The sequence below is a fragment of the Neovison vison genome, chromosome 5 (genome assembly GCF_020171115.1).
Source record: "Neovison vison isolate M4711 chromosome 5, ASM_NN_V1, whole genome shotgun sequence".
Classification (NCBI taxonomy): domain Eukaryota; kingdom Metazoa; phylum Chordata; class Mammalia; order Carnivora; family Mustelidae; genus Neogale; species Neogale vison.
The window spans coordinates 11,725,309-11,868,165 of NC_058095.1; the positions used below are offsets into that span (position 1 = coordinate 11,725,309).

Genomic DNA, 142,857 nt, shown 5'->3' on the forward strand with positions numbered 1-142,857 from the left:
GTCTCATTTTCTCATTTGTTGAATGGGATATGAAGGCTAGAGGTCTGCTTCATAGGGTTGTGGTGGGGACTGATGAATGAAGCAGGTGTAGTGATGCTTGTTAGGTACCTCTGTTACCACTGTCTACCCTCAAGCACGCTCTTACCACCCTTCCTTTTTTTCACTTTTCCTTCTGCCTCCCGTATATTGCAATATCATACTGCATGGTGCCAGAATTATATTTTATACCTTTCTTTCCCACTGGAAATCTCCTGAAGGCAGGACTGTGTCTTACTCAGTGCTTAAGGAGTACGCAACCCAGAAACGGTGCTCAATAAAGGCTTAGTTGGACAAAACTGAGTCGGGCACCTGGGTGGCTCAGTGGGTTAAGCTGCTGCCTTCGGCTCGGGTCATGATCCCAGGGTCCTGGGATCGAGCCCCGCATCGGGCTCTCTGCTCAGCCGGGAGCCTGCTTCCTTCTCTCTCTCTGCCTGCCTCTCTGCCTGCTTGTGATCTCTCTCTACCGAATAAATAAATAAAATCTTTAAAAAAAAAACAAACAAAAAAAAACTGAGTGTTCTCCAACACAGAGCAGAGAAAGGAGGAACAGCTAATGAAAATGTAATAAATGCTAGATGATAAAAAGGAAGTAGAGAAAAATCACATGATGTCACAAAAATTTTCTTACAAAATATGGTCTGATTCCTGGGGCTTATAGATTCCATTTTCTCTTGGTCACGGACTTGTTCTCATAGAATGGACAGTTGAGTTTCAGCAACAGAGTGGTACCTAAGGCGGACTTGGTGAATTATTGCTTCCTTTCCCTAATTTAGAACGTGTCTCTTCCCTTGGAGATTGTTGGGAGAAATGGCTGTTGCCTTTGGAGGGATCAAATCTGCCCTCAGGATATCAGATACCGCCCGGCAAACCCAATGCTCATAGGCAAAATTCACACAGATAATGCAAAGTGGACAAGGAGCCTAAGGGAGGAAGGCTTCATTAGGGGGACAGAGGGGGTAGATCAGGTCAGCCAGGAAACCTTTCTCACAGGTGATTCCCTAAATCTCTGACTGTGACACTGAGTGAGTCATAACAACATCCATTTCTCTGCCATATGGCCTTGGAGTCATGCCCATCTGAGACTCAAAAATTCTTAGAGGTGGAAGAGATGGACCGGGTTATATAGTTTACCACTGAGTGTGGTGTAGATCTCATCTTCAGCATCTTAGACCATGGCACTCCAATGACACCCAGTTTGCTGGGCCAAGAGATAACCTATTTAGTTTATAGGACGGTTCTAGTTGCTAGGGAGTTTTCCCACTGAGTCTTAATGTTGTCGAAAACTGACCTCTGTATTCTGGAGCTGAAGTATAACACGAAGACAGAGTTTTGGAGTAAAGGGGAACGACAGTTTTATTGCTTTGCCAGGCAAAAGAGAATGCAACAGGCTAATGCCTTCCAAACTGCAGACCCAGCAGGGTTAAAAGACCGAGCGGGGTATTATTGGAATATACAGGATCTGGGCAGTTTGGATTGGAATCTGGTCCATGCTGCCAGCCGGGTTGGTCACATCTTCAAGGTGGTCTCATCATCAGCAGGGGCACTGGTCATGGAAGTCTCATTACTAAGTATACATTGAGGACAGTGGGATGTCAATATCGACACTGATTTCGGAATAAAGGATTCTACCAAAAAAACAAGTGAAGGGGAGCAGGAGGCTTTAAGAATGAGGAAGAGAAAACATTGTTCAGTTTAAAGTCAAGCCTTACTGAAACATCACTGGGCCCATCTTAACTTCCATCCATCTCTATGTTCCTATAGTGGCTGCACTAATTGCTTTTCATGTAACCATGTCCCAATTCAGGTTTTGCTAATCCTTTGCAATCCTTTGGTGCTGCACCATGAACTAACAGAGAAATCCCCTCCAGTATCTCAGTGGTCACCGATGTCACATTAGTAGGAGTATTTATTCCACAGCAATGGGCAATGCCGCAAATCAGATGGGCCTGCCAAAAAACCAAACCCAAACCCAAACCCAAACCCAGAAACCGCTACTTTCAAGCCACCGGCTGCCCTTATCCCTGGTGAAACTCACTGATGCGGAGGGGATGTAAGATATGCAGCAAGTAGCTGCAAACCCAAAGTTGTGAGTGGAAAACGCGAGGCACAGACTCCATGTGGAAGGAGCAGGGTGGGGTGGGGGGGGAAGTATTCCCTTGGGCGGTGGGGGGACGACTTGATCTGGATTCTGACGGAGGGCAGCAGAGAGCATCTCATTTGTCAAATATAGGCAGCAGGGGATTATCAGCAGAACACCCGGCAAGAGAAAAGGCATAATGGTGAAAATACATAATGGCGGAAAAAAAAAATTCCTCCGCGGGCTGGAGAAAAAGAACGTTTCAGGTCTGGTTAGAAAAGGCCGCTTGTGTTGATGAGCAGGGAAACTGTGCCCGAAAAATCACTGATTTTTGAATGAATGAATGAATGAACTTTATTAGGGGGGAGAATGGGAGGTACTACCTCTTTTGGAAAGGGAAGGACAGCCTAATAATAGCAATAGCTGGGGAAAATTAATTCTCTGGGTTTTGCACTTTTAAGAATTGAGGTGTAATTCACAGACCATAAGTGTGCCCCTTCTAGAGTGTATAGGTCAACCTGTTTAGTATATTCACGAGGTCATTCCAGCATTACCCACTGTTTCATTTCAGATCATTTTCATCACCCAAGAAGAAGCCCCATACTCACTAGAAGCCAGTCTCTGGGATTCCTTCTTGTCCTAAGGGTTTGTACTCTTTAATTTTTTATAAAGATTTTATTTATTCATTTGAGACACAGAGAGAGAGAGAACATGAGCAGAGGGAGAGGGAGAAGCAGGCTCCCCATTGAGCCAGGAGCTGATGTAGGATTCCATCCCAGGACCCTGGGATCATGACCTGAGCTGAAGGCAGATGCTTAACCATCTGAGCCACCCAGGCGCTCCAGGATAGTTTGCACTTTTTACAAAACACCAAATCTGGTGTCTGTAAGGTGGCCTCAGGTTTGAACCCAGAGGGACTGACTACCAAAGATAAACAGAGAAAGGAAAAGCAAAACTGGATTTTCCAAGGTTCAGGTGATGTATCTGAACATCCCTCTTTCTCCAACGAGCGAAAAGGAGGAAAAAGAAAGAAGAGAGAGAAAGCATTATTAGATCCGGACATGGGAGCAAAGAGGGAGGAGCAGGGGTGAAGTAGGTCTTCAAATGCAACCTCTGAAGAAAATGACTTATAGGAGTGCCTGGGTGGCTCAGTGGGTTAAGCCTCTGCCTTCAGCGTGGGTCATGCTCTCTGGGTCCTGGGATCGAGCCCCACGTTGGGCTCTTTGCTCAGTGGGGAGCCTGCTTCCCTCTCTCTGCCTACTTGCGATCTCTGTCTGTCAAATAAAATAAAACAAAATCCTTTATAAAAAGGACTTACAGATGTTAGAAGATAGTCTAGCAGGGGCTAATGCTTTTATTTTATTTGCATTTCCTTTATGGGCTGTCTTGCTATAGCCCTTCAGACATTGCCTTTCCTGGGAAACCAAGAGAAAAGCAGAAGGTGCAGAGATTTTGAAAAATCCCCTGTTTTGGAAAGCCTTAAGAAAGACATTTGCTCTCTGCTGCCCTCTGGTCTCTTCACGAAAGGCAGTGATGGCTGCTGGCAGCAGGGAGAGGGGCTGGGGACCCGGGCAGTGGTGCCTGAGCCACCCACACAGGCAGGGGGAGAGTCCGAGGGTCAGCAGAGGACCCCAGGCTGCGTGCACTTGGTTTCAGCATCCTCGAAGGATGGGCACGGCAGGTCTGACATCAGAAGGGGACTTCAGTGAGACTCAGACTCTGGGGGTGAACCGAGTGATACATTTTCCTGGGGTCTCTTCTCCTAAAGTGGGTCTTTCTCACCTCCCAACCCCCACTCCTCTTGCTCACTTGTGGCAGGAATGGTTGGGATATGTAGATGGTAGCACTTAGCCCTTTTAAAAATTTATTATTTTTTAATTTAAGTTCAATTCTGTGAACATCTAGTGTATTATTCATTTCAGGGGTAGAATTTAGTGATTCATCAGTGGCATAGAACACTCCGTGCTCATTCTATCACATGCGCTCCTTAATGTCCATCACCCGGTTACCCCCTCCCCCCTCCCCCCTCCCCTCCAGCAACCCTCAGTTTATTTGCTAGAGTTAAAAATCTCTTAGGGAGACGCCTGGGTGGCTCAGTGGGTTAAGCCTCTGCCTTCAGCTCAGGTCATGATCTCAGTGTCCTGGGATCGAGCCCCACATCTTTCGGGCTTTCTGCTCATCAGGGAGCCTGCTTCCCCACCTCTGCCTCCGCCTGCCTCTCTGCCTACTTGTGATCTCTCTCTCTGTGTCAAATAAATAAAATCTTTACAAAAAAAAAAGTCTCTTATGGTGTACCTCCCTCTCTGTTTTTATCTTATTTTATTTTTCTTTTCCTTCCCCTAAGGTCATCTATTTTGTTTCTTAAATTCCACATATGAGTGAAATCATTTGGGGACTCAACACTTTGGAATGTCTGTTCCACGGAATCCCATTTTTTGGGGTGTCTGGTTGAAGTTCAGAGGGGGCGTCGCAGGGAGCACTAGTTCCCCTTCTGCCAGCCTTGGGGCCGATGGAGTTTTTCATTCTACTTTGAATACTAAAATCATATGATTTTAAAATAGGAGATTCATCAAATTTGATATTTCCTTATTACTAATAAGAAACTAGTGAATTGGAGTGATTAGTGAACTAGAGACTTGATTAGAGATTAGGCGGCTTGATCCAACGAATTCATAGTGACAGAAAAAGGACGGTGGTTGCCTAGGGACAGGAGGGGGAGGGATCACAAAGGACACTTCTGGGGGTTATGAACATGTTCCTTCCCTTGATCACGGATGTGGTATATCAAAACTTATAAAATTGTACACTTCAAATATGGTGCTTTTTGGTGTATGTCAATTACACTTCAATAAAGCGATCTAAAAAAAGTCACACATCCTGTGAGAAATAGAGCAGGGCCCAGAACACACATCTTGTGCCTTGAGGCCTTCATCCCTCCCCTCAGCCCCAACGCTATCTTGAAAAACCAAAGCCCACGTCAAGTTGTGAAAAATGCCTTTTCTCTTAATGTCATTTAAAAAACCCCCACAGTTCCAAATTTTCTATAGATATAAATATGAAATAATAACACCCTTCACCAGAAGGGAGCAGACGTCATTCATTAGAGAAAATTCCAGTGGGAGCAGCTGGTCCATAGATAGACAGCAGGGAACCCCACAGAGTGGGGAGGAGAGCGGGGACAGAGCAAGGCATGGTTTTGTTCCATTTACCTGTTCATGTCTGGTGCTTCCTTGTGAAAGGTATGCTCTCTGAATACAGCCCGACAACGCAATTCAGGATTTAAAAAAAAGATAGAGGAGAGAGTTTTCATAAGACTGTGCTGTGTGGGGCGCCTGGGTGGCTCAGTGGGTTAAAGCCTCTACCTTCAGCTCAGGTCATGATCCCAGGGTCCTGGGATTGAGCCCTGAATCGGGCTCTTTGCTTGGCAGTGAGCCTGCTTCCCTCCCTCTCTCTCTGCCTGCCTTTCTGCCTACTTGTGATCTCTGTCAAAAAAACAAAAAAATAAAAAAGACAACCCTCCCTCAAACCCTGTGCTTTGTGATGTACGTTACTTTTGATGACCCCCTAATGGGCCAAGATAATTTCTGAGCAATCTTTGCATGAGGAGGAGGCAGGGAACCTTCCAGAAAGGTTCTAAGTCTTCTTTTTCTTTCATACCCCCAGATCGAACACCTTCCCGAGGTCTAAAATAGCTTCTTCGTAGAGAGGGTGAAAATTCGGAGAAAAAGGGAGTGTGGGTCTCACCCACACGTCACTTTATTACTCAACCAGAGCTGACCCGTGGGCGCACAGAGAGGTTCTGTCCGGCCGGCCTGGTATGCTCACTATTGGGAGAAGGAGACCCTCCTCTGGTTTCCCTCCAAAATAGGTTTTCATGAGCTATTGCCTCTCTAGCAGGTGCTAGGAAGAAACATTCATGCATGGAAGGCGCGTGTTTTGTTTTTTTCCCTCTAAATGATTCGGTAGGATCGCATATGTAATATACACTTGTAACAAATTCAAACAAGACAAAATTATATGAAATGCAAATAAGGGGCAGAAAAGGGCAGTGGCCCGGGAAGTCAAATGAGTTTGACGTGATTTCTGTCTGAGTCAGGGAGACATCTGTGCAGGTAGGGGAGGTGCTGTTACTGTTCAAAGTGCTTGGGGACACAAGATAAACTCTGAGAACGATCCTCTGAGCTTCTGAGTTATCAAAGACATTTAACACATCACGTTGCTTCTTCGTGGTGTACCTACCCTGTGTCCCTCCTACCTCTTGAATCCTTTGCCCTCCCCTGTGTGCTCCAGGAGCCTGACCCTAACAGGTGCCTCACCCAGATTCCAGTGCCCCCTGGCTCCTGGTCACAACTAAGCAATGGGAGGCCCCAGGGGGAGAGCAGGTCAGCGTGTTTATTCCCCTGGCATCCTATCTAGCCATGGCTGTGTCCCTCCAACATGACAGCCCTGCAAGGCAGCCCCTCCACCCAGGCTCTGCCCACCCCCCCCCCCAAGCCCTTTATATGTGGATAATAGCAGTGGCTTCCATTATTAGTTGATCTCTGGGTACCTTGACCTCTTTTAGGGTTTCCCTTAACTCTGTGTTCCCTCAAAGGAGACCCTTCGTGAAGTCTCTGCCTGGAAGTGGTCATCCATCATGCAGGAATAAGCTGTTGAAGATTCTGTCTCCCTTCCCAGTCTGGGACCTGCGAGCGTGGCTTTCTAAAGCCTGACTTCCTCAGCACTGAGCGAGGTGAGCTGAACTGAACTGTTGAGCTGGTCAGGGACATTTTACTGGGAGGTGACCTTAGACCTGGGTTTTAAAGGACACTGCCATATGGTTGACCACGTCATTGTGCCTGGATGAAGTTTATCCTACAGGGGACAAGGTTCAGGCCCATGTCAATGACATTGAATTCTAGCCAGGGCAACATGACCCATTTAGGGTCTGAATGACACCAAGAAGGAAGTCTTTGATGACAATAGAGATGATGATGATGGAATGCTCACCCACCTGAGTCATGGGAGGATTTCAGCTTTGTACCATGTCCCTCTATCATGTTGGAAGATAATCCTTGCTTTTGGGAGTCAATCCTTTTCTGAAGGTATGGTTTATAGACTGTGTCATGCTCCAATTCTAAGAGTACAGTAGGATGAGTTTCGACAAACTTACTGTGTTACCACCATACTTATTAAGATATAGAACATTTCTGTCACTTCAGAAAGTTCCTTTACACCCCTCTCCATTTAATCCTTGACCCAAAGTCAACCATTGTCTGGTTCCTGCCCATGTCCCTCTAATCAATCTCCCAAGACCTTGTGTGCAAAGCATTCCTTGCCACCCCCCTCAAACAATGCTAATCCTTGCCCTCTGTGCCTTTCTTTTGCTGTTGTCTGATGGACCTGTGGTGATCCCTTTTTCCTTTAGGACTCCTCTTCCAGGACGTCTCCCTGATTTTCTCTTCCACTCATGGATAAGGTACTCTTCTACAAAGTTCTGTGTTCTATTGATGTGATCTCGATGGTATATACATTCAGTTTATAACATAATTTTGTTCAAGTATTCTTCTCCCGCATGAAGCTGTGAGCTCCTCAAGACAGGGACTGGGTCATATTCTGCCCTAGCACAATGCGTGGCATGCAATAGTCTGTTGTTTAAATAAGTAGGAGAATTAAATCAGTTCTATTTTTCAGGACGCTGTCACTAAAGTCTTGACACTACATTATGCGTTAAGCCCCTTCGGTCGCAAGAAACAAAGACTCAAGATCCTTGGGAGGATTTGTTGAAATGGCACGTGCCCTTGGAAAGGCAGGGAACCAGGTGAGCTCTGGGGACTTCTTGGTAGGCCTCACAGCCCCTCCTCTGCATTCAGCCTATTTAGTTTCTTTGCTTCTTTTTCCAATGGGCTTCTTCGGCTCAACTTTCATTTCTGTTTTCCTTGTAACGTCACCTTGCACTTGGCCTTAACTTCCTCTGGTTGTGTCTTTACCTCTGTCTGGCTCAAGCTGACATTTATGAAGGTAATAATCTAGCAATCTCCTTTAAGATTTTCAGATCCATATCATGGTCACAGCCGGAACAGGGAGTGGCTGGAGGTTCTCATCCTCAGCATCCCTGGTCCAGTGAGCTAAGGGAGAGTGAGTCCCACCAAAGTAAGGTTGCTTGGTGAGCAGGGTCTGATAGAAGTGAAGGAGGAGACACCGGCACACATTATGGGGTTTCGGCTATCTGATTACTGAGCAAGAGCTCATGTGTTTTTCCCGTTTTTGTTCCTGAAAAATTTAAGTTTTCTCCTCCTTGATTGTGGGAAAGCCACTTTTCTCCTTTCCGTTTTGGGTTTATAGAATCAAGGAACATTGAAGGTGGAAGGAAACTCATAGTTCATCTGATCCAGCATATCCCAGTGTGTGTTCTGTGTAAGTCCAAGCCCCAAAGACACTCCATTAAAAAAAAGTCATATTTGGATACGGGTATTGGTTTGTAGTTCACACTAGGAACATAGTTCCCAGTGGCTTGGTTTGCTTAGTAAGATCTCTAGTCTTCTGCATGAATGGACACCTGTTGGGTCCTGGATTTTCTAAAGCAAAAGGGAGCTGTGGACCCCTCTCAGAGGGGACCAGCCATGAAGCCCTTGAAATTGTTTGCAACCTTGAGTCAGTGTTGTGTTCCTTCCTTTCCTTCCCCCCTTCCCCTCTTTCTTTAACCAACACCTTACCAAGCCACTTACAATTTGCTTCCGTAAACACTGCTAAACATTTGTTGAGGACCAAGCATTGTGTTACACATTTCCCCATTACATGATATAGTCGCCCGTCCGTTGGATAGGACCATCCCATGTTTCATTTTTACCTTTGAGGTAAGGAAACTGAGGCTTAGAATTTAAGAAACTTGCCCAAGGTTGTCCAGCTAGCTAGTGGCAGAGCTGGGATGGGAAAGACCATTTTTCCCACCACGCTCATTAGTGAGGCCTCTTTGTCTCATTTCTGATATAACTCACTTCTGGCCCAGGTGAAAAGGCTGCTCTTTGCGACAGATCCTCCCACTCTCCGGGCCAAACCCACGCGGATCTCACCTGAGGCTCTGCGGGGTCCCGCTGGGACCAGACACCGCCCCCTGGCGGCAGGTGGGCGCCAGCGCAGGGCATGCTAATGAGCCCGGGGCGCGGCGCGCTGATTGGCTGGCGCGGATTCCAGCGGCTTTCCCGGGGCGGGGGCCAAGGCAGAGTAAAGGGGCGCCGCCGGCAGCAGCCGCCCCCGCCCCGCGCTCCCGGCCGCCCTCCTCCCCCGGGACGCCAGGGCGTGTGCGGGGCACGCGGGCGCCTTGGTCGGGGGCTTCCTCTCCTGCGCTCCGCTCGGCTTCTGGTGGTGCCTTCATCCAGGGTCCAGGATGACGATCCGACACCAAGGCCAACAGTACAGGCCGAGGATGGCATTTCTGCAGAAGGTGAGCGCGGTCCGGTGCCCTGGGCCCTGGGAGGTGCGCGGAGTCCCAACTCTGGGAAGTGTCCGCGGAGATGCTGGCGAGGCGCGGGGCTTGTGGCCGGAGTGGAGGGCATCCCTGTGGTCCGTCGGTGCTGCTTGGTGTTATTAAATGACTTAGTTGCCATGTGTGTGTGTGTGTGTGTGTGTGTGTGTGTGTGTGTGTGTTAAAGACTGTAATGATTAGGTTTCCACGTAACCTGTTTGTAGCGGGGAATCTGAAGCCAGGGGCGATGGTCCACTGGAAGCTGGAAAACAACCTGTTACTCTAGAGAGGAAGGTGCCACAAGGCAGTTCAGCCAAGGCTGTGTCAGATTACAGACAGAATCCTGATATTATCATAAGGATCCCAGATGTTGCATTGACATTTTTGCTATTTTTCTAATCCCCAGTTGCAGTATTTTTAAGTCGGAGTGTGTGTGGTGTGTACACATGGACCACAAAAATGGTGCGATTTGTAGGATAAAGGGACACCCCGCTCCCAGAGCCCCTAGATTCCTCATTCAAGTGTGTGTATTTGTGTATCTCGGGTCTGTCTGTGTTGGCAGCAGAAGTCAGAACCTTTCCCTTCCATTGCAAAGGTTTTCTTAGACCAAGTGGCCAGGCACAGGGTATCTAGCCCGTGGACACTTGGGATGTGGCATGTACCTTGTGGGGTGATGTGTTGGGTTCCAACTGGCTCATTTTTTTTGTTCTGGGCTTTTGAGGTAACCAGCGTCAGAGGAGATGGACAAAGGATTAGGCCCCAGGTCATTTGCCCAGCCTTCACCCCATCTGCAGCCATTTCTTACAGTGCGGTGCCCCCCTTTCCGGCTTATCTTGTTGAGTAGAATTAGCTGAATGCTTTGTGACAATTAAGAGCCCTGCCTTGAGCTCTTGGAGCTCAGCAGACTGGGGTAGTTGGGGACCAAGTGTCCTGATTTGACCAGGACTTTCAGTGCTAACACCTGGACAGCCCCAGGCACGATGGAGATAGTTGGTCCCATGTGGACCACCTACTTTTAGAAGCTCGTGAACATTCCAGGTGGCTGAGGTGTGAGGGTCATTCAGGAAAAGAATCCTTAAAGCCTGTATTGCAAACTTCTTCCTAAAAGCAGAAGAAACCCCTTAAGGCCGATACCCGAAAGCCATAAATCATCTTCTAGGATCCCCCGGGACTGCCTTTGTCTCCCAGGCAGGGCAGCTCTGGCTTGGAGGCTCAGAGAGCAACGGTCTGGAGACATTCTGTTTTCTGAACCTTGACACTCTTTTCCATCATGACTGTTATCTGGTAGATTTTCCTCTCTTTGCTGGATTTTCTGGCTGGTGTCTTGGTTTCCAGCCTCCCTCCGTACCGCCCAGCCTGCCTATCTCCACAGCATGCCTCATAAACACATTGGTTTTTCTTTCTTAAGCTAACGCTGATCTCCTCAGCCTAAAACCCTCTGCTGGCTTCCCATGTTCCCAGGATCAAGTACAACCCGCTCAGCCCAGGCATTCGGGATCCTGCTTGGACCTGTCTCTCTTTCCCTCCCACCGACCTGCCCTGCCCTCCAGGGAAACAAAATCTAGCAGCCCCAGTCCTCAAGGTCCTCCCTACCTTTCTAGGAACTCTGCGCCCTTTCCTACCTCAGGCTCCTCTCCTGGGAAAGCTCATTCTCTCCTTCTCACCTGCCAACTTCCCCCTCTTCCGCTGTGAAGGCTGGTTCTCCCCAGCCCCTGGAGCCCAGCCGCTTCCTTCGCTTCCTTCGCTGCCCACAGACTCTGCCCACACCCCCAGGACTGCTCTTTCCCTCTGCCTTGTGGGGAGGGAACCTGCCTGTCTGTGCACTGTCAGGTCCCCAGTCAGGTCCAGAGCTCCCCAGAGCCAGTCTCAAGAGCCCTGCCAGGGGGGTCCTGCACGCAGAGCCCGCTGACCTAGATGCCTGGGCTTCTGGAGAAGGATCCAGACCAAAGGAATGTGAACATGGGTGCCGTGTCATTCGCCACTCACTCAAGGAATATTCGACGAAATATTCAGTGAATGTTTATAAAGTGGGGGCGGGCACGCATTACTGTCCCAGTCGGTCCACAAAGACGGACATGATCATCACCATTGACAGAGAAGGAAACTGAAGGTCCGAACGAGGACTTGCCCCAATCATATAGGGGTGGAACCAGGAAAAACAGGACTGACTGTCATCTGTCGCCAAAGGCAATGCTATGCTATGAGCTTGGGTGGAGAGGAGGCTGTGGGAAGGCCTGACTTGGATGCTTGGGGGCCGTGCAGCTGAGAGCGAAAGATAAGTGGGTGTTATCGGCAGAGAGAAAGAAGGATGTTCCAGGCAGAGGGAATGGCATGTGCTCAGTGTGTGTGTGACATGCGGTGGGCCGCTCCCTGTGGCTGCTGTACGTGTGGCCTCCTGTTCCAGGGCTGGCCTGTCCCCTATGTGATGACCAGATCACCATCCCCGCCAGTACCAGTCACTGCTGTCCTTGAGAAGCACCGCGGCATTGACTCTCATGGTGCCGCGTGGAGAAGCCTTCTGTTGGATGCTGTGCTTTCTGGTGTGGCTTCTGGCATCTGCTTTGGCTTGGAAAGGGAGTGCAGAAACAGAACTATTAGGAGGTGTGGGCAGAACAGTGTATCTTTTGCTTGTGTGGTTCTTTCATTCACCATGATACATAACCGTGCCCTTATCTGCCTGGGGTGAGGGAATCAGGACGGGTGTCACAAGGGGGGCTTGCAACTGAGTTGAGGTACAGGAAATTTGTTTTCTTTGCCAGGAGGATGGGAAGGTGAGCGGCTGTTGGGGCAGATACACAACAGACATGTCGAACCCCACGCTGGTGTGGGAGAGCTTTCCGGGGCTGAGAGAGTGGGTGATTGTTGGGTGCAAAGCCTTCTAGTTCAGAAGGGCCCAGACCTGGGGGCTTTGGATCTCGTGCTGAGGAGTTGGAGCCCTTTTGCGTTCCGTGAGAAGCCTTTGGATGTTTTAAAATGAGTCGGTTTCTGTGCTAGAGGGATGATTCTGGTTCGAGGCTCCGAGTGCTTCTCTGCACTGGCTGCCCTTACAACAGATTGACACCGAGTCCCCATCCTTTGAGTTTCTGATTTACTTACGAGGTAATTAACTTATTAAGTGCTGTAGAGTCCAAGCATTGGTGATTTAAAAAAAAAAAAAAAGCTTCTAGGGGATTTGACTGTACAGCCGAGCTGAAGGATCCTGGGGACGTTTGCCAACACCTGGAGACATTTGGGGTTGTCATACCTGGAGACGAGGGTGCAGCTGGTATCCAGTGGGGGAAGGCAGGGGTCCTGCTAGCTGTCCCTCAATGCACAGGGCAGCTGGTCCCCCAATGAAGAATGGCGTGGACCCAGATGTCAGTAGTGCTGCCGTGGGGGACCCTGGGCTGGAGGATGGTACATGGGGGCTGGCGTCACACCAGTAGAAAGGCACATGGCAGGAAGGCAGAGCCTGATGGTCCAGAGGGGAGGGAGGAAGGTCCCATGAGGCAGGATTTAGTGGGCAGGTAAGACACACCTCAGAAGCAAAAGCAGAGCCAGCGGAAGTTGGCTGCTGTTGTCGGGGGCCATCTAGAATGCTTCCTGGGCCTCTGACCAAGTGGGAAGGGCAGGCTTTGGGGAAAGAGCCCTGAGTACCAGTGAGGGTATGCAGCTCACCAGGGTGTGTGAGATGGCGGGGTGAGGTGGCGGGGGCGTCACCTGGCCTCTGTGTGGCCGGGGGGGTGGTTAGCGGGGACACCTTCCTGTCTGTTAGCAAAACAGCCTGGTGGTTCTGGGCCACTCTGCCCCTCTTTGTACAGAGAAGGCCTGATTAGTTTCATCCCCCTGGGAACCTTCTCCGGCTTGAAGGAAAATTCCAGCCCCAGAGATCTTGCACGGTGACTGACAGCTCCTTAATGTGAGGAGCGGCGTGGGCGTGGACGGTGGGATGTTGGGGCGTCAAAGCCATCGTGTCTGCTCCTCTGGGATGTCGGGGTTCCCTGGCATGCCCCGCAGTCACACTGCAGCACGTTGGCTTCTGAGAGCAGAAATGTGGGGCCCGCACCCCCCATCCTCGCCACTGTCCCCCAACACGGGGTCCCAGGCGGCCCGGCGCGGCCTGGCTGTGCGGCGTGTGTTTGTGCCTGGAACGAGATTTGGCTGAATCTGGTCGGGAGTGGGCCTTGACATTTGATGGTGGGGAAGGCCGGCCTCGGCCTCAGCTCCCGGGGACGCCCACGGGACACCAGGGGGAGGTGTGAGAGTTGGCAGCCTTTTGGAGTGGAAAGGCCAGGGCTTCTCGCTGGCTCTCTGGAGAACTTGGAAATGGTTGGGATTCTCTCCTCTCTGCGATGGGTGAGGGGTTTTTCTCTTGGGGTGGATGATAGGACTCGGTCTACTCTTTTTTTTGTGGGGGGGAGGCCCGCAATGACAAAGTACCCTGGGCTCTGTGGCTTAAACAACAGAAAGTGATTTCCTCACAGCTCTGGAGCCTAGAAATCCGAGACCAGGGGTCGGTAGGGCTGGTTTCCTCCGAGGCCTCTCTCCTTGGCTCCCGACGGCTGCCTTCTCCTTGTGTCCTCACATGGCCTTGCCTGTGTCCTAATCTCCCCTTCTCATGAGGACACAGTCATATTGGATCGGGGCCCACCTCATGACCTCATTTTCCTTAAATGGCCACTTTGAGACCCTCTCCCCAAATACACTCACACTCTGAGGTACTGGGGGTTAAGTCTTCAGCATATAAATTTGGGGGTGGGGGACACAGTTCAGCCCATAACAGAGTCTCTCAGTATCTCCTGGTGTGACCGGGGAGGCCCCTCAGAGGAATTTATGTGAGGAAAGTTCTAAGGAAAATTGATCGGAACCGCACCAGGCTGAACGCCCTCGAAATGTTCCCGAGGTTCATGTGATGCTCTCTCCTCCCACCGGCCCTTCTTTTCTGTGAACGGTGACACACCTGCTGGAGAGAAATGTGACTCCCCTCATTGTGTTTTTAAAATAACTCTCATTATTCCTCCTCTGAAGATTATTTTCAAGCTCTTTATAACTAGATTTTTCCCCCCTTAACATGAAGAGAAGGGATCCAATCCGCTGACTTTCTCTTGAAGGAACTCCGATTTCTCACTCTTAAGGCAATTTCTTTTTCTTCTCCAATATCGGGGCCCCCTGTTTCTAGGAAACATGGCTGTTTCATCCAAAAAGTTCTTGAACAAATAGGGAATTTCATCTAGCAGCAAAGGAGGGGAAAGGAGAGACCTAAGCCCGCACCTTAGAAAATCAGGCACTTCTTGGAGTAGCCTGTACATCTGCAGAAGGAGTGACGCTCATCACCTGTGGCCCCTCGGTCCTCCGTGTCCAGGAGAAGTGCTGGGCTTGCCCCTTTGCTCCCTCCCTCACTGCTGCAGGCTCTAGGCTGACGCAGTGGCCAAGATGCTGCCAGGCCCTGACCTTGCAGAAGGCCAAGAAGGGCAGCTCTGAATGGAGCTGAAAGGGATAGTTTCTGTTCCGGAACAATCTGTGAGCCAAGAATGCGTCTGGGCAGGTGCAACAGGCCCTCAGCCTTGCTCCCCTGTGTGACCCCTTTCCTCCAGTGCAGCTGGGTCAGTCTTTGTCTATCATTCTTTTTAAAATTATATTTTATTGAGTTAAGAACACTTACCGTGAGTACCTACCCTCTTAAATTTTGGAGTGCACAAACCATACGGCAGAGCTGGTCTCTCCAGCGGCTTTACCTCGCTTAGCTGAAACCTGACGCTTGTTGGTTGGCCACGCCCCATTTCCCTTCCCCCAGCCCCTGGCACCACCTTCCCACTCTTGGATTCTGTGAATTTAGAGACCCCACATAAGTGGAATCCTGCAGTCCGTGACTGTCTTGTCACACTTGGCAAAATGTTCTCTGTAGCAGAATGTTCTCCGGGTTCATCCTTATTGTTGCAACCCTAGTGTTGCAGAGTTTCCTTCTTTTTAAAGACGGACCAATGTTCCATTGTCTGTCTCTGCGCCATTTTCCTTCCTCATTTGTTGACGGACATTTCGGCTCTTCGCCTGTCTTGGCTGCCGTGAACGTGGCGGAGCTAATATCTCTTCGAGATCCCAATTTCAAGTCTTTTCAATACACACCCAGGAGTGGGATTGCTGGTCATTCTGTTTTTAATTTTTGGAGGAACCTTCGTACCATTTTCCATAGCAGCTGCACCGTCGGGCTTTCCCACCAACAATGCACAAGGGTTCCAAGTTCAATCTCTTCACTTTTCTGCATAGAGAAGCCCGGGCCGTCTCAGACCATCGCTCCCTTGGAATACAACTCCATCCTCACCATGTGGGAAGATCCCATCCACCCTCTAGACACAGTTTTTGGAGCTCTTCTCAGCCATTCTTGTCGTCTCTTGAGTCATTTGGGGTTAGCACTTTCCCCTTTATTTGGTGCCTAATTCAGCCCACCCTCGAGGTCTACTGAGTAGTCTGTGCGTAGCACTGTACTAAGTGCTCTCCACGCTTAATCTCGGATAATCTCCGTGACATCCCTCTGATGATAGAGGTACTATTGTCATCTCTGTTGTACAGAGAAATGAGTCTTAGTGGCATTTAGGAATTTACCTAGCTTCTACATTGAGCAGGGATTTGAACTGGGCTTTATCTGCACCCAGGTCTCTAGCATTTATCTTAGCTAACTTTTTATTTTCGTACAAACATCTTCCCAGTCCTCTGTGGACTTGGAGTATGTCTTCTGCCTTGTTGTACCACACCCCCCCCTCTACAAAATGCAATGCACTTAAGGATGCTCAGTAAGTACGTGTTTAATATTTGAACAGTGAGGAGAGCAGATTTTTATTCACACAGGCCTCTAAACACAGCCCCGCATGCAAAGTTCCAAAGATGCATTAATTATATACAAAAGCTACTAATATGAATGATTCTAACCATAACCACTAACGCGAATCTCTCCTGATAAAGTATGTATTTTTTTTATTATAAAAGATTTTATTGAAGAGAGAGGGTAGGGTGGGGGGAGAAAGGCAGATGGAGAGGGAGAAGCAGACTCCCTGCGGAGCGGGGACCCCCCCCTGACAACTGGGCTCGATTCCTGGACCCCAGGAGCATGACCCGAGCTGAAGGCAGATGCTTAACCGACTGAGCCATCCAGGTGCCCTGATGAAGTCTGTATCTTTATGAGTCTATAACACATCTGTCCCTCTAAAGCATTTTTATACAAATGCTTAATGAGAGTCTAAGAAATTACAAAAGTATGTCAATTACCTGGGCACAGACTATCACCGTCCCCATTTTACAGTAGAGAAAGGACGTTCGGAGAGGTTCAGTGAAATCCCACCGTGGGCAAAGAAAGGAAGCCCCATGGAGCTGTGAGATTTCTTTTCTCTGTGTGTTTCTTTTCTTTGTACCACAGCCACGGAGCAACGTCCAAAAGGACTGGTAATTGTAAAGTGTTGCATAGAGCAAGGGGGTGTTATTTTATTTAAAAGCCAGAGAATAATGGTGAGATAACCAAGTTAGTAAATTGAGGGGAGGTGGGTGAATCACTGACCTGTTTTAGTTTGGGTAGCAGCTGGAACATGGACGGGTTCGGTTGGAGGTGCAGCCCTCCACTGGATTTGGCCAGCTGTAGGCAGGAGAGGGTTTCTGGACAGAGAAGGACGAGAAAGGTTTTCCTCCTATTTGGCCATTCGTGTTCTGTTTCTGCTCCTGCTGTCCCCGGAGCCTGGAATGCTCTGGCCCACCATTTCCCCCCCTTTCTGGTGCCCGATTCCTATTCTTTTTTTTTTTTTAAGATTTTTACATTTATTTATGTGACAGACAGAGACCACAAGTAGGCAGAGCAGTAGGCAGAGAGAGGGAAGCAGGCTCCCCGCTGAGCAGAGAGCCCGATGCGGGGCTCAATCCCAGGACCCTGGGATCATGACCTGAGCCAAAGGCAGAGGCTTAACCCACTGAAGCACCCAGGTGCACCCCACCCCCCATTCATTTTTTTAAGATTCATTCCAGGAGTTACCACTCCTGACCCTCTCCTGGCGCTGTTGTGTTCTCATGATACCCTGAACTCCTCTTCGTCACTGGACCTCCCATGTTGTCCCATAATATCCTGGCACCAGTGAGCTCCTTGGGCTCGGGGACCACATCACCTTATCTTTGGTTTTCCAGGGTAACTGCCTGGTTGTTGAATGACTGACTAACCACGGCAAGCGCACGGCAGGCAGGGAGATGCGTGGTTTCTTCAGGAGTGAGGGGTCTCCTGGGGGAACCGGAAGTTGGAAACCTCGGATATGTGAGGCTTTGTCAGTGCCCATGATACACGTTGACAAGAGACACACCTGGGTTGTCTTTTTTTTTAACTGTGCCACCCATCCACCTTGTTTGAAAATACCCTTCAGTTGATTTTACTTCCCTTTGATTTTTTTTCAAGCGGAAAACTATTTTTTATTAATAAAATTCAAAAAAATAAAGAGCATGAGGGCCATCCTTGTGGCTGTCATCCCGCAGTCTCTCTCCCTTGAGAGAGACTCTTCTGGCTCTCTTTGCTTCTACTCTCTCTCCGAGGCTCATGACTAAGTCGTATCTCTGACCCTTATCTCTTTCGCACTTGGGATGTTCATTTCCCGTCGCCTGCCAGACGCCGTGGCGAGCTCGGCCGGCATTCCAAAGCAGAATCCTTTGCTTTCAGAAGGTGTTTCTTCTTTGGCACATCTGCCTTTTCTATTCTGGGAACCGGCAGCTCTGATCATGGGAGTTAGAAACTTTGCCACCCTCACTGAACAAGTCAATCATTTACAAGTACAGTTCACTCGAGTTAACTGGGGCTCTAAAGCGGCGCCTTCCTCTCACCCCTGCCATTGCCTTCATTGCATATTAACTCACACGCCAGCTGCTTGTGAAGTACCAGCTCTGTGGCCCTGGCAGTGTCCAGCACCGTGCCAGTGCATGGGATAATGGCATCGGACCGTGATAGTCGACTTGCCCTTGAAGAGCTTACTGTCTAGGAAAAAGGAGACACATAATGTAATGTAAGCACTACATATAAAGACACATAAGACACATAAAGCAATGTAATCCAGAGGCAGATAATTTCCTATGTTAGAGGGTGAGTACTCTTGAAAAAGCAGATCGGGGATCAGGAATGCCAAGAGTGGAGTTCAAGGTTGTTAAGTAGATGGTCAGGGCTGGCCTCCTGAGCATGTTAGCAGAAGAAGGTGGTGAGCGAGTTAGTTACATAGGGAAGGGCAGTCCAGGCCCAGGGAATTGTCAGAGTAAAGGCCCTGGAGCAGGAGGCTGGGCATGGTCAGGAAGCAGCAAGGTGGCCAGGGTGGCCGGATCGGAGGGAGCCAGGTGGGTGGTGGTAGGAAGAGAGTCAGGGAGGAAGGGGTCCCAACCATGTAGACCAACTTTGCCATTGCCTCTGAGTGGAATGGCCGCTGCAGGGTTTTGAGCAGAGGAATGACATCTTCTAAAATAATTGAAAGAGTCTTTCTGGCTGCTCTCCCGAGAAGGGGGAGAAGTGGCAAGGGGGGAGGCAGGCCCACCATTGCTTGCTGGGACCGTTGCAGTATCTTCAAATAGACCTCCCCTCTTTTATTCTTCTTGGCAAATTTCCTCATACCTCAGCATCTTTTCTGTCATGGGCCACTTTTCCCAAGCCTGGGCTGAATCACGCCACTGCCCAGCGGTCACTGTGGGAGCCAGATGCACACTCTGGGAATGGCATCCGAGGCCCGTTGTGATCTGGCCCCCAGCTGCTTTTCTTGCTTCGTTGTCCGTCCCTCTCTCACCCTGGGCACTTGCTCCTGTGTCTTCTCATTTTCTGTCCAGCAAAATCCTCGCTTCCCGTGTCTCCCCTTTTCCTCTGAGCTTGTGCAGAATCTCCAAATTGGAGCACACTTCTCCAAGCTCCCGCACCCAGTTGGGGAGTTTGTGTTTGTGAGCCCCATGCCGAACCTGGTTGTGTTGCGATCTCTCAGGGTCCACCCGGGTCACAAGCTCCTGATGGTAAGCTCCCTGCATTCCTTTCCGCATCTCTTGCTCCCTCCGCAGTGCAGAGAGGGGCCTTGCCTGGCTTTTGGAACAGCTCGGATGAGCTAATGTTTTCGGTTCCGTTTTGCAGATCGAAGCCCTGGTGAAGGACATGCAGAACCCGGAGACAGGGGTCAGGATGCAGAACCAGAAGGTTCTGGTCACCAGTGTCCCTCACGCCATGACAGGTAATGTATCTGTCCACATGCAGGAGCTGACGATCTATATAGCCCAAGGTCCAAGTGTGGCCCACGGCCAGTGCTTGCGCATAAAGCTTTATTGGAGCACATTCACATCCCTAAATTTTCTAAAAAATATTTTATTTATTTATTTTTGAGAGAGAGAGCATGAAAGTGAGCATAAGCAGGGGAGAGAGGCAGAGCGGAGGGGGAAGCAGGCTCCCTGTTGAGCAGGGAGCCCAATGCGGGGCTCGAGCCCAGGACCCTGGGGGTCATGACCTGAGCTGAAGACAGATGCTTAACTGACTGAGTGACCCAGGTGCCCCATGTCCCTCTTTACATATTGACTTTGGCTATTTTTATGCTACAATGACAGAGTTAAGTACTTGTACAGAGACTGAACTATGGCCCACAAAACTGAGAATATTTACAGCCTTTTACAGAGGAAATTTGCTGATTCCTGGACCACAGGTTCCTTTTGAGGAAGGGTTCAGAAAGGGAAGGAGAAAAGGAATCCATAGATCACTTTGTGACACCATCCCTCCCAGGAGGTCATTTAAAAAGCTTTTGCTGTCACTTTCTGTTTGCCCTGTTTTCATGAAATCAGGTAATATTAAAAAAAAAAAACAACACTCTTTGGCAGAAAAAAATGTGGTCTTTGCTCTACCCTTTCCTGATTCTTTTTGACACCTGTCTTAACCACGCCACGGGGACGGCGCCAGTGTCTCTTTCCTCTGGAGGTGGGATAAAGGAGCGTCATTTGAGGCTATCGGCAGAAGGGACTGAACCGCAGAATAAGAATGACTTTGGATAAATGTGTTGCATGTGTTTGATGACTTTGGTTTTTCAGTAGATAGTATGTTTCCTACTGAGACCTATTGTCTGCAGAAACAGCTTCTCAAAGCACGAGCTGGGGACTTGCCACCTTGCCCCACTCTTTGTGAACCCTCTCTCTCCCCCTCACCATAGCCTGACTGCCTTTCACTCAAGGTGCTCTGGTCTTGGCAGAGGCAAGCTGGCCAACAGCGTCCCCCTGTTTCCCTTTCTGTCAGCTTGGAAGAAGGCATGTCCCCACCTATTTTCCCTTGGGTGTAAGCAACAGAAAACCAGCCTAGCTGTTGGGAGCAAAACAGCGGTTGATCGGAACGGGACAGAATAGCTCAGAGAAGGAAAGGAAACTCTGACCAGCTACCCTGGGGAAAGGCTAGGAACCTGAGTCGCACAGGTGCCCAAAGAGTGGGGATTGACGGGCAGACTTCTCAGGGCGGCTCTGCGTTCCCCCGACATTTAAGATGTACCTGAGGCGTCCCTGTCCCCGCCCCTCTCCACTTCTGGTTGTCATTACTTCCAGCCTGAATTCTCCATGGGATTGGAAAGCCCTCAAGGGAAGATATGCTGTCCTGCTCACCTGGGTGACTCCCTTGCTCAGCCTAGCTGTTAGGGTGGCGGTTTAATAGAAGGTTCTTGAATGCGTGAGTGTGTGCTGGTCTAGCACCGCACAAGGAGTACTGGCCTTCGAGTCAGTTACCCTGGGGTTGACTCCTTCGGGCGCCTCTTTCAAGCTGTGTAGCCCTTGTCTTAATCATCTCATTTTAAAAGCAGGAATAGCAATCCCTGGGGAAGAGAATGATTGTGGGAATTCTGTGGGAAGCCTGACCTGTGGTGAGAGCTGGTGACTTCCTACACTGTGTCACTTAACGCTCACGATCAAGTTCAGGGTTGATGGGACCATCTGCTTTTTGCAGGCAGAGTTTCAGCCACTGGTATTCCTCTCACTAAACTAACACATGGCTGAGCTTGGATGTGACCCCAGCAATGTGACCCCAGTGTCCATCCCTGACCCACTGTCTGTGTGCATAAGCTACTTTTTCTCCTTGCACATGGGGAGCGTTTGGCTCCTGGGTTTGGGCGAGGCTGCCCACCCGCCATGTTTTCTCTTGTTCCTCCTATGGGTGAATTTCAGGTGCCTTCGCAACAGGGCTCAGGTTGAAGGCTTGGGTCCTGCGTCAGCACTGGTACAAGCAAACTGGGTAATCAGCTCCCAGCTCCTCGGATGGCAGGTGACCCAGGACTTCTGGGGAGGAAGGTGGCTGACGTGGGAGCCTGCCGCACCGTTACACAGAAGACCACGTGATAAGAAGCCGGTGGCCCTGTAATCTTATTTGCTCTATTTTAGGAAGCAGTCAAGTGGATGAGAAAACCCTCAGCTCCTTGGTGGAGAGTACAGATCCATCTGCTGCCTGCCTGGGTCTCTCTGTCTCTCGGTCTGCGTACCTCTGAGCAGCATTCAAAAAGACCCCGGGGAGAAAGTCTAAGACCCCCAGTCCTAGCTAGGAGTTGATATAGGATTTTAGATGAAGAATTTTGCTTTAGAACAGCCAACCAGGGTTAAATAAAACTAAGAGTGACAGATGAGTAGTAATGGTGGGCATGTGGGCATAGACAGAGGTCATGTTTGGACACTTGTGCCCCAGGACATGGGGGGGAAGGTAAGAATTGTGGGTTGTCCATCTTTAGCCATGCCCTGGTAATTAAGCCCAGAGGGTGTATGAGTGGGTTATAAGGGCTTTCCCTGGAGGGGCCTGGAAGAAATGCCTCTTTACTACCACTGAGGAAGGAAGTATTTGAAACAGTCGAGCCACAAGGACACAGGCAGTGGCATGTCAGACCCAGATCCTTCTTCTCTGTATGTTCAGTGGGCCAGTTCCCATGCAATCAGGGCCAAGCTTGGCCTTTGTAAAGCAGGCTGAAATTGCTGGAAAATGTGGTCATTGGTGTTTGCAAGATGGCGTCTGAATTGGGGTGCATTGTTCCGAGGGCATCTTGTCTTTCCTTGGAGTTGCTGTTGTCCTCTTCCTCCAAGGAACCTGTTCTGCTTACGGGGCTGCAGGGCCCAGGGTGAGACAGAAGCATACAGTTTCCTTGGGGTCCAGCGACAGTTCTGGATAGTTGGTGGAACTTGGCTTGCTTGGGTCCTTAGATAAACCTGAATCCTTGATGGACATTGGGAAAGGTATGTGCTGTGCTGAGTGCTGTGAAGTGTGTAAACCTGGCGATTCACAGACCTGTACCCCTGGGGCTAATAATACATTATATGTTAATAAAAAAATAAAAAATTAAAAACAAAAAAATCTGAATCCTTGGGGGACGGGGTGGGGGAGAGCTCGTTCTCTCCTGACCTCTCCTGGTCTTATCCCTGTCTGCCCCTTCTCCTTCTTCTCCCACACCAGTCTTCACTCTGCATTGTCCCCAGGCCAGCCCGTAAGACTTGTAGAACCCAAGACTACAAGTGGAGTCCACATCCCCTTGTCTGAAGTTATAAATCAGCCCACAGAGTGTTACCAAATACGTCCCATTCTCCTGCTTTGATCAGAGTACCTTTACAATGATCTGAGAGACCAGGTCTAAATTTAGAATTTTTGGACTCTTTGGGGGTCTGCCTGAGAATTGGGGAGCCTGGGCAAACCATCCCCTCACCCTTAGCCCATTCCCACTTTCCCTCCCATCTCTTGCTCTGATTTACCTTCACGTGGCCAGGTTCCACCTGGGTCCCCACAGACAGCATGCCTTGGGTCCGGTTTTTTCCCAGTGTTAAGACGTGGGCTGTTTGCTTCCTATCTGATGACTGTTAGTCCATGCACAAATTGCTGTAAAGTAAGAAAATAAGTACTACCAGAGAGGTAAATGTTGTAGGTATATGGGAGACGTTCAACAGGAAATCTGGCTGGAGTCAGATCCTGGATGACCCTGAATCATGGGCTGCGGGATTTGGAGTCAACGTCGTGGGAGGGGTCGGGGAGGGGAGCCCCTGAAAGTTTGGAGCAGAAGAAGGACGGGATCCCAGCTGAGCCCAGTGGAGACCAGTCAGGCAACAGCATGGAGGAGGGAGTGGAGGTCAACGATTTGCTTGGAAGCTCTGACAGTGGCCAAATACTTCTGGCTTGCAGGAAGTGACGTTCTACAATGGATAGCCCAGCGGCTTTGGATCTCCAATCTGGGTGAGTGCTTGTCCAGCACCCCGGCAAACAAGGACGGCTATGTGTGCCTGAAGAATCCCTGGAGGGTGGAGACTAAAGGGAGGCTTAACCTTTGTCTCTGAGAAATTGACATCAGAAGACAAGGCATTTACATGCAAAACAGCCCAAATCAAAAGTGAAGGCGCGATTAATAGGGGGAAAATAATTGTTTCGTACAAAATATTGAGAGCACATGAATAATGGATAATTGGGGAAGCATCAGCCAAGACAGAATTCTTGGAGGGGGTGATGCCCACAGAGAGCTGGTTTTGAAAGAAGGGGTGCTCGTGAATTGTGGAGGGGAGCCCTGAGCAGTGGTGTAGAAATGGAATAAATGAGACAGGGAGTGGAAATGAGAACTTGGGAGAAATGGCTTCAGCTAGGTGTGGAGAGCCGTGGAGGGATAGGGATCTAGTAGGCATGTCTACAGATGCCAGGCTTTTTAAAAAAGGATTTATTTATTTGAGAGAGAGAGAGAGAGAGAAAGAGAGAAAGAAAGAGCATGTGCAGGGAGAGGCCAGATGGAGAGGGAGAATCCCAAGCAGTTTCAGTGCTGAGCCTGACTCAGGCTCGATCCCAGGACCCCAAGATCACAACCTGAGCCAAAAGAAAGATTCAGATGCTTAGCCAACTGAGCCATCCAGGCACCCCTGAAAATTCCAAGTTTTATCTGGGAGACAAGTAATAGGAAGCCATGGGGGATTTTTGAGCATGGCAGTATGCATTATAACCCTGATGCAAATCCAGAAGCAAAACTTTTCCAAGCATAGTAGAGGTTGTTGGGAATTAAAGTAAGGTGTGGAAGAGTGGGATCTGGACCCGGGATGCAAGCAGGATTGAGCTTGGGGTAGAAGTTGACAATAAACATGGCCTTCTTTTTCCTTTCCTCTTTGAGTGAGGAACTTTCGGTTGGTCAGAGACATTCTCTGCTCCTGGGGACTTCTCCAGACCCAGAGGCCCAAGCAAGCTTCTCTAACATCTGCAGGGAACCACCTGTGGTACCCATTAACATTTGGGTTCATTGGCTCTCCCTGGATCTGGGAGTTGTCACCCCCTCAGGCATCAGGTTGGGGAATATTACTATTACCATGCTCCCCAGCTTGGCCATAGCCAAGTTCAGGAACCACTGCCCTTACTTCTTGGACAAAGTGCTGTTAGCATGGGGGCACCTCTCCTGGAGTGTGGGGTGCTTTGTGGGAGTCGGGAAATGAGCTGCTTCTGCCTTCGGTGTCTGCTCTTGACTTCCATGTCTTACTATTTCTTCTCAGAGGCACAGAACTTGGGCAACTTTATTGTCAAGTATGGCTACATTTACCCCCTGCAAGATCCCAGGAATCTCGTTCTCAAGCCTGACAACAGCCTCTACCGATTTCAGGTAGGTCTTGGCCTTGACCTCGGTGTTCATATGGGATTAATCTTATCTGAGAAGGTAATTATGTGGCTTCATATCCTCCCCAGATCAGAACTTTCAGTACTTTAGAAATGGTGGGAGGAGGTCTAAGGTCGTTACCTCTTGAGCCACAGGTCTGGGGGCCCAGGAGGACAGTCACAGCCCAGTGTTTAAGCATGATTTCCTGGTTTCTTTTGTAGACGCCGTATTTCTGGCCCACCCAGCAGTGGCCGGCTGAAGATACAGACTATGGTAATTACCCCCACCTTGCTTTTGGTAGTGCTTAACACGCTGCTTATTTGCTTGCCACATTTTGGTGACATTTGTCTTGCTGTCGTCACGAACTTTATGGCAGTTCACATCTGTTTTGGGAGTGTTCCCAGAGAAGGGAGCAGGGGTCTGCTGAGACCTCCTCCCACCAAGCCAAACACAGCAGGCTCACGCATGGAAAGGCTGCAGAGGCAGTTTTAAAATATGATGATGATGGAAAATATCTTTGCTTTTTTTCCCCAGCCATCTATCTAGCCAAGCGAAATATAAAGAAGAAAGGGATTTTAGAAGAATATGAAAAGGTACAGAGACGCTTTCAAGTACAAGTTATTATAATTGGAATAAAGTCTTGAGCTCTTTTATTTCTGCTTCTCCCTTTGCTACATCATATGTACCTCATCATCCATCCCTCCATCCATTATCTAGCCATCTGTCCATCCATCCACCATCCATCCTTTATCCATCATCCGTCCATCCATCCATCCATCCATCCATGCATCCACAATCTACCCAACCATCCATCCACCACCCATCTACCCTTCATCCATCATCTGTCCATCCATCCACTATCTGTCTATCCACCATCCATCCATCCACTTTTTACCCAACCATCATCCACCATCCATCCATCCACCCAATCCACTCTTCATCCATCATCCACCCATCTATCCACTATCTATCCAACTGTCCATCTACCGTGCTCGCTTCGGCAGCACATATACAACTGTCCATCTACCACCCATCCATCCACCCTTCATCCATCATCCATCCATCCCCCACTGTCTATCCATCCATCCATCCATCTACCATCCTTCCACCTACCCACCATCTATCCACCCATGCACCATTCATCCATCCAGCCTCATCCGTCTCCATCCATCCATCCACCAACCATCCTTCCATCCATCATCCATCCACCATCCATCCATCCATCATCCATCCACCATTCATCCATCCATCTGTTTAGAAGTAAATTCCTCCCCCTGTCAAACTTCAGTTTCTCCTGCTGGGATTTAAACTCTTGCCTCAGTGGCTACTGGACACACAATAGCTATTATCTTCCTTTTGCTGTTCTAAAACAATGAGACAATTAATATGCCCGATAATGGATATTATGTGATGAACAGATTTGAACTAGAGTTTGTGATGGGAAAACAATACTGTAATTTTGTATGAGGCCAGATGAGTCAGATTTCTCAAAGAACACACCCTCACCCTCAAAAGGCTAGACTTCCAGGCAGACAGCAATAATCTTGCTGTGTTTTTATTCTTTACAAACATATTTTTGGAAAAGCCAGCATCAAGCCAATGTTAGGACTTGTCTTTGTGCATCTTTGTGATGCTCTGTCATTGAATATGGAGTTTCTGCATTTTCTCCCACTCTCTCCTCCTCTTCCTAATCATATTTGGGATATAGTTATTTAAAAAAAAATCAAAGTCAGGTTGTGGCTTTTGTTGTAAAGGTTTTGAGAAATTGGTGCTACCCTTTGAATGAATGTCTTTACAAAGCTGGGATGGGAGATCATTTGGTTGAGGCTAGGTAGCTACAGGGCCAGAGGCATGCCCTCATTGACTTAGAGCTTTCTGCCTTCTGCACACCAGTATGTCACGGGGCTTAGTGTTCTTTTTGTTTTCCATTTCTAGGAAAATTACAATTTCTTGAACAAAAAAATTAACTACAAATGGGACTTTGTCATTATGCAGGCCAAAGAGCAGTACAGGTAAGTGGAAGAAAATGTTTGTCCACTGGCTGTCCTTCCTTCCTCCCTTCTTTCTTTGTTTCTTTTTATTAAAACAAACCTTTCTTGGGCACTTATGTGTCCAACAGTGGGCTGGGCCTGGGGAATAGAAAGGCACAGTCTGGGGTCAGGTGGATGGGCAAACAGGCTGTGATGCTACACGGAGGTGAGGGCCTCGCACAGAAGTTTCTAGAAGGAGCTGGAGGAACAGCATTGGACCTGGAAGCTGCGTAGACGTTTTCCAGGTGGTGGATGGTGTGGTGGATGGAGAGGAAGGGCGAGGTGTGAGGAGGATCTTCTAAGCAGACAGAACCAGAGTCTGGAGTCAGAAGATCACCTGCTTGATGCAGTTGAACAGTGTAGCTGAAGCAGAGAGCAGGGAGCCTGGGACTGAAGGAGTGAGACCCGAGATGTCAAGCGGAGCAGGTTGTTAGCAGGTTGTTAGCAGGTTGTTAGCTTAAGTGGGTTCGTGTGGTAGAACCACCCACTGCTGCTCTTGTTTGCCTGCAGTCCACTTCAGAACTAGAGCCGGAAGTCCCTGGAAGGCCCTGCCTTGTCTCTGAGAGCCACGTGTACATGTTGGAGAGAATGAATCAGTCAGAACGAGGTCAGGCTGTTGTAACAAACAGCCCCGAGGTCCCGAGAGCATGAAACCACGGGTTCATTTCTTGCTTGCGTTACGGTTAGCGGGGGTCCCGACGTGCCTTGTGCCCACTCCAGAAGCCATGCTGAAGGAACAGCACCATCCAGGCTTTGCCTGTTGCTGGAGCAGAGGGAGACAAAGCCTGTGTGGGTCACAAGTGATGCATGTCTCTTCTCTTCATAATTCATTAGCCAGAGCAGCTCCTCATACGGTTGTGCCCAACTTCAAAGGTATTTGGGTAGGGATGTACGATCCTACTGTGTGCCTGTGACATAGGGGAGTCAGAATACCTGGAGACCGATACCGGAAAGTACCCAAATGGGTAAGTCTGGAGGGCCCAGCCACTCACTCTGGCAGGTCCAGTTTCTGGAGGGTCTGCCTTTGCTGGTGCATAGTTGGGCTGGACAGCAGGCTCTCAACAAGTGGCCTTAGGATTGGAGTATTAGGGATTGTGAGGGCTCTCTAGAGAATAGGATATATATGTATGTATGTATATCGAGAGATTTATGATAAGGCATTGGCTCACACAATTTCAGAGGCTGAGAAGTCACAGGACTGCATTTGGCAGGCTGGGGACCCAGGAGTCAATGTTTTAGTTGAGTCCGAAGGCAGGAAGACTGATGTCCCAGCTCAAGGCCATCAGGCAGGAGGAGTTCCTTGTCATTTAGGGAAGCATCATCCCTTTTGTTCCACTCAGGCCTTCAACTTAAAATACTTTTGTCTGAAAACACCCGCAGGGATACACCCAGAATAATATTTGGCCAAATATCTAGGCGTCCCATGATGCAATTAAGTTGACCAATAAAATTAGCCATCACAAGAGGTGAGCACTGTTATGCAGGAGAGCCAGTTTGGGAAACACAAAATTTCTAATTGCAGATGGTTTTGTTGCCTCCAAGGGGAAACATCTGCTCTGAGGCTTGAGATTCAGGTAGAGGAGCATTACTCAGAGATCTGGCATGGGCCTTTCACCATTGACATGTTTCTGCCGGGCTATGTCAGAGAAAGAGCAGCTGCGGGGAATGCTCTAACTTCCCATCACTTGTATTTGTTCATAAGGCTTCAATTGGTGAGCTCTGCTTATGGTCTCCAGTTTTGAGTTTCTATTGCATTCCACACTGAAATGGAACCCCCTCCTCTCCTTCAGCTCTCTGCTCTTAGCAGGAAGGATAACCCAGTGATCCCCAGGACCGCAGTTCCTGACCTAGACTTTTCAGGACACGCTAACTACCTGTGCAATTCAGGGCTATTTTCAGTGGCTTTCACATGCCCCACCACTTGGGCCTTGGCCTTAGCCTAGATAAAGCTCCATGCTGCCCATGTATTAGGACATCCTCCCCTCCATCCCTTCCAGATACCTTGGGATGAGAAATTTATAAAAGGTTCTCACCTTCTGAGATACTGGCTTTTCCCCACTGATTCCATTGCTTGACTCAAAGGCTGCCTCTGATTTCAGATTTTGTGTCTGCAGTGGTTAATTTTGTGTGTCAACTTGTCTAGGCCACAGTGCCTAGATAAGTGGCCCACTACCAGTCCAAGATGACATTGTAAAGTTATTTTTTTTTTAATTTTTGATTTTTAAGGAATCTCTATGCCCAATGTGGGGCTCAAACTCACAACCCCGAGATCAAGTCTCATGCCCCACAGACTGATCTAGCCAGGTGCCCTGGAAAGGTATTTTTTAGATGAGATTAACATTTAAGTCAGTAGTCTTTGAGTAAAGTAGATTACTTCCATTGTGTGGGTGGGCCTTATCTAATCAGTTGAAGGCCTTAAGGATAAAGACAAGGTTTTTTGAGGCAGGAATTCTGCTTCTAGGTTGCCTTTGGACTCAGATTGCAACATCAGCCCTTCCCTGGGTCTCCCTGGCATCTCCTGAAGAATTTGGACTTGCCAGCCACCTCAATTGTGTGTTATTCCTTAAAATAAATAAATTGTGTCTCTGTCTATCTATCTAATCTCCTACTGTTTCTGTTTCTCTGCAGAGCCCTGATTAATACAAACAGAGGGTCTTAGCACAAAACTGGGTTGGCTCATGAGGCAGCCGTTTTGTCATTCTAAGCCTCTCCACACACACCTCTTTTCTGAACCCTAGACTCCATATCTAGCTACTTAACAATGCATGTTGATGTCACATCTCCAACTCACTTGTTCGTATTTGAATGTTTCTCTCCCCCATACCCCAAACCTCTACCTCTAGTGTTACCCACACCCGTGCAAGGGACCCCATTTTCCTCCCACCCCCAAACCCCCATGCCCAGTATCTAGTCATCCAGTTCTGTGGTCCACCCCTGGCAAAACTCCTTCCACCCTACCTGTCCTCTTCCATCAGCCCCCACCTCCCTGCCCCGGGACACCACACACCGAGTGCCGTAAACAACAGACATTTATTTTCTCATGGTTTGGGAGGTTGCGAAGTCCCAGCTCAAGGTTATGGCAGGGCTTAGTTTCTGGTGAGGACTCTTTCTGGCTTTCAGATGGCCGCCTTCTTGTGTCCTCACAGCAGGACAGGGAGAGAGAGGGAGTGTCTCCTGTTATACCCATCACAGAAACAATGCCAGGAGGGACCATTGTTGTCAGTTAGTCACTTGCTCTATGTACAAGTCCCTCTGCCATGGTAGAGACTGCACGGTGCCTCAGGCCATCTGTGTCCCACCCTCCTGAGGCTGCAGGGTCATTAACCTGGTGGAAAATGCAGTTAGGCTGGCAAAGAGAAGGGGAAATGACAGTGTTCATATTTAATTTCCAGAGGAGGTTGGCACAACAGCCCGCCCGAATGGCACTCTCCTTCCATCTGGCTCTCTAGATACGATGATGTCATTCACCGTCCGTGAGCGGGCACATAAATCTGCCGTCCCTGTCTCGGGGAGGGCACATGCGTCATCCCACGTTCCCCGGGCAAACAAGCATCCGCGTGTGAGTGCAGGTCGCCGTGGAAATGGTGCTGAATGAGACCCACGGCGTGATTGTTCATGTGGCCTGGCTTCCGTGGGAGGGAAGCGCGGCATTGTTTCCTCTCCCTCGTGGGGAAAGGGGGAGACAGAGATAAGCGGAAAAATAAATAGCCTTTTATGATCAGTGAGGTCTGGAAAAACCCTGAGACGGAGCGGAAGGGACAGGCAGGGAGGCACACGGACCCCTCCGCCCTCCTCCCCCAGGCCCAGAATTTTCCCTGGCACGGAGCGCAGGCATGGCCAGATGTTGATGATGCTGTTTATCACCACAGGGAAACGTGAAGCCAGGGGCGTCAGATGTCAGCCCAGAATGTCACCCACACCCGCGGTAGGGGTGCAGGTGGTGGCGGTCCGACGCTGGGGCCAGTCACGCTGGGGTGGCCACACGGCGGAGGCTGCAGGCGGGTTCGAGTCCCACTCTGCTCCTTGCTGACAGTGTCACCCTCCGCGGGGTACATTCAGGCTGTCTCTGCTTCCGGCCTTGGGGTCTCTAAGTCTGGGGGACGAGGTCCCAGGGGGGATTAAGTGAGTTAGTGCCCGTGTGACACTTGCATGTGCCGTGGTTATGATTCTGGCAAACACAGATTACTTGGACAGGCGGGGAGAGTGGTCTGGGGCATCAGGAATGGGGTACATCACTGAGCAAAAACACAAAGTCTGACTGGCCTTTACATGGCTTTTGGCTTTTCAGGACCGGGAAGGAAAGGACTAAGGCAGACAGGTATGCGTTGGATTGCCAGGAGAAGGCGTATTGGCTGGTCCACCGATGCCCCGTGAGTATCGGCCTTCCTGGCTCAGCGGCCTCCCCCAGCTCACGCCTCCCCCACCCCCACCCTGTACTCATCACCCCTTTGGCCGGTCCATTTCCCGCTGGGGCTGTAACGGAATCAGCACAAGTGCGCCTCTTGGTGTTGGGTCAGCATCCGAGCACCCCTTGGTGGAAGAGGACAGAGACTGCCTGCGTGGAGTGAACTCATGGTTCCTCGGGTGGTGTTGGGTCTAAGCAAAGTGACCTCTGGGAGGAAGCCAAATGAGCTTGTCCTTTAGGAGGGCTAGATTTTTTTTTTTTTTTTTTGGCCGTGACACCTTGGAAAAAGAATACAAGAAGAAAAAACTAGAACCCAGGCTCCCCTTAAAATGTGGTAGAGAACTGGAAGTCTGCACAGCCCAAGCCAGGCCTTGTGTCTCTTGCTTCCTCTCCTTTTCCTTTTCCAGCTCGGTCCCCAGCAGCTGCGGTGGGAGGAGGCGAGAAGGAGCGAGTGTGTGCAGAGCCTCATGCCTTAGAGCACATTGCGTGTCTGGCTCAGGGACTTTAGGGGCCCAGAGACACAGGCTGGGCATAAGTAATGTGGCTCATTATGGCTCCTTACTGGGAATGGTCACCCACTGGGGTTAACCCTGCTGCCTCAGTTTCCACCTGGGGCAGACCTGGGTACTGCCGATGGGTCACTAGAGGTGGGAGATGTCAGAGGAATTCTGGAACATGGAGAGGTCAAAGCGAATGTTCTTCCTCTTCGTCCTTTAGTTTCCCTGCTTCTCAGCTGACCACATTCTCAGGACCAGAAAGTGACCTGGGCTGGTCACTGTGCCAAAGCTTTTGGATCTTGGACCTTAGAACTCATCAGATTTTGGCCATTTTGCTTCTTTTCTTTCTAAACTTAAAGCAGATAACATGTACGGTGTTCCATCTGTGGGGGTGTTGGTTTCCATGCCTCACTGCTGAGATGAAGGTCCTGGGGTTGATCCCCAAGAAGCTCGTTTGGTTTTGCTTTGTTACAGGATTCCTCCTCTAGACAAATCAGTTAGCTGATGCCTGACATGGGTCCCTGGAGCTGGGTGAAGGAGTACACAGCTAGAATGAGAGGTTTCTAGAGAAACAGCCAAGCACACGTTCCCCTGCTCTCCCCACCGCCTCATTGTAGCTCAGGAGTGAGATCTTTGTAGGACAAGGACACTGGCATTGTTCAGCCTGCCTTCTGTCATCTGTTTCTGAAGGGGGAGCCTGGGCGGGGATAAGGGCACAATGAGTGGGGAAGCCACTCATTGGGCAAGACACCCTGGTGCCGTGGCACTCATGATGGGGAGGGGACCCTGCTCCTTGCAGGGTGGAGAATAGCTTCACGTTACTTGCAGAGACCTCATGGTGGGGAAATGCCGATGTGACTGCGTCCCTGGCAAAGTGGCATAGACTGGTGGTGCCCAGACCTGCCCTGGGGTCTCTCTCCTCCCCTCTGTCCCTGAAACCAGGAGACCCATAGGGGACGAAGTGCAAAACAGATGATCTGAGTTTCCCCCACTTCTCCGGGGACAAGCTCTCGGTCTCTGTACCAGGCAGATGGCTGAGAGGTTCTTCACAGTACGATGCTGAACTCCCTAAAATTTGACCATGTGACTCTCTGATTACTGCTTCCGCCATCACCTGCCCCGCCTCCACTCCCCACTCTCCCCCACTGCTGCCGCTTCCTCTGCCTCCATCATCATCATCACCACCATCACGGCAGACCTGAACTGCACACATCACTGTGTGCTGGGCACTGTGCTGGGCTTCACTCCGCGTCTGTTCTCTCATTTCATCTTCACAGCCCCGGGTAGAAGGTGCTTCTATTCATCCCATTCTGCAGATGGGAAAGCTGAGGCTCAGGGATGTTGCTATAGCTGCACAGCTAGCAAGGGCCAGACTGCAGAGCACTCTCTCCTGGCCCCTGTGCTCTTCTGCCTTCCCCAACAATGACATGGGATGTCTTAGGGCATCAAAGTCCTTTCTGTCACCTCCTTGGTCTTTAGACCATCGCATGAGTCCCTGCTGCCTTAACAAGACACCGGGGTTCAAAGGTAGCCAGTTCCTCTTTGAGAGCGCCAGGGAGCCGAGTTCTCAATGAGGTTCTGATGTCCCTGGAACCGTCGTAAAACCCCACGGACACAAAACTGTTTTTCACGTCCCGTCTCTGGAAGTGCTGTTTCCTGGGTCCAGACTGCATGGACGGTCCAAGATGGGGCTGGGCTGCCTGTGGGTCCTGCTCTCTCCGACTTCCCTCAATCACCGGCAGCCTCTGGGCGGGGTGCTCTGTTTGAAGGGCATCCTGCTGGAAGTCTGTCTCAGCCTAAAAACTGAGCAGTCTTCCTGACAAACCTGCAAAGCCCGGGAGCTTAGGGGCTGTCAGACCGTCTCCAGGAGACCCAAACAGACTGTCAGTTTGGTGGGAAGAGAGCCAGCCAGGCAGACTAACTTTTGGCTCCATGAAGCGTGCAGCAGCCGGTCTGTGGACCGTCTGTAACCGACTGTCGTAGCGCAGGACGCGGCTTGCCATCCCGCAGCGGTTCCCCCGTTCCCTTGTCTGTTCCTTGATCTGTGAAACCTTCATGGGCTCTGACTCTATGCCGGCCGAGTTTGGTGCTGAGCATAAAATAACCCCTAAAAATCATCGAGCCCCGCTGTGTGCCCATGGTAAGCTCTCGTTGTGGACAATCCTGTTCACCTGATGGTGATGCTGGTGAGTCGGAAGTCTCGCCACCCCCAGGATTCAGATGGGGCGACCAAGGCTCAGAGAAGGCCAGGAGGTTGCACAGCCCTGGGGTGTGAATCTACTTCTGTCTGATGGGCTGCTGCTCTAGGAGGGGACGCCCACGTGAGTGTGGTGTCAGATGCTGTATCAGGACATGATCGTGGGCAGAGGCCAGGCCCAGATGTGGGTAGTGGTGGCTGAGGGATGTGACCCAACCCCCATTCTGAGCCCAGATGCTGCCTGGGACTCAGCATCCGGGCACTGAGGACAGGGTCTAGAAAGGGAGAATAGCGAAGGAAAACGATGTTCCTCTCTCGTTTTTTACCCAAGTGAAACAGAGTGCAGATCTGGACGGGAGGCAGACAGTTAATTGTGTAAATCAACAGAGAGAGAAGGGTTCCCTTAGAGAAGTCATCTAGGGGCCTTTGGTGCATCTTTGCGGCACTGTTGGTGACTTCTGAGTCTCAGAAGTGAAGTGGACCCGAAGTCACAGAAGTCACAGTGGACCCGAGGATACAGTCTACTGACACAGGGACTGTGGATATATGGAGACCGTGGTCCAGGGACAGTGGCGCTGTGTGCTCTAAACCACAGGGTCTCTTGTCTGAATATCATCTAAGTGGCCTTCCTGTCCACCACCAACACCGACACTCACCAGAGAAGGTTCTGCCTTCTGTTTCTGGTTGAGGTCGGGCTAAATGTCCAACAACAGAGAAACAGCAAAAGAGATTTAAATAAATAAATAGATACATTTAAATCTTTAAACATGAGATGATATCCATATGAGGGAGCATTAGGAAGCTATTAAAAATTTGTATTTTCCAAGGCCATTCATTGACCTAGAAAAATGGTCCGACCTATAACGTGATGTCATACAAACAGGTGGAAAACCCACATATTCTGTCTGGTTCAAAGGAAGAAAGAAGTCGACGTCTAGTTTGTGGGTGTCCACCCTGTACCAGGTGGGGGTATTTGAAGGATGAGCCTGGACAGACGGCGGCCTGCACCCTCGAGGAGCTGACAGCCTGGTGGAGAGACAGAGACAGACGCGAGTGCGCAGGCAAATCGTGTATGGAAAGACAGGACAGCTGGAAAGAGGCAGGGGTCCTGCATCAACTCAGGGTCTGGGCACAGCTCCCCAGGGAAGGGCTGTTCCAGCCAAAACCCATCTCCCCACCGCTGCCCCAGCTCTGCCTCTTTCCCCTGCTTTGTTTTGTTGATACAGCTATTTGGTCTTTTATTTTTTGTGTTCTGTCCCATGCACCAGAATCGTCTGAGCTGATACCTTAGGGAGAAGAGTGATGATGAAGGAGAACAGAGCAGGAGAAGGGGCAGGAGGGATAGGGAGGAGTTTCACCAACAGTGTCCTTCAGCTCCCGGCGGGTGCTGCTCTGGAATGCTGATTCTGGGGATGTCGCCTCCTCAGGGAGCAGTCGTGGGGGCGGTACAGAGGTTCTTTCCTAACCTAAATTATGGTGCATTTAGCAAATTGCCTCTTCGGCTTATGCCCGGGGGTGTTCCCGGGGCGTTCCACCCTGGCACTCACTGAGGGAGGGTTGGCTGTCTGTGGGCTGTCTGCCTGTGGCACAGGGGCTGGATGGGTCTGTGTGTCTCCTTATCCGCCAGCAGCCCACCGCAGGGATTGCCCTGGTTTCCTGTGCACTGGCAGGCAGCTCTGGGTCACCTGAGTGTCGATCACCCTCACCAGGCAGAAACTACATCAGCAGTGGTCGTGGGGAGCAAAGACTTGATGCTACCTCATGAATGGATGGATGGATGGAGGGGCGGGGGGGAGGGAGGGAGGTAGCCAGCCTGGGAGTCTTCCAAACCAGGGAGGTACAAAGGCAGCTGCCTGGGCAGTTCTGAAGTCAGGGCACTGGGAGGGGTCCATGGCTCTGGGGAGCGACTGACACCTCGGAGATGCACAAGGGCGGGGGCGGATGCAGGAGACAGGGCAGTGGGTGCACCTGTGAGTGCGGGGGTAGCCAGAGTGATAGCAGAACGTGGGTCAAGTTCAAAGGAAAGATCTGGAGAATTAACTCAAGACTTGGGCAGACAACTGCTCTGAAGCTGCTGAGGTTGTGAGGGCCAGGAGTGCGGGCTCTGTGAGTGTGTGTGTGTGTGTGTGTGTGTGTGTGTCTTCAGTTATCCCAGGGGGATTTCTTTGTACCAGATGGAAAGGACAGTTCCTAGAACTCACTTTAGGGAAAGGCACAGATTCGGATGACCATCCTCCCATCCCGTCCCCCAACCCCCGCCCCCTTTGCTAGGTTCCATCTGTGGAAGACTGGCTTGGACTACGGTATTGTCCCTTGTAGCACTTGCCACAACTGTGATTTATCATTTGTGTGATGAATTGCCAAGTGCAATTGCCCACGAGACAAGAAGTGCCTTGAGATGCCAGCTGGAAATGTCGGGAAGTGTCCCATTCCCCACAGGCTCCCAGGCTGAGCACCATGTCAGCTACGGGAAGTGCCCGATAACTATTTGTTGATGGAGGTCCACCTCTGGGACAGCGGGAGTGGTGAGGACAGCCACTCCCTTAACCCTGTCTTTCTCCCCACCGATTTTCCACTCCGTTCTTTCTTCTCTTCCTTGCCTCTGCTCTGTGCCCAATATGTGCCCCCCATGGTAGCCTGCTGAGCTGAGTTGGCCAATTTAGCAAGTAAAAGAGAGGACGCCCAGCTAAGTTTGAATTTCGGATAAACGGCAAATGATTCATGTCACGTTATTTTGATGGTTATGGTTTGTTTATATCAAAAGCATATGGAATATATTTTTATGTAAATCATGTATCAAAATTATCTGTCATTTGTCTGAACATCCAGCCTAACTGGGCATCCTGTAGTTCCCTCGGCAACCATCCCTCTGGACCGAACATGTGGGTGAGCTTGAATCTGATGGGGGGAAAGCTCAGCGGCCTTCTGCCTCAGTATAGTGGGCCTGGTTGGTCTCATGTGCTGGGAACTTGATGGTGGCCTGCAAAAAAACTAACAGAAAGTCACATAGAAGACCCAACTTTCTGGCCAAGGAATTGGGAGAAGCCAAGCAAGACTGGCTGCAGATTTGGTTTCCTGATGGAGGAGGGGACAGGTAATGACCGAGGGCCCCCCTCTGTGGGCCAGGCCTTTACAAACACCACCTTAAAATGAATACAAGCCCTTGCTCAGTAATTGCTACCCTCTGCTGAGAGCTTTGCACATCATCTTGTTAAATCCTAGGCAAGAACTTGACGGGTAGGAGGGATCATCCCCATTTCTCAGGAGAGGTAGTAAGTGTAGAGAGAAGTAGTTTCCAAAGTCTTCCTCACCGCTAGGAAGTGGCAGATTGAGGGCTGAAACCCAAAGGTGCTGACTGAAGCCCAGATTCTCCAAAGCACTGCCTTCTAAGTTGGGGGGTGGGGAAGGAGCACTGCTAGAGGAGTCACAGTCCCATGTACTAAATTTCAGTGAACTTTTGAGTTTAAGATTTATGCATTCTTCTTTCCTTCCTTCCTTCTATTCATCCATCCATCTACCCATCCACCCACTCATCCATTTCATTCATCCATCCTTCTATCCTTCCTTCTAACCACCAGTCTGTCCATCCTTTCCTTCCATTCAGCCATCCATCCATCCATCCATCCATCCATCCATCCATCTATCCATCCATCTATCCATCCGTTCTCCCAGCACCCTACACACTTACCCACCCACACATTCATCCTCCTGTGTTGGGTTCTGGGGATGCCGTGGTGGTGGACCAGCCCCATGAAGCTTCCCAGCTCACCCAGAGGGTCTTACAACAGCTGTGGTTCCCCATGGGCTAAGCCACAAGCCCTTCTCATCTCAGTCTTGTTATTGGCAGTTTGACCAAGACCCAAAGTTAATCAAAAACTGGAGATTCCATAGTCTCTCATGGTGGGTATTATAGAGGGTACGGCTTGCATGGAGCACTGGGTGTGGTGAAAAAATAATGAATACTGCTTTTCTGAAAATAAATAAATTGGAAAACAAAAACAAAAACAAAAAAACCCTGGAGATTCCTCCAGTGGTGGTTCTTACACTCTTTTTATTCCATTCAGCCGGGAATGAACAACGTGCTGGACTATGGCCTGGACCGAGTGACCAATCCGAATGAGGTTCAGGTAAACCAGGTAGGTCTCGGCTGCATACTTTGGGTAGGGCCTGGGTCAAGTTCTTAGGCTGGGAAGGTGTCCGCACGACTATTGTCTATTTGTCTCTGTTGGGGCAATGATGTAGCCCTTTTGGGACTGCCAGAAAGATATCTTGTGGTGCCCGTGCCAGGGAGGGGGCAGGCTGTGACCAGGGTCTTGTGTGATGAGAGACGAGAGAATGTGGAGTACAGGTCAGAGCAAATGGGATGTAGGTGGTTGGGTTTCAGATTTCTTCTGAGGCAGATCTCCCTTAGAAAACTTGATGAAAATTATGTACCCATTTCCTCCAAAGATGCCCAGACAGATGTTTTGCCCACAATTTCAGCCAGTTTCCCTGACCTCCTAGAGACTGTAGGTCCCAGGCTCAAAACCCTTGAATCAACTTTGGGTTTAAACTTTAATCCACATGACCCAGAATGTCACACTTTTCTTTTGCATCTCAGTAGGGCAAGACCTTTGCAAAGATTCTCTTATGCTTTTAGTTTTAGAGGGACCCTTTTCCCAAATGGGCCACCACTTATGATGGGTGGCCATATTCCCCAAGACAGTGTTTTATTTAAAGAAATGCAGTGCATGAGCTATGGAAACGGGGGGCATTGAGGGTAAAGCTTCTCAACCATGGCACTGTTATTTGGGGCCAGATAATTCCTCGGGGGGATTTCCTGCATGTCCTACAGGATGTTTGGCAGCACCTCTGGACTCTGCCCACTGGACACCAGTAACTCCATGCCTTTCCCTGCCAGTCTCCCAGTCCTGACAATCACAGATGTCCCAGACGTGGTCCAGTGTGCCTGGGGAATACGAGGGCCCCGAATGAGAACCGTGGAGCCTAAAACCCACTTGAACTAGTCTTACATGGTTCTATGGCTTTCTGTCTAATGTTGTCCAGGGGCAGCAAGAGGTCAGGGACATTTCAGCCTCGTGTGTCACCTCTAAGCCTTGGCAGTGCCTAACAGCTTGAGTGGAATACGGTAGGAATATGCCAGAAAGGAGGAAGAAGGCAGTCTGCTGGGACCTGGAACTCAAGGGTCCAGTGCATGAGACAGAGGCGTGGGTTTAGGGATGGAGTTCATGTGGCGAGGGGACATCGAGTCCCAGGAGAATGTCCCTTGCCCACAACTCAGAGTGACCCTGCCTTTAATACATGTATGGGGCTGTCAGCCTTCATCGCCTTTTCCACATTTACCTCATCAGATGAAGGATAATTGCTGAGGCTTGTAGGCTTGGTTGCTATGGAAACAAAAGCATCAAGGAAAATACTGAACCAGGGATGAAGATCTGCTTTTTTTTTTTTTTTTTTTTTAAGTGGATAACTGGCAGTTCTGGAAACCTCTGTGGTGTGGAGGAGGGGAGGGTACAGGTAGAAAGCACATCACTCTACTCTGACCCCAGCCCACCGGGATTTGGCTTACTGTGTGTGTGTGTGTGTGTGTGTGTGTGTGTACGTACACGTGTGTCTGTGGTGCAGGGGGCCTTACCCTCCAGCTCTGGCAGGACAGCCAAGGAGCTGAGGTGCTCTCTCCTCCATGCTATTTGGGGAGTAGCTCCCAAGAAGCCTGGCCAGATTCCTTTTCACTGGAAGCATCTTTAGGCTCACGGGCAGTCAGGCTGGGAGAAGAGTTTACCTTCTGGCACTTTCTACCCACTCCTTGCCAGATGCCGGCGATACTGTCACCCCGAGTCAGAGCACCAGACAGTGTGTGAGGCTGGGGGCTGTCCCTCCCGCAGCCATGTTTGGCCCGGGGGAGCGTACCCTTTATTTACCCTTCCTTTCTCTATCTCTCTCCAGCTCTCTTTCTCCTGTCTGCACTCAGGCTGCTCTGGAATATTCCGAAGAATAAAGCACCTTGATTCTCATGCAAGCGGGGCCTGTGCTGCCCCACCAACCCCAGTGTGTGTCAGGCCCAGCCACTGGAGGGACGGAGGCTGGTGCCATGTTTGATGTGTTGGCAGCGTCCCCACCGACTGATTAAGTGTCCTCTGTTCTCCCCGGTTTGTCTGCTCTGAGGGGGAGAGGGTTGAGAGAACGTGAGGTGTCTCCGTGAGGCCTTGGGCATGCAGAGGTTCCGGATTTTTGTCTCATTCCAGAGAAGGGCTCTCATTCCTGGTTTGAAGAGAGGCCATTTCTGAGAATTAGTAAATTCTTGAAAAGCTGCCTGTTTTCCTTAAATGGAGGCAAATAACCCAAAAGAAGTGAACACCAGCAAGCGTAAGAATGAGGCTGTTCGGTCGGTGGTGTCTAGGGCTCTCGGTGACCCATCTCTGCAGGCTGGTGGCTCCTGGTTTGGTGTGGCCGCTGAGCCCTGGGAGGAGCTGCCTGTGGTCCCAGGGCCACACCCAGAGAGCGTGTCCTCTCTCAGTTCCCAAGACTTGGGGCACACACAGCCCCATAGCCCCATCTTCCATCTTCCTTTTTCTTCACTGAGGAGACAAAATGGCGGCCGGACACTAGCCTGGCCATGGGTGGTGGTATGCCCGGGGCTGGCCCTTCCTCTCTTGACCCAGATAGGGTGACTGTAGTCATTTTGTGATGAGGCCCAGTGTGGTGTGCTGAGGAAAGCTTTGACCTCACTGTGAGTCCCAGCTTAGCCACTCCCTGGACGTGTGATCTTGGACAAGCTCTTGAGTTATTCAAAGCCTTAAGTTTCCTTATCCACAAAATGGGAATAACAGTAGCTCCTTCGTCAGAGGATTAAAAGAGATCATTTATGCAAAGTGTCTGCAATGGTGTCCAACATGTGGAGGCACTCCATGGACAGTAGCTGTCATTATCCCAACAGTCGCCATGCTGTGAGGTCATTTCTGGGATGGTGCAGGAGAGGGTCCTGGACTTTTCTAAAGGACAGAGAGGGAATGGGATTGGGGAGGGGAGGGATGGCTTAGGAAAGAGAACGGACTTCCATATTGGGTCCAGGTCAAATTCCTGGTTCTGTCACTTATTGGCTCCATGACTTCCCAGGCCTGTGGCTTTTGCTCTTTTCTGATCCCACGATCCCTCCCCACCCTCTTGACCCCCCCAACCACACCTTTCCAGTGTGCCCCCAGGGTCATTATCATGGGGGGATGACCTGGGCACTGGGCCCCAGTTCCATACTCAGTAGGGCTCTGCGCTTGGGTTCATTTCGTCTGGCACCACCTTAAAATTCTTACTGCTTTCTTTGGACGAGGGGGTCCTGCAGGTGCGTTTTGCACCAGGCCCTGCAAATTACAGTCTGTCCTGCCTCCACCCGGATCAGGAAGCTCACGGCAGGACAGACAACCTCAGGTGATCACAACCTCAAATTCTTGAGTCTGTGGGCAGGGAGATGCCTCCCATCTCTTGTCTGCTTTTCATTAACCCCATCAGTCCCCAGACCTCCTGGTTTCTGACTTTTGACCCCCTCTCTGCTCTCAATGCCTACATTCCCCCATTCCTTATGGTTGTTTCTATCTCGCTTCTCACTCTGTGACTAGCCCAACGCCTTGCCTCTGTTTCCCCGTATATTCCTGCCTGGCTGCCTGGTCGCAGGGTCCTCGCTTGTCCCTCCTCCTCGCTTCCACATCCCTGTCTGTGGTGACCCCAGGGTCTCCCAGGGCATGGCCCCACTGACCCCTCCCACGTGTCATGGTTGTCTGCAGCCCGCCCCCCGGGGTTGGGAGGCCAACAAGCCCCCCACACAGCTGTGTAAACAGGCTCTAGAGGCATCCCTATTTGGGTAACTGCACAAGGGGAAAAGAATAAGTTAGAATTCCAGGAATGCGTAGAATTTGACGATTCCTTAGGCAGAGTATCTTACCGTAGCAAAGTGTGTCCCTTGGATGAGGAATAAAGCCGTGACTTCCCTCCAGGAGGGCCACCTGTCAAGAAGGCAGAGAGCCTGTGCATGAATTACAGGGAGGAAAAAGATGTTCATTTCTTACATTGTCACGAAGTGGTTGTCTTTGAATTGCTTAGAAATCGGCGCACATGTGCGTGTGTGTGTGCATTTTTAAATAACTCTACTTTATGTCTTTTTTATGGCCTTTGATTAAGTAATAATAATGTGGGCAGGTTTATGAGATTTAACAAATAAAAATACTGGATTCTCAGTTGAATTTGATTATCAGATAAAGACGAATAACTTCTTTAGAGTACGTATGTCCCCAAAATTGCAGGGGCGTCCTGGGTTTTGTCTTGGAGTTGGGGGTCTACACTGCGCTGTGCCTACTCTTGGCAGCAGTGAATGAACCTTACTCCATGGCTGCTGTCTGTTGAGCCTCTGCTCTGTGCCCGTCCCCTCTGTGTATTATCTCATTTAAAGCCTTCCCCCTTTTCTGATCCCCTTTTACAAATGAGGAAAGAGGCTTTGGCAGCTAAATAACTCATCCAAAGTTGTGGAGCCAATAAGTGACAGAACCAGGAATTTGACCTGGGCCCCATCTGGGAGTCTGTTCTCTTTCCTAAGCCGTCCCCTCCCCAATCCCATTCCTTCTCTGTCTTTTAGCAAAGTCTGGGACCTTCTCCTGTACCATCCCTATGTCCACATACCCCTAACAGGACAGAGATGCCCTGTATGTCTGTCTAGAGGAAGCTGATCCCAAGGAAAGCTATTTTTACAGCTAGAAAGCAGTAAAATCATGTGGGAAATCCGAAGTAGAGGTAGGGAAGCCTTGGATTCCATGGAAGCCACTGCAATCCGGCTCCTAGAGAGTAGCTGGTAATCTTAGGAACCCGAAAACAGTCAGCAAACCACATCACCAGAGCAGAAGCCCTTGTGGGGTAATACAATCAAATAAAGTGAATGAAAATATTCAACATTTTAACACACCAAAGACTGAGATCATGGTCCCAGACACATATTAGGCTGAAAGCCAGGCCAGGCCAGGTAAAGGAGGGGATGACAGAGTGCATGTGATTGTGGTTTACTTGCAGGGACAGCTTGCCTCGGGGCCCAGAGAAGGTCAGGCGGACTGAGAATCTGGCTCATTTTGTCTCTGTTGGTTCACTCAGGAGCCCCGAACCTGTAGGAGGTTTGATCTGGGCTCCTGGGCACTTGGCAGGAGGGTGTTTGTGCCTTCTGGCTGCTGAACCCAGGTCTAGTATGATTGTGATCATCACCATTGTTAGTGTTTTCTCTTCCTTAGCCTTATTGAGAGGTCAACATATAATGTGTATAAATTTAAGGTGCACAGGATCACGAGAGCTATGCGCATATTGTAAAATGATTACCACAATAAGGTTAATCCACGCCTCCACGCCTTTGCAGAAATAAGATTTGTGTGTATGTGCTGATGACATTTAAGATCTACTCTCTTTAACAACTTCCAAGTACATCAACAGTGTTGTTCATTAAAGTCACCGTGCTGTGTGTCCGACCCCCAGATCTCATTTCTCTTATAGCTGGGAGTTTGTTTTTCTGTCATTAGTGTTGACTAAGGAGTGTTTCCTGTCTTTCTGCCGCATCCTGTGATTCAGGCTTTGGCTCTCTTTTTGCTTTAATTTTAAACAGCATGGCTGGACTGAGTCTGTCCTCAGTACAGCACCTGTGACTTTAAGGCAAAGCTCTGTTCTGAGGCTTGTGGGTCACTCCTCAGCTTTGCAAACAGAAAATCTAGGTTTGAATCCTGGCTCAACCAGTTACTGACAAGGAGGTGGGGAGAAAGTTGCCTGTAGCATTTCAGGGGCTCGGTATCCCCAGCTGGAAATCAGAATAAGAAAACGGCCCTCCCCTAAACTTTGTAAAGGGTCAGAGAGATGTACATTGCTTTGCACTCCTTGCTAAGTGGTTACTATTTTAGGCATAGGTCCAGCATCCGCTTTGAACAGAAGGTGTAGACCAGTAGGTAGGTTTCTTAATCCACTTGAGCACACTCTAACAAGAGAGCCTGATTGCTTTAGATTTGAATGCAAATCACTCTGGTCCCAGGGTCCTTTTCTTCCTGGAATATGAGTCTTCTCAAATAGTGCCTTATGTTAAGAGACAATAGAGACAGAAAATTAGTGTCATTGCCAAAATACGGACCATCTGGGGAATGTCTTCAACTGTTGAGATGGAAAAGTATTCTGTTATTAGACTACCTTTCCATTTTTCTAGGCTTCCAAGCATATGGCAGTCATCATTTATCTGAGGTTTTTTGAGCGTCTACTGGGCATCCGAAATTATGCTAGGGGCAGGCATGGTCACCCTGCTCTTAATGGAGCCCGGTGGGTGATACATGTATGAAATAGAATGACACAGACAAATATTTAATTACAGTTGTGGGTAAGTGTTATGAAGGAAGAAGTCAGGGTGTGTATGAGCCCAAGACAGGGAGACCTACCATTAATTTTCTGAGATAATTCTCCCTACTCCCCCCACCCAGGAAAAAGGATTTCCTATGAAAAGCAATTACATAAAAGCAATCCAGTGAAGCAAAGTGAACCCCCACATGAGTTAGAAAAGAGAGATATGTATGGAAAGGAGAGATCAAACTCTCCTCCACTCCCTGTAATGGGCTGATGGGCCAGTACTTATTTTGCGAACAGGCTAAGGGAAACAGTGTCCTCCTTGAGCTCCTGATTCCCTTCCCAGTGGAGATCTGGTTGTATTATTAAGCTGCTTGGAGGCTGATGGCCAGATTTAAAGTATGAGAGTCAGCACCAAGCAGCCAAACCTAGAAAAACCGAGACTGGAATTACCAACTGTGCCCAAATTCTGGGAGCTACACGGAGCGGAAAAGTGATGCTAAGGAAGCATGTCAGGTTATAGGGAATTTTAGTAGGAGACAGGTATGGATGGTTTCTAGGAACTTCTAAGAACCTATTCGTGGAGTCTCCCTTGAGAGCCAGCTTTTCTCTGCTATATTGCAGAAAATCCAGAGAGAAGGTGCCCTGCCACTCCCCCCAGGCATGAACCTGCTTTGGCTGCTTTAACACGAGGATAGGACCCACCTGATATGTGGATATCACATGGATTTACGTGGATACAGCTCTCCTCTGGGACTTAGCTTTTGGTGGATGCGGGTCTCAGTTTTTTAAATAGCGTGCTTTATGCTTGGCAATGTGGCTTTTTCTACCCCCACCCCAATTTGCCTTGGTCAAATAGTTATGAATACCCAAGGAATGGATCTCACCACTCATTCAGAGCTCTCTCCTGGGAGGAGAGAAACACACATTCTAGCTGCCTACTTGTCTCCCCATCTGTGTGTCTCATTCCATTCAGGATGGTGCTGTAGGCACTCTTGTAGATCAGGATCAATCCAAGACACAGTCTTGAATTCATCTTGGCTTTTGGGGGAACAATGTACAGTTATAGTAGTAAATCACATGCCTCCCCTCATCCGAGCCATAGTGAATTAATGCTCCAGTGGTGAGGGTCATGGGGAAATCTTGTCTTTTAATTAAGAAAAAGTGAAAAACTGTTTTTTTTTTTTCATGGGCAAAGATTTTCATTTCTCAAATGGGTATTTGAACTGCAATGACTTAATGGCATCTGTTTAATGGTTTTTGCTTCTTTGTTTTTACAGAAACAAACAATCACTGCTGTCAGGAAAGAGGTAATTAGTTTCTTGGTCCCAGGGAAGTTTGATTTTTCAGTCCTCCAACAAATTACATGTATTTTGGCTTTGCGCTCTGCCCTCAGTAATGAAATGAAAAGCCATGTGTCATGTTCAATTATTTCTAAATTAATGGACCACACAGAATGACAAAGCATCTTTTGTAAGATCTAAATGGATCAATGCTGAGGCTCAGGATATGAAACACCATCAGAAGGCCCAGATCTGAGGGACGTGGGCTGGCTGTCACCGCGGCTGTGTCCCCACCCCGGCCCCAGCTCCTACAATGACAGGGCCATTCAGAATCTCTCTGAATAGGCACACTACCTATTGTGGCAGATCTCGTGTCCAGGGCCCCTTCCAGGCAGAGCCCTGGAAGGCACTGGCTCTTGAGGTTAGCTCTGCTTTGTGAACCAGAGGCCCCTGAGGGAAAAGCCAAGCATCCGTCCCCCCCATCTCGGTGGAATGCTCCTTATGACCTTTCGTATTTCCGGTTGATGCCTTTTCCTGGACTGACACATGATGGGCTATGGAGGCCCCTCATTTGGAGTTTGGGGTCCCCTGTCTCCTGGGGACCTATGCTCAGTTCGTACCGTGGTGGGTGGCTTGAGGGGATGGGATGGCAGGGAGGTGGCTTCCGGTTCTGGAGGCCACGTGCAAGGGCCAGTGTTGGCGACACTCAAGGGCGGGGAAGTTGGACCCCCTCTAACCACTCCATCTCTTCCAGATCATGTATTACCAACAGGCCTTAATGAGGTCCACCGTGAAGTCTTCAGTGTCCCTTGGAGGGTATGTCCCTAATTTGTTGGTCTTGCTGAGGTTGGAACAGGAGGTAGACAAGAGGAGAACTTTCTGTTTTCAGACAAACTTGAGCAGTCATGGGTTGGCACAAGCTCCTCAGGAACTCTGAGGGACGAAACCAGTCTTTCAAGGGTTCAATTCCTTGCTCCTCAGTCGGCATGTGTCCAGGTGTCATCTTGGGTTGGGAAAATCAGGGATGGGTGAGGTTTTATATAAGCCTCGTTTCTCTTGGAAACCACTGCTGTGTGGATGGAGATGGTGGGAAGAATTGGAAGTTCATAGACCGGGCCTTGTGGGGGATCCACACCTGCCTGTGTTCCTATCAGTACCCACTCAAATTTATTAGAGATCTGTAGGCTACGTTTACTGGTTCAGTGTACTATTGAATGCTCAATGTTAATCTTTGATTTAAAATCCAGTTACAATAAATTGGAAATTCACGTTTGACTTCTTGAACATTGAGGCTACCTCAAGCTAGTCCCCCATAATGACATTACTGGGGAGACACAAAAGGATTTAATGTAAGCAGTTATTTTTTTAAAGTGTGGAATTCATTTTAGGACCACCTTGTTAGCTCTAAGCTTTTCCTGCACACACGAAAATGAGCTTGGCTTGTTTCTGGAGGGTCACAGCCTGACTGATCATTTATTGTGACTGAGACTTGAGTCCTGGTGCCGATCAAGATGGAAGATGTTGTATTTTGCCCAGTGCCTTTCTTCTGGTAGGGCTAAGGGTTAGGCTCCTATAAAAATCTTCAGATACCTTTTTTACATCTTTCCAAATCCCTCATTTGCAAACATACCACCCAACTGAGAAAATGTGCTCTGACCTCCCCCACATTTTTCAACCACTTCTGTCTGCACCTGCTGAGCTCTGTTGGTCGTAGAGGAGAGTGTGACCGTATACTCAGTGGACACTCAGCTTTAGGTTATAATGATAGACATTGCTGAATGATAAAGTAGAAACCATCGACCGTGATGTTCCAGAAACCCAATTTAATGAAACCAACCAGAAAGCTTATTGAAGGAGACTCAAAGGCTATCGCATACTCCTTACACCCGCGTTCCAATTTTTTATCTGTTTTAGTACTTCATTACCAGAATTCAACATCATTTGTGGTTGGACCCGTGGACCAGTTTTCTTTTCTCTTCCTTTCAGTTGCTCCCCTGTAAAGGTCTTGCTGAGAAAGAAGAAGGTCTTGGGCGAAATGAAGCCAAGGGGCTTGAGTTTTGCACAGACCTAGAAATCTAATGCTCTGGGACATCTCTGGGGCATGGGTTCTGTTCTAACAAAATCTCCTGGCTGTGGGCAGATGTCATAGCAGGTGTCTCATGGGTATACAGTGGATACAGAGCCCACCGAAGGGGTGAAGGCCCAGCAGGTTTTCCAGACTGCCCGCACACTGGGAAATGTGCTACCTGGGAAGGTCTAACTCATGAAGAAGGCATTAGCTCTTGCTGACGTTTGTGAACGTGTGAACACACCTCAGTGAGACCACAGGCTCTGAAGGATGAATCTAAGTTCCCAAATTTGGGCGATCTCCTGACAAAGGGTGGAATGTGACAACAGAATCTCAGAAGACCTCGCGCTTCCAAGATGGCGCCATGCAAATGGAGTTGGCTTTGAATTTGGAAGACTCCTGATCCCATATAAAAAGAGGGCTTATTTTAATGGACCCTGATCCAACATATAAGGAGGGCTTATTTTAATGGAATAGGTACAGTGGAGAAATTGCAAAGGGATTGGCTTGGGAAGACATGTCCCAAGTGGAAGAGAGACAGGTCCCGTCAAACACCTGCCAATCCCGAGGGCTATTCGAGCCTTTTTCTAAGAAGGCAGTAATAAGTATGTAACTAAATCGATCAGGAGAAAAGAAGACAGGCCGGTCAATCAACCCGAGTATTGATTTCGTCTCTTGGGTGTTGAACTTCTAGGAAATCATTTTCCATTTGCTTTTCAGGATCGTCAAATACAGTGAGCAGTTTCTGTCCAATGACGCCATCATGTCAGGCTGCCTCCCCAGCAATCCTTGGATAACAGACGACACCCAGTTCTGGGACTTAAATGCCAAATTGTATGTATCGGATATATTGGTGTTTTTTTAAAAAAATGGCTTTTTGAGTTATAATTCACATGTCGTTCAACTCACCCAGTTAAAGTGTGCAATTCCGTGGTTTCTACTATATCCTGGGGTCGAGCAACCATTACCACAGTTAATTTTAAAAACATTTCACCTAAATAAGAACCCCCCCCACCCCAAACCCCTCCAGTCCTAGGCAAACCCAAAACTACTTCCTGTCTCTGTGCCTTTGTCGACCTTGGACATTTTGTATAAATGGATTCATATACCGTGTGGCCTTTGCGATTAGCTTTTTTCCACGGAGTATAATGCTCTCGGGGCTCATCTGTGTGGGGCACTGGTTTAGTACTCCATCCTTATTTACGGATGAGTGATAGTCACTGTAAGGAGATAGGCTTTTTTTTTTTTTTTTAAATCCATTCATCAGTTGATGGACATGCGGGTTGTCTGTCTTTTAGCTGTCATGAGTAATGCTTCTGCAAGCATTCGTGTCCAGCTTTCTATGTGGACATATGTGTCCATTTCACTTGGGTGTGTACCTGATAGTGGAAATTCTGGGTTAGATGGTAACTTTATAATAACAATATATTACTTCTGAAAAGAAAAAAGAAATGCTTATGCTTTCCTTTTTTTTTTTTTTTTAAGATTATTTATTTATATATTTGACAGAGACACACAGTGAGAGAGGGAACACAAGCAGGGGGAGTGGGAGAGGGAGAAGCAGGCTTCCCGCTGAGCAGGGAGCCCGATGCGGGGCTCCATCCCAGGACCCTGGGATCATGACCTGAGCCGAAGGCAGACGCTTCACTGACTGACCCACCCAGGCACCCCTTTGGCTTTGCATTTTTTATCTCTAACTAGAGAAAAAATAAGTGCCTGGAGGGCAGGGCTCCACACCTGCCTTGTTGACTGTACCACTCACTCCTTTGCTCCGTTTGTGAATTCTAAACCGTTATGGCTCCTGAGAAAGGCAGAAATGCCGAGGGGTAGAGCGTAAGCCAGTGAAGGAAGAAGAGAAGTACAGTCACATCTGAGGGAAAGATGGAGGAGCAGGGAAGGAAGGAAGGGGCAGGTAGGAGCAGAGAAGGCAGGTGGGGTGATGGGAAAGATTGAGAGCATCAGGTGCATACCACAGTTCAGGTCACCACCAAGGTCATTGCCATGAAGGCATGAGGAACATGCAGGTAGCAAAGATCCAGCCAAGTCAAGAGGCCTACATTCCCTATAGCTTGGGGAACACTTCCACCCATTCCTCTTGGCTTGCTCTGGGCCGCTGGTGGGTTAAGGAGGGCTCTCATCTAGAGTTTGGGGTCACCTCTCTACTAGTGTCCCCTACAGAGCCAAAGACTTGAGAACCACCTTCTAGAGAGGCTTCCCTCCCGCCCTGGGGGCTCTAGATTTGAGGGTGGTTTTCTGGAGCTTATGCCAGCCTCCCAGCATGTCAGAGCAGAGGTGTGACCCAAATCTTCTTGTGCAAAATTCGGTTCTCCGTGGAGGAGAAGGCAGAGCCGCCTGGCTGGGGAAAGTGTTGTCCCGGGAGGGCTTGGGACAGAGACGTGGAGAGCTGCCCAGTTTTTTTTTTTTTTTTAAATTATTATTTATTTATTTATTTTCAGAAAAACAGTATTCATTATTTTTTCACCATACCCAATGCTCCATGCAAGCCGTGCCCTCTATAATACCCACCACCTGGTACCCCAACCTCCCACCCCCCCGCCACTTCAAACCCCTCAGATTGAAAGGGAGGATATGGTATTGAAGGGTGAGGCAGAGATTTGCTGGGGAGAAGAACGGGGGTGATGTTCTATGTAGGAACCGTCTGTCAGGGGTGCTACGGGCTGAAGCCATGTGCCCCGCTGAAAACAGGAAGCCTTGTTCTGAATGCCTGAGACCTTAAAGCTGTGTTAAAACCACCTGGGAGCCTTGAAAGCAGAAACCAAACAAATATCAATGTCCAGCCCTCACCCCCAGTGCCTCTTAACTGGCCCGGACTGCCTTCTGGTCCACAGCAGTGGTTTTCCAAAGTTCCCATTGACCTTAACGAACAGCTGGGATTCCTAACACCGGTTGGCTACAGCGGTGCCCGGGGTGGTCCCTGGACCAGTAGCAGCAGCATCCCGGGGAGCTTGCTAGAAATGCAAATGCCAGGGTCCCACCGACCCCTGTGAACCTGAAATTCCAGGGATAGCGCCCGGCCAGTCTGTGCTTTTATGATAAATCTCCCAGGCGATTCTGACTCGTGCTGAAGCTTGCACACCACGGTTTGTCTTTGTTTGGTTGTTGGGTCTGCTTCTTGGGTGAACCTTGGTCTTCTCAGCGGGAACAGGGGGAGGACAACGGGCAGCTCACAATGTTCTCACCTGGGGTTGTGCGTGTAGAGTGCGGGGCCTTCCAGGAGGCGGCCCTCTGTGAATGGTGGCTCTTAACGTTAGGACAGCGTTGTCACTGTTTTCACGCTGCCGTCGGAGAAAGCACGAGCCTGCTTGGCTGATTTGGAGGTCGTGAATGGCAGCCGGTCACGGTTCTAGCGGCTACCTCGGTGGGACGGGTGGTGCCGTAGACTTGGAAACCTTTGTTTCCAAGGCGCTGTGTTAGGCTCTGGAGGGTTTCCTAAGGAATAGGAGAAAAGCCAAGGCTTCCTCATTTTCTGGAATGTTAGACTTCAGCCAGCTGTGCTCCAATGTCCTCGCTGGGAGTAGCGAGACCTTCCCAAACATGGAAGTGCTATGGGACTTGCATCTAGGCGGGGGCTCTGGGGGAGGGTGCATCAGTGACAGAAGGGTCTGCCGGGGGCTTGGGGCCTGAGGGCGGGTATGGGAAGAATCATCGACTCCTTCCAGATGCCCCTGTGCTCCATGGTGAAGGGGCGTGGGGTGGGGAGGCGGTAGCCACAACACCCATCACTGGGGCCGTTCTGGAATCTTCTGGTCTGGTGTGGCAGCCTGATTGACCTGCTGCTGGCCAGTCTCCATGGGCCTCAGAGGGGACATCTGTGTTCGTTTTTCCTGAAGAAGGGAGCCTTCCTGAATGTGAGGCTGTCGCTGTGGGTATCCTTCTTCCCTCTGGGTACCAGCTTCCCACATGAGCCCCAGGGGGCTCCTGTGAGGCTGCGTGTTCCTAGCGTCTGGTTACTTGGATTATGGTTTGTGTGGGGGTTGAGGGGGGAGGGTTGGGCTGAGCCCTGGGCCGTGGGACTGGTGAGCTTGTTGGGGGCCCTGCCTCACTCCCAGCGTCTGGTGCACTTACAAACCATCATCCTTGCAGGGTGGAAATCCCAACCAAGATGCGAGTGGAAAGATGGGCTTTCAACTTCAGTGAGCTGATCCGAGACCCCAAGGGCCGGCAGAGCTTCCAGTACTTTCTCAAGAAAGAATTCAGTGGTGGGTCTTTTGATTTTTTAATACCGTTTTTTTTACTTTTAGGAACACTCCTGTCACGTCTGGCGTAGGGTTTTGAGGATTTCTCAGGCGATGTTTTCCCAGCGCTGCTGCTGTGCGCCCTTCTTGGATGTGTTCTTTCCATCCGTTCCAAGAGGCCCCCCCCCAGCCGAGGGGCAGGGGATTGACTCTGCTGACAAAATCCACACAGCGCGCCTCCCAAATGCAAGGGCTCCGTCCCCTCTTGCTGTTCCCACCCCCTTGCGCTGATTCTGGGGTCACCGGTCCAAGAGTCCCCGCGTCCCCTGCCGCTAAGCGCAGCTTGTGGGGGGGACCCTGGCCAGAAGGAAAGCGGAGAAGCGAGCTTTCCCTTTTTGTCTGGCGGCCTGGTTTCCTTCAGCCCCCTGCTTCTCTGCCCAGGCTGTGCGTTCGATTCACCTGGGGGAATCTTAAAAACACACCAGCCGAATCCCTTCTCCAGATGCTCCTTTTGGTTTGGGCTGGGATGCCCGCAGGTGTGAGAAGTCCCCAGGTGATTCTCCCACGTGGCTGTGATTGAGAACCACGGTCTCAGCCCCCGCTCTGCTGCCCATGCACAGGGGCCGGTCTCGGGGGTGAGGGGATGGGCGGGGCCCCGTTTTATACTCCGTCTTGGGGTGTCTCAGCATGGTAGGGAGGCACCCGTAGTCTCTTAAATACACTACCTGAGAACCACCTGGGAACGTCAGGACCCTTTGCTGGAAGGTGTGTTTTTATGGGGTTCGTTCACTTGCTTACTGACTCCCCAGCCTGCTGGGTATCTTCCTATTTAACCTCTGTTCTCAGCTGCTTGCTCCCAAGACCCATTTGTCTGTAGGGCTGCGCCTGGAACTAATCCCAGGGGACGTGCCATTAGCCTGTTTGACTGCCTGATGCAGCGCATTACATCATAATACGGATTCCTGACAATCCTTCTCTCTAATCGAGCCTAATTGCCATGATAGGATAAAACCCAGAACAGACGATGGGCAAGGCAAGCACTTTTAGCTTGGGCCCCGGGCCCCCCGCCCCGCCCGAAGCAACTCCAGAGGAAGGGGATAGGGTGCCATCTAGCGGCAAAACGACAAAGTGCACCTGGGCTTGTTTCCGACCTCCCCCCCTCCCAATCAACCCCGTACTTGGTTAACAGTGAGAATCCTTTGAAAAGAAATTACTCTGTTATTAAAATACTATTTCTGGTGATCTCTGCAAGAGATTCCCGAGGCCTCAGGGGTAAGCAGGGAGGATGAATCATGAGTTTTCTCATTTAAATGACATTAAAAAAAAACTGAGATCGACTTCTCGTACCATAAACACATATACCATGTAATTCACATGCCGTAATCCTTTCAAAGGTTACAGTTCCGGGGTTTGTCGTATGTTCACAAACCTGCACAACCGTCATCACTATATAATTGCAGAACATTTTTACCACCTCACAAAGAAACCCCTTACCCATTCAAAGTCATTCCCTCTTCCACACTCTTCCTCTGCCTGCCCCTCCCCCTGCTTCCCCCTCCCCCACCTGGGTGACCACTAATAATTTTTTGTCTGTCTTCATGGATATGCCCGTTCTGGACATTTCATATACATGGAATCCTGCGTTGTGTAGCTTTTTGCCTTCTTTCACGCAACATAGTGTTTCCAGGGTTCATCCCTCTTGAGAGTATTTTCTTCCTTTTTATGACCAAATAATATCCCGTTGTACGGGTAGACCACGTTGCGTTGATCCATTCATCCTTCGGTGGCCCTCTGGGTTTAGACTTTTTGGCTGTTGTGACGAACGCTGCTTTGCACCTTCACGCACACCCTTTCGGGTGCTCATTTACTTTTTTATGGCAATACATATTCATCACATAAAATGTATCATTTTAACCATTTTTAAATGTGTGGTTCGGTCGCGGCCGGTACACTGACGTTGTTGTGCTCCGATCAGTGCCGTCCGTCTCCAGAACTTTTTTTCTCTTCGCTGAAGGAAACTCTGTCCCCGTGGAGCACTAACTGCCCCCATTCCTTCTCCTTCTGCCCCTACCAGCTCCCAGCGACACCAATCTCCTTTCTGTCTCCATGAATTTCTCTATGTTTTTTTTTTTTTAAAGATTTTATTTATTATTTATTTGTCAGAGAGAGAGGGAGAGAGAGCGAGCACAGGCAGACAGAGAGGCAGGCAGAGGCAGAGGGAGAAGCAGGCTCCCTGCCGAGCAAGGAGCCCGATGTGGGACTCGATCCCAGGACGCTGGGATCATGACCTGAGCCGAAGGCAGCTGCTTAACCAACTGAGCCACCCAGGCGTCCCGAATTTCTCTATGTTTGATACTTATAGAAGGGCGATCATATCATATATCACATATCTTTTTGTCCTTTTGGACTGGCTTATTTCACTTAGCGTAATGCCTTCAAGGTTCATCTATATTGTAGCCTGCTTTGGAATTTTATTCCTGTTTAAGGCTAAATCGTATGGCTCTGTATGTCTATGCCGCGTTCATCCGTTCATCGGCTGATGGACATTTTTGCTTCCACCTTTGGCTGCTGTGAATAGCTGCTCATTTCATTTTAACCTTAAGCAATGGCTTGTCTTTTGCCTGGATAAGGCAGGCGACGCGGCGCTCGACGTGAGATTGATTGGGTGTCATCTAAAGGCATCGCTGGCTTGTCTCCTCATGCCTGTGACCTCAGTCCGACGAACACCCTGAAGCTCATGTTGAAGAGGCAGGACCTCTGTAGAGTTGTGGGACAGACGTCCACTAGTTGAGAATTGTGCTGCTTCTTCCATTCTGATGCACCTGGCAAATGCTATGAAAAGGGGGGGTTAACCCCACAGCATGCCATGATTTACATGCAGACACACGCATGTGCACGTACAACACACATATGCACACAGTACATAATTGCACACACACACACACACACAGCCACTTGCTTTCCTACTGATACGATCGTCTTGATTTTCTTAGGCAAAAACAACCGCCTGGGACGATCGTACCCCAGTGCTCACGCCCGCTGTGGGTGCCTGGAGAGCTTTAAGTTGAAAGGAAGGGAGGGCTCAGGAGGAGACTGGCTTGCCTCCTGGGCCCTGAGGAGCTAAGTCTCTGTGGCTCAGGTGACCCTCTGGGAAGTCCTTCCCTGAGGTCCTCTCTCTGAGGACCTCTGGCTGGACTCTGCCCTGCGGGGGGCTGCCAGGTGGGGTGGTCTGCACCCACAAAGTGGGCAGCTGTCCTGTGCAGTCTCTGAACGTGGGCACAGTGAACAGTGGCCTTTATGAAGAAAGGCTCTCGGGACTTGTTCACGAGCCGGTGCCAGGCTTACTTGTCCAAGCAGGCTTTGCTCCAGCCAAACTCCAGGGCAGGGAAGGCTGGGGAGGTCCAAGGGGGCTGCTGTGAGCTCCGACCTGTGCGTCGCCCTGGGGAAGGCCAGTGGACACGGTCGCCGTGTACGGCTGCGCACGTGGTGCACTGCAGTCTGGTTCACTGCAGAGACCACACGTGGGGCAGTTGCAGGTTAACAATGTTCTCCTGGGCCCTGGAAGCAAGACCTGGCTCCTTCTCTTGGAGGCTGTCCTGTCCAGCCTCACAGCCTGCTCTGGCCTGTTTTGCAGACGGGAGAGGCTCCCTGGGCCGCGGGGACTGACTTGGCCTCCGCTGACCCAGCTCTCTTCTTCCCTCTCTCCTCTCCCGCCGTGTTTCCCGCCTGCCTTTCGTCTGCGTAACCCCTCCTCCCCACGCAGGGGAGAATCTGGGATTCTGGGAAGCCTGTGAAGATCTGAAGTACGGAGATCAGTCCAAGGTCAAGGAGAAAGCAGAGGAGATTTACAAGTGAGGACTCATCGGACGGTTGGGAGAGCCTCCCATGGGCCACCCCTGCTGTGCTGGAGGTTGAGAGGGAGTGGAGGGGACCAATCCACCTGCCATGCTGTCCGTAGATACCTCCCCACTAAGGCTTGGTGCTCCTCGGAAGAAAGTCTGGGAGGCGCGTGAGGTCACTGCCCTCTCCAAGGGGACTGTGCTCGGGAGTTCAAGCCAGCTGCCCCGAGTTACCGTGTGATGCTTTGTTTTTGACTCACCCCCCTTCCATGTCCCGAGAGGGGTGTGCATGTGTGCATGTTTCAGAGCGAGGGGAGGGACAACAGGTGGTGTAGGACACCCCCCACCCCTGTCCCCAGCCATCTAGGGAAGTGAAGAGCATAACGGGAGGGAGCCTCCCCAAGTCTCTGCACCCAGTGCACCGGCTTGGGCTACAAATGTGGGGTCCTATCCTATGTTGCGTGGAATGGCTGTAGACCCCACAGCTCCGTGTAGCAGTGAGTCTGTTCTGCTCCAGGCCTGCTTCTCCCCAGAATTGTCCTCCATGTTACCCAAGAACCCGAGGCTTCAGTTCAGAAGGCCCCGCCTGCTTCTTAGGCCCCAGTGGGGAGGAAGAAGAGGGGAGAGGAGACCCCCACACTGCCGGGTGCCCGGCTGTTGAGATGCGTGTCCTCCCTCCTCCCGAGCTGAGCCGGGTGGACCTTATCTTGCTGTGGGGGCCTCCCTGCCAGCCCTTTGCTCTGCACTGGTCTGAGTGGACACCAGCCTGGGGCCCCGAGGCCCCAGCACCTTCGGTTCACACCCACACCCGTAACCGTGGTTCTCAAATCCGAGCGCTGAGCTGGGCCAGGTAGGGCCCTCGGCAGCCCCCAGACCGTGGCACCGAGCTCCGGGCAGCAGGCCAGAGGGCCCTTCGCCTCCGAGCACTTGCCCCTTTGGACCTCTGGTGTCTGTCTGTCCTTCTGACCGACTCAGAAGGGACCACTGTCCCTTCCGGGAAGGCGCTGATGACACTGAAGGGAGGAGCTGAGGTTTCGCATCTCATACTTGGAGGCTCTTGGCCTTTCTTAGGAATGTCCCCACCTCCGCCCCCAGGGGGACGTGGGGGTGCCGGTGGGACTGTCCTTCCAGGAAGGTCCTGTGACAGCCACGCTCACAACAGTTGTTCCTCACGGCCTCGCCCACCATGACACACACACACACACACACACACACACACACACGGCTCCTAACTCTAGAATTCCGCTAGAAAAAACCTTGCGGCCTCCTCCTTTCTATCAGCTTCTCCCCAGGCTTCCCCATGACGTCATCGTCATCTGAATTCCAAAATTTTAATGTGCGGCTTCGGAGGGTGGGAAAGCACTCCCGGATTTCTAACCCTGAACAAGTCAGAATGGGAAACGTTGAAGAGCCGTGCAGCTGAGTTTGGGTTCTCATTGGGGCCATCGGCAAGGGCACCCTGGCCACCCAGCCTCTGGGTGCTGGGACTGTGCGCTTGCCTCCTAACTTAGCCTGTGAGGTTCAGCTCTAAATACCTCTGGAGCGCCCAGCTGGCTCAGCAGAGCACGCCACTCTTGGTCTGGGGTCAACGAGTTCCAGCCCCACGCTGGGCACAGAGATTACTTAAAAAAAAAAAAATTCTGAATACATTTAGGTTGAACCAAGGGAGAACAGAGGGCCTGGAACACCTGCTTGGAACGGCCTGGTTCCCCGTGGGCCCCAAATCCTTGTCAATAAGGCAAAAGATGTTAAGTTGGAAACTGGGTTCTTTATTCTAATGGCTGGCATTGGGCTGCTTTCATTGCCAGTGACCCGCTTCCTTCAGGGGACCCGAGTCACGGCCCTCCCTCCCGCCCAGGCAGCCTTGAACTTTTCATTCACCAACTTGGTTGAGCTTTCAATTCACATCTTCCTCCCTGCTCCAGGCTCTTCTTGGCCCCAGGGGCGAGACGGTGGATAAACATAGATGGCAAAACCATGGACATCACCGTCAAGGGGCTGAGACATCCTCACCGCTATGTGTTAGATGCGGCGCAGACTCACATCTACATGCTCATGAAGAAGGTAGGTGGGCTCTGCGCGGACGGTCTCGGGGGGCCAGGCGGCCCCTCCCTTCTTGGGCACCTGGGAGAGTCTTTGGAGACGGGAACAGGGGGAGATACCATGTGGCTTCTGCTTGGCCGGTGTTGGGGTGCAGGATGGTCAATAGCCTTATTCCCCCTGTTCATTGGTCCGGAACCTCGCTGGGCTTCCAGTCTTGGCGTTTGGGGGATGGGGGGTACCACAGGCAGATGCTGTGTGTGTCCTTATGGGCTGTCACTCTGCGACAGTGGTCTGGGCACCCATGCCATGGGTGGTGAGGATGTTCCTAGAATAGGTCTTATTTACCGAGGACTTGGAGCAGCGGTCACCCTGCAAAGCATGGGGCTTTGTATTGGGGACCACCCACGAGGCAGGACTTGCTTCTCCAGAGTCTAGTTTGTCCAGGGTCTCCTTGGAGGTGGAGTCGGGAGTCAAACTATGTCCGCCTGCCTCCCAAGGCTGACCTTAGTCTCTACCAGGGGATAGTGGCCGTTCTGGTGGCTCCGGCCCGAAGCACGTATCATGGGTTGGGGTTGGGGGACCGTTTAGTATGGGAAAGAGATAAATTCACTGTGAGGATGATAAAACCCAGTGGGAATTCAGGTAGCCTTTCTGAGTTATTAATAAAAGTGAACATGGTGGGAAGTTTTAGGAAACTGTTTAAAAAAAGGCGGGGTGAAGTTTGAGACAAGAGTCAGTCACTTTCTTTCTTAAGAAATTAGAATTTGGGGTTCAGCATTGGCCTAAGAGAGGTTGTTCAGTTGGGTTATTTTTTTTTAATTTTATTTAATTTTATTTTTTAAAATATTTTATTTTTTTGACAGACAGAGATCACAAGTAGGCAGAGAGACAGGCAGAGAGAGAGAGGGGGAAGCAGGCTCCCTGCTGAACAGAGAGCCCCATGTGGGGCTCAATTCCAGAACCCTGGGATCATGACCTGAGCCGAAGGCAGAGGCTTTAACCCACTGAGCCATCCAGGCACCCCTCCAGTTGGGTTATTAATTGGTGTCATAATAAGACTTTGTTCAGGGGCCCTGGGTGGCTCAGTAGGTTGGGCAGCCAACTCTTGATTTTGGCTCAGGTTATGACCTCAGAGTTGTGGGATTGAGCCCTGCTCTGTGCTCAGGGGGAGTCTGTTTTAGATTCTCTTTCTCCTTCTCCTTCTGGCCCTCCCCTCCGCTTTCCTTCTCTCTCTTTCTAACTCCCTGTCAAATAAATAAATACATCTTAAAACAAAGAAGACTTTTTACAGTTGCTTTAACTTCACAGTACTATAGTTATTCCTTGTATAATAGAGGATCTCTAGAAATTTTCATTATGTGATGACTGTTGAACGGCAAATTTTTATTAGCATCCCTTAATTATATTTTATTTAGTCTTTGATGTATATTTTGTTATAAAGAAACACTTTCACTTTGCTTCTAAGATACGTAATAGTTTAGAATTTTCACCAAGCCACATTGCCTTCTCCACTTGATTTCCATCAGTGGGGTTTCTCCGTTTGCCTTGTGAGGAGATTCACAGGAAGTTACCCTTACTAATGGTCTTCCTTTGGGTTATTTTCACATACATTTTGATTCTTAAAAATGTGGTTTTATACAGCCTCTCACAGAGAGACTCAGGGAAGCTGGAAACTGGGCAGAACGAAATGGGCGTCGTGGGTGACTCGAGGTCGGTGTATATGCTTCGCGGACTGTGTGTCGTTAGAGGTTGTGTCTTATGCCAATAAACTCAGTGTGACCCAATGATCCATAATGCCCACTCCCAGACTGTCGTGGTTCTTGTAATGTTTAGCCACCACTCAGTCTTTAGAATGGGACCCTTTTGATAAACTTAAAAAACTCTCAGTGCTGCGGATGTTGCTCCCTGTTGGTTAGAATGAGAGTTTTGAGTTGACTTGGAGGTGACAAGCATTCATGAAGCCACTTCTTGGAGCCTGCCCAGTGTCCAAGGAAAGAGCCACACAAGAGAAACCTGACTCTTGGTGGGTTTTTTTTGTTGTTGTTTTTTTTAAAAAAATTCTTTTGCTTTCATACCCCAATTCAGGGCAGAAAAGGATGTTTGTCGGCTTTGAGGTGGGTTCCAAGCTCATGGCAGCTCATTTTTTTTGGGGGGGGAGGGAGGTACTGGAGGGGAGTGGTGGGGTACAGATGTCCTGTCATCTCATGCTGGCCTCATGGAAGACCCTTCCCCACCAAGGTTGATTTTCATGTGAGGGATTAGAGACCACAGAGCAGCCGAAGTACAAAAGAATCCACAGAAGGCTTGTGAAGACTCCGATGGTCCCGTCCCAGGAATTCCTGATTTCAGAGGACTGGGTGGACCTGAAGACGTGTGCTTCTGGCAATTTGCCAGTGAACCTGACACTGCTGCTCTGGGGACCGCACTGGAGAACCACTGATTTAGACCCACATCTGAATGCCTTTCACACAGGACGCAGATTCCCTGAACTTTGCCATCTTGGTGCCCAGGGAGGACTTGAAAACAGCAAACTTGGTCTGTTGATTTGACACGTCTCCACTCTTAATCACCGTTTCTCTCTTTTCCCCCCTAGGATTCTTACGCCCGCTATTTAAAATCTCCAATCTATAAGGAAATGCTGGCCAAAGCTATTGAACCGCAGGGAACCACCAAGAGAAGGCAAGTGGAGACAGCGGCAATTTGCCGGTTGCCTGCTGTTTTGTTGACAGGGAAGGGAGGGTCTTCTTTTCAGCCAAATGGCCATGATGGAAATAATTTGCTTGAAGAAAATACCAGGGACCGGGAAGGATTTCTTAGGGGTAGGATGGCCTTGTGGGCTTCAAGGTAGCCTAGCAAGATTTCCATAGTAATTCCCGCCAGTAAAGTTGTGTGTCCCTGACGTGGGTTAGAAAAAGTGAAGATGATTGCACTGATCATTACCCCACCGCAAAGGGAAGCATCTCGTTGGTTTGTTGATTGCTACAGTTCTACACCTTGGAACTGATTTGTAGGAGGTAGCTTTGCCATATCCTTGTGTTCTTGGGAAGTCCTAAGACCTTAGCATAGCAGACTCCACCTGCAAGGAAAAAATGGCAAGGCTCCTGGGGGAGATGAGCACTGACATTGCAAGCATCCTTGTTGACCCCGGCGACCGCCTTTTGGCCAGCTCCACCCCCCCCCAACTGGTTCGTGCTCACCTTCCTCATTGGAGATGTGGATCATCTCATCTGACCGAACCTGTAGGCAAAGGAAGACATGTTCTGAGGGCCAGATGGAACTCTTTTCTGGGGGTGGGGGGGAGAAAACTCTGTGGGGACTGAGGATTCCAAAGAGGAACCAGATGACAGCTTGAACAAAGACGTGGGACTTTGGGGGAGGTTTTCCCGGTGCCAGCGCGTGGCCTGTCCCCCCCCCCCCCGTGGTTAGTAAACGTTCCCCTGTTTGCCAGCTCAGCCCATGCTGGGCTCTTTTCCAGTGTTGCCGGTCAATTCAAAAGAGGGGTGGTTGGACCGGAGCCTTATTAAAGGAGCTTTTAAAAAAAAAAAAACAACCAAAAAAACCCAACTTGGTTTCATTCTTGAGGATAATGGCCCTGTTATAAAAAGGAGAGAAAGGAGGTCTCTGTGGTGCCATTCTTCCAGTTTTACCAGGGAAGAGAGGGAGTTTAGCATCCCTGGGGGCTTGAAAAGGTCTCCTTTAAGCCACAAGAAAGGGGGGGGCGGGTAATCGCTCTAGAAGTTCTGCCAGAAAGTAGAGGGAAAAGAAGGAGGGTCTCCTTTTTCTCTCTCCAGATATTTTACCAGTTGGGGCAGACCCGAGGAATCAGCTGGCTCTTTTCTGGAGCACCCCGGGGTGCCTGGGGTGCTGGGGATGGCGGGAGGCTCCAGCCGCACCTCGTGGCTTTGGGGTGGGGAACTGTGGTCTGAGAATGTCCCTGTGAGTGAGAAGACACGGGCGGATGTTCTCGTACCAAGGGGACCTCAGCCCATAAATGTGGGGATTGTGGTCGGTGCCTTTGTCTCAAGGCTCAAGGGTGTCAGGCAATATACGAGCCTTAATTTCTCTAGAAGAAGTTAAATTGAGTTCTAGGCTCTCCCTTGGCAGGGCTGGTGGGAGCCCCAGGTTCCGTCCTGATTTACTAGTAGGGGAGTCCTTGTGTTCTTCCCTAGGGTAGATCCAAGAATTCTCTGGGCTTTTGTGATCCGGAGCTTTGGGGACATTCTAGGTTTTAAATCCACCGTTGCTGCTGAAAGGCCTGCTTTGGGGGCATGTGGGGGCTCAGCTGCTCCCCATTTCCTGCCTCACTCAGATACCTGGAGCTTTGTCCCGTGCCCAAGGCCGTGGTGGACAGTGTTGGATCCCAAGAACCCATGGGTGACTTTGGTCAAGGTTCTGACTCACCCCATGTTTGCACCCAGCACTGCCAGCCCTCCCCACCCCAGCCCTCTCCAGGCCTCTTCCCCTTTCTCTGCGGGCCCCGCCTCATCCTCTAGGACAGCCCAGCACTCTCCCTCCTTCCCAGATCTTTGGCTTTTGAAAATAAATGCTCCAGCTCCCCCTGAGGCCAGAATCCTCCGGCTTCCAACGTCAAACTCCCCTTGCCCCCTTCGTTTAGGAAGAGCCCACAGGAGGTTAAGCTGGCACATTGATTTCCAAACATTCTAGAAGGTATGTCATCGCCACCGCAGGCAGTCCTCCTTGGGCCCAGCCAGAAACCCGATGGCAGCTGGCACTCACAGGCTCCTCCTCCCAAGGGGGAGAAAGAGCTAAGGTTGAACATGCCCCTGAGGTCCCCCCCACCTTGGGGCTCACCGGGAACATGGGGGAACAAGCCCAGATTCTGGTCCTGCGGCTCCGTCTCCCACTAGGGGCGGCCGCGTCCCTGCTGGGCCAGCTGGGTGGCTTTCCCCCAACCGCAGCCCCGTCCTGCCTTCCAGCTCTGGCCTCCCTTTCATGCGGCGCCACCTGCGCTCCAGCCCGAGCCCCGTGATCCTGAGGCAGCTGGAAGAAGAAGCCAAGGCTCGAGAAGCAGCCAACACGGTGGACATCACCCAGGTCATGAGCAAACTGGACCGCAGGAGCCAACTCAAAAAAGAGCCGCCTCCGAAATAAACCCGCGGCTGCTGGGGGCGGGGGTGGGGGGCAAGCAAAGAGGGCCGGGGTCGGTTGCAGTCTAGAGGATGCCATTCCGCGCTAGTGGGGCACTGGAATGGCCAGGGTCACCCCAGAGTCCCCTGAACTCCTTCCCGGGGAGGCCTTCCCTGCACCGCGGCGACTAGAGCTCGTCCTTCCGCTCCAGCTCACCAAGGGACAGGGTCGGCAGGGGTGCGGGGTGGTCGCCTGACTCAGTTGCTGTGTGACTGCCTGTCTCCCTGGGGAGGCTTCCTGTAGCAGGAGCCTAGAGAAAGCAGGCTGCTCCATGTCCCACATTTGCTTCGGAGAATGAACAAGAAGGCCCCCCTCCTCCCTCCAGGCATCTTTGTTTCAGGTACATCCGTTTCAAGCAGCTTCATGAAGCTTCTTACCCCACTTCTCCAGTCGAGGCTCCGCTTCTGAAGCAGGCTGAGATCCCTCCAAGGCGCTAGCCGCAGGGTCCCCTAGAGAGGCACGTCCCCTGGACATGTTGCATCTTCGCAGAGAGGCCCTGTTGAGACAGGGCTGGCGAGCTTGTTCTCGGAAACAGTTACGGAGGGTCCTTCCCTTTTGTCTCCCCACACCCCGAGCCCTGCTAGGGGAATCCGTAGCTCGTAGGGATGAAGGGCTGGGGCCAGAAGCCTCCAGAGCAGTCAAGGGAAAATGGCCTTCTGCTGAGCATCCTTTGGATAAAGGAAGGGCGCTGGTGTCTTCTTCGCGGGAAGAGAGAGAGGGTAGCTAGATATATGGACATTTTCAAGACAAGTTAGGGTCAAAGAGGATACTCCCCCAGATCTTTTTCTAGATGTTGGTGCTTCCCTCCTGTGTAGCTGTAGCCTGGGTCAGCCCTGTGGTCAGGGTGGCGGGGGCGGGCAGTTCCAGCTCCGACCTTGGGAGGACTACAAGGTAATCCTTGGAGCCAGCCTTACCTCATACACCTGTGTAGGAACGTGAAGGGGTTAGAACAAGTCAGCCAGAAAGGCACAAACACTGCTCAGCCACAAGACTCACCCATTTGACACTTTTTCCGATTAACCACTATGTACCAGGGACTGGTGAGGACAATGGACGTGGTCTCCGACTCTGGGAGCTCACAGACTAGGACCGACGAGCCACAGTGAAGCCGACCGTATCAGTACCTTTGCTGACAGCTGCAGAGCTGGGGCGCCATGTGATAATCAGTGTTCACTGCTCATGGGTTTAGGGTCATCTGTGTGGCTCTGCTGATCTTGGAGCTCACTCCCCTGCTTGGGGGCTTAGTCTGTGGGAGCCTGAGCTGGGATGAGTGGAATGATTCTTCTCTGCTTCTCATGTGGCCTGTCCTCCAGCAGCCTGGCCTCGGCACAGTCTGTGGCGATGGCGGAATTGTAAGGGAGTCAGTGGAAACACCAGAGTCTTTTTTTTTTTTTTTTAAGATTTTATTTATTTATTTGACAGACAGAGATCACAAGTAGGCAGAGAGGCAGGCAGAGAGAGAGGAGGAAGCAGGCTCCCCGCTGAGCAGAGAGCCTGATGTGGGGCTCGATCCCATGACCCTGAGATCATGACCTGAGCTGAAGGAAGAGGCTTTAACCCACTGCGCCACCCAGGTGCCCCGGAAACACCAGAGTCTTGAGGTGTAGACTTGGAGCCAGTGTGTGGTCTTCTACCTCATGTTCTTGGCCAGATCCAGTTACAAAGCCAGGCTAGAATCAAGAGCTGAGGAAAAAGACTCTATCTCTTGAGTGAGAGAAATTTTAAAGTCTTGTTGCAAAAGACGTGGAGAGAGGAAGGGATGAAGAATCGGAGCCATTGTTCCAGTCGACAGCCCCAAGATGTGGTAAGATCTGTACCAGGTGTTAGAAAGGAAGTGGAAACGGCGCCATGACAGAGAAGAGGAAGGGGTTGCGCCTACTGGAGGCTTCTCCGAGTGACAGAAAAGAGGATGGGGAAAGGTGGGCCGTACAAAGCATGTGGGGAGGCAGGGAGAGCTTTCCAGACAGAGGGGACCACAGCCGTAGGAAAGGCCCGTTGAGGGGAAGCAGCTTCGAATGACGGCAGCGCCAGGCGAATGGAGCCTTGTGGGCGCGGGAGAAATGGTTCAGCTTGAGCTTAAAGAGGTGGGCAAGGCCAGGTCATCAGGGATTTTTTAGGTCATTGTAAGGAGTTTGTGGCTCTTGGTTTTGTGTTGGCAAAAGGATCCCATGACTCCCTCTGTTTTCCATAGTTGGCCTCTGGAAGGGCCACCAGAGGTATGTTTTGGTCATCTCTCTTTTGAAAAATGTCGGAGTCCTCCAACTCATGGAGAGTACCCCAAGCAGAAATTTCTGGTAATGGCCATTGTATATTGACTGACATGAGGTGGGGCCATGTCTTATCGCTTGGAGCCTAATGCCTGAGGCCTGGCGGGTTCTGCAGAAGCATGTCTCCCATGAATGAGAGGAGGGAGGGAGAGAGGAAGGAAGGAAGGAAGGAAGGAAGGAAGGAAGGAAGGAAGGAAAAAAATAAAGAATGGAGGGAGGGTGGTAGGAAGGAAGGAAAAGGGCCTTGGATTTGGAGACGGCCTCTCGGTCTCTGGTTCTAGCACTAGCCGTGTGGCCTTGAACAAGTCGCTTACTGTCTCTGCTTCCTGATTCCTGAAGTGAGGGCTTGGGACCAGATGCTTGTTTCTTGAAACAGACTTTGTGAATTCCAGGAACATACCCAGCCTGGGGCCTCCATTTTACATGAAGATTTGGAATGGGATGAAACAAGTAATTTTCCATTTTTTTTGCATTAAAATAATCATGAATCGATTATGAACTAGAATGCAACATGGACATGAATTTTTTAAGATAAAAATTGAGGCATCAAAGACATTTCTTGCTTGGCTGTGACAGGTTCAGGCTTTGCCCTCAGACTCTTGGGAGAGGACGTTTACCTGGCTCTCCTGCTATTTGTCCTGCTTTCCTAGGGAAGCTTGAGAAGCATGAAACCATGAATATGTACTCGCTACCCCTTCTGGTTACCCCCTCATGAGCCAAGATCACATGCCTGACACAATGGTGATGAGGATGGCGGGGTGTCAAGTGCATTGTGAATTCTTCCCGTTACCAACTGGGTTGTGTTCATCTTTGACTCAACCATCCACCCGCCCACTCCCTGCACAGAACACGTCTGCCTGACAGCCGACCACCAGGGGCTCTGTATCAGGCACCTGGGAGGGACACCACACACATCAGTGGAAACTTTCTCAATGTCTGTCACCCAAGGATCCCACCATCTGATGAGAGGCACAGACAGGCATGTAGCTAAAGTTGGTTATCATGCTTATGGGATAAATGCATGAATAAGCACTGCGACACTCCCCATCTGAAGGAAGGCAGGAGATAAAGGGCTTCGCTCCTGGAGAGCAACTGCTCCATCCCACGGGGGTTTCTTAAACACCCGCTCTAGGTAAGGACCAGTGAAGGGTGTTATGGCAAATACAAAAATGTAGGTGAGGTTCTCCGCCCTTGAGGGGCTGACAAGAGTGTGTGGTTGCAAATGGCTGCCATGTGAAATAGAAGGGGGACCGAGGCTGGGGTGGCATACAACACCCCAGGGGCATGCAGAGGTAGGAGAGGGTCATCTGGCCTAGAGGACTGAAGAGGGCTCCACCAGGAAGTTCTCACGTTTGCTAGTCAAGGAGCCCCAGGTTCTGACCCAGTTTTAGGGCTTCCTAAGAGTGTCTGCTGTTGGGTCCCAGCAGGTGGCAGCTGTCCCTGCTGGCATTGTTTCTGTGAGACAGATGTAACATAGCCTCATGAAGTCTGTTTGAATCTAGATAGCTTTGAAAGTAGGACTTGTTTGGACACTATTACTGATGTATTTAAGTGATTATGATGGTCTCTGTTATCTGTGTACTCGGGAGTCATCTTAATTCCTTAATGGTGTATTTTAAATAGCTTGAGTTTCTCTACCCATGGTGGTGTATATCTTATGCTAGACTATAAACTATGGGGTAAATTACCAGGATTTCCTTTGTAGAATTTCATGCTCAAGCTTACTTTTTAGAGCAAGGACTGTTCTTGTGAGGGTTGGAGTAATATAAGGGCTAGGGACAATAGGTAGATATATCGGATAATGGCTGGCATATAGTAAGTGCTCAGTAAATGCTGGCTGCTGTTACCAGTGTCACAGTTATCACTGTCACTGTCATCCTCATCCTCACTGTCCTCCTCTTCACAACACTGTCATCATCATCACTATCATCACCACCACTGTTATCACCCCCATAAGCATCATCACCACCCCTCTACCCGGATCATCACCACCATTGTCACCATCACCGTCACCATCACCATCACCACCATCACCATCATCATCACCTCCAATACTACCACCATCACCATCATCATCACCTCCAATACTACCATCATCACCATCATCATCACCACCATCACCACTGTCACCATCATCACTGCCACCATCACCACCATCATCACCACCATCACCATCACCACTGTCACCATCACCATCATCACTGCCACCATCACCACCACCATAACCGTCATCATCATCACCACCATCAACACCACCATCACCACCATCACCATCATCATCACCACCAACACTACCATCACCACCATCATCATCACCACCATCACCATCACCATGGTCACCATCACATTCATCTCTGCCACCATCACCACCACCATAACCGTCATCATCATCACCACCATCATCACCACCATCAACATCGTCACCATCACCACCACCATCACCATCATCATCACCACCAACACTACCATCACCACCATCATCATCACCACCATCACCATCATCACTGCCACCATAACCACATCATCACCATCATCACCACCATCACCATCACCACTGTCACCATCACCATCATCACTGCCACCATCACCACCATCACCATCACCACTGTCACCATCACCATCATCACTGCCACCATCACCACCACCATAACCATCATCATCACCATCATCATCACCACCATCACTACCATCACCACCATCATCATCACCACCACCATCACCACCATCACCATCGTCACCATCACCACCACCATCACCACCATCACCATCATCACCACCAACACTACCATCACCACCATCATCATCACCACCATCACCATCACCACCGTCACCATCACCATCATCACTGCCACCATCACCACCATCATCACCACTATCACCATCACCACTGTCACCATGACCATCATCACTGCCACCATCACCACCACAACCGTCATCATCATCACCATCATCATCACCACCATCACCATCGTCACCATCACCACCACCGTCACCACCATCACCATCATCATCACCACCATCACCATCATCATCACCACCATCACCATCACCACTGTCACCATCACCATCATCACTGCCACCATCACCACCACCATAACCATCATCATCATCACCACCATCACTACCATCACCACCATCATCATCACCACCATCACCATCACCATTGTTACCATCACCACCACCGTCACCACCATCACCATCATCATCACCACCATCACCATCACCACTGTCACCATCACCATCATCACTGCCACCATCACCACCACCATAACCATCATCATCATCTCGGCCACCATCACCACCATCACCATTACCGTCACCACAATCATCACCGCCATCACTATCACCACTATCACCATCACCACCATCTAGTAGCATCTGGTCTCAGGGTAAGCTTGGGCTTTCTCGCATCTGTCAGTGCAATACCGTACAGTGATTCATTATTCTTTATTATTTAGGGCATTTCCTGAGGTGTGTTTACAGCTTTGTTTCCCCGAACCTTCGTGCTTCTCTATTCTCTCAGAGTCTTGCAGTGTGGCCCTCCCTGCTCTCCAGCGTTGCTCTCGCCATCAAGAACGACCCGGGGGCACACAGGGTGGCAAGCTTCTTTATCGCTCTCTCTTCATAGCCTCTCCTCCTGTGCCACGATCTGGGGGCAGCCCTGTCCCTGGGATGCCCCGCTCGAAGCAGCCCCGTCTGTGGGCCCCAGGGGTCTCCGCCGCGCGCACCGCGCCGCAGCGCCGGGAACCCGTGCTGGTCCACTGCTCCCGCGGCCCCGCGCTCCTCCCCTACACGGAAGTTCACACATATATATACAGTTTGTAACAGCTAATGAGCAGCCCTTACATGCAGCGCGCGCATGATCATTCCCTTCCACCACCTAAGGGTCCCGCAGTGTTCATGCACCTCTTACATAAGCTGTCAGCCAATCACATCTAGTTCCTCAAAAGCGCATGCGCCATCTTGTTCTTGTTCTGCCAGCGTGGCTCCCGACAGCTCCCCCTTTTTTATTTTATTTATATGTGATGGCTGAGACCGTGCCTGTCTCAGGTTGCCGATCCTCACTACCCATGCTTACCCATCATTGGGTACTCCTCCTGGTCAAGGGGCCCCTGTCTTAGGTTGCTATGGTGTGGGATCAGTCTTACCCGTCTTTGACTACCGGTCTAGCATGCCTAGCCATACTTGGGGGGAGGTACCAGCCTCGAGAGCCATCATGGCCTGGGCCATGAGTTGTTGCTGTCGACGCTGTCGACGACCGAGGCTACAAAACCAGCATATCATAAATACATTGGCTATCACTAGCAGGATGGCCAAGGCTCCCAGGCCAGCCCATTGTTTGAGGAACGAGACTGATTGCTGCAGCATGTTAAGCCAATCTTGGACTGAGGCAATGGGCACCTTAGTGGCATTTAGGGTGACAATTTGGGCTCTTAACTGTCGGGTTAAATTCTGGAACTTGAGATTCCAGGTACCATTGAGCATATGTCCCAGCTGTTTGGAGAGATTTGCCGCAATAGTTAAATTACTATAAGTTACTGGGGTAACACAGAGTCCTGGCATGTTGCTTATGCATCCAACAGCCAATAATGACCCCAGGATATCAACCTGTTCTTGTACTAGATATACTCTCTGATTTACAATGAGAATCCCTGCATGTAAATGTCCATTGATTTGGTCTTGTGTTGCGAAAGCCTCGGCCACCAGTCCTGTGACGTTGTTGAGAATTGCAGCAGTTTGTACTGATGTTGTTAGCGCTATTGCTGTGGCAGCTGCGGTGGCCGTAGACGCTGCAATGGCTGCAATTACGGCTGCGGTGATCCCAAAGTCTCGTTTGTGGCGAAACAACAGCAGCAAATTGTTCGAGTCCACTTGTACTGGCATTGGGATATACGTAGGAATTCTGGTGAGTATTGCAGAGTCGCCCCTCGAGGTGTTCCAGCATTCAGACAGGAGGCAAGTCTGCGATGTACAGGGGAGACTAGAAACATGGTTATCGGAAGCATTAAACATTATAAAGAAAAAAGGAGCTTTAACACAGGCGGGGGTGGGTGGAAAAGACCGTGATTTTGCTGTGCTACAATTGGCTGTAACGTTAGTCAAGAACCAAAGGAAAGACTAGACTGCTATCGTCACTAAAACAGTGAGCTTTCTCAAGATCATCACTAACACCAGTGAACTTATGTTGCTATCGTCACTAAAACAGTGAACCTTCTCAAGATCGTCACTAACACCAGTGAGCTTACGTTGCAATCGTCACTATAATCAGTGAACCTTCCTAAAACTTCTCTGGCCAGAATTTTCTTCTAAATAAATTCGTCACTTACCTCAGTGCACTGTTAGAAACGGAGAAAGGGGGGTTCTTTCGCTGCGCAGGGTCCGGATTGCCCCAGTGGCCTGCTCCTCTCGGGCTTGGTCCCTGCATCTTGACGCCACAGCGTCTTCTTCCGCTTTTAATTTTAACTGCGCAACAGCTTCCTCTCGCAATTTTAACTCCGCCATGGCCTTTCTTAGTGCTTCCTCTTTTTTCTCAAGCTGTTTTTTAACCTCCTCTAAGGCCTGTAGACCTTGTGATTCCTTCCTTCTATTTTTCTCCTTTTCTTCTATGTCATTTAGCTCACTGTCCGAGAGCCCTTCTGAGCGTTCACTTTCGGAATCGGAGTCTCGTGAGGACCCTTTACGGGACTCCTCCTTCACTTGCTCAAAAACTTCCTCTCCCTGTTGCACTGCTTGCTTTAAGGGCTCTCGTGTAGATTGTAAGCAGACCCTCACCAAAGACCACACGGCAAGAGTTCCAGGTGCGATATTTGGACTGCGCCTGAGATCTTCCCCTAAATGCTCCCATTGCGGAATATTCAGCAGCCCCTCCTCTAGGAACCAGGGAGCGACCTCCCCCACCTCTCTTAAAAATGAGCGGGCCATTTTCGCTTTCAAGGGTGTGCCATTTGCCTTAAGAAGGTCCCTTAACGGCCCCTCCATTCTAAACCTAGCCATCTCGTTTCCCATTCTGGAAACCTTTACTTTTCTCGTCCCTAAGGAACTTCCCTGTCACGAGAAAGAAATGGGTACACTCTTACCTTATCGTTGCCTAGCTCCCGTGTGTCCTCCCACCATGTAAGCATTCCCGGGTTTCGGCACCACTTGTCGCTCTCACCATCAAGAACGACCCGGGGGCACACAGGGTGGCAAGCTTCTTTATTGCGCTCTCTTCATAGCCTCTCCTCCTGCGCCGTGATCTGGGGGCAGCCCTGTCCCTGGGACGCCCCACTCGAAGCAGCCCCGTCCAGGGGCCCCGGGGGTCTCCCCCGCGCGCACCGCGCCGCAGTGCCGGGAACCTGTGCTGGTCCACCGCTCCCACGGCCCCACGCTCCTCCCCTACACGGAAGTTCACACATATATATACAGTTTGTAACAGCCAATGAGCAGCCCTTACATGCAGCGTGCGCATGATCATTCCCTTCCACCACCTAAGGGTCCCGCAGTGTTCATGCACCTCTTACACAAGCTGTCAGCCAATCACATCTAGTTCCTCAAAAGCGCATGCGCCATCTTGTTCTTGTTCTTCCAGCATGGCTCCCGACACTCCAGCGGCCATTAGGATATATTTGAAGGGAGGAGAGTGGACACTGATGTCATGTCCTCTGTCTATGAAGGGCTGACTAGCAACAGTGCAGTGACTTGTCCATCTTTTGGTCCCAATCTTCACCACTATGGTTAGGGGACGGTCTTGGGCTGGACTGTGCCAGATGAAATGGTAGGTAGGAGGTATAATGTGTTCACCCTTGTGGATTTTTCTCCATGGAGCCCACTTTGCTTATTGGCTTTTGGAGGCAGTGGGGGAAGGGAGAGCAAGGAGGGACTGGAGGGGGCGCCATGTACACTGCATGTTGAACCCGAGTGTGGCTCACGGGACGTGGGCCTCCAGGTGGCTCTGAGGTCTCCTGCGATTTCTCAGCTGGTTTCTAGGCAGAAAACAAATTTCATCTATTTGCACCACCTGCTTTGCCTTCCGTTGAAAAGCCTGTGATTGTGTTCTCATGTCAACGTACCCGCTCCATTTCATGCTCCTCTCCCCCTTCTGTTGGCTCCCTGCATAATAAAACAGCAGCACAAGATGAAACAAAGCGAGCTCTCAGAGCTTCACTGTGTCTCTGCGTGTCACATTTCTTTGCTACGTGCCTTGCATGCCGCTGCTTTGCTACCTGGCACCCCGCAGTGGGTGTGGCATGGGCTGGAGGGGTGGGGCTAGGTCTCTGTGGGAGGGGCCAGAGTCCTGGGGGGATGGGCTAAAAAAGGGGTCCAGGGCCAATAGGGCTACGGCCATCTGCCCAGAAGAAAGGACCTTCTTGGACCAGGTAAGTCAAGCAGGACGTGGCTACATCCTCACCTGTCCTGTCATTCATCCTGGAAAAGAAAGTGCTGAGGGAGGTGTGGGAGGAGGAGGAGGGCACAGAATTGGGGTGGAAGGAGGCAAATGGAATGGCCCATCCTGTCATAAGCTGTACGATCTTGGTCCAGTTGTCATCTCCACGAGCCTCAGTTTTCTTATCTGTCAAGTGGGGTTGATATGAGTTCATCACAGATTCTGAGAAAGTGGGATTCAAGGTGATGAACGGGAGGTGGGATGTCCTCAGTTTATTGAAGGAGGAGAGTTTGGTGCCACTCTATCTCTCTTGCCAAAGCCTGTTTCCCCCACTTTGGTGTAGCAGCCCACTCTGCAGGACCCCAGGTCCTATCTGAGCCCCACACGCAAGGGGATGGCATGTGGATCAGTAGACAGAGCAGGGGCTCTGGGGTTACACACTCCTGGGGTCGAATTTTCATTTAGTTGCCCTGTTAATTGTCCATTGCTGTGTAACAAAGTCACATGGGCACCACCGTTTATAGGCTTACAGTTGGCCAAGTGAGGTGGGCTGGGTCCTCTGCTCATGGTCTCACACCCACCATCACACCAGGCTCCTGTGTTCCTGTCCAGGGCTCTTGGGTAGAGCCTGTTCCAAGTTCATTAAGATGGTTGGTGAAATTTCAGTGTCTCATTATAGGATTGAAGGACCCAGTTTTGGGGTGGGTTTTTTTTCTTTTTGTTTTTGCTGACTGTTAGCTGACGGCTGTACTCAGCTCCTAGAAGCTGCCCCAACCCCTCTCCGGGTTTCCCTCTTCCATTTTCCAGGCCAATAACGGAGAACTTCTCCTTCATTGAATTCCTGTCGTGCTTCCAACCTCTCTGTCGTCTGTCTCTGGCCCCTAGACTCAGATCTGAAGTTCATGTGATGAAGTCGGCCTCGCTCAGATGATCCTTTGTTGATGTCACCTGTCACAGCATGTGGCCTGGCCAGGGCGTGGGGCTGTCATGTGACATTTACAGCTCACACCCACGCTGGCAGACAGGGCCAGAATGTAGGGACCATGTAGCTGTCCACCTGCCACCGTCCCCGGTGGCTGTGGGAGCCTCGGGAGGGCGATGAACCCTTCTGGGCCTCAAACATCTGTTCTCTAAAATGGGGGAGTGACAGGTACATAGATTACCTCGCACATAGTAGATGCTTGATAAGTCATAGGGTCATACTCTTTTCCCCTAACTCTTGCCTCCTGAACCCTTCATTAGAGCAGGCTTTCCCCTTTGTGGTTCTTTTTTTCACAAAATATTTTACTTATTTACTTACTTTAGAGAGAGAGCATGTGAGTAGGGGGAGGGGCAGAGGGAGAGGGAGAAGCAGGCTTTCCGCAGTGCAGAGAGCCCAATGCAGGTCTCGATCCCAGGACCCTGAGATCATGACCTGAGCTGAAACCAGGAGTTGGACGTTCTTGTCTGCAGACTGTGTCTCAAGTGGAGACCCTTGTCCCCATAGAAGGACAGTGTTGGAAGCACAGTGCAGGGCTCCTCAAACCCACTGGGCATGATAACAAAAGCGTGACCTCGGGTGTCTGGTAGATGCTTTCCCTCAGTGACACCCATGGAGAGTCTCCTTTGGTGGATCTGGCTGGGGCTGGGATCTGCGCTTGCAGCAGACCCCCGGGGTGATCCTGAGGTGGGCTGATAAGCAGGCCCCCCCTTGAGGTGCAGCTCGCTGTGAACTACACCGTGAACTCCACAGCCCACAAGCCTGGTTTCCAAGGCCGCCCCACCGTCGCCAGTGGCCTGTCCTTGGGGCTTGCTTTTCGAAGCATTAGTTTTCTTATCTGTAAAATGGGCATAATGAGACTTGGGCATCTCACCGAGTGGCCCCGGAAGTAAGTGCAAATGAACCATGGAAAGGGCTCAGCCCAGAACCTCGTATTTGCCAGTTCTCACTGCATATGAACAATGCCATTTACAATGACTCTGTCTGCCCAGGGACCCCAGGTCTGGGCCTTGGCTCTGGTTTGTTGCCTGTGGGTGTTGGAGCATAGGAACAGAATCAGTGACCCCCAGCTGCTGTTTCAGAATGGAATGGAGCTGGGGCTTCGGGGAGCTGGTGGAGGAGAACGGAGCCCCTGTGGGAAAGCCTTCTGTGGCCTCCTGGCCCTTCTTTTCCTCCAAAAGCTGTCCTTGGCTGTGCCTGCCCTTTCCTCTTCAGGTTGGGATCTGCTCACTCGGATGACCTGGAAATCAGGCCACATCCCAAGGAAGCCAGCAGCCTCCAGCTCAGTGCCCGAAGCTGCCCTCTTGTGGCCCCAAGGCAGTGCCCCGGCCCCTCGGGCAGGGGGGCTTCTCTACACTGGCCGTCTGGGTGGCCATGCCAGTTTCCAAGAGTGTTCGCTGTTCATTGAAGTCAGGGGCCGTGTTGGCCCAACACGGGGGAGGGTCCCCCTTCCCCATCAGAACCGCACACCCTCTAGCTGGGCTTCAGTGTGGGGTGAGGCCACAGCCGGCTTTCAGGAGGGGGCCTGGCCAACTGGGCCAATGGGCCGTTGGAGGCCCATCTGTGGAGGAAAGAGAGGGGACAGCAGACAGCCTCCCTGAAAATCCCATTTCTAACTTTGTCAGCTCAAAGCTCCCTTGAGTGTCTTTGCCGGAAACTGCCTGGTCTGGCACTCCTGTCCCCTTGCTCCTTGACTCCAGGGCCGCGGGGGCCCAGGGAAGCTGAGAGTCTCCCCTTCTCTGACATGTCCAGGCTCCACATCGGACTTTTTTCCTGGCTACCCTGCAGTGTTGCAGGAGGCACAGGCTGTGCCAGATCTCCCCAAAGGACGGCCGGTGGGACATGGGCCGGGGCTCAGGACCAGGAGGGTGATCTCAGGCCTGGCAGAGTCAGCAGGGCACACGAGGGCCTTCTGGTCTCACTGCCATGCTCTGTTGCCCATGTCTAGATGTCTCCAGTCCTCAGGCTGGGTACCAGGGTAGAGGCGGAATGACCCAGCGTGTGCTGGGTACTAGACATGTCATTCTCTGGGGGACGGGAGTTGAGGGGCGATTGGAAATCCCAGCCTGGGCCGATCCCAGCACCCCAGGTGCAGAGGAAGACCAACATGGGATGTGACTGCCCAGCTCTAGGCCAGTGCTCGGGAAGGGCCGGCCCCTTGGCAGAAGCCCTGTGTGGGGCTGTGCCAATGTACCAGGTGGCTTTGGGCGCCCTACCCAGCTCCCCAGTGAGCAGACACAGCGGGCTGTGCTCAGGGCACCCAGGGGCTAAGTTAGCAGAGGGCCCCGTCCATCAGCCAACACCACTCACTCTGAGCTCTCTCTCTCCTTCCCTGCAGCCGGGCCCGCACACTGCTCCCAGCCCTCACCTGGCCGTGTACACCGGGACCTGCGTGCCCCCCTCTCCTTCCAGTCCCTTCTCCCCATCCTGCCGCTCCCCCAGGAGGCCCTTCCCCTCACCCAGCCGCTTCATCAGGAGGCCCAGCAGCGCCATCTGCCCCTCACCCATTAGGGTGGCCTTGGAGAGCTCTGAGCAGAAGGGCGAGGCCAGCGGATCCAGTGCCTGCCCGGGGCCCTCCGACACTGACATGAGGGAGGCCTGTGCCGCCGAGAACCCCTGGCCCCGGCCCCAGCCCAAGGCCCCGCCCAAGGCCCGAGTGGCTCTGTCCTTCAGCAGGTTTCTGAGACGGGGCTGTCTAGCCTCCCCCGTCTTTGCAAGGCTCTCTCCCAAGTGCCCCCCTGTGTCCCACGGGAAGGTGCAGCCCCTGGGGGATGTGGGCCAGCAGCTGCCTCGGCTGAAATCCAGGAGAGTAGCGAAGTAAGCACCAGAAGGGATCACGCTGCGTGTGTGTGCGTGTGTGAGCGTGCAAATATGTTTCTATGTATGCATGTGTGCACGTCTGTGACGGTGTGCGCACGCACATTTGTGTGTGAGCACGCACATTGGGGGTGTGCACACATCTGGATGTGTGCACATTTGCACATTTGTGTGAGCGTGCACGGGTGCACATATGCCCGCGTGTCTATGTGCACACTTGCCTGTGTGTAAGTGTCCACAGGTCTCTGTGTATGCATGCACGTTTCCACATTTGCCTGTGTGAGCACGTGTGTGTGTGCATATCTGTTGGTGGGCACGTGAGTGTGCATGTATGTCTGTGGCGGGTGCTGGGGCGCTGGGGCTTGACCATGGTCTGAACTGGGGGCTGGTGGGTTGAGTAACGAGGCTGCTAGGCTAGCAGACATGAGAGCAGGCTGTTTGCCCGCTGGACAGTTTCCAGAAGCTCAGTGTTACCTTCCCTGCTTCCTGGGAAAGAAAAGGAACAGGTGTCTTTCCTTTCCATCTTGTTCCCCCTTCCGGGCGGCCCACACCCTGCCCCACCACCTGAACGTTAATCGAACAAACCCATCGCACCTTTAAAGGGCAGGAAGGGTCAGTGGCGGCTGTGGGAACCACAGGGGGTGGGGACTTGAGTCCCCTCCCTGTCTGAGGTGCCCTCGCCTCGCCACCCCCGCCCCTGCATCCCCCGGCAGGCTCCCAGAGGGGTGGGCAGGGATCCCTGCTTCCGCGGTTGCTTCTGTGAAAACCGCTGTGCCCAGTCTCTTCAGAGAGGTGACCCCTCTCTACTCCATTTCCAAGATCTCCTGATCTCCGAGAACCCCACGTGTGCTAAGGCACCTTTTGGGAGCGCAGAACTCTCTGAGGGGGTGCCCGATAGCTCCCGGACCAGGGACAGAAAGGAAGGTTACAGACCAGGCAAAACTGAGAATGAGCCCCCACCTTTATTTGGTTTTGGGGAGATGGTCAGGGGTATCCCTGCACCAAGCAACCTGCACCTGTGTTGGGCCTCGCCTGGCGTGGGAAAGGAAAGCTCCCCGCAGAGGTCTCGGTTGTGTCCCCGACCTCTGCCTCCAAGTGTGCGTGGGGGACCGCAGGAGGCAGAGGTGGTTGGCCCTCTGCTGGTCCGTCAGTCCGGGCAGGTGGGAGGCGGGTGAGGATTGAGGGTGAGCCCGTCTATCGATTCTTCCCAACTAACCCTGCTCGGGGAATGTCCTAGCTTTGTGGCCACTGCCACGCCACACACACGGACTTGGGGCTTTTAAGAGGCTTTTTGGTCAGGTGTCACCCGCAGTCTAGCTAGACTGAGGATTCTGTGCAGGGATGCCCTCCTGAGACCTCCTGTACTCCCCCAAACCACAAGAATTCAAGGCCCTCAAAAAAGACGCTAAAGCATCTTTTGACTCAGCTTTAATTCAGCAGGAAAATAGGAGTCCCTTGCCTCTGCCACTAAATGAGATCCCTTGAGCCATTTGCTGCACCCAAAGCTTTTGGCAAATACACCTGCGTGTCACCCTTCTCCGGGGATGTGAGCGAAGCGAGGACTTGGTGTCCTTCCTCTCCCTATGCACTTGCTTTCTTTCTGTGCCTGAAGCTTTTTCCAGATCAAAGTGGACGTGCCCGCGCGGAGCGGAGCCTGCCTGATGGAACCGGAGGACGGCGGGACAGGAGACTCGGGTGACCAGGCCATAGAGAAGGAGGTCATCTGCCCCTGGGAGAGCCTGGCCCAGGGGAAAGCCAGCTGAGCCAGGGGCCCCGGACCAAGAAGACGCTCCCGGCAGACCCCGCCAGATGGGACCAGGGGCACGCTTGCCCTCGAACCGAAGTGCATTGCGATCACATTTGGGGGCCGGAGAGACAAGATGGGTGGGGTTATGGGGACGTGTGCGCTGGCTGGGGTCCCGATGGCCAATTCCTACCCTTCTTCCTGACCTTTCCTCCCTTGGGCAGAAGAAAGGCACGTGGATCAGAGGACTTGACTTGCTGCCTTAAAACCGATAAAAGGTTAACTTCTAAGGGTCTCTTGGATGGGAGTGTTAGTGTGTGTCTGGTTTTATTAGTTAGTTAGGAGCTACTACTTATGAGTTAATGTGTTAAACTCATTTCTGCTTTGGTTTTAGGGACAAAGGGACATTCACTGTCAAAAACTCCTTCCCTGTCTGCATGGGTTTGTGCTTGACACTTATCAGCGGAGCTCCCTAGAGGGGGACACCATTCAGGAAAGGGGGTGCCGGGGAAAGGCATCTTTCTAGAATGCCAGGTGTGTTGTTTCAGATCCACCAAGAAGTAGAGACAAGATGGGATTAGATGGGGATGGATTGGGGGAAACACCTGTGATGCATGAGGAACGGAAGCTGGAGAAGGGGGTGAGGACCTTCAGAGCACGTGCGGGGCTGGCCTCTGGGGAAGCAGGCAGGGAGAGTCTCAGATGGCAATGCAGCTCCCAGAAAGTCTTAGCCACGCTGCTGGGGTGTCCCTGAGGCAAAGTCCCCATTGGAGGTGTCCTCTGTCTGGCAGGAAGGTTCTGCCTTAAGACTTCCACATGCAAGGTCGCTGGCTGGTGACACCTTGGGGGAAGCCTGGCCCTGGCAAGGACACACGGGTGGCCATCTGTCCATATGCTCCCCGCAGCAGGAGATCTGAGCACGCATGTTCCTATCCGATGCACGCAATCTAGTAGGCACCCTGGAGGTGGTGCCCCACCCTTTTCTCCCGGTTGTTTACTCAACAAGTATTAACTGTGCCAGGCACCATGCTAGGTCCTGGGCATGCAGCTGTGGGTAAGACTCCTTGCCTCCTGGAATTCGTCTAGAGCGGTGGTTCCCAACCAGGGACGGCGTTGCCTCTAGCGGACACTGAGGAGGATCTGGAGACGTTTTTGGGTGCAAGAAATGCTACTGGCATCCAGGGGTAGAGGGCAGGGTTGCGGCTGAGAATTCACGGAGCGCGGGTGAGTGTCCTACCCCGTCACTAGAGAAGGTGATCTTGCCCAGCACATGAAGTGGCCTTGCTGAGAACAGAGGTTACAGGTGACGTCCGGTGCTGCTGGCCACGTGCTTCTTGTCTCTGGTTTCTGCTCAAAGCCCTGATGTGTTATCCGAAGGGGTCCTGCTGGATTCTGAGTGGATTAAACAGTGGGTTGAGGTTAAGGGCTACACGATAAAACAAAACAAAACAAAACAAAATTAAAACCAGAAAACCTTCCTTAAAAGTTACACGGAAAGTTGTCACAGGAAAAAAAATTCAAGTGTGTTGCCAAACCGCTCGCTGTGCCCCTCCCCTTAGTCCTTGGCTTCATCAGATTTCAATCAGTAGACAAGAGCCCCTCACTTACTTTGAATGTTGGACACTTACCTTATCGAGCCTATGCGCCCCGGGGCTACCGAGTCACCCATCCTGACACAGAGCCTGAATAGTGACCAGGTGCACGGCCCACACCTGGGCTGGCCGACCATGCCGGGAAACACAGATGATTTCGTACGGAGGGAGCATCTCGTTTTACATTCTATGGAATCCACTCTTGGAGGCTCAAGAGTCACTCATTCAGGGGTAAGGAAACTTCTTCCAGAGAGTACAGAGACTGGGCTGGATCTTTCTTGAAGGCGAGTAGGTTGGTCATTTGGTGTCTTTATTTGCAAAGCTGGTCCAACACGAGATCACAGGCAAAGCAATCCAGACCTTTCATCTACCAGCGGCCAGCATGCCCAGACTCGCACCCTACAGGTATGGGGCTCCTCTCCTAAGCCCCCAGGGACCTAAAGAGAAACCAAGCCCACCCGAATCTTCAGCATCAAATACTGAAGGCTATAGCATTTGCTGGTCGGATTAGGTGAGGTCCAGACTCAAGTGCAGTAACCGAGAGACCCAGAAGGAAGGAAGGAAGGGATTCGAACATGAAGGAGTTTTTGACTCTGTGACATCATTGCCCAAAGCGGGGAGGCAGACAATGGTGAGTGGATTCCAGGGAAGAGAAGAGATCTAAGGGCTCCATCCATCCCCTAGTCACTGGCACGATCATTGTCCACCTTGTCTGGATGTTAGAATCTGCTGGAACCTTGAAAGATCTCGATGCTTAGGCCATGCCCAGTCCAATCAAGTCAGGGTCTCTGGAGGTGGAGCCCTGGCATGGGGATTTTTGAAGACACTTTCCCAGATGATTCCCATGTCCAGACAAGCTCGAGAACCACCAGCCTGGGGTAGTGATTGAAGCTGGTTCCCCACCCCCACGTCCATGTTCACGCTCAGAGAGACAGCAGGAAAAGAGAAAGTAGAGGGGCCTTGAGTTCACGACCTAGAAGTAGCAGCTGCCATTTCCACTGGCCATCCGTTGGTCTGTGCTTATTCACATGGCCACACCTAGCCAAAAGGATGCTGGGAAATGTAGCCTCCGGTTAGGTTGGCTTGTCACTGGCTAACCTTCTGGAGGTTCCAACAGTAGGAAGGAAGATGGGTGGGACGGATATTGGGGGAGCTCAGTCTTTCCCCCAACCGAAACGATTACACGGGCTTGGTGGAGGGAATGGAAAGTAGGTGGTAGGAAAAGGGAGAGAGTAGGAGGTGTGGCAAGAGAAGCTGGGAGTAGCTGATTCGTGTGCGTTTGGCCAAATCTTTGTTCAATATCTACAAAAGGCAGCCCCGCTCTCTTCATGGCTGGGCGGCTCTGCCTTCATCCAGATAAGAACCAAACACCAGGGGAGGGGCGAGAAGTACAGCCGATTCTCTCATGGGGTTCCCTTATTGCTCAGAGGCAAGCCGGGGAAGTCAGATCCACAGGTCACCGGTAGACGCAGGACTACAGGATACTCGAGTCCTGCCCGGCCCCTTCCCAGCGTGGGACAGCTCCTTGATTCCTTGACCTGCGAGCTGGGGGCTGCTCACTGGACCATCTCCATAGGGTTATTTGAAGTCACACAAAATGCAATGATACATATGAAACTTTTTGCCTGTTCAGAACTTTATAGGGTGCAAGAAGGAACACCTTTATCCACCAGCCTTCCCCACCCTCCTCTCCCTGTAAACCTACACTGTTGAGTGAGTTTGGTTTTCCAGCCCTGGATGAAAGCTCTGGCGCGTCCCGTAACTTTCCTGGTCGCTTTTGGTTAATAAATCCTCCAAGCACCGTCCGTGACAATGTAGCTCTGTCTGCGTGCCATTCAGACGTTAGCGTCATGAGTGAAACTCAGAACTTCATCCAAAAGTAAAGCTCCTTCCCTCCTCCAGCTTGAACTGAGCCAGACTGGGGAAGGGAGTCCGCTACTTCTCTCTTTCCTGTGTCGCTTCGCTTTCCTTCTTCCCCACTCACCATGTAGCTGTGGCTCCTGGAGGGGTGGGCTGGTGAGCCAGAAAGTTCTTAGTTGGCGGTCACAAAAGCATCATCGGTTATTATGTTTGCTGGGATCCCCCTGTGGGCTCTTCCTTAGCTGGGGTTTTCCTGGATTCTTGGGATCTTCTGGTCTCAGCCTCCTTGGTCAGAAGGGACCACGAGTCTCCTCCAGCTGGCTGCGTGAGAAATTCATCCCATGGTCCACATCTCGGCTGTGATCACACCCCTGGATGCAGGGGCAAGATTCAAATGTCTACGCACCAGCTTCCTGCTGTCCAGATCCTTCAGACCCTGGCATCTTTGCCCCTGCTGGGCAGCCCTGCCCTATTTCTCCCCTCTCTGCTGCATGGCTTTTTACCTGAGCTCAGCTTCCTTCTGGTTCCCTCCCTCTCACTCTGCACAAGTAAGTCCTCTGAGTGACTCGTAAAACTCCTTTCTTAGCTCAATAGAGAGGCAAGCACCCTCATCCCAGCGAAAGGGTTTGCGAGGATGACTTTGGACCACCCCCTGGGCTAGTCATGCCCACGTGTTTGGATCTGGTTGGCCAGTGCTTGGCACCTACTGTTTTCTTCTTGGCCTCTGTGGCCACAGCAGAAATGGAGACAGAATAACTCCTATTTTAACATTCTGTTATGTTTGTCACAGTGTCACGAGGGCACTCATTTTCTTTCTCTTGAAAAGCTATGAGCAGAGCAATGTTTTTGGGAGTGCTGAGGTGGTTGTGCCTTTGCCTTCTGGGGAGGGGACTCTTGATGGCTTATTTGAAGCTGTGAATTCGTTGAAACTGAGAGGAAACAGTGCTGCCCCTTGTTTTTTTTGCCAGGAAAGAAAAGAAGAAATATTTAAGGAGACTGTGCTAGCCAAATTCTGCAGGGTCCCTGGGTGTGGAGAAGGTGAGCAGGGGAGGGGGAGGGGACACGGGGTCTCCACTCCTGTCAGCCTCAGAGGCCCAGCCCCGCTGCTCTGGGCATCGTGTCCTCACGCTTCACCAGAAGAGGGAGTCCACAGCTCACAGATCCCCAAAGAGAGGAGGCTAGGATTTCCCCCTAGGAATTCAGAGCCCAGCTCTGGAGGCTTGGAGGGGATTTAGAAGAGAGGTGCAGATTGGTAGGGGGGGCTGTGGGGCAGTGAGAGGGGCTGGGCCTCCCCTCTAAGTTTTGTTTTCCTGTCCCGGTGCCAGAGCCCCTGGAACTGGTGGAGGTGGGGACTTTGCCAGAGAAGCTTCTTGCTCATTGCTCTCTCGGCTGTGCCCCCACCTCTACCCCCCACCAGACAAGGTTCTCCTGGCTGCTGTGCTCTGGTGGGGACGAAGGGCTGTTGCTCTCGTCCTACTGGACTTGGGTGAGGGTTGTGATTCTGCAGAAAAGTCCCACAGAAAGAGCCTCTCTCGTCCGCGCACAGATCGGTGATAGAATTCTACTTTTTGAGGGCTTCCTCTGCGCAAATCTCTGTCCCCGGGGACTGGGAGCTGACAGGGCCTCATTCAGGTTTCACTTCCCGGCCCCAGTGATCTGTCAGACCCTCTGTTAAGCAGGGGAGTCTGGAGGCCTGGGACAGCCAGAGGGGCTGGAGCATGGAGGTATTTAGGGCAAATACATGGTATCCGAAAACAAGCTTTTCAACCTCTCTGCTGATGGGAGTGAACTGTGTGTGGCCATATGACAGGGGACCGAGGGAGGAACAGGTTCATTTGCTTCTCACCCAGTTGAACAAGGGTAGTCTAAGGTCCCTGTGAGTAGGAGGGGCGTAGTAGGGGTATCAGCATCCATTCATGTCCAAGGAGGGGTGGAGTCCTGCCACGTGCACAGAGGTATGTGTGTTCACACGGGTGGGATCACGTGTGTATACCGTGGGCCGTGGTGCGTGGATGATCTGTGTAGGGCACACAGGGCATGCCGTGGGTTGGGGGCTGGTGCCGGCTGCAGACATCACACTGTGCACACCCAGCACCACAGTCACTTGGCAGTGAACTTGGAGACCAAGGCACACATGGAGAGCACCCTAGGAATGTTCTTGAGAAGCTGGATGTTTATGGAGAACGCCTCTGTCTCTTTGACCCAAACATTCAGGGAGAGGTGGACACAGTGTGTTAGACGAGAGGGCTGGGGTGCAGTGAGGTTCAATGGACAGGGTCAAGGCCAAGCTCCGGACTGGTCCCAGCACATGTACAGTGGATCTCTTCTTGGAGCCTTCAGAAAGAAATCCTTCTTCTTTGTCCATCTGCCAGCCAGCTTTGGTAACCCCTGTTCCTCCTTCTCTGCCCAGAGGAAGCCACCAAGCTCTCCTGTCCCAAAGCTCTCTAAGGGAGTTCGGGATCTGGATGGCCCCGGTTCAAGGTGACATGTAAAGACTCGTCCCATGAGTTCCTGCTTGAATTCAACCCTCACTACAGCACCACTGGGGGACAGCGCCACTGCCCTCATTTGAAGATGTGATTTCCCACTTACAGCTGGTAGGATCACTACCATGGATGCCTAGTGCACTGGATTTTCTGCGTGTGTGCATTATATTTAAATTTTGGAATTAAAAATATGCCTAGAATTAACTCATGTCTACATTTTGCCCTAATTACTTGTGATGTTTTTAAAAAATCACGGCATCTGTCAGCACTTTTTTTCAGTAAATATCTCAGTCATCAAATATTTTAGACCTTGCAAGTTATAGTTAATTTCTGTCACATATTCTTCTTTTAGAAAAATGAAATAAAATCTTGGAACACCTGGATGGCTCAGTTGGTCGAGTGTCTGACTTTTGATCTCAGCTCAGTTCTCGATTTCAGTGTCTTGAGTTCAGGCCCTGTATTGGGCTCCATACTGGGCATGGATCCTACTTAAAAAAAAAAAAAAAAGTACCATGAGAGACTATGGACTCTGAAAAACAATCTGAGGGGTTTGAAGTGGCGGGGGGGTGGGAGGTTGGGGTACCAGGTGGTGGATATTATAGAGGGCACAGCTTGCATGGAGCACTGGGTGTGGTGAAAAAATAATGAATACTGTTTTTCTGAAAATAAATAAATTGGAAAAAAAAAAAAAAGTAAAACCTTCCTATACCTGACAAGGGCTTAATATCCAGAATATATGAAGAACTCCTACAGCTCAACCACAGAAATGCCTACAACCCAATGAAAAAATGAGTGAAAGATTTGCATAAGTATTTCTCCAAAGAAGATATGCAAATATACACTGAAGATATGAAAAGATGTTTTAATATCACAATTCTGTATGTGAATGCAAATTAAGACCACAGTGATTTACTACTTCATATCAGTTAGGGTAGCTACTATCAGATAATCCCCAAACCACAAGTGTTGGCAAGGCGTGGAGAAGCTGGAGCCCTTGTGTGCTGCTGGGGAGCATAAAATAGCACAGCCACTGGGCGCCTGGGTGGCTCAGTGGGTTAAGCATCTACCTTCAGCTCAGGTCATGATCTCAAGGTCATGGGATCGAGCCCCACATCAGGCTCCCTCCTCAGCGGGGAGTCTGCTTCTCCCTCTCCCTTGCTTGTGCACATGCTCTCGCTTCCTCTCTGCGCCAAATAAATTTTAAAAATCTTTTTTAAAAAAGGGTACAGCCACCATGGAAAACAGTATGGTGGTACCATAAAAAGTTAAAACCAGAATCACCCTATGATCCAGCAAGAAAAAAAAGACCGAATGATTCCACTTACATGAGGTCCCCAGAGGAGTCAGAGTCACAAAAACGGAAAGTAGAACAGAGGTTTGCCAGAGTCTGGGGGAGGAGGGAATGGGAAGTTATTGCTTCCTCACCTCCCATTATTAAACAATCATTGTTTAACAGAGCTTCAGTTTGGGAAGCTGAGAAAGCCACGGAGACGGGCGGTGGTAACAGGTGCGTAACAATGTGGATGTACTTCCAGCCTCCGAACGGTACACTTATGAATGGTTAAAGTGGTAATGTTTATGTCGTGTGTATTTTACCACAATAAAAAAATATAAACAGTGTTCCTACCACGAGGGCCATAGGAAAACGAGCTGCTGACGAGATTTAGCTCAAGGGTCAAAGCTTGCCAACCTTTGTTCTATGTTGTGAGTTTCATTATGGTTTTTTGAAAAATGAGTCATTGTGATTGTTACCATTGTGTTTTGCAGCCAGTGCTTACTTAGCTTCAGCTCTACGTGTACCGAGCTCTTCGCTCACCTCTGCCCCTAGTACCCTACTTTTTCCTTTCAAGTCCTGTTTTCTTTGTACTGAGGTGCATCTTGAGTGATTCTTTCACTGATGGCTTGGAGAAGCAAACTGAGTTTTCTGCTTGGAAATGTGCCCTATTCTTATCTTTCTCATTACCATTAAATGGTGGGTTGCCTGAATAAAGAAGGATAGGTTGAGGGGTACATGGCTGGCTCAGTCAGTGGATCACGTGATTCTTGGTCTCCGGGTTGTGAGTTCAAGCCCCACACTGGACATAGAACTTATTAAAAAAAAAAAAAAAAAAAGAATGAGTGGTTAAGAGTAATATATCCCCTCTGCCCTTCAGAAATTATGTCATCATCTGTTGCCCGGTCTTGCTGCTGATGAGACATCCAATTGCTATCATTTTATAGATTTTCTTTTCCACTTTGTTTCTGAGCATTGGTCTTTGTCTTGAGTGTTTGTAGTTCTCCTGCAGCACGTCTAGGAATGGATGTGCTTGTGGGTATCCGGCTCTGGTGGTTCTTCCTTGGTCTGAGGACTCAGGTCTTGTTTTCAATATCAAAATTCTCACCCATGTCTGTTCGAACGTTTCTCCTTCCTCCCCATTCTCTCTGTTTCTCTTTTGGCAGCTCCTATTATATGTTTGTTATACCTTGGACAGAAGTCCCTCCTTTTCTCTGAGTCCCTTTTCCTGGCCTGAGCAGCCCTTCTGGTATCCCAGCTTGAAGAAGCGGTCTTAGGTCAAGTCATCTAAGTCTCTGGGTCCCCAGCAGCCCCTACTGCTCTCCTTCAGAGCCTTTGTCATTTCTATCTTCATTCAATATGTTTACCACATTTTATAACAGAGGGGAGTCCACATTAGCTCAGCTTTCCTCTTGCTGGGACTAGAAGCCCACCCAGGGCCTTTCTTTTTTTTTTTTTTTTCTTTTTTAAAAGATTTTATTTATTTATTTGAGAGAGAGAAACAGTGAGAGAGAGCATGAGCGAGGAGAAGGTCAGAGAGAGAAGCAGACTCCCCATGGAGCTGGGAGCCTGATGCGGGACTCGATCCCGGGTCTCCAGGATCATGACCTGAGCCGAAGGCAGTCGTCCAACCGACTGAGCCACCCAGGCGTCCCATGGCCTTTCTTATTACCACAACACAGCCACACAGCCATTTCTCTCTCTCTCTCTCCTATTATTATATACATATATTTCATATACGTGTGTGTGTATGTGTGTGTATATTTCCCTCTTTCTTGTAGCACCATTTTAACAGGGGCCTCTGATTCAAGGAAATGCATCTCCAAACTTAGGATGGTTGGCCCCAAACATGCTGTGGAAATAATTTAGGGGCATAGAGATTTACAGTCAGTGAATGTCTGACGAGGTTGACTCTGGTTGTGACTCTGCCATGAAATGCTTCTTCACTTTCCATCATAAACACACAAATGAGTCTATACTATCTGCCTTCAACATTCCATCCATCCATCCATCCATCCATCCATCCATCTATCCATCTATCCATCCACCCATGCCTCCAATCATCCATCCAACTGATGGGATCCATTCAGACAGCTGATGTGGTACAAAGCTCAACTTAAAAAACATCTAAACAAACAGCAGATGCAGAGAAAAAATATCTAAACCTCTTTCTTCCTGACTTAAACAATACTTCTCAAAAATATGCTCTCCATAAATCCCCTCTCCAGGGGGTTTACAGTTAGAGAAGAGATGCACCTCTTGTACCTGAATGAGAAATTACATAACAAAACCTCACCAAAATTTTCTTTTCTTTTTGCTGTTTTTTTCCCTGCTTGTTTCTCATTTCCCACTATTTGCTTTTCCTTGAAATGCTAGCCTTAACTTTAGCTCTTCGAGGAGACATTTCCTTTTTTTCTTTTTTTTAAAGATTTATTTATTTATTTTAAGAGACAGAGAGAGAGAACACATGAGCCAGGGTTGGGGGGAGGGGCAGAGAGTGAGAGAGAAGGAGAGAAGCAGACTTCCCACTGAGTGCAGAGCCCAACGCAGGGCTCGACCTCACCATCATCCTGAGATCATGACCTGAGCAGAAGTCAAGAGTTGGCCACTTAACCAACTGAGCCACCCAGGTGTCCCAGGAGCCATTTCTTTGTGTGCTTTCATGCATATTAATAAACTTTGTTTTTTCTCTGTTAATCTGAGGCTTAATATCTGTTAATCTGTTAGTCTTTCTTTTGTCAGTTAATTTTCAGGCCCCCCTCAATCCCTGAACAGAAGCTGGTAGAGGGAAAAACTTTTTCTTCTCCTAACATTTCTATCCATCCTTCCTTCCTTCCATCCATCCATCCATCCATCCATCCAACTATACATCCAAGTTTCACCAAGTGCCTACTAGATACTTTATATGCTCTCATGACTGAAGTTAGGACTTGTTCTCAAGGATTCATAGTTGAGTTGGAAAGCATCCTTTTAAGTTAAGAGTTAGAGTACACTGCATTGGCAGGGGCATAAGAGCATGGCAGCTAGCAGCACACTGCCTGGTGGGTACTGCCCTCGTCTGCTGCAGGAAAGATCCAGGTCCCACTCTCTTCTAGCCGAGTGACCTAAGCATTTTATTAAAGCCCTCCAAACCTCAGTTCTCTCACATAAAATTTAAATCAGGGTAATACCTGCCTTGTACAAGGGCGTGAAGATTATGAGCTAATTTGTGTAAAAAGCTCAGATCAGTGCTTGATGAATATTTGCTATTTTTATATACGAGGTGGTATTGAAGCAAAAAAGAACCTCTAGAAAGTCTTGTTGGCCCCAGAATGTGGCTCTGTGTATATGTTGGGCTAGTGTGTGGAAAGTTTTAGTTCCCGTGAGGAACATGTAGTAGGAAAGGCCAGGAATATACAAAAATAATCTCAGAACACTCACCTTCAATTAAATGCAACAGAACATGGTGAGGTATTACCCAGTTGAAACAAGAGGGTGCAGAATGAAGAAGACATCCACCTCAGTAAGAAGCCGACATAAAATATCTTCTGGGATCCAGCTCCTGAAGACCCAAGGAGCAAGGAAGGAGCAGCATGTATTTCAACCAGCAGGGAAACATGGCTATGCACCCCAAGAGGACAATGAGCTTTGTACCTAGTTGGGTCCAAGCACCCGACCCACATGAGTAACTTCCACTGTGTGTGTGTTACTTAGACATCAGAACAACCTAGATTGCTGAGTTCTCTGCTTTCCTATAGACCCCCAGCTCTGGTCCTTCCCTGGGCCAGTCCTCAATGCTATCTCATTCTCCTTTGGCTTCAAGGCAAGGAGATTTTGAAGCATTGTAGTAACACGGCACTCATGGGATTTTTGGCCAAGCCTCTAGATTACTAGAGGGCATGCCTCTGTCACTATGTCACGGTTGTCATTGAATTTTATTTATATGGCTCATTTCTCTCATCCTAATAAATGTCAACAATAGGAACTCTAAAAGGCAGGAGTCATAGCCACAGCCTGATCTTTGTCCAGAGCCCAAGGCAGTGTCTAACTCAATTTGGGGAGCGGGGTGTTGAAGATGTTGGATCATCTATTAAGATAAACATCTCCTGATTATTCAACAAATGCCCACGTATATATCAATTTGTAAATTAAGGCTAATATTGTGAATCAGTGACCTTTTTACTACTTTTTATTTTTACATCTCTAGTATTTTTGTTGAAATAGGATGAAAAGTCAATGACTTCATGGGAGTTACTGGCCTGAGATTTTTAGTGTCTTTTTTTTTCCCCAAAAAAATATCCCTACTGGTAACTTTACTGAAATATTAGTCATACTGGATTAGGGTGGGCCCTGAATCCAATGACCGGAATCCTTCTAATAAGAGGAGATGACGCACGGGGACACACGCTGCCGTGTGAAGACAGGCACAGATGGGACCAGTGTGGCTGTAAGCTGGGGATTGCTATGAATTGCTGGGGCCATCAGAAGCTGGAAGGGGCACTGAAGGAGCCACCCCTAGATCCTTCAGAGGGGGCTTGACCCTGCCGACACCTTGGACTTCTGGCTCCCTGAAGTGGGAGAAATACTTTCCTGTTCTTTTAAGCCACCCAGCTTGGGGTCCTTTGTTATAGGAGCTCTGGGAAGCTAATACATTATGCTTACAACATGCCTTGATTATTCTATAAATGAATATTAAGTTGTTTCCAATTTTTCATGACAACAGTGTTGTCATGAACACCATGTACATTCCTGGGACAAAAATGAACAAGAGGCAATCTCTGGGTTAAAAAGCGTGCTTCTGTCACAGACCAATCCACCATGCCAGATTGCTGTTTTAGAAGTCTATATGCATTTAGATTTCTACCAACATGAATGTACGAGGGCAATCGTTTCCTGAGAGAGCTGATATTGGCACTGTGATCCTGTCTGTGCTGGTGTTTACTCGGTCGGCTGTGAGGCCACAGGGAGTCAAACACATTCTTCTAGAGCCCAGTGCTCGAAGCTGAGAATGTCAGGGGCTGCTGTCTCCTTGGGAAGACGGGACAGTGGGGATAACCACAGCCTCCCTGCCTGTCCTCTGGGACATCCCAGCCTTGCCAGGGCTTTGGCTGTCTGTTTGGTGCCCCCGTTATGGATTCGTGTCTGGTATGCAGCTTTATGGGTAGTGAGGGAATCTTTGTGATGACCTCAGTTGCAATACATTTTGTGTTGTTTCAGTATGTGATTATCTTCCTGAGAGATGGTGACATCTTCAGGATTGGGTAGCACTTCAGTCATCTTTGTGTGGATGCAAAAGGCAGAGAGGAGCATGGGTTCTTGGACGGGAGAGAAGCAAGGAGCTGTCTATATAGAGCTTCCGTGTTAAGCTTGAGTCCTTGAGGCTGCTGGTGCCCCCCATGGCTTCCCCAGCAATGTACTCTATTTCTGGAGACATAAATGTGACCACCCCCTTCTCTCCCCATATCATGTGTCAGGATGTCTGCTACTGGCTGAGACTGTCCTGACGCCACCCCCCACCTCAATGACTCAGGTCCCTCAGGTGCATTCTGGACCCTCATTGTGGGGAGTCTGGTCCTGGAGAGGCTGGCTCCAGGCTTGGGGAACTAGAAGAGCAGGTTCTGCAGATGACTACTTAAAATTCACGTTACCATAGCAGCATGGCATTAGGCCATGGGTGATCCGGCTGCACAGAGCTTTGATCTCAGGGAAGGCAGAGTTTCTTTTTTGCTCTTAAGCTGTTCCGAGGAGACACTGCCTTGGGGTCAAACTTTGGCTTTGCTTCTGGGCCTGGGGATTGTCCCAGAAGCAGAAAGCTAGGGACAGGAAGACAGAGAACAAGGCTCTCAGAAGTCGGCTAAGCTTTGAGACTGAGATTCTGGTCTGGGGGAGTTGGCTCGAAACCCTCAGGGCAAGAGATCTCTGATCTGAAAAGAGAGCAGTTGGATGGGTCTGTACTGAAGGGATGCACATGCCCTCCTTGACTTGAGAGGAAAGCACAAACATGATGATGTGCGTGTGTTTTTCATAGCAGAGTGGAGGAAGAGGTAGATGTGGCCTGGCTCAGGGAGTCTCAGCAACATCGACATTTTAAGGATTTGTTCAACACCCGTTAGGAGGACTTACTGTGTGGTTGTCACTGGAGGATACAAGGTTGGTCACATGGCTTCCACGCTCAAGAACTTTTCAAGCTATGAGGGCACTAAGACATGCATTAAAATAGTACAAAGCAGGATGTGGTCAATGGCTTAGAGAATACAGAGATTCAAAGTGAGGAGAATCATGCCACTGGTGCCATCGGGGTTTTCATAGGTGAGTTTAGGTTGAACCTTACATGACAAGGAGAGGAAAAGGAAAGCACTCCTGTTGGAGGGGACCATGAGGACAATGGTGTGGCAAGGGGAGGGAGGGAGGATGTGCTTGAGAACTGTGAGGATTCCATTTTATTAAAGGGACATGGGAAAGAATGTTTTAAACTTAGGTTGGTCCCAGGGCTGAGTTCAGGAGACACTTCAGTTGATAGGCAATGGGGAGCTATGGGGAGCTTTTGAGCCTGCAGATGGCTGACTAGAGCTGCGTTTTTCAACAATCAGTCTGGGGCAGGGATCAAATGGGCTGACAAGTAAATTTTTCAGGTCTCCCCAGGACTGCAGCAGGAAGGGTATAGCACTCTAGTGACAGCAATGAGGCTGGAGAGAACAGTCCATGGAGTTGAACAGACCTGGAGTGTGACTTTGTGGAAAGAACAGGGTGAAGTCGGGCTGACATATGGAACCCATGGCACTAGAGAGTGGAGTGGCCATGGGAAGGGACTAGGAAATCAGGCAGGAAGATAAACTCATGACATTTGAAAATGTCGAATGTGTTCCCGGGATAGGAGACAAGGAGGGAGAGGTCAGTTTTGTGGACTCCCTTATGGGCATAATGAAAAATACAGAAGGCCTGGGAATAGATGGGGGTATTGAGGGACAGAGTAGAGGGAGAGAAGACAAAAGATATAAAAGCAGAACCTGGAGGAGTGGGGGTCAGGATGGCAAGAGGCAGGGTTTCCTGGCGGCACTGGAGAACCTCACTGTCCACCCAGGGTGCCCAGGACAGTTGGGAGTGGTGTGGCTGCTCCATGTCAGAGTTCCATAGGCAGGCAGATGCCTCAGCCCCGCTACTAACTTACATGTCCAAACACGTCCTTCAGTCCGTTTTCCCTGTAGGCCAACTCTACATATTTGACCTCACAAAGTCACATTTTTGGTGACTTTCAACCCCTTCTCCTTTTTTCCAAGACACAGTTATAACTTTCTGGTGACAGCACTCCTATATAATATGTAGGAAAACATGCTTTATCCTTGGAAAACTTTTTCTTGTACATTTCTCCCCACTTCTCCACCCTTCACATGTGATGACGGACATACAAGTGATAATATTTTTTCCTTCCCTCGTACATATTTATGATCATTTATGTTCCATCTGTATCTCAGTGGTTCCTTAACCACGCCACTAAAGACTTTTTTATACCCCATTCCACCCACATTTACCAGATTCAGAAGGAGTTTAGACAGGGCGTTTCTTTAACATTTTCCCATTTTATTAATTAAAATTAATTTTTAATTAAAAGTTATGTAGCTCCCAATGAGCCCTTCTGATCCTTAGCTCTTCTGATATTTTCAGGTTGCTGCAAGGATTCTTGCACTGCTGGAAATTGGTGTGAGAGGTGGAAGGACCAGGGATAAAGCTAGAGGGGTAAGCCAGATCATGAATGCATTCTAATTATGAGAGCTTTCTATGAATACAGTGGAAAGGCATCAAAAGATTTCAAATCAGGAAGGATAGGGTACAATTTGCATGTTCGAAATTTCTCTCTACACAGTGATGTGGGGGGAAAATGGATGAACTGAACTAAGGAAATGGCAATGAGGATGGAGAAAAACAAAGAGTTGAGAGATATGTAGGTAGTAGAATCAACAGAACTTGGGGGACCATTGGGATACAGGAAAGTGAGCGTCCAGGATAAGAAGACAGTATTTAGTGGAATTGAATTCAGGTTGGGAATGTGGCAAAGTAAGGTCACATGGATTTCAAAAGAAGCAGTCTACACAGAGGCACAGCATCTATGCTAGAAGGAATATATGTGTTCAGGGACATTTATTAGCCAGTGTATAAATTCATTCATTCAAATATCAATGCCATAAACACTGATCAGACATTAGATACATAGGAAACTGTCCCTTCCCTTGAGAAACTGAATGTCTCCTTAGGAAGACAGACGTATAAATAAATGTCATTATAATCTATTCTAGTACCAAGATATACAAAGTTCATTTTTGTATACTTCCCTCAAGTTCAATTTGTTGCACATATAACACTTTCTCATAAATTTTGCTAAGTATTTCTGCTGTCCCTACATTCACACCATGATATTTTACTCATTATAATAGTTTTATACCATCTTAATCATTCTATCCTTTAAAAAAAAAGATTTATTTATTTATTTTAGAAAGAGAGAGATAAAGAGCAAGAGAGAGCACAAGCTGAGGGAGGGGCAGAGGGAGAGAGAGAATCTCAAGCAGACTCCCTGCTGAGTGCTGAGCCCAATGCGGGGCTCAATCTCAGGACCCTGGGATCATGACCTGAGCTGAAATCAAGAGTCAGCCACTTAACTGACTGAGCCACCCAGGTATCTCTAATATTTTTGCTTATAATGCAATAAGAGTTGAGACTGGAGTTGGAAAAGGAGAAGAAAAATATTATTTGTAAATAATACAATTATAACTACAGAAAACTCAAAAGAATCACCTAAACTTACTTAAATCAATTCAGAATTTAGTAAGAGGATTTAAGACAATAATTCAAAATTCAGTGATTTTCTGGTTTACTAGTGTGGTAGATTTACTATTTGTATAAAAATTTTCTTTCCTTCCCCATTCTTGCAATGACTTCCCTCCCTGTGAACCATGTGATTTGCTTTGACCAGTGGGGATGGGAGAGAAAATGACAATGTGCCAACTACTGGCTGAGGTCCTAAGAAGCACAACAAGTTTCCAACAAGATCTCTTGGACCTTCTGTTCTCCAGTCTGAGAAGAGCATATCCCAGATGAACCCAGCTCTTTCGGAGAGTGGCCAGGAATGAGGACCAGAACCCAAGCAAAACCCGGAGCCCAGTCATGTCCACTAATTCTACACAAGATCAGACAAACTACAGCCATAAGGTGTGAAATACATGTTTTCAGGGCAAGTATCTGAAACACAATATGCACTACAGCACCCCAAGCCCTCTAAGTTATCAAACATGGAGAATGATTAAGTGAATCATGGTACTTCAATGTTGCAGCCATTAAAATTACTGTTATGGATGGCATTTAATGATGTATGGAAATGCTTATACTATGATAAAGAAAATAGTAGAATATAAAACTGACTATACAATATGCTTTTAGCAATAGAAAAATGCAATTAAAAGCTAAATTGTGTGTGAGGTAGTTGTTTTGATGGCTTATCTGAAAAACAGGCATATTTTTCCCTTTAGAACAGTGGTTGCAAATTGTCAGTCATGGGTTGAATTTGGTCTACAATCGTATCTGGCACAGTGTTTTAAAAACAAAATTCATCTTCAATATTTTAAAATTGAGCTATTTTAACATGTAAATTCTGGTTTCCATGTCTTTCTTGAAAATGCCAGTTCCTCTTGAAGATCTGGAATCAATGTTCTCCCATGGTCACTCCCAAAGAGAGCAGAGTAGCGGCTCTCTCAGCTAGGAAGTGTGTCTTCCCATGATTTTTTTCTTACGTGGTACCTCATTTATATTACCCACTTTGCCCCTGTAGGCGTTTGCTTGTGCAATCCCTCATTACACACTGAATTTAATCCTTAGATTTTGTCAGAGCATCAAAAGCTATTTCCCTCAACCACACCACTTGGGCTCCTTGCCATCAGCTTATGGAATTCGTTACTATCATCTTTGCAAGAAGCCATTGAGGATGTGGTTCTCTACAATCCACAGGAAAAAATGTTCTCTGCACTTAATGCCAGAAAATACTTCTTCTTCTCCCTGGTCATGATTTTGTTTTTAAAGCTCATAGATGCCATGAATCATAAGACCAGTCATAGCTCTGAGAGTGCTGGCTTCTGGGAAGATCAGAGCCAAATCTTTCATAAAGTACAATGTGTCCGAATCATATGATATACATCGTATGTATTGAAAAAGAAAGGAAGAAGATGCAGTAAAGCATCAACAGCAATGTTGTAGGTGGGTTTCCTAAAAGCAGACCCTGAGATGAGGACCCACGTGCAAGTGATTTATTATGGAAGGACTTCTAGTAAAACTAGTCAAGCAGTGGGGAAAGCAGACAGGGAAGGGGCAGAAGCCAAGTAAGGATGGATTTCAGAAGAATGGAGAGTAACTTCAGTATCTTTCCCAGGGGAATTCTGAAATGTAAGCCACGCATCACAGGATTTCATGTTTCTTTCTGTATAATCTTCCAGGCACTTCCACCTTTCTGTACGTTTGGTCAAAGTCCACCAATTTAAATGCTAATGTCATCCAAAAAAAAATCTTCACAGAAACATGGAGATTAACTTACCAAATATCTAGGCATCATGGCCCAGGTGAGTTGACAGATTAAACTAACCATCACACTAGGACAAGTTCTCGTTTCTGACTTGGTGGTTGACTGGTTGTGTGCTGTTTTCTAGCCAGCACTTTTTGCTGTGTTTATCTTCCAGTCAGATCATCAGCACTGTAAGGACCCTATTCCCGAAAGCACCAAGCGTGGTGACTGCCATTTGTGATAAGAAATACATTTTCCATGACAGAGCAGACACTGTTGATGCTCTATCTAGATTCCCTTGGTCTATTCCAAGGTCATCACAGACAGTTCCTCTGCATTCTGACAGCTGCTCTGTCTCTCAGCCAAAAGGTGTCCTCTGGCCAAGAGGACATACTTGCTCTATGTGTGGGGTATTCTAGAAGTGCTAGGGAGCTAATGCCCAGGTGAGGCTCTAACCAATGGAGGATAGATGTTTGTGGACAAATAAATGCTCCAGCTTCCATACCTCCAGGAGGACAACTCTGAGGCATTTCCACAGGGTCCCTTAAAGGGTCTCCAGAGGGTTGAGCTGCAGTGGCTCGTAGTGGTAGCTCAGTCATTAATGCATGTTTCACTGGCTTTCCTCCTTTCCCATCTCATTTACTTCACTATCTCACAGTATTTTCTGGAATCATTCTCCCCACCCCCAAATAAACTACTTATCTCAAAGCCTTGTCTTAAGCTCTCTTTGGACCCAACGAGGTGGTGATGATACATTGTGATCTGGAATGCTCATCTCTGAAACAGAAGTTTCAAGAAACAATACTTAGTCCAATCTATTGAATGACTCTGATATTTTCTTTTCCTTTCTCTTCTGCTGGACACGATCCACTGAAGTGACTTGATGACCCACTCATAGGTCTCGGCCTGCAGTCTGAAAACCACCATCCCAGATGGTGGGCATGTGAATACCTGGGTCTTGGTCATAAGGGCAATTTGACAGTCAGACTCTTCCTTGGGGGCACAGTGAGCAGATGACGTCAGCTTGGGGGAACTTCCTACAGCCCATGGATATCTCCTTTTCATCAGATTTCAAACCAATGCTTCTGTCAAGGGTTACATCACTGGCCTCTGCTGGCCATCCTGGCACACATCCAAACAGAAACAATGTCCCCCTATTCTCTAAATTGTCCTTTGGGTCACCTCAGGGAAGACCAGAGCTGGGGGTGAGGGTGGGGAGAGCAATGAGGAAGGAGGAGGAGGAGGGGTGGATGTGGATTTTCAAAGGTCAGCTTGAGTATGGTTCGTGAGCGCTTGGAGATTTATTCCAAGGCCCTTTCCTGACTGGAAAAACAACAATAAAGGAAAAAAAGAAAAAAAAAAAAAAACCCAAACCCACAAGTGGGGTGGAAGTTGAAGAACACTTTAATTCATAAGGAAAAGGGCTTGAATAATTGATGCAGCCGCCATGCCAAAGATAATCTCAGCCCTCTCTCTATCTCACAAAGACATTTAGCATTGATTGAGATCAAAGTACCTAGAACCCCCGCTGCTAGGCTGAAAGGCAAAACTCACAGCGGCCTTTCTCCGCTCTGATAATGTCGTCTTTATGTAGTTAATAAACTGCACACTTCAGTCAAACTATATCATTACAGAAGACTTAGGGAGCTAATAATTTAAAAGCAAAGAATTGCCTCTGTTCTTCACTTTGAACTAAACAACATTCTGTTGAATGAGGAGGACATCAAAGTCTTGTCACTATTACCAGTGTGGATTGAGCAGAAGGCCGCACAGAGTGGGTACTTCAGTCATCAAGAAAAAAAGAGAGAGAGAGAGAGAGAGAGAGAGAAAGAGAAAGATGAAAGATATTGGCTTTATCAACCCAAAGGCAGTACCAGGTGTTTTATTATTATTTTTTCTAGTATGCGAGCATCAGGTGGTTTGCTTATCAATGAGTGTCCTTGTTAAATGGATGTACATGACCTGGGGCAGACTCTTTTCCTGTTTCACCTTGGTCCTGTTCTGAACTTTGTCTCGGCTACCTTCGTGTTCACCGTCAGCCTCCCTAACTATCCTTCTCGTCACTTTCTGGTACCTCCAGTGCTGGCTTCTGTGGTCCATCTTTGAGACGGGCAGGGAAGCCCCGTTTCCCTCTCTTTCTGGCTTGTAGGTCCTCGAAGGGCTTGCTGGCCCCCACTCTGCCTCTAGGACCCCACAGGCTGGCTGAGGGCGGGGGTGGCAGACATCCTGTGCCCATATATTTGGGGAGATGCAGCCATTTGGAATAGAGGCTTTCTGGGACTGAGAACCCCATCTCATCAGCCCACAACCCCATCCTACCTTGCTCTGTTGGAGGCAGGTTTTTTTTTTTTTAAATATATTTATTTATTTGACAGAGGGAGGGATTACAATTAGGCAGAGAGGCAGACAGAGAGAGTGGGGAAAGCAGGCTCCCCGCTGGGCAGGGAGCCCGATATGAGGCTCGATCCCAGGACCCTGAGATCATGACCTGAGCTGAAGGCAGAGGCTTAACCCACTGAGCCAACCAGGTGCCCTTGGAGGTAGTTTTAAAGAGCGACATTCCATGTAGAACCTAAGACCTCCGCCTGAACACCTCCATACGCACTATTGAAAGAGTCTCTTAAGATGGATTCGACAGGACGCCTGGGTGGCTCAGTGGGTTAAGCTGCTGCCTTCGGCTCAGGTCATGATCTCAGGGTCCTGGGATCGAGTCCCACATCAGGCTCTCTGCTCAGCAGGGGGCCTGCTTCCCTTCCTCTCTATCTGCCTGTTTCTCTGCCTACCTGTGATCTCTGTCTGTCAAATAAATAAATAAAATCTTTAAAAAAAAAAAAAGATGGATTCGACATAAGGGCTACTCTTGTAGGTGATGTATTTGTGGAAGGAGGTCCTTGGAGGAGGACCTTTGAGGAATAAAGAGACAGGATAGAGGAAGAAGCCCAACAAAGACATAGCTCAGCTGAACTCAGGTCTTAGCTCGTCCCTTGGGGCACTCAGGGGCTTGAATGACTCCACAGGTTGTCCCACCTTGCGGCGAGGGGCTGGCCTTTGTACCCCGTATCCATCAGCCATTGGCTGACGGGGGCAGCCCAACATTCTAGGTTCTTCCCGGGAATGTGGCTCCTGTTGGCGAAGGGCGATTCCCCAGGTAACGGTGCAGCAGTGAGTCCTTTGCTGTCAAGGTAGACCACAGCTGGGAGGCAGGTGCAGCAGCCGGGCAAAGAGGCCCTGGGCAGAGTCTATGGAGGGTAAGTCACGTTCACGGTCAGAAGGCTTTAGAAGATGTACATATCATTTAATCCAGCAGTTTAGTGTCTTGGTTTGACTCCCGAGGAAAATACAGATTTCTTTTTTTTTTTTTTTAAGATTTTATTTATTTATTTGACAGAGAGAAATCACAAGTAGATGGAGAGGCAGGCAGAGAGAGAGAGAGAGAGAGAGAGAGAGAGAGAGAGGAGGAAGCAGGCTCCCTGCTGAGCAGAGAGCCTGATGTGGGACTCGATCCCAGGACCCCGAGATTATGACCTGAGCCGAAAGCAGCGGCTTAATCCACTGAGCCACCCAGGCGCCCCAAAAATACAGATTTCTAAGAACCTGTGCTACGTACACCATTGCCTTCACCATCCTTGAACATGAGCTCACTGAGCACTCTATGTATATTATCTCCTTCAAATCTTTCAATGATTCTGTGAGGTGTTGCCTGTGATTTCACATCAGGATGCCCGGGCTGGGAGAGGTTTTTACCCTTGCCTGCTGAGAGGGGCGTGCCCCTGGGATGTTCACTGTAACATTACTTAGAGTACTAAGGATTTGGAAATAATGTATTTCTCCAACCCTGGGAGCAGGAAGGTGAATAATTACACCCCCATACTGTGGCATAGTATGCAGCCAATCAAAATGCCATAGGGACGCAGGGAATGGGTCCCTAATGCGTTGTTAAGTGGAAGAGCTAGGTCACAAAGCAGCATCATACTGGCATGTGCACGCATGAGTGCGCACGTGTGTGTGTGTGTGTGTGTGTGTGTGTGTGTACAGTATTTTTGAAACATTAAGGGATACTTTTGTATCTGAATTTCCTTTTACCCTTTGCTTAAACCTCCTCCCTACCCACTCTCCTTGGTCTTGAAGTTCAGCTCTTTGGTGCTTGCTGCCTCGGGGAAGGGATGTGAATAGAAAGCAGCAGAAAAAGAAAAGTCAACAGGGGCTTCGGCCACAGAAGTCAGGGCGGAATACCCACCCCCTGCCGCCACCACCCCTCCCCGTCCTGTTCCATTCCAGGAAAGATCCTCTGGGGTGGACAGGGGTGGGGAGTAGGGCTGGGGCATAAGAGGGAAAAGGGAGGGGATATGTTGGGGCAGGAGGAGAACTGCTGAGAGCTTCGACGCTAGGGAGTTCCTGAGAAAACAGTCCAGAGCCTTGTCTGTCACTTGGCCGGGATGCTGGAAGCTGCCCGGAGGTCAAAGGCTCTAAGAACCAAGGGGACCTGATGCCCAATCCTGAGAGGATTTTGGCCCCCTAAGAGGGAACACTGTGGGTAGAGGGTCCGGTGATGAGACCTCAGTTCACCTTCTGCGACACACTCTGGCTTGTCCCCGTGCTCCAGGGGACCCACGAGGCAGAGGCACTGGACCTGTGGGGCTTGCAGAAGGAAGTGAGGGGCTCCAGGCAGCAAACCATCTAGACGGATGCCCAGATCCATGGACCAGACCCCGTTGCCCCTGCCTCCTTTGGCTCAGTGTCCTTCTCACCCCCTCCACCCGCCATGGCAATTTAGAGAAAACCCCAGGGAAAGGAGAGGGGCTGACCTAGCGAGACTGTGCTCCCGCCTGCAGAGCAGTGTGGGCTCATAACAGAAATCAAGTCGAGCTAGAGGAAATAAAGATTTATTTCTTGCCCACCTGAAGCTCACGAAGGCACAGGAAAGGATTCGAGGAGCATACCTCAAAATTATGATTTGGTGGTTATTGCGGAGTGATTTCTGCTTTTTCTTGGTGCTTTCCTGTGGGGTGTGTGTGTGTGTGTGTGTTTCTCAACAGAACATGCATTCGTTTTGGAATTGGTGGGGGTGGAGAAGAGATTGCAGATCCTTCCATGACAACAATAGCTCACATTTACTAAGGATGGAAGCTTAGCATGCTGGACTTTCAGCATATTTTTCCTTTTTAAGGAAGCCTTTAGTATTTTGTTTTATTTTTTATTGAGGTCAGACTCACATACAACCTTCCATGAGTTTCAGGTATACAATACAATGATTCGACATCTGTACAGAGAGAGAAATGGTCACTGCGACAAGTGGGCTGGCCACCTACATTATCCTGTTCATTCCCCACCCCTGCCCTCTGGGGTAGGTACCGTGGTGAGCACATTTCACAGATGAGAAGTTTGAGGCTCTAAGAAGTTAAGCAACTGACCTCACATGGCAGAAAAGTGCTAATAGTGTGGGTCTTTCTGGTTCTGAGTCTTGTGCTGTTTCCACCATGCCCCATTGTCTATCAGGGGAACTTTTTCTGCTAAACACAAAATTAGCCAAAGCATCTGGGATGGGTTTAGGGATTCCAAGGGAGCACAGGTGCTGAGCAGAGCCGGCCTTGCCAATAAACAGAAGAGTCTATACAAAGGGCTGGCCAGCATGGGGCCCGAGGACACAGCTGTCCGTACAGTGTGAAAGGAAAACTTGCCATGATGAATTATATTGATGTAACAATGAAAGAATCGTTTTTGAAAGAATTGAACTGTTATTAAAACACAAAGGCACATGAATCGCATCAACATTGATCTGCTCAGTGTAATTTCTGAACTAGGCAGTATTTTTTTAAGGTACATACTCATTGAAGTTTGACATAAATAGAGAAGCTCACACAGAGACCCGGTCGGTATACAGCTTGATGAATTTTCTCAAAGCAAGCCTGCCCATGTGGCCAGCAACCAGATCAAGAAACAAGCATTTCGAGAACCCCAGAAGTTCTCCCCCTGTGCCCTCTGCCAGCTACTTCTCCCCTCCATAAACAACTACCCTGATATCTAACACCTGAGATTAGTTTTGCCCGTAGCTTGAATTTTCTGAACATCATATAAATGGGTCATACAATATATTTGTAAGATTTATCTCTGGAGTCTATGTAAAGTTTATTCATGCTTATTGACATACAGTTTTCCACAGTCCATATTAATTTTGAGGGACTAAATTGAATGTATGTGAATAGAAACAGTAGAATTCACCCATTTGTCTTTTCAGGGAGCCATCCTGAGTAGCCAGGGGTAGCTAAGAAGTTACTCATAAGGGAGGTATAAAGGGTTTGTAGGGAAAGAGGAGCATATGGGGACTCCAAAGGGAATTTGGTCTTCATTTGGGCAATATTTACTGAGTTCCTTCAAAGTCTCCGGCTCTGGGTGTGGGGCTGTGAACACGGGGAGAAATAAATATCATTCTTTTCTTTGGAAAACTCAGTCTTGCTGGAAGACAGTTGTGTATATAACTAGCAGTTACAGTATGCGATAACAGACAAGGAAACCATCCCCGCTATTCACCTATGCAACAAATATTTTCTTTTTTAATTAAAATTTTTTTAAGAATTTATTTATTTATTTGACAGACAGAGATCATAAGTAGGCAGAGAGGCAGGCAGAGACAGAGGAGGAAGCAGGCTCCCCGCCAAGCAAGAGCCCGATGTGGGGCTCAATCCCAGGACCCTGGGATCATGTCCTCATCTGAAGGCAGAGGCTTTAACCCACTGAGCCACCCAGGTGCCCCGCAACAACTATTTTCTGTTACGCCTTTGTTTATAGAGCCCTGAGGTTTTTTCCATGTGACCACGTTCTTGGGACAGGTGGGTCCCTCCCAGGCCCAAGGGATAAACCATGACTGGACGAAGACAAGTGTAATTCCCACTTCTGACGGTGGAGGGGGGGCATGTAGGGGTGAGCAAGGGACTAGATCTGGCCAATGAGATCTCGCCTCCTCCTTCCTGACTTGAGAATGGTTGTGTACAGACACGGCAGGTGGAGAGGAGGCAGCTATACCGGGACAAGACAAAGGGTGAAAAGCCATATGCTAAGTTCTGCAATACGGAAAGGAAAGAGCCAGATTCCCGGAGAGCCTTGTTGAACTGCTGTGCCAAGCCCAGAACAGCCACCGCCCCGGACTTCCTGTGAGGGAGATAATCAGAGCCCTTCAGCCCCTGTCAGGACTCTGTAGCTGGGAGCCAAGCTCATCCCAGGCGATCCATGTGTGTGGACGGCTGCCTGAGCAGGAAGGTGAGAGGAGGGAATTGACTGTGGAATGTACCATGGAAGGCTTGGGGGGAACAAATTTCTGAGGTGTGTTATGGAGCATAAATAAGTGTGTTGGAGAAGGAGAGGGGACAGGAGAGAAGTAATCCCACTCAGAGGAAAGGGTCTGAGTAGGACCATGAGAGCCTTGGAGTGACAGCTTAGAGATCTAGTAAAACCCGAGCCCAGGAGGCACTGGGGAGAGATCAGAACCTAGAAATTCAGACTGGGGTGAGGTTGGGTCAGGGTCTTATGTGCAATTTTATCTTGAGGGGAACTCATTGCCCAAGGCTCCTTTCATTTTGGCAGAGCCTCTGGGTTTCTTTAAGCTCTGATTTTAATATTGACCAAGCTTAAGATTAATTAAGGACCTTCAAGCGGGACGTTTGTTATAAATGGCAAGTTTGTGTCCCGAGTTAACATACTTCCAGAAAGGCAGGTTATATGTACCAGAACAGTTTAACTATGTGGGTAGCCCCTGAATCAGAAACCATGGCCTGCTTGCAGAGAATCTTCTTGACGGAAAGCTCTATGCGCCTTGTGTGATTTACATTTGCAATATGGCATGATGGGACACATATTTGCATATTTGCAATGTGAAATACCTTTTGTGGAGTCGCATAGCTAATTAGAAGTATAGACTGGACGACTTGCACATCTTCTGGTTTCTCTGCACAGAGTGACATCTCATTTATCAAAATCCCAAGCAGGTGGAAGAGGCACCACGAGTGGAAAGGTACATCATTAACTCAAGGCTTCCAGCCTCCATCCCTGTTAGGTTGGTCTATCCATTATGTATTTCTGTGCAACAAACTAAGCCACAACTCAGTGTCCTAAAACAACAGAATCATCTATTTTGCTCCTGAACCTGAAATTTGGATAGCACTTGGAAGAAATAGCTCCCTCCTCCTCTATGTGGCCTCAGCTGGAGTAACTCAACTGGGGTGGGGGGGTCGCGGCTGAAGGATGCCCTTTAGAGATGGCTCTCCCAAAGGGCTGGTAAGGTGGTGCTGGCTGTTGTTCAGATACTCAGCCTCAGCCGGATCTGTGGGCCTCAGTGCCTGTCCATATGGGCCTCTCCGAGGGCTGCTTGCGCTTCCTCATAGTGTGGCGGTTACATTCTAAGCGTGAGCATTCCAAAAGAAAAAGCCAGAAGTGCGGGATATTTTTGGACTTAGCCTTGGAGGTTACGTAGAGTCGCTTCTGACATACTCTATTGGACAGGCAGCAATCAGGCCACCCAGGCCCGAGGGGGAGTATCAAGGTTCCAAAAGAGCATATGGGAAAGAAGACGTTATTGCCGCCATTGTTAGGAAGTGCCAACAGCCAGGATCCCTTACCATGGGCTCCAGAATTGCTTCACAAGACCATAAACTTTATCTTTTATGAGGATAAATGTGTCCTAGGGAAAGGTGGAGAAAAATATACTGTAGCCTAGTACACGAAAGCTAAGTCAGTGTAGTGGCCAGGTGCTATTTTGCGTTCTTCACATCCCTTTCTCTCCGCGGGACACAGAGCCCTCCTTGTCCATTTTGCCCCTTCTCAGTCAGCCAGCCCCGTAATCCTGTCCTGACCAATCAGAATATTTAGCCCATTTTTTTTTTTCTGGTTACAGTGATTGGGTCAGGAATAGTCACCTGGCCTGAGCCAGGCCTATGGGAATCAGCCATGGAGCCTCAGCCAGAGCTCCTGGAGAGTCATTGGCTCTAAGGACTAGGTAAGCTTAGAGCTACTTTCTGTGTAGCAGCTTTCCTAAGGTTCCGTGTGCAAGAGCCTGTCTTACCACAATGCAAAGCTGAGAAATGAAGAACAAGAAAGATTTCTGATCATGTTGTTTATGGACCTGGTGTTGACAGTGCACAATGGCATATCTACCTTTGGAGTTTTTTCTTTTAAAGATTTTGTTTATTTGAGATAGTGAGTGAGCATGCACAGGAGTTGGGGGAGGGGCAGAGGGAGAGGGAGAAGCAGATACCCCGCTCAGATCCCAGGACTCTGGGATCATGACCTGAGACGAAGGCAGATGCTTAACTGACTGAGCCACCCAGGTGCCCCCAGGAGTCTTTGTTTATACAACTGACCTTTGAACAACACAGATCTGAATTGTGTACGTCCCCTTGTACATGGATGTTGGTTTTTTTTTCACAGTAAATGTATTTTCTCTTCCTTATGATTTTCTTAACATTTTCTTCTTCTAGCTTAATATATTGTAAGAATATAGTATGTAATACTTACAATAGATGAAATATACACTAATTGTTTACATGGTCTGTAAGGCATCTGGTCAATAATGGGTTATCGTTAGTTAAGTTTTTGGGGAGTCGATGTTCATACTCAGATTTTCAACTGTGCAAGGGATTGGGAGCCCCTAACCCCCACCTTGCTCAAGGACCAACTGTGTACACCAATAAATTATCTTTGGGGAATAAGCCAGGTTGAGTCAAGTTTCTGGCATGTGCAGCCAACAGTGTTCTAATTAATGTTGTTAGCTTCCTACATAAATATTAACATGGAGAAATTGAATTAGAAGTATGCAATATTCTCCTTGGAAAAAGAACTCAGAGTTCCAAGGATGTAAAATCACCATGTGAAATATGTCCTCCTCCAGAATGGACAAATCAGAGGCAAGGCTGGCCTCAAAGAAATGAACCTTTGGCCAAGGAAGTCTTGCATGGCGAAGAAAAGATGGGACACATTGGATTAGTTCTTCTCTGTGTCTGACACCTGCTTCTGGTCCTTTTTATTACATATTATTTTACTATTTTACTATACATATTATTTTATTATGTATCAACCCTGGGCAGGATAGTAAATATTCATTAATCTAATAGAGTTGCCATCCATCCATTCATCTGTTTCTCCATCCCTCTCTACATTTACCCTTTAATTAAACACATATTGATAGAGTTGAAAGAACTGGCACAAGGCTTTCTGAGAGGGCAGGCTGGAAGCACGAGGTCAAGGTCAAATTAGCAAGACATTTCTATGCCTGGTGGCTGGGGCTCAGCCAGATGTGCTCTTTTTCATCAGATAAAAGCAAGAAAATCTAAGTTGGATACTTGCTCATATCCCTTTCGGTGCTATTACTTAATGATTTGACCCACTTTCAAATGGACGGTAACTCGGAACGTGATCTGGTCCACTTTTCTCATGCCTGGGATGGGCAAACCCAAACTTGGGGAGCTTGAGGGATTTGTGCCAAAACCTGGGACACCATCACTCCATGGTGGCAGGTGCGCCAGGAGGGGACTGAACAGGCAGATTCTGGGGCAGCAGGGCCAGCAGAGAACCAAAAGCTGCTGGTGTGGTGAGGGGCACAGTGGGTGTACCCTGCCCAGGCTCCGAAAGTGGGAAAAGAACTGGAAGCCACAGAGAAGCTGCCCCTGGGGGTTCCCCCCGACCGATTGAAGCACAGAGCCTGTCTGAGCGGTGGCCCCAGGAGCATGGGAAATGCTGCTCAGGGCAGGCTCACCGAGGGCGCCAGGCTGCTCGGCCCTGACTTTTCTCCTCCAAAACGGAAATTGCGGGCTTGTTGCTGCTTTGCTCCGGACCAGGGATTATGGAGTTCAAACTCGCTCCTTCAAGCCATGTTCAAGTTTTTGACTTAAAAGGGAAATGTTTCATTTTAGGCCAAATGCATTCCCCCTCTTTCCCCCTTCCTGGAAAGAGAACAAAGCAATTCAAATCAGAAAACAGAGGGAACTCCATGCGCACTGTCCACGGGGACCCGGCTCCCAACTGGATCCCACGGAATTTGATTGAAGTACAACGGAACCCCTCCGCGTTTGTTCAAATGTCATTTAAATAGAAACGTTTCAAATCTCTGCCAAGGAACTGCCCAGGGGGTGGCGTGGAACCGAGTCGGGCCCTCACTGCTCTGCGGGCTGCTGGGCCCAGAGACCACGGGGGCGGGACCCAGGCGAGGCTGACTCAGCCCTGCTCACAGTGGGGTGAGGGAAGCAGTGGGAAGAGAGATGGGGGCGGGGGGTAGGGGAGAGGAAGGGAGGAAAGAGGTTGGGGGGAAGTTGGGCTTTCTGGGCGGCTTTTACTGTACAGGTACACGGCATGAATGAGACACCGTATGCCTGCATTTTGGCATCTTTTTCCTTTTTATTTGTTTATTTTTAAAAGATGTAGACAAAGCCAAGGCTTGGAAGGATTCGTCATCCAGAGAATGGGGGACCTTCAAGGTTTGGCTGGTCATCCCTTTAGTGTCAGGATGATCTTAATGTCCACGCACCATGCAGTAGCTGTTTTTAGCTTGCCACTTTGGAAAGAGGCTAACCCCTCTGGCTTGCCTGGGTTTTGTTAAGTCATTTGGATAGGACCTGATTTTGTGGGGGTGGGGTCTTGGGTTTCCTTACCCAGTGTGGTAAAAGCAGCCAGTGAGGTCAGGGGTTTAATGTAGTTGGTGGCCAACCCTGGGAGTCTGCAGATAGAGGCACAGTGGACCCTGATGATGACCAACAGGAAGGAGTCTGGGTATCTTTTTCTCCCCTAAACTGAAATGGCTACCTTTTAATGTTTTGTATTTTCTAGATCTGGGTAAGATCTTGTGGCAGAAGAAATCTGCTACTCAGAGCACTGTTTGAGAACCATGGAAGCAGACGTTTAGAAGGGCCTCTGGTTTTCATCTTCTATAAGATCAAAATTAGGAAAAAGTGAGAGTGGGGTCATTCCTTCATTCCTGGGGACCCATTAGTGTGAGAAGAAATTCATTTACTCATCAGGACCTTCCTTCCCAAGACAGTAGGCTCACCTGGCTTTTGGGAAGATACCACATTGATACCAGGTTATATAAGGAACTCATTGAGCATGTGTGACTCATGTCAAATCATTATGATATGATTATGTCTGATGCCTTTGTTTGTCCTTCAGCCTTTGATCACGGAATGGGTTTTAAAGAGTGTTTTCCACATTTCTCAGGATGAGGACCCCTTTAAATATAAAAAAGTTGTTGCAGATCCCCACCTAGTAGTGGTTGGATTTTCCTTATGTGTAGACAGAAAATATATAATGAAAGATATCCACTCTAAATTTAAAAATTCTTTTTAAAAAAGATTTTATTTATTTATTTGACACACATAGAGAGAGAGAGAGATTGAGAGCACAAGTAGGCAGAGAAGCAAGCAGAGAGAGAGGAAGAAGCATCCTCCTCGTTGGGCAGAGAACCTGACATGGGGCGTCATCCCAGGACCCTAGGATCATGACCTAAGCCAAAGGCAGAGGCTTAACCGACTGAGCCACCCAGGTGACCCTAAATTTAATATTTTTAAATAATTCTTTGAAATAAGTTATTTTATTACTTCATCTACTTATGTTTGAAAAATCATTGCACATGTCTGTGGTAGACATTATTTATTCATTCTATGTATAACGTTGTGTATCAAGATGATTTGAGAATCTTCAGTTACATTAGTGTTCAAACACTGGTAAACACACATACAGAGAAACCTGCTGTTGTATATAGATGAGGCATGGCAACTATGTAGAGTCTATGTCTCCAGGCTCCTATCTTGTGCATACTCACTCCATCATTCTGTTTCTTTTCCTGCTGAATCTGAAATTCAGCCTCAGAATCCTTCTCAACAGAGTACTCTAAGAAATCACTACCCATCCATGGGAGTTGGTGCATGAGGTCACACAAACACTCGTTTCCTTCCTCCGAGATAGATTACAAGTTTTTAGAGGGTAAGGGGTCAGAGGATGCTTGCCTGCCATTGTTCTGGGCTTAAAGACAATAATGAAAGACTTCTAGAACTTGGAACGGATTCACATGGGCCTGGTCAGGCTGGTCAGTGCCTTATGCGGAAGGATATAGAAGACGATGAGAAAGTACAGTATTGGTGATCCTATAAGACGAGCCTCCTCTGAGTCAGAATTATTAACCCAAAGTTGTACGAGAAGAGTACTCTAAGAGTCACTAAAGTGAGCTTCCCCGGTCTTACAGACCTTTGTTCTCTTATCTTAGAGAACCTCTTAAAGCAGCAGGATGTACTCAAAAGGATACATTTCCTTTCATCACTGTGTTCAGCCAAGAAGTAGCTCTGAGGAGTCCTTTTCAATGAGGATCACCAGTGGAGGTGGTGGTTCCTGCACTGGGAAAGGACCTGAGGTATGAAGGAGCTGCTCACTGTAACTCAGCCAAACACAGAAACCACAGAACTTCAGAGCCCAAAGAGACCAAAGACTGATCTCTTTACAGATGAGAAAAATGATGCCCACACTGAGTGTCCACATATAGTTAATTGTGGCATTAATTGATTAATAATAATCTAATTTGGCACAATGAAACTTTTGTAATTTTGGTTAAATTTCAACGACTTTGGTTAAAAATCACAAAAGATACACCATTTAATTTCAAGATGGTATGCCAAACCCAAAACCCCAAATCAAATTCATTGTGTGTCTTGACAGTCTTGGTGATAGATTAGATTTGATGGAAATTAGTTCATTCCTTTGAAGGGACCATGGAATAATGGATAGGCCAATGTAAAATGCTCCTGCATTGGGGTGGCTTGGACAAAAACCCTGTGTTATTCAGCTGCTATCACAAAGTCATGGCCATAACAGTTTTTATTAGCCTATGTCAGACAATTAGTCTGTAGGACAGATATTGTCCTGTTCCTATTATCCATGTGCTAAGAAAATTCCCTTATCTGCCCTACCTTTTATTTCCCTCCCCTTTTAGGTAGTAAAGGTGATGGGATCAAAATTCCAGCTGGCCTTTTTGGATGAATTGGTAAGCCAATCCTAAAATTCATATAGAAATGAATGGGACCCCCAAGGGTGCCCCAGGTGGTTCAGTCAGCTAAGCATCCAACTCTTGATTTTGGCTCAGGTCATGACCTCAGGGTCCTGGGATCGAGCCCCACATTGGGCTCCATGCTCAGCAAGGAGTCTGCTTGAGGATTCTCTCTCTCCCTCTCCCTCTGCCTTCCCCAACTCATGTTCATGTTCTCTCTCAAATAAATAAATAAATAAATAAATCTTTAAAAGAAGAAAGAAAAGAAATGCGAGACCCAGAACAGCCAAAACAATCTTGAAAAAGAACAAAGTTGGGGGACTCACTCTTACTTTCAAAACATACTATGAAACAACAGTAATCAATCCTAGTATAAGGATAGACTATGGAGCTATGGAATAGGATTAAAAATCCATAAATAAACCCATATATTTATGACCTATTGATTTTGAACAAATGTGCTGAGACAAGGCAATGCAGGAAAGAATAGTCTTGTCAACAATCGTTCTGGGACAACTGTGAATCCACATGCAAAAGAATGAAGTTGGACCCCTACCTCGCACCATATAGACAAATTACCTGAAAACAGCCAAAGACCTAAATATAAGAGCTAAAACTTTTAGAAGAAAGCATTAGTGAAAATCTTCATGACCTTGGATTAGGCAATAGTCTCTTAGATATGACACCACAGGCACAAGCAACTAAGGAAAAAAAAAAAAAGACAAATTGAACTTGTATCAAGTTTCAGTGCTTCAGGGGTGACTGGGTGGCTCATTCAGTTAAGCATCTGACTCTTGGTTTCAGCTCAGGTCATGAGCTCAGGGTCCTAGGTTGGAACCCCACACTGGGCTCCATGTTCTGTGTGGAATCTGCTTGAGATTCTCTATCCCCCTCTCTCTCTAGAATGGATAAATAAATCTTAAACAAACCAAAAAAAAAAAAAAAAAAGATTAAGTGCTTCAAAGTATGCTATCAAAAAAAGTGAAAAGACAACCCACAGAATGGGAGAAAATATTTACAAATCATGTATGTGATAAGGTCTGGTATTCAGAGCTCTTGCAACTCCAAAATAAAAAGGCAAATAACTCAATTCAAAAATGGACAAAAAATTTGAATAAGCGTTTCACCAAAGAAGACAGATGAATGGCCGATAAGCACATAATGCTCAACATCATTAATCATCAGAGAAATACAAGCAAAAGCCACAATAAGATATGACTTCACACTCACTGGGATGGCTATCATCAAAAAGAAAGGCAATAGCGAATGTTGGTCAAGATGTGGAGAAACATTGCTGGTGGGCATGTAAAGAGGTATAGCCACTTTGGAAAACAGTTCAGTAGTTTCCTCAAAAAATCCAATATGGAATTACCATAAGACTCAGCAACTCACTCTTGGGTAAACACCTAAGGGAACCGGAAAAAAAAAAATGTCTACACAAAAACTTGGTACATGAATGTTCACCGCAAGATTAGTCATAATGGCCAAAAGGTGCGAACATCCCACATGCCCATCCACTGATGAAAAATATTCCCTTGTTGGGAATGAAATGAAACAAAGTACTGATATATGGAGGAATTTTGAAAACATAATGCTGAGTGAAACAAGCCAGATACAGAGGCCGCATATTAGAAGATTCCATTCATGTGAATGTCCAAAATAGGCAAATCCATAGAGACAGAAAATAGATTAGTGGTTTTCAAAGGCTGGGAGTTAGGGATGGGGAGGGAGTGACGGCTAATGGGTACAAGATTTCTTCTAGAGGTGATGAAAATATTCTGGAATTATATAGTGGTGAAGGTTGGAGAGCTTTAGGAATACACCAAACCCCACAGAACCGTATATTTTTAATGGGTGAGTTTTATGGTAGGTGAATTATATTTAAAATTTTTTAAAAAGGTCATGGGAATGAATTAGGGAAATGAATTAGGAGAGTGAAGGAGGCAAGCAAGAGTTCAGCAGCATCAAGACTCACTTCTCTTGTCCACGCTAGCATTTTTCATAATCATCAAACGTGAGTGGGACATGCAAGAGGTCACGTGTTCATAGTGACAGTGGCCCGAACTAGGTGACTGGGACATGCATAATTTAGTCTTGTTTCTTGCATTGCTTCGCAATTTTTATCTGGCCCTTGGACACATCCTGATTTTCTCTTATGCATGTGGGTGGTTTGGCACAGAAGAAAGAACATGAGCCTCACAGCCAGAATCTTGGCTCTGCCCTTTGCTCACTGGAGGATCTCGGGCTGGTTTTTGGCCCCATCAACCTGAATTTTTTCCTCTACAACATGGCTTGTTGGGAAGACTCACTGTCAGGTTCCAGGCACCTGGTCTGTATCTAGTCAATGTTAATGTTCATGCCTTGCTTCCCCTTCTCCTCCAGGGTAGTAAGAGCTCAGTGTTTATAGAAGAGAGGGCAGGTGCAGGGGAAGGATGGGTGAACGGGAAAATTGCATCCTCACGAACCCTCACCCAGCCTCTAACAGGGAGAGAAATCTGTTCACAAACAAACCCATCAGGTCGAGATTTCCTATGAGGGCTACTTCCCCTGAGCTCTTCAAGAACTTAGCTGGACAGAAAGGCTCAGGGCTGGGTGAATGTCCCAAACTGGCAAACCGCCCTAAACCAGGTGAACTCTGATGAGTTTCTGGGAACCTGAGCCTCTGTCGCTGCTTCCTCTCCCCTCCCCTGGAAAAATTCAGATTGCTTGTCAGGTTCCCAGGTCCCTGCCCCTCTGCATTGGCTGCCGGGATATCACTGGGCTCCCCTTAGTGACATCCCTGTCGTCCCTCGTTTACAATCCCAGAGAGTCATCAGCAGAGGTGGAAAGTGAGTCCGACAGTCCCTTCCGGAAGCCAACCCCCTTCTCTTCGCCCTCCCTCCACACACTCTGGCCTGCAAGCTGGTTTTCATTCTCCTTCTCTCTCAAGCTGTGAAGAGTATCTCTTTCTAACACTTGTCAAAAATTAAAGTGAGACCTGCTTTCAAACATTCTGTCTGTACTTGCTGGCCAGGAAGGCAAGTTGTCTCTAAAGAATTTGCATTTACAATTCCAAATATGCACCTGTGCTAAGACGAAAGACCGTCTCCTGGCTTTCAAGCTGGGTTTGGCGTGACCTCTAGGTTTTAATATTTTCAACAAAGTGTCATTTGACAATCCAGCGGCGTTCAGAAAGAGGAGAGTCAGTGTCCCTCCATACACCTGCCGACTGGATAGAGAGGCAGACGGGAAGCCTTAGCCCAGAGCCATCGACTTCATTTTATCATTTGCTTTCCCCTTTTATTTAATTTTAAAAATCTCCACAGCAACATTGCTGTTTTCCTTTCCCAATTTCAGCTTCTGTTTTGGTGAGGAAGGTCAATGCAAGCTTTCTTAAGAGGACCGTGGGGTGTGTGTGTTTCTGAACACAAAAGCATCCAGCCAGGCGGGGTTTGTCCCTCTCTTCATCTCTCCCATTCAACCCAGTACCCCAAGAAGCCTCTCCCCAGTGCCAACAGTGGGAACCTGATCACAGCCAAATCCTCTGGGTGTAGACGGTGTCGGAGGGCAGCGTCCCCCGAGTCCTGCAGGAACCCCGCACGCTGGGCTCTTCCAGGGTTCTCCCCAAAAGCCTGTTGCCCCGAAAGCCAGCTCTGAGTGGGGGGCTCTGGGCCAGCCTGCAGAGAGCGAGCTCTGTGCGCCTGTGACAGGGGCAGTCCCTCCAGAGCCCAGGAAGACGGTGTCTCATGCTTCAGAAATCCTGCTGATGGGTCCTGGTCTCCTGGTTTTTTAGCTCTGTTATTCCTTCTCCCCTCCAAGCACGGAAGGCCCCCATGCTGACAAATATTTGGTGGCCACTCCATGGCTCCGCCTGTAGATCAGTTTGTCCCAATAATCAGTGCTGCTCCAAGGCCACACGACCTTGCCCTGTTTTGCTTAGAAGTCAGCTGAACAGCGGGGGTTCTTGTGACAGCTTCATTCAACACTCGGACAGGCCTGTGGGCGTGGGACGGGGCGGGTACGCACAGATGTTGGCCTCCGTGGGGCCCAAGCAGGGATCCGATAACCTCTCTCAGACCACCCTCACCATGAAGAATCCCCTTGCATTTGGGGATGAGAGGTCAGTCTTTGGAGACACTTTTGGGGACAAGCTGGCTGCCCAGGGGCTCCCTCCCCCCCAAGGCTGGCTGGGGCATGAGGACCTGAGCCCACACCAAGAGCACGCCCCGGGGGGGCTTTGTGCAAGACCTCACTGACTCACATGGCCACCTGTCAGCGTTCCCTTTCACGCCCTAGGAAAGAGGCTCGCCTTGATGGTCCCAAAGTTGGGAGGTCATAGAGCCATGGCCTGTCCGGAGGCCCTCGGGTTTCTGGGCCCACATATGTAACCACTGCACCACCTGTAACAACAGACGTGACCCCTTGGAGGCCCAGGAGACGTCTGGCCGTCAGCGCGTGCTCTCAGCTCGTGCAAAAGTCTTTGCACGTTTCCCTCTGCAATCTCTTTTGCTTCTCCCTTGGAGATCTCAGACTGTGTGGTCGGGGGGAGATGCCAGACCTGGCATTGGGGTTTCTGAACCCCAGGGACCCCACCAGCTGGGGTGCGGCCCGCTCCTGCAAGCCTGTGGGCAGCCGCCCTCTCCTGAGATGCCCCCTGGGCTTAGAAAGTCCTTCATTTGCACCCTGAATGTATGGGGCTCCTTGGACCCAAAAGGAATTTGATCAAATGAGTCCCTCAGAGCTCCTGGAAAACCTGGAGGGCATGTAGAGCTTCTGGAGAATTCCCCCCCCCCCACCGCATGTCCCCCAGGGCAGGGGTGACTGAAGATGCCTGAAAATTCTTAGACGTGTAACATTTTAACTAAAAAAAAAAAAAAAAAAAAAAAAAAAGTTCATGGAGAGTTGCATTCTACTTCATCACATTCTACTTGTCTTTCTTTTAAAAAACTGTAATATGAGGGCGCCTGGGTGGCTCAGTGGGTTAAGCCGCTGCCTTCGGCTCAGGTCATGGTCTCAGGGTCCTGGGATCGAGTCCCGCATCGGGCTCTCTGCTCAGCAGGGAGCCTGCTTCCCTCTCTCTCTCTCTCTGCCTGCCTCTCCGACTACTTGTGATTTCTCTCTGTCAAATAAATAAATAAAATCTTTTAAAAAAAAAACTGTAATATGATGCCTAGAACACAAACTTTATTGTTTTCACCATTTTTAAGTATACAGTTCAGTGATGGCAGATGCATTCACATTGTTGTGCAAGTTCTAGAACTTCTTCATCTTTCCAAACTGAATCTCTGTCCCCGGTGAACAGTAAGCCCCCACCCTCCCGGCCCCGGCCCCTGACAAGAAACATTTTAGGTTCTGTCTTCATGATTTTGGCTGCTCTAAGGAGCGCACGGAAGTGGGATCAGAGTATACGTTTGTGTCTTTGCTTCTGGCAGCTTCATGTAGCATCGGGTCATCGAGGTTTACCTATGTTGTAGCCTGTGTCCAAATGTCCCTCTTTTAAAGGGCTGAATAAGATTCCACTTGATAAATATAAATATATGAATAAAACATAGATGTGTATTTACGTATACATAATCTAAAATACAAGAAGCAAGTTCTTCACATTGTGGGGGGCCAGAGGGTAAATGTTTTAGACTTTATGGGCCACAGAGTCTCTGTTGCAATCATGAAGTTACAGGAGCTGTGTGGTGGGATAGCCCGATATGAAGGAATAGAGGTGTCTGTGTTCCAATAAAGCTTTATTTACACAAGTGGGCAGTGGGCTGCATTAGCCTGAGGCTAGTGGTTTGCAGACCCCTGGTCTGGGGGTCAATACGGTACATAAATTAAGAGCAGGGACTTTGGTGTCAGTGGGATGATTTAGTTCACCCAAGAAACCACTTTCCTTCCCAGGGCTCACGTGTTCAGCTGGGCCAAGACCCAACTGGTGTGCTCTGCCCAGAGCTCCCCTCAACACTGTTCTTTGGTTCCTGTGGCTGAGTCGGCACCTTCTAGCCAAACCCCTTCTCCCCAGATGACTCTCTCAGAGGACTTGGGTCCCTCCCAGTAATGCCACCCAAAGTTTGCCAAGTATGTTTGTGAATGACTGAATGACATTTGTGGATGGGAAGGTTATTTCCCAGCATGCCCCTTGTCCCTGTGCAGACCCTGATGGGAGAGAGACACCAGGGGATTGGGTGTTGCAATTCCAGGTGCCAGAAGTACCAGAAGTCCAGCCCTGACACAAACAAGAGCTCTATGTCTCTCTGGCCCAGTAAAATCTTTGTAGTCACTTACAGAGGATCTGTGTTCATTTTCCCTTCTTGGAAAGGATTTTACCTGGGCTACTCGTCACTTTCCCTGGGATCTGAGAGATGCTGTCTCTGAACCGAGAATGCCGAGCTGTTCTGATGTCTTCCAGCAATGTCTCAGGAGAGGAACATATGAGCCTGGACACCAAGCAAACTGTAGAACCTTGAAAACAAGATTTCCAAGTGGAGACTTTCCTTTCTGCCTTCTATAGAGCCTGAAGACATTTTTAAAAATAGCTTTATTAAGGCATATTTGACATATAGTAAGCTGCACCTGAAATGTACAATTTGGCAAATTGTGACAAATGTATATGGCCATGAACCCATCACCATGACCAAGAGAGTGAACATATTTCTCTCCCCGTAGAGTTTTCTCATGTCCCTTGTTAGTCACTCCCTACCCCTCCTGCCCTTGTCTTTCTCCCTAGGAACCACGGATCTGCTTTCTATCCTAGATAAGTTGGCATTTTCTAGAGTTTGATATAAATGGATTTATAAGGTATGTACTCTTTCATTGGTTCACTTCTTCTACTAAATGTAATTATTTAAAGATCTGTCCTTGTCATTGAGTGATTAATAGTTCATCCTTTTTTATTGCAGACAGTGTTCTGCTGAATGCATATACCAAGGTTTCTTATTCATTCCCAGTTGATGGGCACTTGGGTTATTTCCAGTAAATTAGGTCAAGTTGGATGATAATGTCACCCAAGTCTACTATATCTTTGCTGATCTTCTGTCTACATGACTTATCAATAATTGAAAGAGGAGTGTTGGAATTTCAAATTACAAATGAAATTTGTCTAGTTGTCAATTTGCAATTTTCTCCTTGCAGTTCTATTCAGTTTTGCCTTGTGGATTTTGCAACTCTATTGTTAGCAACATAAATGTTCATGATTGTTATGTCCTCGTGTTCACTGATCCTTTTATCATTACGAAATGAGCTCGTTTATGCTTGGCTGTAGCCTACAAGTCATCATTTGGTTACTTGAAACCTGATTTCACCAACTAAGACTGTGGGGACTGGGGTGAGTCTAGTGTGGGAGGTCAAGTCACACTCAAGCCTAGCCTGCTCTGATGGGCTGTGCGATGCCCCATCTCCAGTTTCTTTGCCATGCTTCTCCACTGGCCCCTCCCAGATTCAGGGAGGGGTAGAGTTAGGGCTGGGGGCCCAGGACTTGGAATATCTTGGCTTATCACTCCACAATGTGGTGACATATGAAGACCCAGGGGGTGGCAAGGAGGTTGTGGTAATCTTGTCTAGACTCTAAATTTACTTCTAAGAGACAGTTTTGTTGGAACCAAGGCTTGGGCTATTCAGTGTGTTCTCAGATGGTGCTAAAAGGATCTACTGTACAGGGGTAATGTCCTAGGTTTATAATTTCCAGACTAATTCCACCATAAACTTAATTGCCTTGTCTTTGGCTTTGAAGCCTTAAGACTCTTATTGGCACAGGGCTCTCTTGTACACACACACACACCCAGAATTCTGGCAGGAGGTCATGATTGAATATCCAAGTGCCAGGGGTCCTTGACTCATTCTCCAAATGGTTACTTCTGCCTGGCCCAGGAGCTGGACTCTCCTTCTTCAGGAGGTGATGTCAGGAAGAAACCACTTTGCCAGCAACAAGGCAGAGCATTTGGAAGCAAATGCCCAGGAGTTGCTGCTTCCAAGCCCTGTCCTGAGTCCTGTCCTGAGTACTAGGGATTCCAGCTCATCATCTCGTCTGCCGACAGCCACCCCTCAGCAGTGTAGGAGCTCTGCTGACTCTTCCAGATGCTTTAGCTATGCTGTCCTTGATCTCATTTCATTCCCAGTACAGCCTCCAGAAGCTGGGTCATAGTGGACCCATTCGACACAGAAAGACACTGAGGCCTGGGTTAAAGTCATGGAGTTGTGTGAGGACACGAGGCTAGGAGGTGTAGAGCTAAAGCGAGGAGGTGTGATTCTAAACACAGCGTTCCATCATGCCACACAAATCTGTCTTCGTTTCCTAGGGCCGCCATAATAAGTTACCACAAACTAGGTGTCTGAAAACAATAGGAATTTTATCTTTTCTTCAGTTCTGGAGCCCAGAAGTCCACAACGGAGGTGTCGGCAGCATGGGTTCTTTCTGGAGGCTCTGAAGGAGAATTCGTTCCATGCTTGTCTCCAAGCATCTGGCGGCTGCTGGCAACTCTGGGTGTGGGCTGGCTTGTAGGTGTCTCGTTTCAGTCTCTGCTTGTCTTCACATGGCTTTCTTCTTCTGATAACAAGGAAGTACGTTGGAGAGTTGGAGGCACTGCAGGAAGCATAACCTCAAATAACCTAAGGAGTGTTTTAAGTCAGAGACTTCTAGGTGGGGTTGTGCTCAAGGATTTCTACACGCACGTTTCCTCATCTGTAAGTAATGGAACACACTTCATGGGGTTCTTACAAAAGGGAAGTATATGTCAAGCGCTTAGCCCCATGCCAGGGACCAAGTAGGAGCCTAATTAGCATTTCTTAGGAAAAAATACAATGAAGGAACTCCTGGCTGGCTCAGTCGTTAAGTGTCTTCCTTTGGCTCAGGTCATGATCCCAAGGTCCCGGGATAGAGTCCTCCATCAGGCCCCTACTCAGTGGGGAGTCTGCTTCTCTGTCTCCCTCTGCTGCTCCCCCTGTTTGTGCTCTTTCTCTCTGACAAATAAATAAATAAAATAAAATAATAAATAAAAGTAATTTCAATTACAATTGATAACATGGCCCCCATCTCATTGTCAATAAAAGCCAAAGTCCTTGCTGTGGTCAACAAGACCTTCCATGATACAGGCCCAGTTCCTTCTGATCTCACCTCTGACCCCTGGCTCCTCTGTTCTCTGCATTTCTACTGTCCTGACCTTGTGGTTGTTCCTTGTTTGTTTGCCCAGGGCCCTTTCACTTATAGTTCTGCCTGGCTTGATTCTGGTCTTTCTTTAAAGGCCATTTACTTTGAGATCTTCCCAGGAGTCCTTGTTCAAAATGACTCCCCCTAAAAATACATTTAAAAAAATAGTTCTGATCTGGTCTTCTCAGGTATCTCCCTTCCTAACACTTATGGCTTTGTGGGCTGCTTTATTTTTTCTTAGCACTTATCATTAATTGATATATTCTATATTTATTTCTCCCTTCCTCCCTTCCAGATTTTATTTATTTATTTGACACAGAGAGAGAGAACAAGCATGGGAAGGGGCAGAGGGAAAGGGAGAAGCAGGCTCCCTGCGGAGCAGGGAGCCCAATGTGGGGCTTGATCCCAAGACACTGGAATCATTACTTGCGCCAAAGGCAGATAATCAACCGACTGAGCTACCCAGGCATCCCTGATTATTTATTTCTGTCTCCCTCCACCAGAGTGCAAGCTTCTCAGGACTGTTTTGCTCCATTGCCGAATCCCTAGTGCCCATGAGAGTGACTGGTGGGTAGCGTTCTCAAGAATTATTTGTTACATGTGTTCCGGAATGAATGAATGAAAGCTGACTAGTTAGCTCTGGTCGGTAGCGTGGTGCCTGGTAATCCCGCCCCATTAGTCATCTTTCTAAGAGGAAAATGAGAGCAAGCGTCTACCGTACATGTCAGTGCCTTGAAGCATTTTATACCTACTGTTATGGCAAAGACACAGGTTCAGAGAGGTTAAGTCCGTTGTCTGAGATCACAGAGTTCGTAAGGGCAGAGATGGAATTCAAATCCATGTCTTTCTGTCCCAGCGCCTTCCCACTTTCCGCTACCCTAAGCTGACATCTCCCTCAGCTTTGGCTTCCAGAGGAAGAAAATATGGGCAAAGTTGGAATTTGCCCCCATGAGGGGGCTCCATGGGAAACTCTCCAACCTCGGCTCCCAGAAGAGGGTCCTGGCCTCTGGAATTCTTGGCAGGAGGCAGGAGATGGGCCTGGATCCTCCTGTCAGTGACCTTGAAGAAGTGTCTTCAGAAACTCTTTTCATCTGAAATCCCCTGCAGCTTCCAGCCACCCACATCTTAAGTCAGCAGACCCCTCTCATAGTTGACATTCTTTCCCGAAGTTCCTGACCCCGGCATTCCCTGCACAGTTCTCTTGTACATTCCCACCTCTGCGCTTTGTGGTGCACGGGGCAAGGAGGAGAGCAGGGTGGGAGGCACCAGAGGACTTCAGCCACCCCCTCCTGGGGACAGGGAGCACTGCTTCCTCTGTAGCTTTGTCTCAGAAAACCCATCTCTAGGAAAGCCTCTAGAAGCTGTGAGGAGAGGTTGGAGGTCCTTCAAAGGATGTCTGGGGTGGAGTCAGGAGCCGCAGAACTGTGGCTCAGCTCATGCTTGGCCAACCTCAGAGGAACTGCCCACCACAGAGGCCAGCAAAGTCATCTTCCTTCTGTGGGTGGGTCTGTGCTCAGACAATAGGACGCCTGCACCTTGGACTTCCCAGTCCACCCAGCTTGCTCCCCGTTCCAGCGTGGTGTCTCCATTAGAACCAAGTGAAAAGACTTGTGGAACCAACACACAGCTTGTTCCTGGCTCTAGGGAGGCTCTTAGTCTGTTCCCACCCTCCCTGCCAATCTGGACGTGACCTAGCTCAATCTCAAATTCATCCTGAAGCCATCCCAGGTTAATTTGCGTCAGATTCTGACACCAGTTCCAGGGGCGGAGGTGGTGGGGGGTGGTGGTGGCAGTTCTCCACCACTGAGTAACTCCCTGGGACACCAGCGGGGCGTCCTTCAACTTAACTCGATTCTGACACTATTTACCTGGAGAAAGCATTAGAGCCCACAGTTCTACAAGACTGCCCCCACTTTCCTTCAGATGCCATTGCAAGTTCAGACTGGAAGTTCCAAAGACCCCCTCCCTAGGTTTGATTAATTGCCTTGCCTAGAGCCACTTGCAGAACGCAGAGAATAACATTTTACTCCCTAGATCACTGGTTTACTGTAAAGGATAGAACTCAGGAGCAGCCAGATGGAAGAGGGATGTGGGGCATGGGGATAGGGAAAGAGCGTGAACTTCTGTGCCTTCTCCAGGTGTGACACTCTCCCCCAAATCTCCAAGTGTTCCCCAACCTGGAAACTCTTCGAACTCGGGCTTTTTTCGGTTTTTATGGAGGCTTCCTTACTTAGGCGTGATTGATTAAATCATGAGCCATTGGCCACTTATTCAAGCTCCAGCCCCTCTCCCCTTCCCAGGGGTGGGAGAGGTCAAGAGATGGGGGGTGAGACTGAAATTTCCAACCCTCTAATCCTTGCTTGGGTCTCCTGGCAACCAGCCCCCACCCTGGCATTAGATCCAAAGTCATCTCATTAACATAACAAACCTCATCTTTCTTGCTCTCATCACTCAGGAAATTTCAAAGGTTTGGGGCACTCTGTGCCAGAAACAGGACCAAGACCATGTGCACATTTCTTATTAAAAATCACAACCTCACATGGCCCAACTCAGATCTCTCCAAACTGTATTCCATGCAGAGGCCATGGGTCTAGACCACACATGTGATGACAGCCCTCACTCCCCTGCTTAGGGTAAACCCCTGGGCTTTCAGAGCTGTTGGGGTCCACCATACTTTTCCTCCAGCTTCAAGGGCCCCTCTGGCCATCTTCTTTGGCCTGGCTTCCTCTTTCTTTGCCCATGCTTCCCCCCACCCTTCCCCCGCCATACGGGGCTAGAGAGCGTTGCTCCCAAAACTTATGCTCCCCCAGATCCTTGGAATGTGACCTTATCTGGAAATAAGATTGTTGCAGATGTAATTTAAGATGAGGTCATAATGGCGTCGGTGGGCTCTCCATCCAATATGGCTGTTGTCCTTATAAGAAGAGACCTAGAAACATGCAGGGGGAAGGCCATGTGAGGCAGAGCCTGAACGGATGCCGACAGAAGTCAAGGAAGGCCAAGGATTGCCTGCAACCATGAAAAACTGCCTTCCTTCCAAGGCAAGGAAGTCTCCTTCTTGATTGTAGACTTCTTGATTTTAGACTTCTGGACTCCAAAACCCTGAGAGAAAAATATTTCTCTTGTTTCAAGCCTCTGGTTTATGGTACTTTGTTAGGGTCGACCTAGGAAATTAACATCCCCTGTCATGGACACTGACCACGTTCCCTCCACCCCCTCCTACTGATTCTTTAGCCTCACTACATCAGACCTCATTTTCTCACCTCTCCAAACCCGGCAGGGTCCTCCCAAAACATGATATATATTTTTTCACACTGTAGCAATTTCCTTTTGGTTCCTTGAGGGCAAGGATTGGGAGTGTGGCTCTCGGAGCCCTTCCAGGCACATGGAAGCTGGTTTTTCAGAGCATCTACAGAGACAGCTCCTTTCAGTGGGTTCTCTGGTTCTGCTTGCTGTGAACCCACATGCTTTCTCAGATGCCCTTGACTGCGTCCGTCTTCCCTGCTCTGGATTGGTTCCCACCCTCACTAGGACACTCTTCCAGACTTAGATGGAAACTCACACCTCTAGGTGTAGAATCTGGAGTAGCTGCCAAGGGGCCAGATGGCATAGCCAGTGGATTCAGCTCCTCAGAGAGGGAAATTTGACCAAGAGGACATGGAAGGAAGCTGGGCAGATAAATCCTCCTTCTTTCTCTCTTTGGGGGACTCCTCTGGCTCCTACTTTCCTCCTTGTAGCCCTTCTGGAGAAATGTTATGTACCCAGCAAACCCACCTGCTGGGTAACCTCATGGAAAAGTAGGAGTCAATGTGATGAGGCATGGCTGAGCCTTGCTTCTTCTCCCATTGCCTTCTTCCTTCACCCTCACTGTCCCCCAAGGCTTGTACCCTACAAAGAAAGCACTGACACTTTCATCTTTACTTCGATGTCAAGAACAGTGGTCAAATAAAAGTAGGTAATATTCCCTACTTTATCCTGTTCCCCACTTGGAGAGTCAGGGTTTGTTTAAGCATCTCAAAGACTCTGGGCAATTCTGCAGTAAAGAAAACAAAATGGTTTATCTTACAAACTAACATTTCTTACACTTACCCTACAGTGAACATGATTCTCAGCATTTTACCTATGTTAGCATGTTAAAAGTCCCATCGCCAACTTCCAAGGCAGGTATTATTCTGCTTTACAAACAGGGAAACTGAGACACAGCATTTAAGTAACTTGTCTAAAACAGCAGAGTTAGCAAATAGAGAAGCCTGGTTTCTAATCCAGGAAGCCTGGCTCCAGAGTGCTCGTAATCCTAACGCTGTGTATACTCTTGCTTTAACTCAGAATGGCCCTTATTTTTTGATGATGATTTTTTTTTAATCATATCACCTATTAACATCAACTGAGCTGGTTCTATTGGAAACAGTTTGCTCTAAGTTTATCTTGATTTCCTACAAAGATGCCAACGTAACCAGCAGTGATCCTTCTGCCCTTATCTGCTTGGAGCCCTAGCCCAACATCCTTATAAGCTCTCAACTTTGCACTACAATAAATATTTGTAGGACGGGAGGGAAGAAACAAGAAAAGAAGAGAACAGCTGTCCTTATAAAAAGACCGAGTTCTCTGTCCAGGAATACTGGACAGGAATTCAGTGGCACTTTTGATTCTTGGTTATGGCCCCCACCTTGAAAGAAAGGGTCTTCTACTACATGCATAATCATCAGCTTCTCTACTTCTTTGGGGCTTCTACACACAGGGGTGGCCAAGAAGAAAACCAAAAGAGGCTGCTGTGATGATAAGACATGGTATCCTGGTTTTTTGGAAGGAGAGTTGCCACGTACAGTTGCATAGGTTGTGCACTGCACAACTGTAGGGTTGCTGTACACATGACTGTTCATTGCACAGTTGCCCTGAGCGGGAACCACACTATACAACAACCACAATGCTGAGGTTTGGGTGGGGTGGAGTGAGGGTAATTGCAGGAATATAATCATTACAAACACAATCTGGTTTATCTGAGTGGCTCAGGGTGTAGTCCATGCCATATCACAAAGCACCAGGAAGTTCTGACACTGGCGCCTGGAAGCCTGCCCTGTCTGAGGCGAGGCCTGAGTTCTAGCGGGAGTGTGCTGTGGCATCACCCTGACAACCTGGCACGTAGTACCCACTTCCTCCCAGGGTTCCTTAGAGCTCTGACTTGCCTCTGTCAGCATTTGGGGCAAGATAGTTCTCTGTTGAAGTGGGGGGTTGCCTTATGCTGGGTAGGATAGTTAGCAGCATCTCTGGCCTCTATACCCTATTGTAAGAACCCAAACTGTCCCCAGACATTGTCAAATCTCCCCTGGGGAATAAAATTGCCAGAGTTGAGAAACAATACTCTAAAGGTCTAGTCTGGTGGCTGCTTGCCACATGTGGCTCTCCAGCCCTTGTAATGTAATGGGTCTGAATTGAGATGGGCTCAGAGTATAAAGTACACACCAGACTTCAAAGAGTGCAAGACAAACAAACAGAGAGGAAAATACATCAGTGATCATTTTAAAGCATTCATCACATGTTAGAATGAGAATATTCTGGGGGCGCCTGGGTGGCTCAGTCAGTTAAGCCTCTGCCTTCGACTCAGGTCATGATCTCAGGGTCCTGGGATCGAGTCCCATGTCGGGCTCTCTGCTCAGCAGGGAGCCTGTTTCCCCCTTTCTCTCTGCCTGCCTCTCTGCCTACTTGTGATCTCTCTCTGCCTGTCAAATAAATAAATAAAATCTTTTTTAAAAATCTAGCATTAATTTCACCTGTTTTCCTTTTTCTTTTAAGAAATGTGACCCCTAGAAAATTTGACCTCTAGATTCAAATTACATACGAGTCTAGAATTGTGTCTCTCTTAGCTAAGCTGGCTTAGCTTGTCCCTCCTTGCATTCAGTCCTTTCGGCGACATGCTGATGTTAGTGTGCTAGTCCTGCCCCCGTCTAACCCCGGCCCCAGCCCTGCTCCACTCCTGGAGAAACCACGGCTACATCTGAGCCCCTGAAGACCATGCTCAGGGCCTCTAATAAATGCCCCAGACTTGAACCTGCATCATCGGGGGAAAGACCCGGTAACCCTGCTCCTCCCCACCAGCTATGCTCCCCCCACTGCCCCACAAAGCAACTGCATTTTTGCATCCACCAGTCACATGGCCATCTTGGTTTTGCTCTTCTAGAACCATCTGGCTGGTTTCCTACCACTTGCTGCTAACTCTCATCCCTTCCTTCTGCGCTTTTCCAGGTGCCTTGCTCTGAACATACCCATCCCCATCGAAGAAGCTTCAGTGGCAGCCTCTTGACACTGAGAGGAAGCCCGGGTTCCTTGGCCGGGGTTTCAAAGCCTACTACAACCTGGCCACAGTCCACTTCTGGAGCCTTGTTGTCAGAAGGGATTTTCTTCCCTTTCTGAACACATGGGTATATTTCCCCGCATGGTCTCTTCACTTGGCCCCATCCCCTCCTTCTGTCTGCCTGCGGAAATCTATTCATCCTTTAAGACCCTTCGAAATCCCTCCTCTTCCGAGAAGCCTTCAGAGTGGACACCGTGCACGGTCACCATTTGAATCTTCTGAGCATGTCTTCACTAAGGACTTGGAAACAATGACTGAATGGTCTTGGGGAAGCTCTGGCCTGCAACTGTTCTTTTTTGTTGTTGTTTAATTTATTTTTATGTGTGTGTGTGTGTGCACAACTGTTCTTAACAGAACGTATGGCTTCTTAGCTTTTTGTGGGTTTCGATCTTTATCTCACAGACTTTGTATTTCCTTGGACTTGTCTCCCAGGACTACACTCACTAGGATAACCAAAGAAGGTGTTTTAAACCCTGCATCTCCCTGTCGCCTTGGAGATGCATGGTGATCATAGTTAAGCAGCTGGCTGTTTCCTAAAACCCCGGTATTGCGCGAGACATATCATATTCGTCAATGTTTATGGATAGAGTTCACGGAGAATGAGGTCCCCATTCAGAAGAACAAATGGAATCGGGGGAGGTTTGGGCGGGTTAGAACCTGGGCAGGATTTGGGGGACACTTTGGAGACAACTGTCCCCCATTCCTCTGTGTGATCGGCCCCAGCTCTGACATCCCTCTGTGATGGGGGAAATGCGGGGGGGAGTGTGGGTGCTCTGGCAGTGGTGCCCCATCCCACCCCACTCTTCGGCAGAACATCTGAGTAACAAACTCTGGCTATCTTCTGGCTCGGTGATTTCCTGGGAAGTCCCTTCTCTAGCCACCTTATAGCTCAATATTTGAACTGGCAAATTACGGCAATTCCCCAGACTGGCAGGTTTCATTTCCCTGCATGAGAAGGTGCCGGGCCCTGGATATGGGGCTGTAAACTCTGATTCAGAGACAGCCTGCCCAGGAGGGTGGTCCTTCCTGAGTAATACACTCCATGTCTGATCAACCTCCTCCCTCCATTTGTATTACAGAAAAGCCACCCTTTGTTTCTTTGGTGATAAATGGCTCTGTACCCTCCTTTCTGGTGACCTGGCCAAGCTGTGAGCAGCTTCATGAAGGAGATGACGCGTTGCAGTAGAAGTTGTCCCCTTTCCTTTGGCTTTGCCCTCAGAGCAGAGCAAGACGAAGAGACCAGGGTCCTCGCAGGCCTTCTCGGGGACCAGTCCTGCCAGGCCAGACAGGAAACCCTGCTGAATGGCTCTGTCCACCAGGCCCTCCAAGGGAGGCGCTCGGATCCGGGGTTTGCGGGCCCTGTGCATGGAGTAGCCAGCAGGTGTCTCTGTTACACGCCGTTTCCGTCCCCTCTGTTCTTGCAGGAATGGCGCCACAAACCAGATGCAGACAGGCCTCCCTCCCTCTCTGCCAAGCGGCCCGGTCCACCTTGCCCAGGGATGCTCTGGAGCTTCCTCAGGCCCTGGCTTCTTGGAAGGAAGAAGGAGGGAACATTGTAGAGGTTGGGAGGAGGCTGGGAAGGAACAGGAGGTAGTGCAGGTTTGTGCACTGCAGAGCGGGGTGGTGGGGTGTACCTTGTCCCTCGGTACAGGTGGGTAGGATGGGGGTTAGAGGGGGAGGGACCCCTGGGGAATGGGGGACAGGGTCACAGAGAAGCTCCAGAGGAAGGGCTGTGTCTGCATCACGGCTCTAACTCTGCGAGCTGTGTGGCTTTAGGTAAATGACTCAACCTCTCTGTTTCTGTGGAGTTGCCTGTAAACTGAAGACAGAAGACCCCCTAGGGTTGTTGAGATGAGAGCCCACGTGAAGAGTGCCTGCTACATGGTGAGCACTCAGTACATCTTCACGATTTCTTAGTAAGCAGACCAGGCAGGTGGGAGAGGCGGGGACCTACTTACCTGCCCGCCCTCCCGTTAAAGATAGGAAGAGGAAGCCAATGGAAAAGGGCGGTGGACAGGAATGCCCCTTTCCTTTCCACTGTGCAGAGATCGGATGCCACCAGGTGACTGGGTGGAGTCTCTGAGCTGAGGGCAAGCCCTGGAGGAGGAGAGAAGCCGCTGGAAGTTGGGTCAATTCTAAGTTGCAGGACCTGCAGAGAGGCCCCTGAGGGGTCCCGGAGGGCCGGTGCACGTCAGGGTAGAACTATTATCATTGTGGCATCAGGGGACCAGGAGAGCCCTGTGGATATTATGTGACAAATGACTGCTCACCTTTGAGGAAGGAAAAGGGAGCAAATGAACTGTTAGCCAATGGCCGGCGGCCGAACCTTTCCTGGGAAGGTACTAGAACAAGTCACCGACCATCTGGGGGACCACAGGGGTGGGATAGTTTAGTGACCAAGAGCAGGGGTCCTAGTGTTCCTATCCGCCTTCCCGCTCTGGGGACGCGGTGCTAGGGCAAGTGAATCCATCCGCTTGGGCTGTACCCACCATGAGGGCGACATGAGGGTCCGGTGAGCCCTCCTGCGTGGGGTGCTATAGCCGTGGCCACGGTTTCCGACGGACAAGATGAGATGACCAAACGAGGTTGTAAAGCGTACATCATCCGGGGCCAGTGTGACTGCAAATGATCTTCAGGGTAAGGGGAACACGTCATAGGTTGGGATTCCTAGAGGAGTCCCACCATTTTGCTAAACCAAGGCTCAGACAAAACTTGGCCAACGTCATGCACTCATGAAGGGCAGAGGAGGGATCCTGCCTCCTGACTTTAAGTCATGTCCTTTTTACTTATTTATTTGAGAAAGGGAGAGAGCCGCAGGAAGGGCAGAGGGAGAAGGAGGAGAGGCTCTCAAGCAGAGCAGAGAGCCCGATGCGGGGCTCAATCCCACGACCCTGAGATCACGACCTGAATGGAAGGAGCTTTTAAAAGTTGCAATTACTCTTCATCCTGACGTTAAGATTTAATCTACAATTGTATCTTTTTTTTCTTTTTCTTTTATTTTGTTTATTTATTTGAGAGACGGAGATCACAAGTAGGCAGAGAAGCAGGCAGAGAGAGAGGAGGAAGCAGGCTCCCTGCTGAGCAGAGAGCCCGATGTGGGGCTTGATCCCAGGACCCTGAGATCATGACCTGAGCCGAAAGCAGAGGCTTTAACCCACTGAGCCACCCAAGCGCCCCTACAACTGCATTTCTATAAATGTTTCTCAAAGGAATAGAAAATTATCGTATGGATAATTAAATTGGGGGAATGAGGAGGTAAAGAAAAATTTCGTAGTGTTTTGTTTTGTTATGTTTGTAATTGAAGGACTTCTCAGAGCTTTTGTTATGTCTTTTACCTGGATGAAGACGCGTGTGGGGAAAAGCATCTCTCAACGGAACTCTCAACGCTGCCTCCGTTTTCTTGGGCCACCTCACGGAGCTGGTATTCACGAAACATAGTTGGGGTCACGCGTGTGTACACATCGCCTATAAAGTCTTTTGATTTGGAACGTCTGTGTAGCCGTCGGGGAGGAAGAACTAGCTCTTGGGGGGTCATGCTGCATGATCCCGTCTACCAGGAAGCCCGTCATAGGGCCCCTAGACCACTCCATCCATACCAAGTGACATTCACAGATACAGCAAGGATCCACATCAAATGACGGCACTGACATCAGCGTGGGGGGATTACAAGTTACTTTTATTTCCTTCTTACGCTTATCTGCCCTTTGTACATGTCCTGCAATGAACACATGTGTCTACGGCCAGAGGGAGAAGCTGTTCTTTATTGGGGAGTCGGCGCTGTGGCATCTGTTTGCAAGAAAACCGCTCCTCCGGGGATGAACGGCCCGGCCCGTCTTCACTAATGGCTTAAACAAAAGAAGGGAGGTTGTACTCATCAGATGCTCACATGATACTAAATTTGGTGGGGTGGCTCGCCCTCGGAAAGCCAAGAATAAAATTCAAAACAACCGTGGCAAATTGAAAACACGGCCCTAAAAAACCAGATGAAATTCAATAGTATAATTATAAGGTGACAGATTGAGGGCTACAAGCGGCCACCATATGTTAGGAGGAAGACAGGACCAGCTTCCAACTGGTCTCAATGACCAGGTGAGCCCCAGCGAGGAGTCGGACCTTCAGTGACAATGCGTGGCCTGACACGGATAGGTTTTAGGAGAATTAAGAGCTGGTGGGGATTACTTTCCACCCGCCGAGGAAGAAGGAGCAGGACCGTCCCGGCAATCAACATGTTCTGCCTACAAAATCTCAACAGAGTTGTCTGGTGTGAAGTCCAACTCCCGGTTCATGAAAGGGAAGCTTGAAGGGTCTTTGACATCAGGACAACCCTCCCGCTCTAGAACTGTGCCCTGGCTACACCCAGGCATCGTCTGTTCCCTGCCCGGCTACCTATAAGAGCATATCTGACGTTTCCACCATAGCATCTTTGCCGCCAGCATGTTGGCCGCGTAACTAATCGCCTGAAGGGGCGTTTTGCTGTAAAAGATAAAATCATGACAAATGAGAGTGGGACATTCATTTAAAAGGGACACAATGAAACACCAAAAAAAAAAAAAAAGATTAAAAAGACTTTATTGCAAAACGCAAAATATTTGAATCCATGTCAAGCATGAGTAGACTCGTGGCAATACTGGGCAATACTGTGCAATTAACTGTGTTTTGTGTACTTGTCGTCAAAGTCTTTCGTTCGTATGATTGTGATTTCTTTTCTTTTTTTTTGCATCTTGATGGGTCTTCTCCTTCTTCGTTTGCTCAACTTCCCTCCTTCATTAAGGGAGGTATCCGTTTCCGAATACCAGGATACCTGATTGCGGGGGAGCTTTGTCCTAGGCTGGGAAAGCGTGTTGCCGCCTACGCTGTCGTTTGTTCTTGGTGAATCGTCACGTGTCTGTGGAAAGCTGTTCCCGAGTTCTGGGCGAAATGTGGGTTCGAAATCCTGCCCCGCTGCCTAGACCATCACGAGGGCTGAGATTTCTAGAACATAAAAACAGGAGTAGTATGGCAAGGGAAAACGGAAACTGGACTGCCAGCCAGGGGATGAAACCAACCGATGGTCAAGGATGAAACCAACCGACGGTCAAACCCGTTACTTTTTTTTTTTTTTTTTTAAATCATTTATGGCCAAATTGCCTTATGGCCAATTCGGGAAGAGAAGCAAATGCTCGTAGCAATGATGCTTTTGGTGAAACCCTCCTAGACCCGTGTAAAAGGTACTCGGGGGCCGGCCTGGCTGGGTCGCAGAAAAGTTAGCTCTTCTGGGACATTTTACTGCTTTATGGGGACAAGCAAATAGAATACTTGCAAGCTGAGCCATCTCCAAAAAACCCGTCCCGGAAAATCCCGGGCATCTGGTCGTAGTCAGCAGAGCCCTTTGCCTTCTTCAAAGCCTCTGGATTCCGCACACATGAAAGGCCTGTGACATGCTCCGGCCCCCATGTCCTCCCCCATCACGGGTCCGCGTTCATCCGCTCCTCAACAGACTGCTGGGTCGAGTCTGTGTCACCCCTCCTGGAAGGGCTGGGAGAGGCTGGAGGGTGTCCTGGCAGAAGCCACAGAAATGATCAAAGCCGTGGAAACGGGGCTCTGTGAAGCAAGGTTAAAGGAATTGGAACTATTTCGCCTGGAAAAAGCCAGGCAGAGTCTGAAAAACCCAGCTCCAGAAAGGAACTCCACAAACCCCATGTCAGCCTTGGCTTTCCTGCCATCTGCTGCTGCTTGTCCTCCGGAGGGCCGGCCGGGCGCCCTGCTGCTGGATCCCAGAGGCGGTGCATTGACTGTGCTCTTGGGGTTTCCTTCTTTCTGTCCGGGAGCTCTGCGTGGTTATCTTGTTTCATTGGTACCATGGTCCCGGCATGGTCCTGCCTTCCGATGAGGCCCGCAGGAAAAGTTACATGAGGTGTTTGAGTTCCTGGCGCTGGTGAACAGTGAGATTCACCAGAATTCGTGAATCAGTGAGATTCGCCAGAACAGTGCTGGCCGTGGGACTGGCGCTCAGGCAGGCAGTCTGATGGGGTTTCAGACAACTCTCCGACTGCAAATACTCTGGACGGTGCCCTTTACCAGAGCATCCCCATCTCCCTTGGGGAAGCAGGAAACTTGTAAGGTGGTCGCTAACAATTGCTCACGAAACCTGTCAAATGACTAAGGCCCTAAGCTGCCGGCCGGTGTGGTTTCCACGATGCACCTTTATACGGTGGGACACGACACCCCCTCCCCCGCCCCGCCGTGTTACGTTGCATCTGAATTGTGTCTCCTCCAAATTCATATGTTGAAGTCCTAATCCCTGGGATCTCAGATTGTGACTGGGTTTGGTAATGGGGTCTTTTTTTTTTTTTTTCAATTTATTTATTTTCAGAAAAACAGTATTCATTATTTTTTCACCACACCCAGTGCTCCATGCAAGCTGTGCCCTCTATAATACCACCACCTGGTACCCCAACCTCCCACCCCCCGCCACTTCAAACCCCTCAGATTGTTTTTCAGAGTCCATAGTCTCTCATGGTTCATCTCCCCTTCCAATTTACCCAAAAGCACATACCCTCCCCAATGTCCATAACCCTACCCCCCTTCTCCCAACCCCCCTCTCCCCAGCAACCCACAGTTTGTTTCGTGAGATTAAGAGTCACTTATGGTTTGTCTCCCTCCCTATCCCGGTAATGGGGTCTTTAGAGAGGGAATGATGGTAAAAGGAGGTCCTGAAGATGGGCCTGAATCTACCATGACCGATGTCTTCTGAGAAAAAGAGATGAAGACCCAGATAGACTCAAGGAGCAAAGACCACATGAGGACCCAGGGAGAAGATAGCCTCCTGCAAACCAAGGAGTGGGTTTTCACAAGACACCAACCCTGCTCACGCTTCCATCTTGGGCTTCAAGCCTCCAGAAATGTGAGCAAATGCATTTCTGTTGTTGAAATTCCCGAGCCTGTAGTCCTCTGCTGGGGCAGCTCCAGCAAACGAATAAAGGTCCTTCAACCCTTCAGAAGAGAAAGCTGGGTCTTGGAGGACCCTGTTCCCTGGAGTAACTCGCCCCCCGTCACTCAGGGAACTGGAGGCAGAGATAGAGTCAAGCCCCTTTCTTAGGACCTGGCCTACCTACCTAGAACACGTGGAAAGAAGAAACAAATATTGGAGGTCAAACCTCGGTGAAGAGAGGCTATATTTTAATCCCAGATCTCAGCAAATACCCGAAGAGTTTTAACAAGGAGGTGAACTGGGGAGGGGGGGAGGGGGGTGACCAGGCTCATGCAAAACAAACAGGCAGAGGACCTGGCAAGGTGCTCTTAACACACAAGTCTGAAAAAGCTTTGCCGGCCCCTCAGGGGGATAATAAAATGGATCAGAGTGTGGAAACACAAATCCAGGCCATCTTGAACTCTGATGGAGTTCTTACAGATCAAAGAAGAACACGCTGGCTATCATCCTGCCAGGAAAAATGTGGAATGAGGCCTTCATAATTAGACCTCTGCTTAAGTGCCGGGGAATGATTACCGCTGAATAAATAAAAATAGAGGGTTAGGCTCCATGGGCCCTAGTGCAGGGTCTGTAGGCCAAGTGGAAGATGGGGCTTGCAGGGGCCAGCAGCCCCCAGGCTTGGGGGGTTGGCAGCTCTAAGAGGTACCCAAAGACAATCGGGATCTGGCTTCCCTGAAGAGAACCAGGTTTCTGGATGGGGAAGCGGCATTGGAGGGAGCGAGGGGATTTGCTCATGGAACCTGGACCAGAGCCTTCGAATCCTCCCTTTTCCACCCAGGGCAGGGCCGACATGTGACATAATGATGATTACCACCTGTGGCCCATGCTGTGGCCACCAAGTGCTTTGTATCTGTTTCATTTCAAGACATCACCAACATTCCGACCACTTGGTTTTAACGCAGCGTCTTCTGCTGCTTGGGCTGCCGTAACAGAATGTCATAAACCAAGCGGCTTAAAAAACAAAAAATCACTTTCTCATAGTTCTGGAGGCTGGAAGTCCAAGGTCAAGGTGCGGGTAGGGTTGGTGTCTGGTGAGGTCTTGCCTTTGGGATTGAAGACGACCACCTTCTCTCTGGTATCTTTTCTTGAAAGGACACTAATCCTATTAGATCAGGGCCCTAATCTTACCCCCACATTTAACCTTAATTGTTCTCCCCTAGAGGTTCCAACTCCGGATACAGCCACACTGGAGTCAAGGACTTCAACATAAGAATGTGGGGTGGGCATAAATACTCAGTCCCTAACACCCAGCGTCTCAATCCTCCTTATCTAGCAAATTCCTTTTCGGAGTAGAACACCGCAGGATGGTTAGAGGACATCCGTGTTTCCAGAAAGGCTGGCAGACGTTAGCGTTGTCTGAAAGGAAACACAGATGTCCGTGCACTGAGGTGGCCCCCCTCCCGGGCCAGTTTCTGACACGTGTCTCAGTGGGGGACGTGGACACACAGGTGGACGAGTGTAGCCTTTGGGGAGGAGGTCCTCCTAGGTTGCGGGGGCTGTTTGGGGGTGTTGTGGGATCGAAGCAAACAGGAGCTGTGAGGCCGGCTCAGGTGGGAAGACACAGACCAAGTTCCGGGGCATTCTTGGGTCAAACTTGAGGTAGTATTTTGGCAAGAGCCGTTTCTGCCTGAAGCTGAGGTGGGCGTGAGGCCTAGCGAGCGTCTTAGTGCATTTGAACTGCTCTCACAAAAATACCACAGACAGGGGCTGAGACAACAAACACTTCTTTCTCACAGTTCTGGAGGCTGGGGCGTCCGAGATCAAAGCGCGGGCAGGTTCAGTGTCTGCTGAGGGCCTGCTTCCTGGTTCAGAGACACCGTCTTCTGGCTGTGTCCCCATGCGGGGGAGGGGTGGGGGGGGACAGGACCCTCTCCTGTCTTCTTGTCTAGGGGCACTAATCCGACTGTGAGGACCCGACCCGCATGACCTAATTACCTCCCAAAGATGTCCCTCCAAACGCCATCACATTGGGGGTCTCCAGGTTTCAATGTGGGAACTTGTCAGGGGACACAAACATGCCGTCTCGAGCACCTAGATCGACCTGGATCCTGTCTTGTTTTGTTTTGTTTTCCCTCAGAAATACAGAGGAGAGAAAGAATGAGACAGAGACATTGCAGATTGCCCAAGCCCAGCCTGGCCTAGAAGGAGGCACAGAATGACCAGAGAAGACATGTCCCTCTGGAGATCAGGGCAGGAGGCAGCCAAGAATCTGACGGGACGGAGGGGGTGTCCGTGAGTGCCCTTAACAACTGGAATTCAGCTGCCACCGTATGCCCAGCTCGTGGAGTGACAGTGGACAGGCACGAGGACAGAGGAGATGGACCTCTTGGCAGGACCCTCCCCGAGGGCCCAGCGCCACATCGGCCAGGTGCCCACAAGTGCCCCTGAGTGACAAGGCTAGCGTCCCTGGGGACTTGCATGTCCCTGGCCGCTGCTTCCTGGGGAGGGGCAGCCCCAAGACGCCTCCCCGCTGAAAGGGCACTTGGGTTCCTGGCCCGCTTCAGGGAAATAGACTTAGCACAGCCCGGCCCACCCTCCGAACCTCGTCTGCCAAGGGAAGCTCTATAAGTTCCCTTCCACAGGGGCCCGCAGCTCCGTGATTCTAGGTAGGGATCTGGGGAGGCTTAGAGCCCCTCGGCCCGGGGAAGCCAAAAAGTCTAGCTCCACCGGGAGGAGGAAAACATGTCTCCTTTTCTCCAGAGCAGGAGCCTGGTCCTGCCCGGGCCCCGTCTCACGGCAGCCAGTTTGGAATATCTTTGTTCCATTCATGGACCTCTAATGGAATCAAGACCCGGCTATTTATATTTACAGATGGTGCAAACTTTAGTGGAACATCAAATGCACCAGATGTTGTTAGGACAGAGAAAAATTAGTGAACTCGGGTGATAGAAATCAAAGACACCCCCCCACCACCACCAGAAGGCTTTCTGGACCCAAGATGCACAAGTCTCAGAAGAGGCAGATGATAAGAAATTCCAGGATGTGAGACCCACTGCACTTCTTGCAGCTTCGGCAACCCGGGGAGGGGAGTTTATTCGAGCTTGTTTTGCTGGGGGAAAAAATGCAGTCATTGTCTGTTCCCATTGTTCCTTCGGAGGCGACGCAGGGGACCCAAGCAGCAGGCGGTTCATCTCCAATTATTTTCAGCCAAGGGAAAAAACAGATGGTAAATAGCACTGAAAAAAAATTTTTTTTAAGAATTAATATTAATAAAAGATGTGTTGGAGGCTCTGACTGAATCCTGGGGAAACCAAAGCCCGCCTCGTGTGCGAGGCGGGGGTGGGGGGGGGAGGAGGTGGAGGTAGCGGGGAACCCGGGGCTGGGTCTCTGGAGGGAGAACAGGCGCCTGCGCCCCAAGGGTGCGCGGAGGTGGCCCTGCTAAGGTGCCAGCTAGGGGTGTGGGTGGCGGGGCACCCTCGGGAGCCCAGCATCTGGCAAGGGATGCTGGAGCCCCAATGCCACGAGGCGCCTGTCGAGGCTCCGAGCTCCGCGGGGGAGGAGGGCGGTGGGGCGGAGGCAGAGGGCTGCCCAGCGCTCGCAAGGAACACTGGCGCCACTGGGCCCCCCTTCCCGCCGGGTGTGGCCCAGATGGCTCTTTTGTGCAGCTGCAGCCCACAGAGCAGGGGGGCGGGTGTCCTCACCTCCCTGGCCAACGTGGCCTCTGTCCCCCACCCTGCGTGGCGGGCTCCAATGTCCATCTGTCAGCAAGTGTCCACCAGCTGTCCCCCTGTCCTCCGAGAGTTTGCATTCCACGTTGGAGCGCAGGAGGAGGTTCGAGCCCCCTGCCTGCCTCCTTCAGGATTGGCAGAGGAGAAACGAGGGACTTGCTGTGGGCTGCATGTGCAGAGGGGCTAAAGCAGGTTCCCGAGGACTCTCATTTACTCAAGGAAAGCTTTTGAGCACTCATCAGGTGCCTGGGATTGTCCTGGGCCCTAGTGAAACACGGGGGAATGGACGGATGGGGTCCCTGCCCTCCGGGAGCTTCCACTCCAGCAGGAGAGAGGTTCTAGTGAACCCCGGCAGGAGAGCGTGGGAAACACTATTGATTACCAGACTTCTGAGTCCTTTCCTCGCTTCTGTCTCCCTTCTCCAGAGCGCAGTGGGGGCATGAGCTTGGAGAAGAAGCCGGGAAGAGAGTATGTACACAAACTAAAGACATTAATATGAAAAACAAAACAAAACAAAACAAAACAAAAAACCTGCCTTAGAAGACAGAAACCCCCACCTGGGACCACCCCATTGCCAGGACTATCCGATCTTGTTTCCTTCTTTTTTTTGGTCACTACAGAGCTCAAGGCAGAAGCGTGGTTGACTTCCAGCAATGAACATAATGGACTTCCTGAGCTGTCTATCATGAAGGCCTCTTGCCCCTAGCTTCAGTTTCTCGTTCCCTCTCTCAGATTCTCTCTGTTTCATATCCTTCATCCAATATTTCAGTGTTTTACATTTTTTCATCCGACATTTTAAAATCATGTTTTATCTTACTATATATGTGCGGCTTTCTGGTACATTGTTTGAAATCCTTTCTGAAACCCAGTGGAGAGTATACGAACAAGACAGGAGGAACATTGATGAAGTTCCATTGGGACCTAAAAATTATCCCTGCTCTCGGTGATTCTGAACAGGCAGAGACAGAAGCAGAAAGAAAAACGTTGCTATAATGTACATTATTGGGATAATCAATGCCATTGGAATGCAGATGGTAGGTTGGATAAGAGCATTGTCTTAATGGAAATTTCCCAAGTTTGGTAATTCACTGTGGTTATGTAAGAGAAGGTTTGTCCTTGCTCTTGGGCAATGCACACTAAAAGCGGGTTCCAGGATATGCTATCTGCAACCTCCCCTCAAATGGTCCAGATGAAGGGAGAAACAAATATATATATTTTTATACAAATATATATACATTTACATACATAAATATACACACACATCTGATGAGAGGGAGTACAGGGAAAGAAGAATGATTACAATCTCATATTTGAAAAATGAAAGCACCTGCACTTTGTAGTCTTAATTACAGTGGTTGGCCTTTTCTAAAAGGGAATCTCAGACAACAACTTTGTGTTCCTTCATGCTTCCTCTTCTTGCTGCCTATCTCCTGCCCCCCTCACCCCCTGGAAAAAAACAAAAACAAAAACAAAACAAAAAACAAAACTCCCACCGCCTCCCTGAAATGCTAAAAGAAGACTGAAGTTTGGAGCGGTTCCAGAAAGAACTGTTCCTGGATATTCGGACATGGTCTGCGTTTGCCTCTGGCATCGGTGGAGATCTAAGACTCCCATCTGGGTCATCAGCAAGTGCTTATGATTTTAAGCATCTTCTTTTGGAGGCTTTTCTTAAGCCGCTGGAGAAACACCTCGACGTTTCTCATCCCAGCCCTGACTTCTTGTCATTTGCAATCCAACCACTTTGGACTTCAGAAGAGAGAGTGTTGCCAGCACAGGGTAATCACAGACTTTCTAGAATCAGAAATATGTACTTTGCACTGGCTTGGTTACAGCCTCTGTTTGGCTGGAAGTCACCTACAGCCCAGCCCCACCGCTCTCCGTCTCCGTTTCACATCTTGCTTGCACCCCCCGTCAAGGTGACCTTGGTGGAGAGCTCTGGAACACTGGTGAACCCAACCTGTAACTGTTGCTCACGAAGAAGCAGGCAGGGTGCTCTAGATCGCCTCTCCCACTCTGCACTCCATTCCTGAGGCATCAAGACTACAACACAAGGAAACACCTCCTTTAAGACAAGTCTTCAGGTCTGGATGTTTTCATCCTCCTCGGAGAAACCACAGTCTTCAGATCACAAAGCAAACTGTCCCCCAACTGTGGTGCCTCCAGGGGCTGGTTGCCAGTTGAAGGACTTTGGGCTGCACCTGGCCAGTGGGATGGACCACACCTGTCTTTCTCCTTCGCAAAGGCTCAGGGGCCTTTCTGTTTATCCGCCTTCCTCTTACCACTGACCCTCTCCCCTTCTCCAGGTGTCCTGCTTGTCTGCACCTGCCAGGTGAGCCGCAGGCATGATGTCCCATTCTCTGACCCTCTCTCCACATCTCCGAGTCACAGAAGAGGCTTTTGAGCCTGACTCGTTTAATCCAAAGCAATTCCCGAGTGATCGGGGGTCAACGAGGAGTCACGTTGTTCAATCTGTATGTCTCCTGGTGGGAGGGGGAGAGAAAATGTGGTGGTTGCAGAAAGACCACTCCTGAATTAAAGGGTGGTGTGAGCCTGGAGAAGTGACATGATTTTCCTCGCGGCACCCAGAGGGGCAGTTTACCCCCGTCGCCCATTATTTTGCTTTTTTCCAGCTCTCTTCTTCAAACCCTCTCATTCACCCAGATCAAAAGGGTTTTCAGTCTCCGACTCTTTCATCCTGGCAATCACCATGTGAGGAAGCAGATGATGACAGTGATTAGCTTGGGAGCCGGGAAGCCAAGCCGGGGCGATCCCTGGGACATGTCGCTTTGGCCTTGGCCAACCTGCAGGTTCTCCTGGGAAGCAAGACTGGAGCAGGGCTTCTGGGACAGGTGGAGGCGTTGGGAGTGGGCAGGGTCAGCCAGCTGGGGCTTCAGGGTCTTTTCCCTGACAGGTGCAGCAATGGCCATGGGCCAAGGTCAAGACTGAGAAATGATGTTCTTCATCTTGAACTCTGTTGCACCGCCTGGCCTAGCCTCTAATTCTGCTTCCTCCTTTCCCACCCATCTCTGACCCTCGCAGGCAGCTCTTAGACTGCCCACACCTCGGGTTCAGCAGGAGGGACCAGAGGCTCGGGTTCAAGTTCTGTCTTAACCACCTGCCAACTGAACTTACTTTGATGTCTCTGGGCACTCAAGGTATCTGACCTTCATAAGGTGGTCTATCCTTGACCTGGACGATCTTGTTCCTCTCTTCGTCTTCAACAAGTTTGTATTTACTTTCCCTAAAACCCTTCTGTTCTCAGCCTGCCACTGAATTTGACTTGAGCAAACAGGTGACTGTGATACCCCTTCCAGAGATATAATGCTTGTGGTTAACGGAGACCACATGGTATGTGACGGCTGAGGGAGTGACAGCTGGCGTGAGGTCAGGGGTCATGGGCGGGGGAAAGAGAAGTGTTAGAAACACTGGCCTCCCTATCCCATAAGAACATCATAGACTAAGACCACCAGCGCAACAAGAATAATCATCATCTATAACTGCCATCCCCAGACCTCACATCCTGAGTCACAGCCACTTCAAAGGGTCCCCCAAAATAGGTGACAGCATTTTGTCTAAGATGGAGAGTGAGAGCATGCACCCCCATGGGTGGGGGGAGGGGCAGAGGGAGCAAATCTTCAAGCAGACCCCCCACTGAGTGCACAGTGAGCCCACGAGGAGCTCCATCCCACGACCCTGAGATCACGACCTGAGCCAAAACCAAGAGTCAGATGCTCAGTTGACTGAGCCCCCCACCCCACAAGTGCCCCAAGGGACAACATTCCATTCATCAAGTGGAAAATATATATGCAGATGACGGTGTGTGCCACGTCCTGTCCTGGGGTTCAGGGAAAATGGGGTGTGTCAGGCGGGCCGAGCTCTTGGGGAGGTCACAGTTGAGTCACAGCTGCTAGTGCCGCACATCTGAGGTCACCGCACAGGTCCGTGAAAGCACAGAGTGAAGCACCTGGCAGAGGAGGGGTTGCTCTGGCTCAGGTAGTCCTGGAGGGCCTCTCTGAGGAGGTGACATTTGGGTTGAGATCCGGAGCTAGGAGAAGCCAAATCTGGGTAGCGGATACCACTAGGGCAGATTCCCTGAAGCAGGAGTGAGCCTGGCAAGTCAGAGGCTCCGAACGTGGCATGGGGTGGCTGGGGAGAGAGGAGCTCAGGCCAAGGGGGCCGCACCGAGGGGCCTTGGCAGGCTGTGGAAAGGTGCTGACATGGTGTTTTATTGGAGGGATTCTAGCGGGGGTTAAAGAGTTCTGGTTCCTGCTGCAACAGACGGCTCTGGCTGCCAGCGAGGGACGTGCGGCAGCGGGTCACATAGAAGCTGGGGGTCCCCTTCACCAGGGAGAAGAGAGTCTGGAGCCCCAGGCTTAGTGGAAAAATCAACAGTAAGATCCCAGCACAGGGCGACGCTTTGCCGAGGCCAGCAGCCGCTGAACCAGAAGGAAGAGGGGAGAACCTTCTCAGCCTGCTCGCTCAGGGCCCCGCTTAACTCCGTTATAACATGATGCTAAGTCCTTGTGACTCTAACCCCCTCCAGAGTCACCTCCCGGAGCAGCCCCTCGAGGAGCACGAGGGCCCCCCCTGAGGGCAGACGGATCTTCAGAAGCGACCCTTGGCGAGAGCCACGTCCCCGCTTCGGTCCCTGCCTGGGCCCCTGGGCTGAAGGCCTTTGTGAGCTCCTGCCCTCACACACGGCGAGCCGCTTTGGAAGATGATGAAGCCCCTCACGCGGACTTATCGGGGCAGCACTCGACGGGGAGGACAATGGCAGCTCCTATTAGGATTCACATCGGACTGACCAGGCACCCGGCACACCCCGGAGACCTTCCCGGAGCCATAGTGCTTGTCTCCACCTCAGACAGTCCCATGAGGGAGGTGCTGTGATCATCTCCATGTCACAGAGCAGGAAACTGAGGCACAAAATGGCTAAGTATCTTCCCCCGGGTCCGAGAGAGAGTAGAGAGAAAGGGGGAGAGAGGGAGCCAGAGGCCTGGCCAGCATCCAGAACCGTGCTGTCCGACCCCGGCCTGCCCCTGAGCAGGGTTCCCCGAGGTGCTGAGAGCTCACTGACCCTCTGAGGTCTAAGCCCCACAGCAGCAGGTGACGGCAGCCCTAGATTTCTCTTAAACGGGAGACCCATGGGGCATTCATCCTCAAAACACACACCAACCCTACAAAAGGAGGAACCTAAAAAGAGAGAAGGAGAGGCTGTGAATTCTGAGCAACTGTAGGGTGCCACAGGGCTGAACCACCAGCCCCCAGGTGATCAGGAGGGAGGCGGCAGTGACCTGACTGGGCCACAGCCTGGCTTCTCTGGGATGGGCGGAGGCGGGTCCGAGGGAGGCCCCGGACGCTTAGCGGCTGACCCAGGAAGAGCCGAACCCTCTGTGGGAAAAATCCAGGAGAGCAGAGACGTCTCCCCACCGCCACAACAAACCTATACTTAAACGTGATGGAATATGCTGTCTGCAAAGGGAATCCCCCACGGTTTAGCCAAATACGGGGCGCCCTCTTTCCCCCTAGCCCTGTTCCAGTGGTTTCTGTGGCCTACTGCATTCTGAACCAGGACCAAGACCGTTAGGCCAAGTTCCAAACTGGGTTGTGTTTTTTTGGTTTTTCTTTTCTTTTTTTTTTTTCCCTAGCAGCCTGTGCCTCCCTTATGCCGAGGAGAAGGCCAGACGCGGAGGCCCCATCTCTGAGCCACGCTCCCCTCGAGGGGTGAGGGAGGGCCCACGCTAGCCAGGCCCAGGGTTCTCCTCTGCATCTCTAACCTGCCTGTCAGACTTCCGGAGTCTCAGACCTCCCTGTTCAGCCTCCCTTCTGCAGGGGGACGCCCTGGGAGGGGCAGAAGCTTCCTCAGGGAGGGAAGAAGACAATGTTAAGTGTGTGTCCCTCCCTCAGGCCGGGCAATAAAAAGAGTGAAGGGGGCGCCTGGGTGGCTCAGTGGGTTAAGCCGCTGCCTTCGGCTCAGGTCATGATCTCAGGGTCCTGGGATCGAGTCCCGCGTCGGGCTCTCTGCTCAGCAGGGAGCCTGCTTCCTCCTCTCTCTCTCTGCCTGCCTCTCTGCCTACTTGTAATCTCTCTCTGTCAAATAAATAAATAAAATCTTAAAAAAAAAAAAAAGAGTGAAGGACTCGGAAAAAACCAGTCCCCTGCCCCGCACCCCTGGTTCAACTCAGGAATAGAGATAAAGGTTTCCAAAGTGAGCATTTTCCCTCTCCAGGGCAGTTGGAAGATGGGCATTTCTCCCTCTTAATTACACGGACACCCACCCACATGCATGAACACCCACCCACGGATGAACTGTGTGTGTGTGTGTGTGTGTGTCTACCGATTAGAAAACACAGCTTAGATCCCGGGTGACTGACAAGCCAGAAAACGTAATTTCCCTCTTTGTAAGAGAAATCTTTAAAGCTACCTTTTGATCGCCGCACCAGATTAGGCGAGCTCTGAGCAGCTTTGGAGAAACGTGTTCTTTGGCCTAAACCTTCCCCCCACCCCAACCCCAGAAGCGATAAGGCATCTGTAAACCCTCTGGGAGACGCCTTCTCCAGCCCTCTTGGGCTGGCCACTTTGCAGCGAACTGTCGGAAGACCTCCGTACGAGATGAAAATGTCTCGCCCACCGATAAGGCAGCGCGCATCCCGCTAAAATCCACCCCGTAA

General features: G+C 49.7%; 2 protein-coding genes across 2 annotated transcripts; one reads left to right on the plus strand and one right to left on the minus strand.

Annotated features, from left to right (window-relative positions):
• Positions 1–9,406: 9,406 nt before the first annotated feature.
• RGS9 (regulator of G protein signaling 9) lies at positions 9,407–78,645 on the plus strand. Its single transcript, XM_044247579.1, has 19 exons — positions 9,407–9,539; positions 19,654–19,750; positions 23,689–23,739; positions 25,026–25,132; positions 25,348–25,399; positions 25,661–25,719; positions 27,062–27,138; positions 31,445–31,526; positions 38,320–38,382; positions 45,877–45,906; positions 46,634–46,695; positions 48,668–48,781; positions 52,052–52,167; positions 55,907–55,994; positions 57,908–58,046; positions 60,619–60,704; positions 62,963–63,080; positions 76,121–76,599; positions 78,212–78,645. Exons 1-19 carry the CDS (start codon positions 9,483–9,485, stop codon positions 78,360–78,362), a joined length of 2,028 nt encoding a protein of 675 aa, XP_044103514.1. The 5' UTR covers positions 9,407–9,482; the 3' UTR covers positions 78,363–78,645.
• On the minus strand, positions 69,392–71,477 carry LOC122906058. Its single transcript, XM_044247580.1, has 2 exons — positions 70,768–71,477; positions 69,392–70,421 (listed from the first exon to the last, which is right to left on the minus strand). The coding sequence occupies exons 1-2, from the start codon at positions 70,863–70,865 to the stop codon at positions 69,599–69,601; spliced, it is 921 nt and encodes a 306-aa protein (XP_044103515.1). The 5' UTR covers positions 70,866–71,477; the 3' UTR covers positions 69,392–69,598.
• Positions 78,646–142,857: the final 64,212 nt, after the last annotated feature.

Excerpts from the sequence above, each read along its gene's own strand:
- RGS9 (XM_044247579.1), top strand. The coding sequence starts at position 9,483 with ATGACGATCCGACACCAAGGCCAACAGTACAGGCCGAGGATGGCATTT. Across the intron at positions 38,383-45,876 it reads CCAATCCGAATGAGGTTCAG|AAACAAACAATCACTGCTGT; the intron begins GTAAACCAGGTA and ends TTGTTTTTACAG. Across the intron at positions 58,047-60,618 it reads TCTACATGCTCATGAAGAAG|GATTCTTACGCCCGCTATTT; the intron begins GTAGGTGGGCTC and ends TTTCCCCCCTAG.
- LOC122906058 (XM_044247580.1), bottom strand. The coding sequence starts at position 70,865 with ATGCAGGGACCAAGCCCGAGAGGAGCAGGCCACTGGGGCAATCCGGAC. Across the intron at positions 70,422-70,767 it reads GTTTCTAACAGTGCACTGAG|TCTCCCCTGTACATCGCAGA; the intron begins GTAAGTGACGAA and ends CCATGTTTCTAG.